At 51.1% G+C, this 136,043-nt stretch overlaps 11 protein-coding genes, 1 long non-coding RNA gene, 2 other non-coding genes and 1 pseudogene across 23 annotated transcripts in view; 9 read left to right on the top strand and 6 right to left on the bottom strand.

The window, feature by feature from the left end:
* The window catches only part of KIFC1 (kinesin family member C1), a 13,647-nt gene extending 8,032 nt beyond the window's left edge, over positions 1-5,615 (bottom strand). The window contains exon 1 of the mRNA XM_054722551.1: positions 5,526-5,615. Within this exon, the coding sequence (XP_054578526.1) occupies positions 5,526-5,537 (12 nt within the window). The 5' untranslated portion in view covers positions 5,538-5,615. The remainder of the gene's footprint in view (positions 1-5,525) is intronic.
* Positions 5,616-34,792: 29,177 nt separating this feature from the next.
* On the bottom strand, positions 34,793-35,360 carry LOC103304890 (rRNA-processing protein FCF1 homolog; annotated as a pseudogene).
* A 13,212-nt stretch (positions 35,361-48,572) lies between these two features.
* Positions 48,573-48,815, top strand: SMIM40 (small integral membrane protein 40). The gene has a single exon (XM_054722594.1). The coding sequence runs from the start codon at positions 48,573-48,575 to the stop codon at positions 48,813-48,815; it is 243 nt and encodes an 80-aa protein (XP_054578569.1).
* Positions 48,816-51,831: 3,016 nt separating this feature from the next.
* DAXX (death domain associated protein) lies at positions 51,832-57,112 on the top strand. 6 transcript variants are annotated; one of them, XM_028137031.2, is made up of 8 exons: positions 51,832-51,928; positions 52,804-53,059; positions 53,209-54,040; positions 54,165-54,379; positions 55,482-55,695; positions 55,825-56,299; positions 56,445-56,667; positions 56,873-57,112. In XM_028137031.2, exons 2-8 carry the CDS (start codon positions 52,853-52,855, stop codon positions 56,930-56,932), a joined length of 2,226 nt encoding a protein of 741 aa, XP_027992832.2. In that variant the 5' UTR covers positions 51,832-51,928; positions 52,804-52,852; the 3' UTR covers positions 56,933-57,112. The 6 variants fall into 6 exon arrangements, with proteins under 6 accessions (XP_027992832.2, XP_054578351.1, XP_054578349.1 ...); XM_054722376.1 differs by having other exon boundaries at positions 51,837-51,982; positions 52,840-53,059; XM_054722374.1 differs by having other exon boundaries at positions 51,837-51,982.
* A 572-nt stretch (positions 57,113-57,684) lies between these two features.
* Positions 57,685-60,922, top strand: ZBTB22 (zinc finger and BTB domain containing 22). 2 transcript variants are annotated; one of them, XM_008160063.3, is made up of 2 exons: positions 57,685-57,757; positions 58,409-60,922. In XM_008160063.3, exon 2 carries the CDS (start codon positions 58,485-58,487, stop codon positions 60,372-60,374), a length of 1,890 nt encoding a protein of 629 aa, XP_008158285.2. In that variant the 5' UTR covers positions 57,685-57,757; positions 58,409-58,484; the 3' UTR covers positions 60,375-60,922. The 2 variants fall into 2 exon arrangements, with proteins under 2 accessions (XP_008158285.2, XP_027992834.2); XM_028137033.2 differs by lacking the exon at positions 57,685-57,757 and adding an exon at positions 58,008-58,079.
* Positions 60,923-61,085: 163 nt separating this feature from the next.
* On the top strand, positions 61,086-70,500 carry TAPBP (TAP binding protein). The gene is made up of 8 exons (XM_028137034.2): positions 61,086-61,292; positions 61,443-61,613; positions 61,796-62,056; positions 67,186-67,584; positions 67,959-68,297; positions 68,370-68,459; positions 68,546-68,583; positions 70,388-70,500. Exons 1-8 carry the CDS (start codon positions 61,256-61,258, stop codon positions 70,397-70,399), a joined length of 1,347 nt encoding a protein of 448 aa, XP_027992835.2. The 5' UTR covers positions 61,086-61,255; the 3' UTR covers positions 70,400-70,500.
* Positions 69,956-73,251, bottom strand: LOC129150626 (uncharacterized). Its single transcript, XR_008557345.1, has 2 exons — positions 72,982-73,251; positions 69,956-70,239 (listed from the first exon to the last, which is right to left on the bottom strand). It is a non-coding gene; the product is annotated as an uncharacterized LOC129150626 (long non-coding RNA).
* LOC114229162 (U6 spliceosomal RNA) lies at positions 70,923-71,025 on the top strand. Its single transcript, XR_003615253.1, has one exon. It is a non-coding gene; the product is annotated as a U6 spliceosomal RNA (small nuclear RNA).
* RGL2 (ral guanine nucleotide dissociation stimulator like 2) lies at positions 72,311-79,932 on the top strand. 2 transcript variants are annotated; one of them, XM_054722593.1, is made up of 19 exons: positions 72,312-72,535; positions 72,739-72,930; positions 74,151-74,234; positions 74,422-74,600; positions 74,720-74,770; positions 74,860-74,967; positions 75,025-75,157; positions 75,477-75,728; positions 75,811-75,914; positions 76,001-76,085; positions 76,164-76,232; positions 76,416-76,490; positions 77,003-77,035; positions 77,158-77,279; positions 77,375-77,470; positions 77,551-77,662; positions 77,780-78,070; positions 79,105-79,219; positions 79,331-79,932. In XM_054722593.1, the coding sequence occupies exons 2-19, from the start codon at positions 72,775-72,777 to the stop codon at positions 79,540-79,542; spliced, it is 2,277 nt and encodes a 758-aa protein (XP_054578568.1). In that variant the 5' UTR covers positions 72,312-72,535; positions 72,739-72,774; the 3' UTR covers positions 79,543-79,932. The 2 variants fall into 2 exon arrangements, with proteins under 2 accessions (XP_008158286.2, XP_054578568.1); XM_008160064.3 differs by having other exon boundaries at positions 72,311-72,535; positions 74,860-75,157.
* A 759-nt stretch (positions 79,933-80,691) lies between these two features.
* Positions 80,692-82,182, bottom strand: PFDN6 (prefoldin subunit 6). The gene is made up of 4 exons (XM_008160066.3): positions 81,644-82,182; positions 81,351-81,421; positions 81,143-81,267; positions 80,692-80,913 (listed from the first exon to the last, which is right to left on the bottom strand). Exons 1-4 carry the CDS (start codon positions 81,705-81,707, stop codon positions 80,784-80,786), a joined length of 390 nt encoding a protein of 129 aa, XP_008158288.1. The 5' UTR covers positions 81,708-82,182; the 3' UTR covers positions 80,692-80,783.
* A 43-nt stretch (positions 82,183-82,225) lies between these two features.
* WDR46 (WD repeat domain 46) lies at positions 82,226-91,197 on the top strand. The gene is made up of 15 exons (XM_008160067.3): positions 82,226-82,414; positions 82,725-82,937; positions 83,047-83,127; positions 83,258-83,370; positions 83,493-83,580; positions 83,691-83,752; positions 84,010-84,114; positions 84,211-84,361; positions 84,472-84,607; positions 84,795-84,894; positions 89,849-90,162; positions 90,271-90,365; positions 90,518-90,613; positions 90,745-90,858; positions 90,945-91,197. Exons 1-15 carry the CDS (start codon positions 82,256-82,258, stop codon positions 91,044-91,046), a joined length of 1,929 nt encoding a protein of 642 aa, XP_008158289.2. The 5' UTR covers positions 82,226-82,255; the 3' UTR covers positions 91,047-91,197.
* Positions 91,198-91,475: 278 nt separating this feature from the next.
* On the bottom strand, positions 91,476-93,476 carry B3GALT4 (beta-1,3-galactosyltransferase 4). Of its 3 annotated transcripts, none has more exons than XM_054722506.1 (3): positions 93,441-93,476; positions 91,994-92,919; positions 91,476-91,880 (listed from the first exon to the last, which is right to left on the bottom strand). In XM_054722506.1, the coding sequence occupies exons 2-3, from the start codon at positions 92,894-92,896 to the stop codon at positions 91,605-91,607; spliced, it is 1,179 nt and encodes a 392-aa protein (XP_054578481.1). In that variant the 5' UTR covers positions 92,897-92,919; positions 93,441-93,476; the 3' UTR covers positions 91,476-91,604. The 3 variants fall into 3 exon arrangements, with proteins under 3 accessions (XP_054578481.1, XP_054578480.1, XP_054578482.1); XM_054722505.1 differs by lacking the exon at positions 93,441-93,476 and adding an exon at positions 93,030-93,393; XM_054722507.1 differs by lacking the exon at positions 93,441-93,476 and having other exon boundaries at positions 91,643-93,391.
* A 239-nt stretch (positions 93,477-93,715) lies between these two features.
* On the bottom strand, positions 93,716-99,000 carry RPS18 (ribosomal protein S18). Its single transcript, XM_028137038.2, has 6 exons — positions 98,924-99,000; positions 98,354-98,452; positions 94,317-94,403; positions 94,132-94,233; positions 93,934-94,025; positions 93,716-93,833 (listed from the first exon to the last, which is right to left on the bottom strand). Exons 1-6 carry the CDS (start codon positions 98,924-98,926, stop codon positions 93,758-93,760), a joined length of 459 nt encoding a protein of 152 aa, XP_027992839.1. The 5' UTR covers positions 98,927-99,000; the 3' UTR covers positions 93,716-93,757.
* Positions 99,001-99,044: 44 nt separating this feature from the next.
* VPS52 (VPS52 subunit of GARP complex) lies at positions 99,045-119,215 on the top strand. The gene is made up of 20 exons (XM_008160070.3): positions 99,045-99,441; positions 101,531-101,615; positions 101,762-101,814; positions 101,993-102,068; positions 102,256-102,323; positions 102,929-103,104; positions 103,456-103,606; positions 103,828-103,928; positions 104,025-104,157; positions 104,297-104,354; positions 104,694-104,827; positions 105,262-105,417; positions 106,217-106,335; positions 106,656-106,779; positions 107,055-107,150; positions 107,236-107,343; positions 107,538-107,603; positions 117,838-117,949; positions 118,182-118,300; positions 118,490-119,215. The coding sequence occupies exons 1-20, from the start codon at positions 99,352-99,354 to the stop codon at positions 118,634-118,636; spliced, it is 2,172 nt and encodes a 723-aa protein (XP_008158292.1). The 5' UTR covers positions 99,045-99,351; the 3' UTR covers positions 118,637-119,215.
* Positions 105,754-105,860, top strand: LOC114229161 (U6 spliceosomal RNA). Its single transcript, XR_003615252.1, has one exon. It is a non-coding gene; the product is annotated as a U6 spliceosomal RNA (small nuclear RNA).
* Positions 119,216-136,043: the final 16,828 nt, after the last annotated feature.

Here is a 136,043-nt window from a genome sequence, read left to right as displayed (position 1 = left end):
ACTGAGGTAAAATAGCTTGTCTAATGTTATCAGCCAATAGAAGGCAGAGCCAGGGTTAAAATCTAGACAGTCTGTTCTAAAGGCCATGTTTTAACCACTAGGCCACACTGCCTTGTAGGGCTTTGATGCCAAGCTAAGGAGTTTAGGCTTTAGCCCTGCATACATGGAAAGCCAGACACTCTTTCTGATGAAGCATTTGAAAACTATGCAAACGAGCCTACTGTAAAGAATGAGTTGTAAGAAGGCTGTCGACTTGCAGGGAAGACCAGCAAGTAGCATGACCAGTTTGGAAACCACCGAAGTACAGAGGCATGAGGTGGGGGCAATGGGAAAGAAAGAACCTCACTTTAAGCAGCACAATTCAGGGCCTGGGGTTTATGTTCACCCCATGGTTACCAGCCATTCTGGTTTGACTAGAACTGAGGGGTTTCTTAGAGGACATGGGAATTTCAGTGCTAACATTAGGTCATTCCCATGCAAACAGGGAAAATTAGTCACCCTACTCCTATCCCATCACCAGGAGAGCACTGTGTATAGATCAACTTTTGATTTTCACTAGAAGTAACTTAATCCAAGGCCAGTCTCTCTCTTCCCTTCAGTTTACTTCATTCATTCAATGTTTACTAAGTGCCTTTTAAGTGCCAGGAAATGATCTAGGTTCTGGAGTAACAGCTGTGGTCTGTGCCCTCAAGCAGCTCATGGGACAGTCGGAAGGGAAGCATTTAGAGATGATTAAAACTTTACTTAGTGCTATCATAAAAGGATCCCAGAGGAGGGGGGTGGGCATCTAGTATAAATGTGTCAGAGATCACTTCTAAAAAGTATTTTTAGGCAGAGCCTTGAGGGTGAGAAAGAGTTGGCTTGATGGGTTTCGGCCAAGAGCATTTCAGGCAAAAAGTAAGGAAGAATGCATTCAACAAGTGACACACTGTTCTGTTAAGCTGAAAAGAGGGAATTGCATAGAAAGTGGGGAGATGGGAAAAAAAAAACACAAACCAACAAATAAAATAAAATAAAAAGAAAGTGGGGAGATGAAAACAGAGGCAGAAGAGAAAAGACTGTGGTGGTTGGTATGCCATGATAGAGCCTAGAGTTTACTGATGGCAAGAGGGACCCTGTTGCCCTAACCGGTTTGGCTCAGTGGATAAGAGCGTCGGCCTGCGGACTCAAGGGTCCCAGGTTCAATTCCAGTCAAGGGCATGTACCTTGGTTGAGGGCACATACCCAGTAGGAAGTGTGCAGGAGGCAGCTGATCAATGTTTCTCTCTCATCGATGTTTCTAACTCTCTATCCCTATCCCTTCCTCTCTGTAAAAAATCAATAAAATATATTTTTTTTTAAAAAAGAGGGACCCTGTTGACTTTTAGTCAGGAGATTAATATGACTAGATTTGTACGTAAAAAGTGAACTATGAGCAAAGTGAAGAATGAATAGAACTAGAAGATGAGAGGTATCAGAGGTAGACACTACATCATTCCTTCATTCACCCATTCAACAAGGATTTTTAAAAACATATATATTTTTATTGATTTCAGAGAGGAAGAGATAGAAACATCAATGATGAGGGAGAATCATTGATCAACTGCCTTCTGCATGCCCCACACTGGGGATCGAGCCCACAACACGGGCATGCGACTGGGAATCAAGCCATGATTTCCTGGTTCATAGGTCTACACTCAACCACTGAGTCACGTCAGCTGGCCTCAACAAGAATTTTTGAACTAAGAATTGTTGACAGACTGCTCTGTAAAGGGCACTGTTGTAGGTACTGGCAAGTAATGAACATTAAGTCTCTGCTTCCCAGAGCTATTTTCTAAGGCAGCCTTTCCAAACTGGGGCACCACAAGAGAACTAAGCTCTACAGAAGACGATCTACTTTCTCAGTTCTCCCAAAAATGTATACAGCTCTGAACATTTTAGTTGCTTGAAAGAGAAGTTAATTCATTAGATAAAAAGGATGCCTTAGGGCATTAGAGCTTAATTCTCAAGGAACTCAGTAGAGAGGGGCCGTTCTAAGAGTCTAAGTCAAGCGTGTCAAATGCAGCTGCCAGGTGCGAGTTTGACATGCTTGGTCTAAGTGCTAAGTAGAAATCCATCTGAGAGAAGGCCAGAGAGGAACTGCATTACATGCTGACTAAAAGTCAAGCACAGTAGTTCCCCTTGCCCCTTGTTATCTGCAGGAGATACTTTCCAAGATCTCCAGTGGATGCCTGAAACCTCAGACAGTACTGAATCCTACATATACTATGGTTTTTCCTATACACACACATACCTATGGTCAAGTTTAATGTAGAGATTAATAACTATAACTAGTAAGCAGAACAATTTTAACAACATCCTATATAATAAAAGTCTAATATGCTAAGTGTCTGGTCAACTGGTCAGCTATTCAACCAATCAAAGCGTAATATGCTAATGATATGCTAAGGCCACTCAACCACTCCTATGACGTGCACTGACCACCAGGGGCAGACACTATGATCGGTAGGTTAGCTTACTGCTGGGGTCTGGCAGATCAGGACTGAGCGAGAAGGGCCAGACACGCCCTGGAGCCCTCCTGAAGTTCCTCCCCAGCTGGCCAACCTCCCAAGTCTCTCCCTGGCTCATCATGCGGCCCTGATCATGCACCAATAGGGTCCCTCAGCCTGGCCTGCGCCCTCTTGCAATCCAGGACCCCTCAAGGGATGTTGGAAAGCCAGTTTCAGCCTGATCCCACAGGCCAAGCCAAGTGACCCCACTGGTGCACAAATTTGTGCACTGGGCCTCTAGTACTATAATAAAAACATGTGAATGGCTTTGGAGTCATTACTAAGTAAAATAAGGGTAACTTGAGCACAAGCACCGCGATACCCTGACAACCAAGATGGCTACTAAGTGACTAACAGACAGGTGGCCTACACAGCACTATATGCTGGACAAAGGGATGATTCATGTTCCGGGCAGGACCGAAGGATAGGCATGGACAGAATGGCATGCAACTTAAAACTTATGAGTTATTTGTTTCTGGAATTTTCTGTTTAATATTTTTGGACCACAGGTGACCATAGGTACTGAAATCACGGAAAGCAAAATCTCAGATAAGAGGGACCAGTGTATTGACCTACCTGGGAGCTGCCTTGTGGGGGAGAGAGAGTGAGGGCAGGCAGTGAGGGAGATGGAGGAGTCCAGACTGACTCCAAGATACCTGCCATGGTTCCATTAATCAGGATCACGGAGAAAGAGCTGGTTTTGTTTTTAATTAAACTTTTCATGATAAAGTCATTGTAGATTCACATGCAGTTGTAAGAAATAACATGGAGAGATCTGAGAGTACCTGAAGGGCTAGTTTGGGAAGTTCAGCTTTGGGAAAGTGACTTTGAACTACCTGTGATCTATATATATATAAGCCTAAGCAACCATCGCAACCGAATGGACAACTGAGCAGGCTGCGTGAGGCGACCAGGCCCGCAGGGGGGTCAGTGAGGGACGACCAAATGACTGAGCAGCAGGCTGCGTGGGGTGACCAGGTTGGCAGGGGGTTAGTGAGGGGCAACCAAACGACTGAGCATCAGGCTGCATGGGGCAACCATGCCGGCAGGGGGGGCAGTGAGGGGTGACCAGGCTGGCAGGGGGGACAGTTGGAGGTGACCAGGCCAGCAGGGGGGTTAGTGAGGGGCAACCAAATGACCGAGCAGCAGGCTGCATGGGGTGACCAGGTTGGCAGGGGGGTTAGGTAGGGGCAACCAAACAATCAAGCAGCAGGCTGTGTGGGGCAATCAGGCCCGCAGAGGCGGTCAGTTGGGGATGACCAGGCTGGCAGGGAGGGCAGTGAGGAGCAACCAGGCCGGCAGAGGGGAACAGTGAGGGGTGACTAGGCCAGCTGGGGGGCAGTAGGGGGCAACCAGGCCGGCATGGGGGGGCAGTAAGAGGTGACCAGGCCGGCAGGGGGCGGCAGTTAGGGGTGACCAGGCCAGTGGGGGGAGGCAGTTGGGGGCAACCAGGCTGGCGGGGGGGCAGTAAGGGCAATCAGGCCGGTGGGGAGGCAGTTAGGGGTGACCAGGCTGACGGGGAGGGGGGGTTTCAGTTGGAGGCGACCAGGCCAGCAAGGGGGGCAGTAAGGGGCAATCAGGCAGGCAGGCAGGTGAGCAGTTAGGAGTCAGTGGTCCCGGATTGTGAGAGGGATGTTCTACTGCCAGTTTAGGCCCGATCCAGCAGTCGGACATGTCCTGAGGGGTCCTGGATTGGAGAGGGTGCAGGCTGGGCTGAGGTGACAACCACCCCCCCATACACAAATTTTGTGCACTGGGCCTCTAGTAAATATATATTCACGATATTCACAGCAGAGCATCACTATAGAGAAAACTCTGAAACCACTTGATACCCTGGTTTCTTACATTTTAGTTTATTGGTCTGTTATCTTTCCTTACATTAGATTGTGAGCATCACATGAACACATATGTTTTGTTCACAACTATATAACCAGAGTGTCTAGTACAATGTCTGCTACGTAGCACAGCTCAGTACATTTTTAAAGGAATAAAATCAGATGTCCATTTAAGAATATTTAACGTCCAAATCATTGGCTTACATACACATAAAGGGGGGAGGGGTCCTGTCACCTGCAGAAATGTACACAAAATATATTTATTTCTTAAATTTTCCAAGGTCAAATAGTAACATATATATATATATAAAGCTTGTGGTCTTCAGTCTACTACCAAAGGCCTACCATCCAGGAATTGGTGTGGGTTCAGAAAATGTGTTCATAGGTTTATTCCGTTCAGGACAACTCCAAGAGTACAGTATTTATTTTTCTCCCATCTATAAAGCTAGGCACAATGACTCTCAACTTTATACAATTAGCATGAGCACTTAACCTATAAAAACAGATATTCAGCCCTAGCCAGTTTGCTCAATGGTTAGAACGTGGCTCAAGGACTCAAACGCACCTACATAGATTGCAGGCTCCATCCTCAATCAGGGGTGGGAGGCAACGAACCATGTGTCTCTCTCACATAGATGCTTCTCTCTCTGTCTCTCCCCCTCCCTTCCACTCTCTCTAAAAATCAATGAAAAAAATATCCTTGGGTGAGGATTAAAAAAATTAACGGACAAACGAAAACAGATATTCATCCAACCCCTCCTCTCCCCACTACTTGGCTCCTAAGGCATGAGATCCCACCCCGTCGCCTAGTCACGAACTTCAGCAATCCTTCCTTCTCTCCTCCACATCCTCACCTTCCCCTTTCTCCCCTGAATCATTCCAGTCAGTATGCAGCACACGCTATTATTTCTTCCAACCTCGTAGCTTGACTCTGCTTTTCCTGCCATCTGCTCCCTTTTTTGTTGCCTTCTGCAGCAAAACGCTTCAAAAGTGTTGCTATCAGTACTCACTGTGCCCAATTTCTCTCCTCAGTCATCCCGATCACTGAGGGACGCACTGACCTTCGTCCTCCGAGTAGGCCGGGGTGGGGCTCGTCAGCACCGGGGGCGGCCGGCCGTCGGCCCCGCTGCCCCTGGCAGGAGACCACGCCGGCCCTACTCACCTGCGGCTCCATGACCAGCTCCTGCCACACGTGCCAGGGGGCGCGATGAAGGGAACACGGCGCCGCGGCTCCCGGGACCTGCGTTCCCTCGCCCGCTCGCGACGCAGAGCTCGGGCGCTCCGCGTTCAGGCAGCCACCAAGCCCGCGCCACACCCGCCACTTTTGAATTCCAACGGCTGTTACCACACTCACCCGCTCCGCACGCAGGGGCCAATCGTCGCCGCCGCCACAACCGAGGGCCAATCGCAGCGCCCTCCGCCTCCCGAGGCCACACCCGTCGGGCCGGCGCCTTCTCCTGCCAGCTTGGCCGGCGGGTGAGTCCCACTTCCGGCCCCACGTCTCTAACCGCCGCTCCTCCGGCTGCGGTCGCGCTGCTCCCGCCGCCGCCGCTACGTCAGACGATGCCTGCACACGCCGCACGGACGTCACTGCAGTTGGGGGCGGGACGCTGGAGGGCAGGAATCACGCGTGCGCACACTAGGTCCAATGCGGGGCGCGGGCGGGACGAGCGCCCCTAGCGACTAAAGTGGGGAGCGCACTCGCGCCCGAGGATTCGGCTGGTTGGCGGCCGAGTGCCACTGGCCCCGGAAGTGGGAGCGGCGCCCCCACGCGGCTGTGAGAGTGGCCGCGTCAGCCCATTCCCCGGTCTTCTGAGCATTTCTAACCAAATTTAGGGACAAGGGATGCAGCTTGACGCTTCATGGAAACTCGACAGTGGGGATTCGAGGCTCAGAGGAGGATTTTTTCTGCAGACTCCTCACCAGACCTCCTCCGTACCTGGATGCCGTTAACTAGTGCTGGAGAACGGATTTAGGGCCGCCAGAGCCTCGAACCCACGGTGGGTTCACTGCTTTCGTTTGTGGGGTATTTTATGTTTTTCAGAGTAATCTGCACGTGCATTGTCTCCATTTAAAATCGCTGAGTTCACTGAGCTCTTACTACGTGTCAAGTGCTTTGCACAGCTTACCTGCAAGCTAGATGAAGGGTTAGAAAGGTTAAGTATGTCAGCCTAAAAAATCAGTTGAGTCGAGCGTTCACTCGGGAATCTAAGAATTGCAATTCCTGATTCAGGCAGAAACCCAAACAGTGTTCTAATTACAGGGTGAAAGCAAGCGGTTTCCGTGAGAGAAACGGAATAATTACATGAGATGAAAAAAAGTCCTGTTGGTGCTGACAAGCTGCGCTACTCTGGGCTACACAGGGTGGGTTACTGATTCTCTCTGCATACAGAAGGTGTGTGATCATCAGTCCCTTGTGATCAGGATGTCCAATTTCCTGCTGACTTTATGTTTGTAAACAAGTGATTTATTTTCTTGAAATTAAAATAAAAACTGAAAAAAGAAGAAAAAAACAATAGTGGTTTAGCCCAGTCCAAAGTTTCAAGGAACAATGGCTCCAGAGGAAGGGGGCGGGGCTCCATTTGTGTCTTTTCACAGTAAGAACAGGGTCACTAACTGAGTGGGTCTAGATCCCATAGCTTTAAACACAAGCTGTATCTGTTCTCTCCGGCCACCTGTAACTAACTATCTTGGTAACAAAAACAACCTGTGAATGCTTTGCAGCGTGGTTCTACTACATTTAGTCATCCGAGTTTCCAACCGACCACGGCGGTAGTCAGAACAGGGATTTAAGACTGAAAGGCAGGGGACTTGGTACATAATTGCAGACTGACAGAACCAAAACTCAAGCCACCCACCCCCTAACCCAGTGCTTTAACTTGAATGCAAACCTGCTGTGGAGGGGAGCTGACTGTGAGGAGAGGAGTGAGGCTGAAGAAGGAAACTGGAGAAGCCCATCACTAATGGACGGGTAGGGGGGGGGAACTGAGGTAGGAAACCGGAAAAGGAATGTATAGCAAAAGGCATTTATCAAAGTTAAAAAGAACAACACACACATGTTAGGAGAAATATGGACCCTTTAGTACATTGAAGGGAAAAAGTTTATTCATCTCTATTAATGTAGAAAAATACTCAACATATTCTATATCCATTGATATTAAAGAAAATCCCATAACCTTATAAAGGACATCTTCAAAAGTCTTTTAGCACACATCACAATAATGCTGAAATGTGGACAGCATTCCTCGGTTTTTTTCTCTGCAACCTGTCCAACGCTTGTTGTTACTTGTCCTGTGAAAGCATTCCTCTTAAAATGAAGAACAAGTCAAGGACGCCTGCTCTCAATAATCCTAATCAATACAATAATGGAAGTTATAGCCAGTCCACTAAATGACAACAAAAATATATAAGAATTGGCCCAGCCAGTGTGGCTCCGTGGATGAGCAGCAACCTATGAACCAGGAGGTCACAGTTCAATTTCCGGTCAGGGCGCATGCCCAGGTTGTGGGCTCTATGCCCAGTAGGAGGAGTGCAGGAGGCAGCCAATAGATGGTTCTCTCTCATCATTGATGTTTCTATTTCTTCCTCTCTGAAATCAATTAAAAATATATTTAGAAAACTATATAAGGATTGGAAAGAAACAAGAATGTCGGTATTTTCAGATGAAATTATTGCATGTATAGCAACCCCAAAAGAAAATTCAATAGAATTGATAAGTGAGTTTAGTAAGGTTATTTCTAAACTCACCTATCAAGATCAATATTAAAAAATCAGTAGACAAATCTATTGCATTTCTATCATCAATACCTATCAGTTAGAAAGGATAACTTTTAAAAAGATACCATTTGGCCCTAACTGGTTTGACTCAGTGGATAGAGCAAGGGCCTTCGGACCAAAAGGTCCCAGGTTCGATTCTGATCAAAGGCATGTACCTTGGTTGCGGGAACATCTCCAGTGGGAAGTGTGCAGGAGGCAGCTGATTGATGTTTCTCTCTCATTGATGTTTCTAACTCTCTATCCCAATCCCTTCCTCTTTGTAAAAAATCAATAAAATATATATTTTTTAAAAAGATACCATTTGGTTACATGAATATATCTTACCTAATAATAGACAAACATGTAAATTGACCGTACCTCTGCTACACCCACAGCTAATCAGAGTGAGTATGCAAATTAGAATGCCAAAGATGGTGGCCACCCAGCTGCTCCAGAAGCCAGTGGCCAGGTGGGGCAGGACGCCTGCTATGAGAGGGAGCAAGGCAAGGGGGGATGGAGGGGTGGCGGCGTGGAGCATGAAGGGATCTACAGGAGTGGGGTGCTGCAGCGAAGACAAGACTGCAGACTCTGGAGTCTGCAGCAAAGATGAAGATGGCAGACTCCAGCCTGAGTCTGTAGCAAAGCAGCAAAGACGAAGATGGCAGACTCCGGCCTGAGTCTGCAGCAAAGACGAGGAAGGCAGACTCTGGCCGGAGCGAAGGCCTGGGTCCCGGGTGCTGGAGGAAAACCGGTGCTGGAAGCCAAGGGAAGGAAGGCCTATTGCATGAATCTCTTCGTGCAACGGGCCTCTAGTACATATTTAAAAGAAGCTGTACACTTGATTTGTGTACTTTATGTTATAAATAAACTTTTAATATACAATTTGCAATAGCAATAAAATATAAAATAGTAATAAATGTAATAATAGGCGTGCAAGCCCTTTGTGGAGAAAACGATAAAGCTTTACTGGAAGATATTAAAGACAACCCAAGTGGACAAACATAGACTATGAACTTGCAGGGAAAGGCTGATGTTGCAGCGATGTCAATTCTCCCAAAGGCCTCGGTGTTGGGCCAAAGAGGATGACAGGGTCCTTGATGCCTGGTCTGCTAGAGTCTCTCCCATCTGCCCCTCTCAGGAGCAGGCTGAGTTGGGTAGCCCTTGGCGGTCTTTTCCCTCAACCCAGAGATCACCCCTACACGCCGGGGAGGATTTCTTGCCTTGAAAGTTATATTCCTGAACCTTCCATCCCTCCTTCCCCTGCTTCTCTTTCTGGCTTCTCTGGCCGATGCCTTTTCCGCTGCTCAGCCCTTTGCAGGTTTCACCACAGATGTCCAGGCACACAGTGAGGACCTTGGTTGCTGAAGGATGCCAACCCTTCATCCCTCCATCTCATTCCAACAACCCTTCATCCCTCCATCTCATTCCAACAACCCTTCATCCCTCCATCTCATTCCAACAGCGTCTCGTGTCCACTTTTGTGGAAGGTGTGTGACTACCATTAGGCCTAAGGCACACCATCAACCTTTTATTCTCTAAGGAAAGATGTATTTGGGATGAGAAAAGCTGAGTAGAAAGTGAAGACCAAGATGCCATGATGCCCACACACTCAAAGTGTGCCGGGCATGGGTAGTTTTCACATTTTGAACCATATGAATATATTACACAGTAAGATAAATAGGATTGAAAGGAAATGAGAAGAATGAAATATGTTTTCCTGTCAAATTGGTGCTCTCACACATTATTACTGGGAGTATAAATAGGTAATTATTTCCTAGAAGTTCAGGAAACTTAAAAGTACCAACACCACTGAAACCGGTTTGGCTCAGTGGATAGTGCATCGGTCTGCGGACTAAAAGGTCCCAGGTTCGATTCCGGTCAAGGGCATGTACATTGATTGCGGGCACATCCCTGGTAGGGGGTGTGCAGGAGGCAGCTGGTTGATGTTTCTCTCTCATCGATGTTTCCAGCTCTCTATCCCTCTCCCTTCTCTCTGTAAAAAATCAATAAAATATATTTTTTAAAAAAGTATATTTTTATTGCCGAAACTGGTTTGGCTCAGTGGATAAGCGTCGGCCTGCGGACTGAAAGGTCCCAGGTTCGATCAAGGGCATGTACCTTTGCGGGCACATCCCCAGTAGGGGGTGTGCAGGAGGCAGCTGGTCGATGTTTCTCTAATCGATGTTTCTGGCTCTCTATCCCTCTCCCTTTCTCTGTAAAAAATCAATAAAAAAAAAAGAAAAAAAATATATTTTTTTGATTTCAAAGAGGAAGGGAGAGGGAGAGAGAGAGAGAAACATCAATGATGAGAGAGAATCATTGATCAGCTGCCTCCTGCACACCCCCTACTGGGGATCGAGCCCGAAACCCAGGCATGTGCCCTTGATCGGAATTGAACCTGGGACCCTTCAGTCCACAGGCTGACACTGTATCCACTGAGCCAAACCAGCCAGGGCAGTGCTAGTGTCTTAAATAAACCTTCACTCTTTGCTGCAAACTCCTATTCCCATTTTATTAGGCTTTGTTGCATGCAAGCAAATAGTGGGTAACATACCCATTCTGCAGCCCGGGGATTAAGGAGTAATTTCAACTTTCAAGTCTTATTCCAGTCAAGGGCACATACCTTGGTTGCAGGCTCTTCCCCGGCCCAGGCCCTGGTCAGGGCTCATGCAGGAGGCAACCAATTGATGTGTTTCTGTCACATCGATGTTTCTCTCTGTCTTTCCTTCTCTCTTTCACTTGCCCTAAAAACCACTGGAAAAAATATCCTCGGGTAAGGATTAACAAAAAAATAAAAAAAGAAATATATTTCATAGGCTTACCTGCCACAGGATGGATCTGGGCAAAGTAAATTGAAAACCTCTGGAAAGCGTTCACCATTCTAAATGCCATTAAGAACATTCTTGCCCTAGCCCAGTGATGGCGAACCTATGACATGCGTGTCAGCACTGACACGCGTAGCCATTTCTGATGACATGCGGCCGCTGAGGCGGCCGCATGCCAAAGGTGAAACATTTGCTGCTCCTGAGGATAAAACATTTGCGACTAGAGTCTTGGAGTTAGAATCTAACTCCAAGACTCTAGTCGCAAATGTTTCATCCTCCCCTATTAGACACTCTGTGCCAGAGGTCTGTAGGCCAAAACAACAGAAGTCCAGCACAGAGCATCTAGTTCTGGGACTTCCGGTTAAGCCGGGATCTTTGCCCTCACTTCCGCTGGCAGAGCAGGGAGCAGCGGAACGCAGCGGGGGACGCATCTCTGGGGGCCCTGCCATTACCAGTAACCAAATAACAGTTAACCACAGCAACCGTTATCTACTGTTCTGGGGTGTCATGGATTTCTAATCCATCATTACTGAGGTAAGTGAGGGGGAGGCTGGGAGAGGCGAGGGTTTGTGGCGTGCTGTGGGTGCCGTTTCCCGCCATTAGAAATAGCGGCAGCCATTTTAATTCACATAAGGAACACCATCTTGCTCCATAGTACAGACTCCATTTCACTACTATTACTGTTGTGCATCCTTATTAACCCCTATTTCTTTTTTTAAAAAAATATATTTTATTGATTTTTCACAGAGAGGAAGGGAGAGGGATAGAGAGCTAGAAACATCGATGAGAGAGAAACATCGACCAGCCACCTCCTGCACACCCCCCACTGGGGATGTGCCCGCAACCAATGTACATGCCCCTGACCGGAATCGAACCCGGGACCCCTCAGTCCGCAGACCGACGCTCTATCCACTGAGCCAAACCGTTAACCCCTATTTCTGCTTATTAACCCTGCCCTTTCCTAAAAGACAGTTATACGCACCATTTTGTGGTTAGTTAGGCTAGTTAACCCCTAATTGCCTGCAGGCCTAACAAGCTATCTATAATTCTATCTTCTGTCACTGCCCTCCTGATGGAGAACCCAAAAAATAAAAAACTAAGGTTAAGTAAAGGAAGTGGTAGTAGCAGTGGCCAACCCTTTCAAGAGACATGGACCGAGATGTATGGCTTTATAGAAAAAAATGGCAGATCATTTTGCGTTCTATGTACTGAAACGGTAGTAAGCAGAACGTGGAATATAAATAGACATTTTGAAACTAATCATTCCCAGCTCTTGGAAAAAAGTGAGGATGAAAGGAAGGAATACATTTCCAGGCAGCTACACCTTTATAAGAGCCAATCTAATTCCATCCTTAAATTTATGAAAAGCTCTACAAATTTAACATCTGCAAGTTTGAGCATTGCTCACTCTATAGCTCAGCATGGAAAAGCGCTCAGTGAGGGAGAATTTATTAAAGAAACTCTCCTAAGATGGGCACCAGTTCTATTTCACGATATGCAGAATAAAGATGCAATTATTAAGAGAATATCTGAGTTACCACTCAGTAGAAATATCATAAAAGACTGAATAATGAGACTGAACACAAACGTACAACATCAATTAAAGAGAGGCATAAGAAAGTGTAAATATTTTTCGATCTCTCTTGATGAAACTACTGATGTCACATCACATGCTCAGTTGGCCATTATTGGTCGATATTCTGATGGTCTTACAATGAGAGAAGAGTTGATAAAGTTAGTATCAGTGTCAACAAGTAAATCAAGAAGCGAAATATGTAAGGTTGTTATACAAACATTTCGTGACCTAAGCATTGATATCTCTAAAGTTGTGTCAGTTGCCGAAACCGGTTTGGCTCAGTGGATAGAGCGTCGGCCTGCGGACTCAAGGGTCCCGGGGTTCGATTCCGGTCAAGGGCATGTACATTGGTTGCAGGCACATCCCCGGTAGGGGGTGATGTTTCTGGCTCTCTATCCCTCTCCCTTCCTCTCTGTAAAAAATCAATAAAATATATTTTTAAAAAATAAATAAATAAAAAATAAAGTTGTGTCAGTGACAACAGATGGGGCACCAAATATGGTGGGGGGAAAAGTTGGATTTGTCAAATTGTTTACAGAAGCTATTGGACATCCGATTGTGCCTTTTCATTGTATTATCCATCAGGAGGCTTTACGTGCCAAGGCAGGATTCACCGACTTAAACGACTTAATGTCAGTTGTTACAAAAATAGTTAATTTAATAGCTGCTCGCCCCCTTCACAAGCAAGAATTTTCGGCACTTTTACTGGAGGTTGATTCCACCTACAGTGGACTGCTGATGTACAATAATGTAAGATGGCTGAGCCGAGGCAAAGTTCTTGAGCGCTTTGTGGAGTGCTTTGAAGAAATTAAGGTATTTTTTGATGATAAGGATCTGGGAAACTTTCCTCAGCTTAATGATGATAAGTGGGTCAACACCCTGATGTTTTTTACAGATCTCTCTGTTCATATTAATGAACTGAACTTAAAGTTACAAGGTTTTGGCAAAAGTATTGACGTTATGTTTGGTTGTTTTGTTTTTTTTTATTGATTTTTTTACAGAGAGGAAGAGAGAGGGATAGAGAGTTAGAAACATCGATGAGAGAGAAACATCGATCAGCTGCCTCCTGCACACCCTCTACTGGGGATGTGCCCGCAACCAAGGTACATGCCCCTGACCGGAATCGAACCTGGTACCTTTCAGTCCGCAGGCCGACGCTCTATCCACTGAGCCAAACCGGTTTCGGCTTGACGTTATATTTGGATACATAAAAGCTTTTGAAAGTAAAGTTAAAATTTTCAAGCGAGATGTAGAAACTAAAACTTAATAAGTATTTTCCTCGAGTAACAAAGTATTTTGAGAAGGCCAGTGCAGCTGTACCAAATGAAATGGAACTCTTGCATATGAAGTACCAGCATGTTTTAGACTCGTTACTTGACCAGTTTAGGGATAGATTTAGTCAATTTAGAAGTCTAGAACAGACCATGAAAATAATTAAGTATCCTGATGTAGTAGTCTATAGTAGTTTGGAATTAAATGGTTTCCAATGGATGCAAATTGATGATTTGGAGATGCAACTTGCAGAATTTCAAGACAGTATCTGGGCTCAGGTGTTTGTCGACTTGAGGTCAAAGCTTGAGAATCTGGAAAGGTGCCGCTTGGAGAATCAAGAGGAGTGCCACTACGAACAGGAAATTTGGAGTGCCTGGAACCGACTACCAGACACTTTTAGCACCCTGAAAAATATAGCAATGGCTTTACTCACAATTTTTCCCTCTACATACTTTTGTGAGGCCTTATTCTCAGCGTTAAATAATATCAAAACCAACAAAAGAAACAGATTGACAGATGAAGTTAGTAGCGCTTGCTTGGGCCTGAAGTGTACAAAATACCAACCTTCAATTGAAGATTTAGCCAATGAAATTCAGCAACAAAAAAGTCAATAATAGGCAGGTTAGTTAAAGAATCCCCCTCCCCCTCCCTTATCTTAGTTCACGGCACCCCACACAAGCTAAATAATATCAAGACCAACAAAAGAAACCGACTGACGGATGAACAAAGAAGTCACTAAGCCGGTAAGTTAAATATTTAGTTTTTGGTTTATTAAATACAATTATATATAACAATTATACATTTATGTTATTTAAACTATAAATATCGCGAAATAATGTTTTTTCCTCAAAGTGACACACTACCCGAGTTATGCTCAGTTTTTTGGCGAAGTTTGACACACCAAACTCAAAAGGTTGCCCATCACTGCCCTAGCCAGTTTGGCTCAGTGGATGAAGCGTCAGCCTATGGACGGAAGGGTTCTGGGTTCAATTCCAGTCAAGGGCACCAAAAAAAAAAAAGCCAAAAAAAACCCACCAACATTCTTGGTTCATGGAAAGAGGTCAAAATATCAACATTAACAGGAGTTTGGAAGAAGTTGATTCCAACCCTCCTGCTTGACTTTGAGTGGATCAAGGTTTCATTTGGAGGAAGCAACTGCAGATGTGGTGGAAATAGCAAGAGAACCAGTTACCCGTGGAGCCTGAAGATGTGACTGAGTGGCTGCATCTCATGATAACTTTAACAGATGAGGAGCTGCTTCCATGGATGAGCAAAGAAAGTGGTTTCTTTTTAAAAAATGTTTTTATTGATTTAATATGTTTTTAGAGAGAGAGGGAGGGAGAAAGAAACATCGATCGGCTGCCTCCTGCATGCCACTACTGGGGATCAAGCCCCAAACCCAGGCATGTGCCCTGACTGGGAATCAAACCAAGACCCTTTAGTGCACAGGGCAACGCTCAATCAACTGAGCCACACAGGCAGGGCAGAAAGCGGATTCTTGGCACAGAAACCATTTTTGGTGAAGATGTTGAAATGACAACAAAGGATTTAACATGCGTGCTGACAATGTAACCTTAGTTGATCAGGCAGCAGCCGGTCTGAGAGGACTGACTCCAATGTTGAAAGTTCTGTGGATCGAGTGCTATCAAGCAGCATCTCCTGCTGTTCCCGGAAAGGGGGTCTGGCCGCAGCGGGGTTCCCCACTTTGTGCAGGAAACATTTCACAGCAGGAGCCCAGATGGATTGTAGAGGACGTTCACCAAAGCTGGGGATGGTGAAACAAGGAAGGGCCGAGGGGAACAGGAAGGCTACGTGGGGAACTGAGCCCAGGCGGGGCTGGTTGGCTCACTAAGTCAGAGCGAAAGGGGCCTGGAGACAGGTTCCGGGGGGTTGCCTGGGATGAGCTGCGCTGCCCGTTGCTGCCCTGGTTGCAAGCCTTGTGGGGTCCCTTAGCTTAGGAGGTGCACGCCTGTAGGGAAGGGGAAGGCACGGGCATGCTCCCGAGAGGGAGTGAGCAGCTTCATTTTTTTTTTATTTCTTTATTGATTAAGGTGTCACATATTTGTCCTCATCCCCCCATTCCCATCCCACACCCCTCCCCACGGATGCCCCAACCCCCTGTTGAACTTAACCGTTGGTTAGGCTCATATGCATGCACACAAGTCCTTTGGTTGATCTCTCCCCCTACCTCCACCCTCCCCTATCCTCCCTCTGAGGCCCGATAGTCCGATCGATGCCTCCTTGTTTCTGGTTCTGTTCTTATTCATCAGTCTATGTTGTTCATCATTTCCCCTAGATGAGCGAGATCATGTGTCACTAGAGATATACTTATAAGAACTGAATGTGAGACGAGCAATAATAGTTATGCTGACAGGCAAATGAATCAGTCTGTAGTGAGTTTCTTTCTGGACCAACAGTTCTTTTGAGACCCAATTTCAATGTCCACCAGTTCCTTATGTGTACATGTCGGCACTGACCCCTCAGCTCTGGATGGTGGACAAATGGTGGTAATGCATGTCCGACTCCCTCTGGTTTGGTCTCGGCCAGACCTAGGGGCACGGCTTCACCCGGACTCAGGGGCACGTGGCCTTACCCGGACCCAGGGGGCGCATGGCCTCACCTGGACCCAGGTGCACGCGGCCTCACCCGGACCCAGGGACCCATGGCCTCACCCGGACCCGGGATCCAGCTTCACCCGGACACAGGGGCACACGGCCTCCCCCGGACCCAGGAGCGTGGCCTCACCCGGACCCGGGACCCAGCCTCACCCAGATCCAGGGGCACACGGCCTCACCCGGACCCGGGATACAGCCTCACCCGGACCCAGGGGCACACGGCCTCACCCGGACCCAGGGGCGCGTGGCCTCACCCGGGCCCGGGACCCAGCCTCACCCGGATCCAGGGGCACACGGCCTCACCCGGACCCGGGATCCGGCTTCACCCGGACCCAGATGCGCATGGCCTCACCCGGATCCAGGAGCACACGGCCTCACCCGGACCCGGGATCCAGCTTCACCCGGTCCCAGGGGCGTGTGGCCTCACCCGGACCCAGAGGCGTGTGGCCTCTCCCAGACCCAGGGGGGCGTGGCCTCGCCCGGACCTAGGTGCGTGCAGCCTCACCCGGACCCGGAACCCAGCTTCACCCGGATCCAGGGGCACATGGCCTCACCCAGAACCGGGATCCGGCTTCACCCAGACCCAGATGCGTGTGGCCTCACCCGGACCCAGGGGCATGTGGTCTCACCCGGATCCAGGGGCACACGGCCTCAACCGGACCCAGGGGCGCGTGGCCTCCCCCGGACCCAGGGGTGCGTGGCCTCTCCAAGACCCAGGGTCGTGTGGCCTCACCCGGGTCCAGGGGCGCACAGCCCCACCCGGGCCCCGGACCCAGCCTCACCCGAACCCAGGAGCGTGCGGCCTTACCCGGATCCAGGGTCATGTGTCCTCTCCCTGACCTGGAACCCAGCCTCACCCTGACCCAGTTCCCAGCCTCACCCAGACCCAGGGGCGCGCGGCCTCACCCGGACCCGGCTCCCAGCAGGGTTTCGTCTTCTTGATCCCAATTCCTGTTGGTCAATTCCCTCTCAGCAATTCCTTCGGCCATTTTCTCAGAGCTCCAGGGCGGCTGTCGCAGAACTCGTTGGGCGGCGGGCTCAGCGAAGCTTCGGTGTGCCCGGTGCGCGGCGGCGGGCTGGTCCGGTGTCGCTGCGTCGGCCCTTGGGTCTGCAGCGGTGGCCAGTCACCAAGCGTGCGCACCTGGCCGCTTCTGGGGCGTTGAGATTCTTGAAGGACTCGGAGGTCGGCAAGCGCGGAGTCTCTCACCCCATGTCTCTCAGGGGCTCGTCTGTCCGTGCTTGGCAGGGAGTGGAGCCGTCCCCTCAGCCGGAGACCGCCGGGGGAACTGCGCCGAGCACGTTCCAGGCTGCCATTGTGTCGCCTGAGCCGTATTTCTTTTTTTTTTTTAATTTCTTTATTGATTAAGGTGTCACATATTTGTCCTCATCCCCCCATTCCCATCCCACACCCCTCCCCACGGATGCCCCAACCCCCTGTTGAACTTAGCCATTGGTTAGGCTCATATGCATGCACACAAGTCCTTTGGTTGATCTCTCCCCCCTACCCCCACCCTCCCCTATCCTCCCTCTGAGGCCCGATAGTCCGATCGATACCTCCTTGTTTCTGGTTCTGTTCTTGTTCATCAGTCTATGTTGTTCATCATTTCCCCTAGATGAGCGAGATCATGTGTCACTAGAGATATACTTATAAGAACTGAATGTGAGACAAGCAATAATAGTTATGCTGACAGGCAAATGAATCAGTCTGTAGTGAGTTTCTTTCTGGACCAACAGTTCTTTTGAGACCCAATTTCAATGTCCACCAGTTCCTTATGTGTACATGTCGGCACTGACCCCTCAGCTCTGGATGGTGGACAAATGGTGGTAATGCATGTCCGACTGCCTCTGGTTTGGTCTCGGCCGAACCCAGGGGCACAGCTTCACCCGGACTCAGGGGCACGTGGCCTCACCCAGACCCAGGGGGCGCGTGGCCTCACCCGGGCCCGGGACCCAGCCTCACCCGGATCCAGGGGCACACGGCCTCACCTGGACCCAGGATCCGGCTTCACCCGTACCCAGGGGCGCAAGGCCTCACCCGGACCCAGGGGCGCATAGCCTCTCCCAGACCAAGGTGCGCATGGCCTCACCCGGACCTAGGTGCGCGCGGCCTCACCCGGACCCGGGACCCAGCCTCACCCGGACCCAGGATTCAGCTTCACCTGGACCCAGGGGCGCATGGCCTCACCCGGACCCAGGGGCACATGGCCTCACCCAGACCCAGGGGCGCAGCCTCACCCGGGCCCAGGACCCAGCCTCACCCGGATCCAGGGGCACACGGCCTCACCCGGACCCGAGATCCGGCTTCACCCGGACCCAGATGCGTGTGGCCTCAACCGGACCCAGGGGCGCGTGGCCTCACCCAGACCCAGGGGCGTGGCCTCACCCGGACCTAGGTGCGTGCGGCCTCACCCGGACCCAGAACCCAGCCTCACCCGGACCAGGGGCACATGGCCTCACCCAGACCAGGGATCCAGCTTCACCCAGACCCAGTGGTGCGTGGCCTCACCCGGGCCCGGCCTCACCCGGATCCAGGGGCACACGGCTTCACCCGGACCCGGGATCCAGTTTCACCCGGACCCAGGGCCGTGGCCTCACCCGGACCTAGGTGCACGAGGCCTCACCCGGACCCGGGACCCAGCCTCACACAGATCCAGGGGCACACGGCCTCACCCGGACCCGGGATCTAGCTTCACCCAGACCCAGGGGCGCATGGCCTCACCAGAACCCAGGGGCGCATGGCCTCACCCGGACCCGGGGGCGCGGCCTCTCCCAGACCCAGGGGCGCGTGGCCTCACCCGGCCTCACCCGGACCCAGGGGCGCGTGGCCTCATCCGGACCGAGGGGTGCGTGGCCTCTCCCAGACCCATGGCCTCACCCGGACCTAGGTGCGCGAGGCCTCACCCGGACCCGGGACCCAGCCTCACCCGGATCCAGGGACACATGGCCTCACCCAGACCCAGGGGCGCGTGGCCTCACCTGGACCCAGGGGCACATGGCCTCACCAGGCCCGGGACCCAGCCTCACCCGGATCCAGGGGCACACGGCCTCACCCAGACCCGGGATCTAGCTTCACCTAGACCCAGGGGCACGTGGCCTCACCCGGACCCAGGGGCGCGTGACCTCTCCCAGACCCAGGGTCGCATGGCCTCACCTGGATCCAGGGGCGCACGGCCTCACCCGGACCCGGGACCCAGCCTTACCTAGATCCAGGGGCACACGGCCTCACCCGGACCCAGGATTCAGCTTCACCCGGACCCAGGGGCGCATGGCCTCACCTGAACCCGGAATCCGGCTTCACTTGGACCCAGGGGCGCGTGGCCTCACCCAGACCCAGGGGCATGAGGCCTCACCTAGACCCAAGGGCGTGTGACCCCACCCGAGCCCAGAGGCTCGCAGCCTTGCCCGGACCCGGGTCCCAGCGGGGTTTCGTCTTCTTGATCCCAATTCCTGTTGGTCAATTCTCTCTCAGCAATTCCTTCGGCCATTTTCTCAGAGCTCCAGGGCGGCTGCCGCAGAACTCATTGGGCGGCGGGCTCGGCGAAGCTCCGGTGTGCCCGGTGCGCGGTGGCGGGCTGGTCCGGTGTCGCTGCGTCGGCCCTTGGGTCTGCAGCGGTGGCCGGTCGCCGAGCGTGCGCACCTGGCCGCTTCCGGGGCGTTGAGATTCTTGAAGGACTCGGAGGTCGGCAAGCAAGGAGTCTCCCACCCCATGTCTCCCAGGGGCTCGTCTGTCCGTGCTTGGCAGGGAGTGGAGCCGTCCCCTCAGCCGGAGACCGCCGGGGGAACTGCGCCGAGCACGTTCCAGGCCGCCATTGTGTCGCCTGAGCCGTAGTTCTTAAAGTGTGGTCTTTGGGTCACCGGCATCAGCATCATCCCGCGTACTCCTCTCTTTTATTCTAGTTGTAGAGCATCTGCTCAGCCAGCCCTCCGGTGGTTCTGGATGGTGTCTGCTCTGCTCTCCCGTCGTAGTCTCAAAATTGTTGTGGTAGGCAACAATCAGGCTTCCGCCCTATGCCTCCATCTTGGTCCTCCTTTGTATAGTTAAGTCTTGATTGTTGTTGGTGTCACTGGGAGGAATTGTCCTCCAGGCCAATTGGCCGTGAGGGCCCTCTTTGTCTATAAAGGAAGAGTTGCTGTGCAGGAGACACGTTTATGGGCCGGGTCTTGGTGCAGCAAGGCTTTGGCGCTCACTGAGTCTGCCTCTTGAATGTGTCCCTTATGCGCGTGGTTGAAATCTGGTGTCATCTCACACTGACCACTAGATGCCCTCGTTTCTGGGTCTCCAATGGAGTGTAGGTCAGCTACTGCCTCAGGCCACTCAGCAGGGATTACAGCAAAAACTGCAGTTTCCTCCTCCTGTCTGAGCGGCCCTGGAGCAGTCCGACTAGAACCGCAGTTTATCTGGTCAAGCTGCCACAGGGCAGGCCACCCACATGCAAAAACTGCTGCTTGGAGCCCAGGTGGGCCTGCAAGACTTGCGGGGCGGGTGTGCAAAACGTTCGGGGTGGGTCCCAGGGCGGGGCGGGTCTCAGGGCGCCACCAGGCCATGGCGTGGCAAACCGCAATGGCTGAAAGTCTGCTTTTTTTGCTTTCCACGTTTCTAAGCCCCCTCGTTCCGCACTCCAGCGCAGCAAACACTGATTGCTGGTCGCACCTCCGCAAGGAAGTTACTCCCACTCTCCGACACGAAGGCCAAGAGTCCAGCCTCTCCCCGCAGGCATCTGGGTCTCCCACGAGTCCCCAGAAGCTGGATTTCAGGGTGATGGGGAGCTAATCTCCCCTAGGGTTGGAAAAAAAGCCGCACGACCCTTCCCCCGCCACCAGCCCGACCCACGCGCCTCTGCACCTCATCCCCTCTGAGTTCGCTCTTTCCTCTTCCCTCTTAGCTGCAAATCCACCATTCAGCCAGCTCTCCTGTGGTTCTGGGTGGCAGACGCTCTGTCCTCCAGTTGTATTTTTGAAATTGCTGTGCATGGCGCAGTTCATTTGTTTAACTTTGCCGCCTTCTTGGTTCTCCTCTGTCAAAATGGCTAAAGGACTTGAATGTAAGATGGGAAATCCTAAGAATCCTCCAAGTCGGTGCCGGTGGCCTCCGGGGCCCCGAGGATCTCACTGGGCAGCTCGGCCAGGTCGGTGATGCGGATGGGCCCCTTCTGCAGAAAGATGGTCTCTTCCTTCACTGAGAGCCACTGCGCCGAGTCCGTGGCCGCCGCCACAGCAGCGGCCGCGGCGCCCACGAGCCCATGGCCCTGGCTGTGGTGCTGACTGAGAGGAGCAGCCGCCCAGCCTGGGGAGATGCGAGCAGGAGTCGCCGTGCTCACCAGTCCATCTTTTAGTTGTATTTCCGAAACTACCATGCGAGGCAACAGATCAGCCGTTCACCTCCGCCGCCATCTTGGCTCCTCCAAAAGCTGGTTCTTTTTAAAAGATAAACAAGATTGATAAACCATTAACCAGACTCATCAAGAAACAAGAAAGAGGACCCAAATAAATAAAATAAAATTGGAAATGCAAAGGATTGTAAGAAAATACTATGAGCAACTATATGCCAACAAGCTGGACAATGTGGATGAAATGGACAAGTTCCTAGAAAATTACAATCTCCCAAAACTGAATCTGGAGAATTAGAAAACCTGAATAGGCCAATAACAACTGAGGAAATAGAAGCAGTAATAAAAAAAAACTCCCAGCAAACAAAAGCCCAGGTCTGGACGGCTTCACAGGGGAGTTTTACCAAACCTTCAAAGAACAACTAACACCTATCCTCCTCAAACTATCCCAAGAAGTCCAAGAGGAAGGAACACTTCCAAGCTCATTTATGAGGCCAGCATTATCCTAATTCCAAAATCAGATAAAGACACTACAAAGAAAGAAAATTACAGGCCAAGATCTCTGATGAACACAGATACTAAAATCCTCAACAAAATATTAACAAATCGGATCCAGCAATATATTTAAAAGATCATACACCATGACCAAGTGGGATTTATTCCAGGATGCAAGACTGGTACGATATTCACAAATCAATAAACGTGATATATCACATAAACAAATTAAAAGACAAAAATCATATGATCATATCAATAGATGCAGAAAAAGCATTCAACAAAATCCAACACCCATTTTAAAAATATATTTTTTTATTGATTTCAGAAAGAAGGGAGAGGGAGAAAGAGATAGAAACATCAATGATGAGAGAGAATAATAGATTGGCTGCCTCCTGCATGCCCCCTACTGGGGATTAAGCCTGCAAACCCCCCCACAGGGAATCTAACTGTGACCTCCTGGTTCATAGGTTGACACTCAACCACTGAGCCAGCCAGCCATGCAACTCCCATCCTATATAATAAAAGGCTAATATGCAAATTGTCCCCTCGAACAGGAGTTCGACCAGGAGTTTGACCAGGAGGCCGGACCCCACCCATGCACAAATTCCTGCACCGGGCCTCTATATTTTGATAAAAAACTGTCAGCAAAGTGGGAATAGAAAGATCAAAGATCAATGTAATAAAGGCCATATATGACAAACCTACAGTGAACATCATACATGGGCAAAAACTAAAACCATTCCTCCTAAGAACAGGAATAAGATAGGGATGTCCACTTTCACCACTCTTATTCAACATAGCACTGGAAGTCCTAGTCACAGCAATCAGACAAGAAGAGATAAAAGGCATCCAAATTGGAAAGGAGGAAGTAAAACTCTCATTATTTGCAGATGGCATGATATTATACATAGAAAACCCTAAAGACTCCATAAAAAAACTACTAGAGTTAATAAAGGAATTTGGCAATGTAGCAGAATACAAAATTAACACCCAGAAATCGATGGCCTTTTTATTTTATTTTATCTTATTATTTTTTAAAATATATATATATATTTTTTTTTTTTTTTTGCGTTGTTTGAATAAACATTTTTTTTTATATTTTTATTGAGGTATTATATGTGTACATATCTTACTATTACCCCCCCCCACCCCACACCCCCACATGCCCTCCCCCCCCAGAGTTTTGCGTCCATTGTTTATGCTTATATGCATGCATACAAGTCCTTCGTTTGATTTCATAACTCCCCCACCTTTCCCAAACTTTCCCCCTGTACTTTGAAAGTCTGTTTGATGCTTTACTGTCTCTGTATCTATCTTTTTGTTCACCACTTTATAATGTTCTTTACTATCCCTAAATGAGTGAGATCATGTGGTATTTTTCTTTCATTGACTGGCTTATTTCACTTAGCATAATGTTCTCCAATTCCATCCAGGTTGCTGCAAATGATGAGAATTCCTTCTTTTTTATGGCAGCATAGTATTCCATTGTGTAGATGTACCACAGTTTTCCGATCCAGTCATCTGCTGATGGGCACCTAGGCTGTTTCCAAATCTTAGCTATTGTAAATTGTGCTGCTATGAACATAGTGGTGCATATATCCTTTCTGATTGGTGTTTCTAGTTTCTTCGGATATATTCCCAGGAGTGGGATTACTGGGTCAAATGGGAGTTCCATTTTCAGTTTTTTGAGGAAACTCCATACTGTTCTCCACAGTGGCTGCACCAGTCTGCATTCCCACCAGCAGTGCACGAGGGTTCCTTTTTCTCCGCATCCTCGCCAACACTTGTTGTTTGTTGATTTGTTGATGATAGCCATTCTGACAGGTGTGAGATGGTACCTCATTGTTGTTTTGATTTGCATCTCTCGGATAATAAGTGACTTTGAACATGTTTTCATGTGTCTCTTGGCCTTCCTTCTGTCTTCTTTTGAAAATATTCTGTTTAGGTCTGTTGCCCATTTTTTTATGGGATCATTTATCTTCCTCTTATTGAGTTGCATAAGCTGCCTGTAGATGTTGGAGATTAAACCTTTATCAGTGATAGCATTTGCAAATATGTTTTCCCATGCAGTGGGCTTTCTTGTTGTTTTGTTGATGGTTTCTTTTGCTGTAAAAAAGCTTTTTATTTTGATGTAGTCCCATTTGTTAATTTTCTCTTTAGCTTCCATTGCCCTAGGGGCAGTGTCAGTGAAGAAGTTCTTGTGGCATATGTCTGAGATTTTGTTGCCTGTGGATTCCTCTAGTATTTTTATGGTTTCCCGTCTTATGTTTAAGTCCTGTATCCATTTTGAATTTATTTTTGTGTATGGTGTAAGTTGGTGATCTAGTTTCATTTTTTTGCATGTATCTGTCCAGTTTTCCCAGCACCATTTATTGAAGAGACTGTCTTGACTCCATTGTATGTTCATGCCTCCTTTGTCAAATATTAATTGAGCATAGTGGTTTGGGTCGATATCTGGGTTCTCTATTCTGTTCCATTGATCAATATGTCTGTTCTTGTGCCAGTACCAGGCTGTTTTGAGAACAGTGGCTTTGTAATACAGCTTAAAATCTGGTATTGAGATCCCACCTACTTTATTCTTCTTTCTGAGGATTGCTGAGGCTAGTCGGGGTCTTTTTTTATTCCAGATGAATTTTTGGAGAGTTCTTTCTAGGTCTGTGAAATATGCTGTTGGTATTTTGATGGGGAGTGCATTGAATCTGTAGATTGCTTTGGGTAGTATGGACATTTTAATGATGTTGATTCTACCAATCCAGGAACATGGTATGTTCTTCCATCTGTTTACTTCTTCCTCTATCTCTTTTTTCAGTGTCCTGTAGTTTTCTGCGTATAGGTCTTTTACCTCCTTAGTTAAGTTTATTCCTAGGTATCTTAATTTTTTTGGTGCGATGGTAAATGGGATTGCTTTTTTAGTCTCTCTTTCTGTAAGTTCATTATTGGTGTATAGAAAAGCCATAGATTTTTTGGCGTTAATTTTGTATCCCGCTACATTGCCGAATTCATTTATTAAGTCTATTAGTTTTTTGATGGAATCTTTTGGGTTTTTTATGTACAATATCATGTCATCTGCAAATAAGGACAGCTTCACTTCTTCTTTTCCAATTTGGATGCCTCTTATTTCTTCTTCTTGCCTAATTGCGATAGCTAATACTTCCAGTACTATGTCAAACAGGAGTGGTGAGAGTGGGCATCCCTGTCTTGTTCCTGTTCTTAGGGGAAATGGTTTTAGTTTTTGCCCATTGAGTATGATGTTTGCTGTGGGTTTATCATAAATAGCTTTTATTATGTTGAGGTATGAGCCTTCTATTCCCACCTTGTTGAGAGTTTTTATCAAGAAAGGGTGTTGGATTTTGTCAAATGCTTTTTCTGCATCTATTGATATGACTATGTGATTTTTATCTCTCAATTTGTTTATGTGATGTATCACGTTTATTGATTTGCGGATATTGTACCATCCTTGCATTCCTGGAATAAATCCTACTTGGTCATGGTGTATGATCTTTCTGATGTACTGCTGGAGCCGATTTGCTAGAATTTTGTTGAGGATTTTGGCATCAATGTTCATGAGGGATATTGGCCTGTAATTCTCTTTCATTGAGTTGTCTTTATCTGGTTTTGGTATTAGGGTGATGCTGGCTTCATAGAAGGAGCCTGGAAGTGTTCCTTCCTCTTGAATTTTTTGGAATAGTCTGAGGAGGATAGGTTTTAGTTCTTCCTTGAAAGTTTGATAAAACTCTCCTGTGAAGCCATCTGGCCCCGGGCTTTTGTTTGCCGGAAGCTTTTTGATGACTGCTTCAATTTCTTCCATAGTTACTGGCATGTTGAGCTGTTTAGAATCTTCCTGATTGAGTTTTGGAAGGTTGTATTTTTCTAGGAATATGTCGATTTCCTCTAGGTTGTCCAGTTTGTTGGAATAGAGTTGTTCGTAGTATTTTGTAACAATCCTTTGTATTTCGTCGGGGTCTGTTGTTATTTCACCTCTTTCATTTCTGATTTTGTTTATTTGGGTCCTCTCTCTTTGCTTCTTGGTGAGCCTGGCTAGAGGTCCATCAATCTTGTTTATCCTTTCAAAGAACCAGCTCTTGGTTTTGTTGATCTTTTGTATTGTTTCTTTGGTCTCTATGTCGTTTATCTCCGCTCTGATCTTTATTATTTCTTTCCTTCTGCTTACACTGGGCTTATCTTGTTGCTCTCTCTCTAACTCTTTGAGTTGTTGGGTTAGGTAATTTATTACCATTGTTTCTTGTTTTTTGAAGTAGGCTTGTAGAGCTATGAACTTCCCTCTCAGGACTGCTTTCATTGTGTCCCATAGATTTTGGATTGTTGTGTTTTCATTGTCGTTTGTTGCCATGATGTTTTTTATTTCTTCCTTGATGTCTTTGGTAACCCAGTCATGGTTTAATAACATGCTATTTAGTCTCCAAGTGTTTGATTTCTTTGGGTTGTTTTTATTGTAGTTGATTTCCAGTTTTATGCCACTGTGATCTGAGAAGATACTTGATATGATTTCTATCTTCTTGAATTTGGAGAGACTTTGCCTATGTCCTAACATATGGTCTATCTTTGAAAATGACCCATGTGCACTTGAGAAGAATGTATATTCTGTGGCTTTGGGGTGAAATGTTCTGAAGATGTCGATTAATTCCATCTGTTCTAGTGAGTCATTTAGGATTGATGTTTCTTTGCTGATTTTTTGTTTAGAGGATTTGTCCAATGGTGATAGTGGGGTATTGAAGTCTCCTACTATGATTGTATTACTGTCAATCTCTCCTTTGATATCTTCCAGGAGTTTTTTAATGTATCTTGGTGCTCCTGTATTGGGTGCATATATGTTTACCAGAGTTATTTCTTCTTGTTGGATTTCTCCCTTTAGTATTATGAAGTGGCCTTCATTATCTCTTGTTATGTCCTTCACTTTGAGATCTAATTTGTCAGATATAAGTATTGCAACCCCAGCTTTTTTTTCATTTCCATTTGCCTGGAAAACCTTTTTCCATCCCTTTACTCTCAGTCTGTATGCTTCCTTTTTTTTGAGGTGGGTTTCCTGTAGACAGCAGATATCTGGGTTTTGTTTTCTTATCCAGTCTGTTACCCTGTGTCTTTTGATTGGGGCATTCAATCCATTTACATTTAAAGTTATTATTGATAGGTACTTATTTGACGCCATTTTTATTCTATACCCCTGTGTACCTTCTTTGCTTCCTATTTCTTTCTTTCTTTTTTTTTTTTTTTTTTTTTACAGCAGACCCTTTAGCATTTCTTTCATTGCTGGTTTGGTGGTGATAAACTCCCTTAGTCCTTTTTTGTCTGTGAAGCTCCTGATTTCACCTTCAATTTTGATTGATAGCCTTGCTGGGTACAGTATTCTTGGATTTAGACCCTTCCTTTGCATGACTTGGTATATTTCATTCCATTCCCTTCTGGCCTGATGAGTTTCTGTTGAGAAATCAGTTGCTAGTCTGATGGGGGTTCCTTTGTATGTAACTGTCTGTCTCTCTCTGGCCACTTGTAAGATTCTTACTTTGTCGTTGGTGTTTGCCAACTTAACTATAATGTGCCTTGGCGTCGGTCTTTTGGGGTTCATTTTGCTTGGAACTCTGTGAGCTTCTTGGATTTGTGTGGGTTTTTTCTTCCCTATATCAGGGAAGTTTTCTGTTATTATTTCTTCAAACAGGTTTTCTATTCCTTGCTCAGTTTCCTTTCCTTCTGGCACCCCTATTATCCTGATGTTGTTTTGTTTTGTATTGTCCCGAAGTTCCCTTACGCTCTCCTCAATCTTTCTAATTTTTGTTTCTAGAAGCTGTTGTAATTGGGTATTTTTTTCCATCTTGTCTTCTAGCTCACTTATGCGGTCCTCTGCTTCATCTAGTCTACTCTTGATGCTTTCTATTGAGTTCTTTACAGCAGCGATGTCATTTTTCATTTCTTCTTGGTTCTTCTTCATTTCTTCTTGGTTCTTACTCATATTGTCGAATTTGTCTTCCATCCTTTTCAGCCACTTTATGACCATTTCTCTGAATTCTTTCTCTGATAGGTTGTTTGCCTCTAAATCGTTTACTTCCTTTTCTGGTGATGCCTGCTTCTCTTTCCTGTTTGGGCTGTTTCTTTGTCTCCCCATGGTCTCTCTTCTCCGGATGTCTGGTTATATAGATTTCTCTCTCTGGCGTTGATTTAAAGGTATAAAATACAACACAACCAGGCACAACAGACAAGGCACTGAACAGAATTGTATTCACGATATTAATAACCTCCAATAAAGGTAACCACCAGAGAAAGACAAATTAGGGAATAGGAGTGGAAGAGGGAGAGTAAAAAGAAAGAACAACTACGAAGAAAAAAAAAAAACAACAACAAAGAGTGTGAATCTGAACTTGGGAAAAGAGCAGAAAGAAAGAAAAGAAAAAACAGAAAAGAAAAAGAAAAGAAAAAAAAAAGTAAGAGAGACAAGAATGATACTAAGAGAGAAAAGGGGAACAAACTATATATATGGGGAGTAAACTCCACTAGAACAACCACTATTCCCAGCAAATTCCAGCAACACGAGCCTGGAGATTAATACAAACTGCAACAGCAGCTAATATCAAGTGAGGCAAGGGAAAACAAAAGTAAAAAACAAACAAAAACAAAGCAAACAAAAGAACCAACCAAACCAACAAAAAGAATAATCAAAACAATCTCATAAAAAAGCATAAAAATTCAATCTAATCAACATTCAAGCAAACAACAACAAAAGGCCCGAGAGAAAAATAATTTTTTAAAGGTAGTGTAGAGAGAGGTTTGTATGGATTTGGAGCAGGGGGTTGGGAATTAGATATATAAGTAGGGTGAAGTTTTAGCAGGGAGTAAACTGAAAAAGTAGGGAAAATCTAAAGCCAGAAAGGGTTAAGATAAACTGGGGACCCAAAGGGGAAAGGTTAGGAGGAGAGTGATGGCATAATTTTAGCTTTGAGATAGGGTAAAGCGATTGTAAGGGAAAGATGCAAATCGAATGTAGGACACTAATCCAAAAATAAAAGAAAGGGAAAATCTAATGACATTAAAAAAAAAAAAAAAAAGTAAAATAATAGTAATAATAGTGCTGATTGAAAATAAAAATGTAATAATTAAAAAGGTGAAAATCAAGTGAGGAAAAAGAAAAAAATATTAGTTTCTTAAGTAAAAGATGCAAAAAATGAAAATAAAAAAATATGAGAATAAAAAAATTAAAAAATTGAAAAAAGAATTGAAAATTAAAAAATAGGAAGACCAAAATGTGCAGTAGCGGCTGTCATTCACTTCCTCTATTATTCTGTTTGGTACGCCTTTTTCCCAGTCTGGGCGGTATTTCAGTTCAGCTTCATTCCAGGGCTCCTCAGTGTTGGAAGCCAGTCCTGCTTTTTAAGCCAGCCCTGTCTTAATTTCTCGTATTTATTTTTGATTACACCAGAGACAATTAGCGTTTCAGCCCCTGGGTGGCAGTGTTTCTGAATTGACTTCCGGGCCTCTCTAGCTCTTTTTTCTTTTTTTTTTTCCCCCTTCTATGGCACTCACTACCAGTTTGTGGAGGTGTGCGCCTCAGAGCTGCCTCTCTGATGGTCACACGCAGCTCTGGTCCCCAGGTTCCGAAAAAACACCTTCCCCCTGCAGTCTTTCAGGGTTTCCACCTGGGTTTACCTCTGTATTGGGCTTAGCAATCAGAGTCGGAAAGAGCCCAGGTGTGCGGACCGTGGGTCTGTGCCCCAGACTAAGGAGCCTGCACTCCTTTGAAAATTCTTAGTCTGACCCTCCTCGTCAGATTAAAATGAGTTGCTTTCAAGAGGTCACTTCTGTTAGCAGCTCAGAAGACCCCCCTCCTCATTCACGGATCACGGCAGTTCCAACTGCCGCCGATTTTTCTAGGCACAGACCTCCCGGCTCCTGCCGGTCCTGCGGCTGCCGCACTTCCCTCACCCAGCGCTTCCCTCACCCACCGCGGGGATTAGCAACCGCAGCTTATTTCAGACAAAATCTGACCTTTCCGTGGTGCAGTGAAGAGTTTCTTTGAATCCGAGTGTTTGCGCTGATAGGGGACCGGTGTTCTGGTGCTCCCAGCAGCTCAGTGTTTGCAGTTGTCGCAGAAAGTCAGGTTTCCATTAAAATCCTCCTTTCCTTGCAAGATGGCGAGGCGCCCAGCGAGCCCGCAGCTCCAGGAGGGGACCCAGCCCCTGTGGGTGCTGCGCGGTCAGAGGAACACTGCCCTGCACTCCCCCGCCTTCTCCTGGAGTTTAGCTGTCCCTTGGCTTGCCCACATACATTCCCTCTGCGAGCCTCTGCTGCTCCGACTCTCCGCCCCAGGAACAGACTCCAAACCCGACTCTATTCCGTCGCCATTTTTTTTCTCTTAAAATATATTTTATTGATTTATTTTACAGAGAGGAAGGGAGAGGAATAGAGGCCCATGGGCCTTCTCAGGCGCTCTCTACAGGTGGTCTATCTCAAAGAAACATCCATCAGCTGCCTCCTGCACAGCCCCTACTGGGGATATGCCTGCAACCAAGGTACATGCCTTTGACCGGAATCGAACCTGAGACCCTTCAGTCTGCAGGCCAACGCTCTATCTACTGAGCCAAACTGGTTAGGCTATCTTATTATTTTTTAAAATCTTTATTGGTGAAAATATTTTATATGGCCCCCTTTTCCCCCACTGACCCCTTGTAACCTGTCCCTGCCCCCTACCCCAGACCTTTACCACCCTATTGTCAGTGTCCATGGGTTATGTACTGTACATATGCACACAAGTCCTTTGGCTGATCTCTTCCCATCCACCCACCCTCCCCTGCCTTTCCTCTGAGATTCCGCAGTCGGTTTTATGCTTCTGTCTCTGGATCTATTTTGTTCATCAATTTATTTTGTTCATTAGATTCCACTTAAGAGTGAGATCATGTGATACTTATCTTTCTCTGACTGGCTTATTTCACTCAGCATAATACTGTCCAGGTCCCTCCATGCTGTCTCAAAGGGTAAGAGATACTTCTTTTTAAAAAAATATATTTTATTGATTTCAGAGAGGAAGAGAAAGGGAGAGAGAGGGAAACATCAATGAAGAGAGAGAATCATTGATCAGCTGCCTCCGGCACACCCTCTACTGGGGATCGAGCCCGTAACCCAGGCATGTGCCCTTGATCGGAATCGAACTTGGGACCCTAGCACATTGACTAAAAATATGCCAGTTCCAGAGTTGTATCATTTTGATATTTACCAGAGAGGACAAAGAGAAGATCCTAAAAACTTCTAGAGAGAATAAACTGGTTTTATGCAAAGGATCAAGAGCCAGAAGGTCATCCACCGAAAGCAGGAATACAGTGGAGCAATGCCTTCAAATTTCTGAGGGATTTTTTTTTTCAATTTAGGATTCTATACCAAACAAAAATATTAATTCAGTATAAGAATCGAATAAATAGCCCTGGCTGGTTTGGCTCGATGGATAGAGCGTTGGCCTGCGGACTGAGGGGTCCCAGGTTCGATTCCGGCCAAGGGCACATGCCTGGGTTTCGGGCTCGATCCCCAGTGGGGGGCATGCAGGAGGCAACCAATCAATGATTCTCATCATTGATGTTTCTATCTCTCTCTCCCTCTCTCTTCCTCTCTAAAATCAATAAAATATATATTTTTTTAAAAAAAGAATCGAATAAATAAATTTTTAGACATGCAAAACCTCAAAACATTGGCTTTCCATATACCTTTCTCAGGAAACTTGTAAAGGGCGCCCTCCGCCACAACAAGGAGATGAAGAAGAAGATGCCTTGATATGCGTGAAACAGCACCAGAGAGGAGAGAGAGAATTCCCAGGAAGACGGCACAGGGAAACCCCGAAGACCACAGCTGCTCAGCAGGCCCGAGGGCTGCCTGTCCCCACTGCAGCTGGTCAGAGGCCTTGAGAGGGAATTTCGTTCAGATGTGACAGGCTACTGAATGTGTTTGAGCAAACTGAGAAGAGATGCATACTAGGGGATATGTGGGGTGGAATTAATGCTCAAACATAGGAACTACACAAATAGGCAATCATTAGGTCCAGGGAAAGTGAGAGCTTATGCAGTAACATTTGTGTGGTCATAATAGGTAAACAGCGAATATCCATCTGACCAAAATGCGTTTTGTTGGACTGATTTGGGGGATGGGAAGTGGCAGATGAGGTGGTGGGGAGTGGGGTGTGTTGTTTTCCATAACTAGCCCCATAGAATTATTTGAATCTTTAAACTATGTGCATAAATAACTTTGATAAAAAATAATAAAATTGTGAGATTAATAGCAAAATAAACAGCTAAGTAAAATGGAGGTGGAAGTCAGGATCCAGCTGGTCCCCATCCCTGTACCAGGCCTCTATCCTATCTAATAAAAGAGTAATATGCAGATTGATCATCACTGCAACACACAATATAGCTGCCCCCATGTGGTCAAAGATCCTGCCCCCATGTGGACACAAGATGGCCACCACAAGATGGCCAGCAGGGGAGGGCAGTTGGGAGGCACCCGGCCTGCAAGGGAGGGCAATTGAGAAGGACCAGGCCTGCAAGGGAGGGCAGTTGAGAGGCACCAGGCCTGCAAGGGAGGGCAGTTGGAGGTGATCAACCCTGCAGGAGAGGGAAGTTAGGGGTGACCAGGCTGGCAGAGGAGGGAAGTTGGTGGCAAACAGGAACTCTAAACACAAATGGAGGTGGAAGTCAGGATCAAGGGCCTATTGTTTTTTGTAAAAAAAGCCTCAAAAAATTATGATTCTGCCCTGAGCGGTTTGGCTCAGTGGATAGAGCGTCAGCCTGTGAACTGAAGGGTCCCAGGTTCGATTCCGATCAAGGGCATGTACCTTGGTTGCAGGCACATTCCCAGTGGGAGGTGTGCAGGAGGCAGCTAATCGGTGTTTCTCTCTCATCGATGTTTCTAGCTCTCTGTCTCTCTCCCTCTCTCTCTGCAAAAAATCAATAAAATACTTTTAAAAAATTGTGATTCTTTGCTTTTCAGTTTCTTCATTGAAATCTTTTATTGATGGGTAGCATGTATTCCCAAAGTGTACATATTATAAACACATAACTTGATTTTTTTCACAAAGTGAACTACCACCCAGATCAAGGAATATTGCCCTTATTGGCCAGCCCCATTACTCCTTCCCAATCACTACCCACAAGGGTAATTCCCTCCCAATTCTAACATTAGAGATTAGGGTTAATTATTTTGCATTTAATATAAATGGATTCACACTGTATGTCATCTTTTGTGTCTGACTTTTCCATGTCAAGAATTATCCAGTTGTTGTGTGCTGTTGTAGTTTACCCACTCTCATTTCTGTAATATTTCTTTGTGAAAATATACCCCAATTTATCCATTCTACTGTTAATTGCATCTGTGTAGTTTCCAGGCTGGAGCTACTATGAATAGTGCTACTAAGAACACTTTAGTAAATTTTTTGGTAGACATTACATACATACTAGAGGCCCAGTGCATGAAATTCGTGCACAGGGGGAGGGGGTGTCCCTCAGCCCAGGATCACCTTCTTGCAGTCCAGGAGTCCTTGGGGGATGTCCAACTGCCATGGAGGCAGGAGAGGCTCCCACCACCTCCACTGTGCTTGCCAGCTGTGAGCCCAGCTTCTGGCTGAGCAGCGCTCCCCCTGTGGGAGCACACTGACCCCCAGGGGGCAGCTCCTGCATTGAGTGTCTGCCCCCTGGTGGTCAATTTGCATATTAGCCTTTATTATATAGGATTTTTATTGGATATATATACCTAAAACTGGAATTGCTTGATCATAGGATAATGTAGGCTCAAATTTATGTATTGTCAGTCTAGCTGACATGGTTCAGTGGTTGAGTGTCGACCTATGAACTAGGAGGTCATGGTTTGATTCCTGGTCAAGGGCACATACCCAGGTTGTAGTCTCGATCCCCAGTGTGGGGCATGCAGGAGGCAGCCGATTGATGATTCTCTCTCATCATTGATGTTTCTATCTTTCTCTCCCTCTCCCTTCCTCTCTGAAATCAATAAAAATATATATTTAAAAAAATTATGCCGAAACCGGTTTGGCTCAGTGGATAGAGCGTCGGCCTGCGGACTGAAAAGTCCCAGGTTCGATTCCGGTCAAGGGCATGTACCTTGGTTGTGGGCACATCCCCAGTGGGGGGTGTGCAAGAGGCAGCTGGTCGATGTTTCTCTCTCATTGATGTTTCTAGCTCTCTATCCCTCTCCCTTCCTCTCTGTGAAAAATCAATAAAATATATATTTTTTAAAATTATGTACTGCCGGAAAATTGTCCAAAGTGGTTATACCAATTTCCATTCCCATCATCCATGTATGACAGCTCCAGTTTATCCACATTCTTGTCAACTTTTGCTATTTTTTTGTGAGAAATCATCTGATTTATAAAAAGATATAACAAAATCTTAAATGACACAAAATATCATTTTCAAAACACCAATAAGTGAGTGTATTTAACCATTCTCAGCTAATAACAGCAAGTGTGTGAGGGAGCAGTAACACATGTTGTAGCATGTTTAATAAACCTGCAACAGAGAAAATTGGTTGAAGAAAAGCAGAGAAACTTTGTCTTTTAAGTTTTAGAACCAAGGGGCTCCATAAGCATCTGCATCCAGTCAGTGTTGCACCTGTGGTTAGACATGACATGATGGGAACTCCAGGGATCCTCCCGATTCTTCGTTTAAGGTCCCGGTCAACTGTGGCCACAATAGAACACTCGTGCTGAGTACTCTCTGTACTAAGCAGTCATCTGCACAGGTTCCTTTGTGTGTGCATGGTAATCATTCAAATCTTGGATCCTTGGTGATCCTTAGAGCCACTCGATACTTCTGCCCCAATTTCTCAATTTCAGCCATTACACAGTCAGTTATACAAGGGATACATCTAGCATAGAGACATCCATCATTGCTTGCACTAAGTCCAGTTTGGCCTTATTGGAAAAGCTGACAAAGTTGGTATCCAGCAGGATGTGGTAAGGTGCTGTGTGATATTGGAAGAATACGCAGGAGGGGTGAGGGGGACTTCTCTTTCTTTGAGTGCACTAGGATCTCTCTTTTCTTTCTCTTTAGGTTTTAATCTATCCTTTTCTTTAAGCCTCTGATCTCTAAGACTAAACATTCACTTCATGGTGACATACTGCCTTTTTTTTCTTTTGCTTCCCCATGTTCACACTGCACTCCTGTTTCTTCCGCAATTTTGTTCTTGTTACCTTTTTCATTTCGGTCATTTTGGAGAGATGTAGTGTTATTGCGTTGGGTTTTTTTTTTTTTAATATATTTTTATTGATTTTAGAGAAGAAGGGAGAGGAGATAAAAACATCAATGATGAGAGAGAATTGTTGATTGGCTGCCTCCTGCACACCCCCTACTGGAGACTATGCCCACAACCCTGGCATGTGCCCTTGACTGGAATCAAACTCAGGACCCTTCACTCCACAGGCCAACGCTCTATCCACTGGGCCAAACTGGCTAGGGCTGCATTGTGGTTTTAATTAAAAATTTTCTGATGACTAATGAAGTTGAGTACTTTTTCAGAGGTTTATTGGCCACTTGAATATCATCTTTCATGAACTGTCTCGCAGAATCATTTGCTCATTTTTCCATTATGTTTTCTTTCTTTAATTGATTTGTAGAAATTATTTACCTATTTTCATATTGGGCTTTTGTTGTCTATACATTTTGTGAATATTTTTTCCCACTCTATGGTTTACCTATTTTACTTTTGAACTATATTACACAGATAAAAGCAAGAATCAAAATATACACCCTCTACAATAAACACATCAAATATAAAAGCCATGTTTAAGTTAAAAGTAAAGGATGCAAGAAGACAAACTATGTGAACACTAATAAAAAGAAAGCAGAGGAGAGAACCAAGATAACGGCATAGGTAAACACCTGAACTTGCTGCTGAGCACAACCACATAAAAACTACAACTATAAGACAAAATGAATATCATCCAGAACCACGGGAAGGCTGGCTGAGTGGAAATTCTACAACTAGAAGGAAAGAGAAAAGCGCATTGAGTCCGGTAGGAGGTGCGGAGGTGTGGAAGTGTGGAGGTACGGAGGCGCGCACGAAAGGGGCTGGCAACTGGGTACGCTGTTGTCTTTTTCAATCTGGAGAGAGATACAAGCTCCCAACTGCTCTGAACTCCAGTTCCGGGCAAGACTTTGGGGATCCAGACATATACCTCGTACGGAGAAAAACTGGACTGTCTGGCATGGAGCCGGAACATGATGGCAGCTTTCTCACAGAGGTGCTTGCAGCAATCATTGTTCCTGCATGGTGCCTTGGGACACAGAGACCCAGGGGCCTCTTCGGGGTGGAGCTGACGAGCAGCCATTGCTGTTTGCTCCACCTTGGTGATTCCCTGAGACCCAGCCCCACCAATTTACAACCCCACCCAAGCTGTGCGCAGAGGCTTTTGCATATGAATGGCCTGGCCTTTTGCAATCTCACAAACTGCAGCTGGGTCAGAGAGCCCCAGAGGTTCCAAAAGAAGACCCAAGGCTCCACAGCAGCTTGCATTGCTTCACAGCTGGGCCTCATCTGGGCACCTCCAAACCCCAAACAAATAGGAGGAATCTGCAGATCTTTCTGTAGCTCCTGCTGGGTGGCCTCAGGCAGTGGCTGACCTTGCACCTCCTTGGAGATTCAAGAGCCAGTGTACCCAATGGTCAGAGTGAGACCATCCAGATTACAACTCTTCACATCCATAAGAGACACACTCAGGGGGCAGACTCAGTGAGCACCAAAGCCCCACTGAAGCAAGTCCTGCCCCATAAGGGTCTCTCCAGCACAGAAGTTCTCCCATCACAGACACAGCTGATCCTCACAGCCAATTGGACTGGAGGTCAATTCCTCCCAGTGACACCAACAGCAATCAAGGCTTAACTACAATACTGGGCACACAGCCCACAAAGTGGTGCACCAAGAGTGTCCATCTCAGGTAACTGGGGAGGCTGAGCCACTGGGCCCTATAGGACACCTAGCACACAGGGCGACTCTGTCAACACAGAGAATCAGCCAAAATGCGGAGACAAAGAAACAGGTCACAAATGAAAGAAATGGAGGAAAGCAAACTACTGGATATAGAGTTCAAAACCATGGTTATAAGGTTACTCAAGAATCTTCTAGAAACCTCCAAGAAATATAGTGATACCTTCAAGGATATGAAAAAGGACCAATTAGAAATTAAGCATACACTGACTGAAATAAAGAATAATATACAGAGATCCAACAGCAGACTAGAGGATCCCAAGAACCAAGTCAAAGATTTGAAATACAAAGAAGCAAAAAACACCCAACTGGAAAAGGAAAAAGAAAAAAGAACCCAAAAATATGAAGATAGTTCAAGGAGCCTCTGGGACAACTTCAAGCATACCAACATCCGAATTATAGGGGTGCCAGAAGAAGAGAGAGAGCAAGATATTGAAAACCTATTTGAAGAAATAATGACAGAAAACTTCCCCCACCTGGTGAAGGAAATAGACTTACAAGTCCAGGAAGCGAGGAGAATCCCAAACAAAAGGAATCCAAAGAGGACCACACCAAGAAAACATCATAATTAAAATGCCAAGAACAAAAGACAAAGAGAGAATATTAAAAGCAGCAAGAGAAAAACAGTTAGTTACCTACAAGGGAGTACCCATATGACTGTCAGCTGATTTCTCAACAGAAACTATGGAGGCCAGACGGGAGTGGCAAGAAATATTCAAAGTGATAAATAGCAAGAACCTACAACCAAGATTACTCTACCCAGCAAAGCTATCATTCAGAATTGAAGGGCAGATAAAGAGCTTCACAGATAAGAAAAAGCAAAAGGAGTTCATCACCACCAAACCAGTATTATATGAAATGCTGAAGGGTATTCTTTAAGAAGAGGAAGAAGAAGAAAAAGGTAAAGATAAAAATTATGAACAACAAAGTGACAACAAATACATATCTATCAACAAGTGAATCTAAAAATCAAGTGAATAAAAAGTCTGATGAACAGAATAAACTGGTGAATATAATAGAATCAGGGACATAGAAAGGGAGTGGACTGACAATTCTCCAGGGGAAGGGGGTGTGGGGGGTGCGGGAAGAGACTGGACAAAAATCGTACACCTATGGACGAGGACAGTGGTAGCGGGTAAGGGCAGGGAGTGTGGTGGGAACCGGGTGGAGGGGAGCTATGGGGAGGGGGGGAAAGAGGAACAACTATAATAAGCTGAACAATAACGATTTATTTAAAAAAAAAAAAAGAAAAGAAAGCAGAGGAGCTATGTTAATATCTGACAAATTAGACTTGACAATAAGGAATATTACCAGGGATAAAGAGGGACATAATGATAAAGGAATCAACTCAACTCATGGCCCTAGCTGGTTTGGCTCAGTGGATAGAGAGTCGGCCTGCGGACCCAGGGGTCCCAGGTTTGATTCCTATCAAGGCCATGTACCTTGGTTGAAGGCTCTTCCCCTGCCCAGGCCTTGGTCTGGGAGCGGGCAGGAGGCAACCAATTGATGTGTTTCTCTCACATTGATGTTTCTCTGTCTTTCCCTCTCTCTTCCAATCTACCTAAAATCAATGGAAAAGTATCCTCAGATGAGGATTAAAACAAACAAATAGAAGAAATCAACTCAGGAAGAAGTTATAATAGTCCTGAATATTCTTACATCGAACACAGTTCAAAAATACATATAACAAAACTTACAGAACGAAAAGGCAAAATAGGTAAATTCACAATTATCACTTAGAGATCTCAACACTCGTGTTCCAGTAATTGATAAAAACAAGTGTATAGAAAATCAACAAAGATATAAAGACTTGATCACACTGTCAACAAATTTGACCTAATTGACATTATAGAACATTCCACCCAACAACAGAAGACCAACATTCCTTTTTTAAAAATTTATTAATTTTAGAGAGGAAGAGAGAGGGGTGGGGGGAGAGAGAGAGAGAGAGAGAGAGAGAGAGAGAGAGAGAGAGAGAGGAATGTGTTGTTCCACTTATTCATGCATTCATTAATTGCTTCTTGTATGTGCCCTGACCAAGGATCGAACCTGCAACATTTGTGCATTGGGATGACACTCTAACCAACTGGGCTACCCGGCCAGAGAAGACCAACATTCTTTTCAAGGATATATGGAACATTCATCAGACCAGACCGTGTGGCTCTGTGGTCGAGTGTCGACCTATGAACCAGAAGGTCACAGTTCGATTCCCAGTTGGGGAACATGCCCTGGTTGTGGGCTCATTTCCAGTAGGGGGCGTGCAGGAGGCAGCCGATTAATGATTCTCTCATCATTGATGTTTATCGCTTCCTTTCCGTTCCTCTCTGAAATCAATAAAAAAAATATATATATATATATTTTTTATTTTTAAATATATTTTATTGATTTTTAATAGAGAGGAAAGGAGAGAGACAGAGACCTAGAAACATCGATCAGAGAGAAACATCGATCAGCTGCCTCCCGCACGCCCCCCACTGGGGACGTGCCCGCAACCAAGGTACATGCCCTTGACCGGAATCGAACCCGGGACCCCTCAGTCCGCAGGCCGACGCTCTATCCACTGAGCCACACCGGTCAGGGCAATAAAAATATATTTTTAAAAAAGATAGATCAGGTGGCAGAGCTGGAATAAATGGAACTAGGAAAAAAAAAAAAAAGATAGATCATATTCTGGGCCATAAAACAAGCCTCAACAAATTTAAAATAATTGAAATCATCAAAAGTATGTTCTCTAGCCACAACTAAATATAATTAGAAAACAATAACAGAACGAGATCTGAAATATCTCCCAAATATTTGCAAATTAAACAACACACTTCTAAATAACACAGGGTCGAAGAGGAAGTCACAAGGGAAATTAGAAAATACTTTTAATTGAATAAAAATAAAATCACCACATATCAAAATTTGTGGGACGCAGCCCCGGCCGCTGTGGCTTGGTTGGCTGGGCATTGTTCTGTGCACCGAAAGGTTGCTGGTTCTATTCTTGGTCGAGGCACATGTCTGGGTTACGACTGTATCCCTGGCAGGGGCCATGCAGGAGGCAGTCGATAGATGTTTCTCTCTCATCCATGTTTTTCTCGCTCCCTTCCTCTCTCTCTAAAAATCAATTTTAAAAATATTTGAAGTCCAGCCGGTGTGGCTCAGTGGTTGAGTGTTGATCCCTGCAAAGTTGCTGTTTCTCTCTCACCCATGTTTCTAACTCTCCCCTTCTCTCTCTCTAAAATCAATAAAAACATATTTTTAAAAAATCTTTTTTTTTTAAATTGTGGAACACAGACAAAGCTGTGCTTAAATGAAAATTTAAACATTTAATTAGTGTTAACATAAAAACATTCAAACCTGTAAAGAATTTTTGTGAGTTTATTTGAACCAAACTGTCGACAATTGCCGGGAAGCAGAATCTCAAAGGATTTGGGATAGTGCTCCAGAGAATGGCGGGTTTTCCTCTATTTTTATATCTTGCAATCAAAGGAGGAGACGTAGGTGGGTTATCTGAAATCCATTGGTGACAGACTAGAGAGGAGGGAGAAAGCAAAGGGGGGGGACATAAACCTCTGAGATTAGATACGGAGTAAAATGATAGATACATACCTCTTTTATATAGGTGAGTACAGGTTAGTTAACAGTCAACAATTAACGTGATAACAACAACAATGAAGGAATCTGTGGTATCTGTCCTGGCACCCAGGGCATTTGGCTGTGCCCTGAGGGGTCCGGAAAAAAGGGAAGTTACCCTGACATTTCAATTATAGACAATAAGCTCAGTTAAGGTAAAGATTGACCTTGTCAGGGAAGATACTGGCCTAGGACAGGACTACCCACCATAACTGCTTTTAGTTCAAGTTTAATTTTTTTTTAAAATATATTTTATTGATTTTTTACAGAGAGGAAGGGAGAGGGATAGAGAGCTAGAAACATCGATGATAGAGAAACATCGACCAGCTGCCTCCTGCACACCCCCCACCGGGGATGTGCCCGCAACCAAGTTACATGCCCTTGACCGGAATCGAACCTGGGACCTTTCAGTCCGCAGGCCGACGCTCTATCCACTGAGCCAAACCAGTTTCGGCAAGTTTAATTTTTGACCATCCTTTACTTCTGGTCTTTGAGTTTGCAAGACTGCCATGCAGGCCTTCCCTGAGCTTGACAGGTTAGCATGTGTCCTGTCCATCCACACTAGAAAACATGAAAAAACTTAAATCAGTAATCTCATCTTCAACCTTAACAAATCAGAAAAAAAGAACAAATTACATCCAAAGCAAACAAAGAAGGAAATAAGAAAGATTAGAGCAGAAAACTATGAAGTTCAGAACAAAAACAGTAGAGAAAAACCAGTGAAACCAAGAGCAGGTTCTTTAAAAAGATCATTAAAATAAACTTCTAGACAGACACAATGAGAAAAATTCTGCCTTGGCGCTTCCACTAGCTGCTCCTTCTGCCCGAAATGCTTGGATTGGTTCATTTTCCTGCCTCTGGACTGTTGGAGAGTGGGAATTTTTGAGCATTTCAGAGAGGCCGTGGACAATGCCCCAGATAGAGTTGTCAGTGCTGACACCAGGCCAGGCCTTGAGATATGGTCTCATGGCCCCTTCCCAGCACGTAGCCTTCTTTCATAGAACACTGTCAGCTTTCTGAAGAACAGGATGACCCTGTGAATAACATGGTCGTCATTGGCATGATCCTGACGTTGCTTGAGAAAAACTGTTTTGTCTTGGGTTACTTGTTCTGCAAAAACCGGATGTGGTTAATGTGCTTAAAAGCGGTCCTACACAAAGGGTCGCTGCTGCTCTCTGGTCTCCCTGCGTGGAGAATGGCAGAGCAGTCGCCGGGTCATCCGGCCACCCGGCTAATAAAGGCTCCCTAAATTTTAATTTGGTCTGGGCTCCAGTGGTCATTCACTCGCATCCGCTCCACAACAGGACCCCTTTCCAGGCCATTCCACCAATTAGCTCAATGTCTTCCTACTCTTTGTATCTTTCTCTCTCCCACTGTTCCATATCACTTACTGCAATCTGTCATTTTTTATGTCTGAAGCAATACATTGACTCTATGGACCTGTAGATTGTAATCGGCTAACAGCTTTCTCCTTCCCCCCTTCCCCTGAATCGGCCTATGGGCTAGTTCTTTGCTTGTCTCTCATGCCGGAAGGCAGGTCTCAGAGTGTTATCAGCAATCTCTGGTATAAAGAGTCCTCCAGAAAAGAATGAGAGTATTTACTTTAGCCCTGGCCAGCGTTGCTATTGGTTAGAGTGTCAGCCTGCGCACTGAGGGTCAAGGGTTCGATTCTTGGTCAAGGGCACATACTCCGGTTGCAGGTTCCATCCCAGCCCAGTCAGGGCGCATGCAGGAGGCAACTAATCAACACATCTCTCATCCATGTTTCTCTCTCCCTTTCTCTCCTTCCCTCCCTCCCTCCCTCCTTCCCTTTTTCCTCCTTATCTCTCTAAAAATCAATGGAAAAAATATGCTCGGGTGAGGATTAACAGTAACAACAAAATTTAGTTTAAGAAAGAAAAGAAGTCCTCCAGTCCTGGCCAGGTGGCTCAGCTGGTTGCAGTGTGGTCCCGTGCACCAAAAGGATTCCCAGTCTGGGCACATACATAGATTTCATGTTCAACCCCTGGGCTGGGCGAGCAGGGGCAGCCAATCTCTGATTCTCTTGCATCATTGATGTTTCTATCGCTCTCTCCCCCACTGATTCCCTCTCTGAAATCAATACAAGCACATATATATTTAAAAGTCCTCCAAACTAATTATAAATTCAGTTTTCTCTCTCAGCCAGCTACGACTGGCTTGACACAGACAGCTGGAAAGCAGGGCAGTCTGCCTGGCTTCACAGAGCATTTCTTTCCAGCCCGCTCAGTGCCCCTGCCCTTCCCCTCGGAACCGGATGCAGGGAAGTAAGAGGAGGGTACACTCAACCAGCACAGACCAGAGGTGGTTCTGGGGCCTCTGGCTGTGGCTGCTGTTCAGATTGGCTTTTGCTCTTGTGGAATGTTTGTGGGTCTGTATAGCCCCCAATTGCTGGCTCTCTCTCACCTGCACTCTGTATCCCAAACCTTGCATTTGTCTGCCGGTGGAATTGGCTCCAATTCTCCACCACTTCCTGTAATAACGGCTCCTTGCAATGTGCCCCGGCAGCTACTCCATCCAAAGGTGGAGTTTGTTCCTAAACTCTTGAATCTGGGTTGGCCTGGTGACTTGCCAACAAGGAGGAAGCAGCGTGTGCCCCAACCTCAGGACACCTTGCACACGCCGCTCTCAGTCCTAGAGTCCTCCAGCAAACAAGCCCGTGGCTCTCACCTTGGATCTATGGTGAGCCCCCAGTAGACCTCAGTGCTGGCTGACGTCGTGCTATTCTTCCGCAGTCCAGAGGTCTTCAGCCTGGAGTGTGCAGACCCCGGTTACACAGACCTTATAAGGGTATGAAGACATGGCCAGTTATGAAGGTACCCATTTTCACATCTATTTCTGTATGTCCTTTTCCTAAAACTGATATGCCCGAGAACTGTTTGTAGATTCTTATTTCTCTCTTCCCCTTACATTACTGAACTCAAGGGATTCACCACTGGAGTGCTCTATTAAAAAGTGAGAGGCCCCTTGGCCAGCCGGCTGGTTCAGTGATTGAGCCTTGACCTATGAAGCAGGAGGTCATGGTTCAATTCCCAGTCAGGGCATATGCCTGGGGTTTGGGCTCAATCCCCAGTTTGGGGGCATGCAGAAGGCCGCCAATTGATGACTGTCATCATTGATGTTTCTATATCTCTCTCCCTTCCTCTCTGAAATACACACACACACACACACACACACACACACACACACATACACATATATATAAATAATTTTATTTTATTTTTTACTAGGGGCCCGGTGCATGAAATTCATGCACGTGGGGGGGGGGGGGGTTCTCCTCAGCCCAGCCTGCCACCTCTCACATACTGGGAGCCCTCAGGGGATGTCCTACTGACGGCTCCCATAGGGAGCGGGCCTAAGCTGCAGTCTGGCCTCCCTTTGTGGGAGACAACTGGGCTGATCAGGGAAAGGCACCAGCCCCATCACCCCGCTGCTGGAGCCACTGCCAGTCACCGAAGCTACCAAGGTGTTTTCAACACGGACTCCAGTCCCTTCACCAAGAAAAAATGACAACTTTCTTTAGGCATTTTCAAGATGTGTCTTTCATAGGATATGACATTTCTTTCTTGCTTGCTTTCTTTTTTTTTTTATCCTCACCTGAGTATATGTTTCCATTGACTTTTAGAGAATGTGAAAGAGAAAGGGAAAGACAGAGAGAAACATCAAAGTGAGAGGAATACTTTGATTGGTTGCCTCCTGCATGAGCCCTGGCCTGGGCCCCAGTCAGGGAGGAGCCTGCAACTTAGGTACATGCCCTTGATCAGAATCTAACCTGGACTCTGCGGTTGGCAAACTAGGCATTATCCACTGAGCCAAACCGTGTAGGACAAATTATGACATTTCTTAGCCCTCCAGCAGCAGACCTTTGTTTTTTTCCCCAGGAGTGTGGTGGAAAGCCCTAGATCACCTTTTTGGATTCTTATACCCAAGTTACTAAGAATATTACCAGTGGCATACTGGGAGCTTAGCCAATGAGCGGTCAGAAAAGGTGTTTCCTCTGTAGTTCACACCTATCTCCTTCAATCTCCAGCTCCGCCCCTGCCAAGGCTGAAAGCCTCTGTTTGAGGCTCGGGCCCTGGGCAGGGACCCCCAGCTGGCCCCAATCTTCCCCTCTAATCTTTGGCTCCAATCGCCCAGTTCAGACCATGGCCGCTCTCCGAGGCTGCAGCTATCTTGGTTGGGTGTATTTGCATATCGCTTCTGATTGGCTGGGGGGGCGTGGCTTGTGAGTGTAGTGGAGTGATGATTTGCATATTACTCTTTTATTAGATAGGATTAAATGAGAGGCCCTGGCCTGGTGGCTCAATTGGTTAGAGTATCATCGAAATACAGCAAGGTTGCAGGTTCAATCCCCGGTCAGGGCACATACAAGAATCAACCAATGAATGCATAATTAGGTGGAACAACAAATTAATCTCTCTCTCTCACCCCCACTTCTTCCCTCTCTAAAATCAATTTTTAAAGAAGATAAAAATAAAAAGAGACGTGGTTGTCAAGACGTAGTTTTATGTATTGCTGGGAGTAAAGGAGACAGGGGATTCATATCCAAAGCTCTGCCTCCCACAAAGGAGACTTGGTCACAGCTTATATACACTATTTGGTCAATTATATGTTGATTTCTTCTTTGCAATTGGCTATACTTATCAGGCTGGGTTCCTGTCAAGGTTATTCTGTTTACAGCCGGTCTGCAAAATACTGTGCTACATTTTAACATTTAGCAGGAAGAGTGTTTAGTAAGAACGTCCAGACCTTGAGATCCTTGTCCTATCTAACACTTTTCTATTGCCCACTTGTCATTCTCCCAAGGTAGGGAAATGTAAAAACATCTGGGATGCCAAACCAAAGAACAATTTAAATTTTTTTTTATTGATTTCAGAGAGGAAGGAAGAGGGAGAGATAGAAACATCAACGATGAGAGAGAATCATTGATCGGCTGCCTCTAATAATTGACTAATGAATCCTTTAGCAAGTCAAGAGGCTTCTAATTCTTTGCTCTAAACAAAATTAAAAGAGAATCTAATTGATTTGTTAGCTTGAATATCATTACAAATCATTTTAATGATGGATCATTATGTGATTTTTTGGCATATAATTCAGAAGGAATTCAAAGAAGTGTGTATCATTGCTGTAATAAAAGGATTTCCATTCCTATTTAAAGATTGTGTGTCTATGACTGAGCTGAAACAGAGCATACCAGCGCAGCCCAGAGCAGACCAGCAAGGAGTAGAGCAGACCACTGAGGAGCAGAGCAGAGCTGTAGCTGGAGAGGGGCCGCCTGACCCCAGGACTGCCTCGCGTCTGTCCTGTTTTCAGAGCTGTGCTGTATCACAATTGAGTTATTTTGCAATGAATAAAGTTTCCTTTTTCAAACTCCCCCACAAATATATATATACTAGAAGCCCATTGCATGAAGTTTCGTGCAATAGACCACCGGCCGATCGGAGCACCTCCCGCCAGCACGATTGGCCACCCCGAGAGGAACTCCAATCGGGAGGCGCTCTGGCAGGTGGCCAGAGGAAAACTGGTGCTGGCAGAAAACTGGTGCTGGCAGCCACACAATTGGCCAACCCGAGTTCCGCCACCTGCACCTTCCACCGGCTCCATCGGTCCTCCCTCAGTGCCGGCCGTTGGGGCCCAATTGGCCACCCCAAGTCCCGCCCCCAGCCTGCTGCCGGCCCAATCGTGTGCGTAGTGGAGTGATGGTTATTTGCATACTTCCCTTTTATTAGGTAGGATATAGATAGATAGATCTCAGAGAGGAAGGGAGAGAGATAGAAACATCAATGACGAGAATCATTGATCGGCTGCCTCCTGCAAACCCCACACCGGTGATCAAGCCCACGACCTGGAAATGTGCCATACTGGGAATTGAACCATGACCTCCTGGTTCATAGGTTGATGTCCAACCACTGAGCCACACCAGCTGGGCGCACCTGTTTCTTTTAAATAAGAGCTATCTCAATTTAATGGCCTTTTTGTTTAATTAATTTAACAAAACTAATAATTATTAGTTTGGGCCCTGATCCAGCTTTTTTAGACTTATAATGTGAATTCCTTTGGCGGTAGGGATGATAATAAGAGTTGACTCTAAGCCCTGGCTGGTTTGGCTCAGTGGATAGAGCGTCGGCCTGCGGACTCAAGGGTCCCGGGTTCGATTCCAGTCAAGGGCATGTACCTTGGTTGCGGGCACATCCCCAGTAGGGGGTGTGCAGGAGGCAGCTGATCGATGTTTCTCTCTCATCGATGTTTCTAACTCTCTATCCCTCTCCCTTCCTCTCTGTAAAAAATCAATAAAATATATTAAAAAAAAATAATAAGAGTTGACTCTAAACAAAATTGGCTCTGGCTGGCTTGGCTCAGTAGTTAGAGCATCGACCTGTGGATCAAAGGGGCTTGGGTTTGATTCCTGGTACTTTGGTTACAGGTTCCCCAGCCCCTCCTTGTAGGGGCACATGTGGAAGGCAGCCAATTGATGTGTCTCTCTCACATTGATGTTTCTCCCCTCTTTTCCCTCCCTTCCATTCTCTCTAGAAATCAAAGGAAAAATATCTTCAAGTGAGGATTTAAAAAAAATTGTTACATCCTTTGTATTATTTGGGGTCAACAAAATTTACCCAAGTAAACAAGGTCCTCCTATTAAGGTCAAAATGAAGTTTAGCTAAGAGACCCTAAAGGCTCCAGGTACGAAGTCTACTACCCCACCACCTGTTCCTTGGCTGCCCACCCACCACACCACTTATCCAGGAGCCCTAGATCTCCACCGGGGCATCAGTTCCCTCATGAACCTCAGGTCAGTGCCTGGGGAACAGAGTCCAGAAAAAGCCTTCCACCCTTGCTCTACGACAACCTCTTGAATAACATTTTCCACCAGCAACTCAGATCGGGACCTCACTCTTCCTTATTATTGCCCCAACTGGTTAAATCCCAATCATACACTCTCGCCCTGCTGACCAATCAGGGTCTTTCTTTCCTCTTCTCCTTTTGTTATTTTTAATTAATTTATTTATTTTTATTTATAAACCTCACCTTGCGCTTCTGCAACTCTTGTTCCCACCAGCCTCAGTAAGAGTCCCACCCTGCCTGGCCGGTGTGGCTCAGTTGGTTGAGCATCCTCCCATGCACCAAGAGGTCACCAGTTTGATTCCGGGTTAGGGCACATACCTCCGTTGGGAGCATGCAGGAGGCAGCTGGTTGATGTTTCTCTCTCTCATAGATGTTTCTCTCTCTCTCTCCCTCTCCCTTGCTCTCGCTCTCTAAAAATCAATAAAAACACATTTTTTTAAAAGAGAGGGAGTCCCACCCAGGTGTGCTCTCCCCCCAGGAGCATGCCTGCTCCTTCCCCTCCCCTTCTTCTTCCCCCACAGACGAGCATCTTCTAAACTCTAAGGGTTCCCAAGGGACTTGCAACCAGGGGAGCAATGGGCAGAGCAGCTCATCCTAGAACGTGTATCCAAGGCCCCCTTTCTCTGACTTCCCAGTGAGCCAGAGCAGCCCCGCCGGCTCTCCTGCTGCTTCTTCTGTTCTTCTACCCTAAGCCCTTCCCTGTTTCACTGTCCCCAGTTCTCTCTCTCTCTCTCTCTCTCTCTCTCTCTCTCTCTGGAATTAAGGTCAAGCCAGGCAGGTGCAGGACCTGGAGCCACCACGCCCCTTAATCCTGGCCTTGCTGAGCAAGGCGTCCATCCCAGCCTCCTGATCCAGCCAGCTGTCAGGCTGTAGGTTGGGATGGCAGAGGAGGAGGGTTATGTGGGCGAAGAGGATGTGTTCCTGGCTTTTGCCCAGGGACCTTCTCCTCCCAGGGGTCCCCTACGTCAGGCCTTGGACAAGGCCTTCTTTATATTTCTGGCCCTCTTTCTGACACTACTGATGCTGGAGGCTCTTTATAAGCTCCTGTGGCCGCTGCCATGGGCAACATTTGGGGAATGGCTTCTGGGAACACCTCAGAAGGAGGAAGAGCTGGAATTGTGACCACCTTTTCTATAAACATCCTCTTACCCTGGCAAGGAGGTGAGAGGGAAGATGGGGGGAGGTGGGACTGTTGGGAACTGTGGAGGGGACACTTGGATAGTTTAGAGCAGCTGTCTAAAATTTCTGCACCTATACTCCAGGAAACAATTTTTTAGAAGTTTGTACTTTTCACATATTTTTAAGTAAGCATCTAAATTTTTTCATCATTAATTGAAATTATTTCAAGGATGTAATTCCTGGCATATTGAAAATACTCACATTTTAGCCCTAGCTATTTTTGCTCAGTGGTTAGAGCATTGGCCCTCAGACTGAGGGTCTCTGGTTCCATTCTGGTCAAGGGCACATACCTGGGTTGCAGGATGGAACATGTGCGGGATGCAACCAATCGATGTGTCTCTCTCACATCGATGTTTCTCTCTTTCTGTCTCCCTCCCTCCCTCCCTCCCTCCCTCCCTCCCTCCCTCCCTCCTTTCCACTCTCACTTAAAAAATCAATGGGGGGAAAATATCCTCCGGTGAGGATTAACAACAAAAAGAAAATATTCACATCTATATTAATAAAAGGGTAATATGCTAATTAGACCAGATATACCTGACGTATTCTGTACGTCCTTCCTGACAAAGCCAGGGTCCAGGCAAAGTCACCCGGGGTCCTGGATGCCTTCGGCCGGCCAGAGGAGGAAAGCCTGGGTCCCGGGTGCGGGGGCTGAGGCAGAGGCAGTTAAGAGTGATCAGGCTGGCAGGTGAACAGTTACGGGCGATCAGGCAGGCAGGCAGAGGCAGTTAGGGGTGATCAGGCAGGCGAGTGGTTAGGAGCCAGTGGTCCTGGATTGCGAGAGGGATGTCCGACTGCCGTTTTAGGCCCGATCCCATAGGGATCCCGAGAGGGTGCAGGCGGGGCTGAGGGATTTCCCCCCCCCACCCTCCCTCCGTGCATGAATTTTGTGCACCGGGCCTCTAGTTTTTAAATAAGACAATTAAATCATCCTTTTGAATGTCCAGAGGAATTGAAATATCAGAATTGAAACATTATTAAAAATACATAAGGCCCTAGCTGGTTTGGCTCAGTGGATAGAGCATTGGGCTGCAGACTGAAGGGTCCCAGGTTTGACTCCCAGTGAGGACACATGTTGTGGGCTTGATCCCCAGTGTGGAGTGTGCAGGAGGCCGCCAATCAATGATTCTCTCTCATCACTGATGTTTCTCTCTCTCTCTCTCCCTCTCCCTTCCTCTCTGAAATCAATAAAACAAAAAAGCATATGACTTAAAAAAAAAAGTATGCTCTTTACAATTGGAAATCATTATTTTTCTTCTTTTTCTCCTTGAACTCCTACTACCATTCCACTTCTCCAGAGACAATTTTATGCTTTTATACTTGAAAGTCTCTGATGAAAAATATTTTTCTTTCTTGTGACCAAAATTCTAGTTAAAAAAAAATTTCTTCAGGGTTACTATTACAACTGTAATGACAGCAGAACTGATCAAATAGAATGAAGATTGTACACAATTTTATCATTGTTAAAATTTTTTTTCATTGTTAAAAATTTTAAAATACATTTTTAATGAGTAGATGCGGTGGTGTGTATGGTGCCTACATATCTGTTTATTTAAGACAAGGTAAGATTATCTCCAAGCGATTTCATGGTTGAGAACGGCACTTTTTTTAAGAGGGAGAAAGTCTATTGTAAAAGGGGAAAGGAAGGAAAAGAGCCTCTACTGCAGGCATTTACTCAGGAAGACTAATTTGGGGAAAGTTGAGGATCTGAAAATTAAATTCCTTCCGTCTCCCAAGTCCTCGAGCTGTTTGGAGAGAGCTCCTTTCCCTCAATTCGAAGCCGGCAGGCTCCGCTGCCTGGAAGGAGGGCGTGTGTTCTCCAATGGCAGGGCGGGCCGAGGTTCGGAGCGGTGGGAACTCTGCTCCCGGAGTGCTGGCGGCGGGCACGCAGCGCCGGGCCGCGCCAGCCTTTCCGGTCGCCCCAGGACTCCCTCACCTTTGGACCCGACCTTGCCCCCGAGTCCCGGCAGCCTCCCTAAAAGTGGGCGCGGTGGATGCGGTGAGGCGGGCATCCAAGTTGGCTTCTCTCTTCGTTCTGTTCTCAGCTCTCCGAGGGAAAGGAGACGAGGCCGGAGACCCGAGGTCCTTTCCGAGGCTCCTTTCGTCCACGGCCTCCGGCGGCAGTTCGCCCAGATCCTCCTCAGAGCGCCGCCCGGGTCGCCAGGCCCAGGCCCCGGAGCTCCTGCGCCACGCGCGGCGGCCGGTCCTCACCGCCCGCGCCTGAGAGACCCCTCCAGAAACGCGCGGAGGAACACCTCCGTCCCACTGACTCGGCTGCTCTTTCGTCCTGTGGTGGAGCTTGGAAAGCAACTCAATAGTAATAACAGCAACGCGCTGTTGTGACGGTTGTGTGCACGTGCGTTGCTTTCAGGATTGGGAGTCGTAGAGGTAGCGGGGGGGGGGGGGGAGCGCAGCCCGTGGACGGGGAGGGTAGGCGCCGTCGATGCACCCGTGGGAGCAGGCACCTGGCAGGGAGGAAAGCAGCCCGGGCGGGCTCGACAACAGCCCCTCGGAGGGAAAAGGCCTATTTCCCTCCTCGGAGACCCCCGCCTCCGGTGCACCTGGCGCAGCCTTGGGGGGCCCAATTCCCTAGCTGCCCCGTCCCGCCGCCCCGCCCCTACTTGGAAAGGTGGCTCCGCCCTTCCGGCACGCGACTCGCTGGCGGTTGGTCCGCCGCAGGAAGTTTCCGATTGGCCGAGTCTCAGAGGCGCTGGTAGAAGAGAGCTCCGCTGGCGGCGCTCTGGAGTCGGGACGAGTCAAAGCCGTACGACAAAATGGCGGCCCCCAGTTGCTGAGGGACGCGCGTCGGCAATAAGCCCGCCCCTAAGGTCAAGCGGAAGGCAAGCCTCACACTGTGCTGGCGACACTGGAGGCGTTCGGGGGTCGGCTACCGTCACTTCCGGCCACTGGGTTCCGTACGACAATATGGCCGCGCTCGGGTGCCAGTAGGGGGAAACTGCGACTTCCGGTCCAGAATAGGGCCTGCGGTGGGAGGGGGAAGGAACCATGCGAGCTTCTGATATCCGCGCTGAGGGTCGCCCTGAGAGGCCGTTTCTGAGGTGCGGGCCGGCCGGTGCGGGGTCGAAGGCGGGAGCGGTACTGTCGAGGGAGAGGTACTGGGGAGTCCCGGGCGCTAAGTCTGTGGGGCAAGCGGTGGTACTCTCCCTCCTATCCCTGAAGGGGAGTAGGGCGGGCGGGGGCTGAACTGGGGGAGGGGGCTTGGCGGGAAGCTCATCTGGGGGAAGGAGCCAGACCTAGGGTTGGGATCCGAGAGGAATCGGGACAACCCAGTGAGGGGCTCACAGTCGGTTACCCGTCGCAGAGAGAATGGGGAAGATTAGGGTGGGGTGAGAGGGAGGGGACTTGAGGTGAGATACGACCAACCTGACTCCCGGGTTTGAGACCCATCAGGGGTGGAATATGGAGATAATTCAGAAAGGGGAATGTGTTGTTGGGAGGGAATCTTCTTTGATTCAGAGAGTCTGAGTTGGGGTGATCTTTCAGGATGGGGTGAAGGTGTGAATTTGACATGCTTGAGAGCAGAGGCGGGGAAACACGTGAGGCGGTGCTGACAGGGGGGCAGCTTTCGTATCTGTGCCAGAGGACGTCGGTGAAACCGGGAGCGCAGTGCAGGAAGTGGCCCAGGGGTTGCGAGGAAAAATCAACTTGGCAACTAAGAGAAATACTGGGGAAACGCAACTGAAAGACCGGATGTGATATGAGGGGCGGAGCTGGGGGTGAGGACTTGAGGTTTCAGATGCATTGGGGCTCCCTACCACAGGGCCCCAAAACATAGTGCTAATCATTGCTGAGGAGAGGCAGTGAGGACATGTTGGGCGTTACTGAAACCCAAGAAGATGGGGAAATGTGTGAGATGAAGGGATGGGGCTCTGCTGGGGGAGGCTCTTTCTAAGGCCCCGTCCCCTTCCAGCAGGAATTACAAAATTCCCCACACTTCCTCCCTCCTGAGGATTTGATCCTCCATGGCCACCGATAACAGCATCATCGTGCTGGATGATGATGATGAAGACGAAGCAGCTGTGCAGCCAGGGCCCTCCCACCCACCCCCCAATCCGGCCTCACCCCCCCCAGAAGCCCCTGCCTCCTCTTTGCCCCATGGGGCTGGAGGGAACAGTAGTTCTGGCGGCAAGAAATGCTACAAGTTGGAGAATGAGAAGCTTTTTGAAGAGGTGAGCTTTGGGGGAGAAGACTCGTATCCTGGGGAGAGGGGTGGCCGCCTGGCTCTCCTGTCCTTTCTTCCCCACTAACCCTACCTGCCGTCTTTCTCTCAACCCCTCCCTTGTCCCTGTCCCCTCCCTTCTTCCCCTGAACCCTCCAGTTCCTTGAACTGTGTAAGGCGCAGACAGTGGACCATCCTGATGTGGTCCCGTTCCTCTGTAAACGGCAGCAGCGTGCCCACTCTCTGTTTCTGGCCTCAGCGGAGTTCTGCAACATCCTCTCTCGGGTCCTGTCTCGGGCCCGGAGCCGACCGGCTAAGCTCTATGTGTACATTAATGAGCTCTGCACTGTTCTCAAGGCTCACTCGGCCAAGAAAAAACTGAACATAGCCCCTGCTGCCACCACCTCTAGTGAGCCCTCTGGGAGTAACCCTCCTGCAGACGCCTCCTCAGACCCCACAAATGCCGAGACCACCGGCTCTGAGGCCCCAAGGACCCGTGGTTCCCGGCGGCAGATCCAGCGCTTGGAGCAACTGTTAGCACTCTATGTGGCAGAGATTCGACGGCTGCAGGAAAAGGAGTTGGATCTCAAAGAATTGGATGATCCAGATTCCACATACATGCAGGAGGCAAGGTTGAAGCGGAAGCTGATCCGTCTCTTTGGGCGGCTGTGTGAGCTGAAAGACTGCTCTTCACTGACAGGCCGAGTCATAGAGCAGCGCATTCCCTACCGTGGCACCCGCTACCCGGAGGTTAACAGGCGCATCGAGCGGCTCATCAACAAGCCAGGGCCTGATACCTTCCCTGACTATGGAGATGTGCTGCGGGCCGTGGAGAAGGCAGCTGCTCGGCACAGCCTTGGCCTCCCCCGACAGCAGGTCCAGCTCATGGCTCAAGATGCCTTTCGAGATGTGGGCGTCAGATTACAGGAGCGACGCCACCTTGATCTCATCTACAACTTTGGCTGTCACCTCACCGATGATTATAGGCCAGGTAGGGATTAGTGAGATGCCCATCAATTACCCTTAGATATCAGATGTGTGGTAGAGGGGGCATCTCTCTAGTCCCTTCTATTGGGTTTGGGCTGAATGCTCTGACTTTTTATCTTCCCACACAGGCATTGACCCTGCTCTGTCAGACCCTGCCCTGGCCCGGCGCCTTAGGGAGAACCGGAGCTTGGCTATGAGCCGACTGGATGAAGTCATCTCCAAATATGCGATGATGCAAGACAAGAGTGAGGAGGGCGAAAGACAGAAGAGAAAAGCCCGGCTCCCCCAAACCACCTCTTCCCATTCTCCAGATCCCCCCAAAGCCTCCTTGGATTCTGGTGAGGTGTGGAAGGGGTACACCCTTTAGAGAAACCTTGTTCTTCCCCTGCACTGGCCAGCAGGAGTCTAGGGTGACTGATGGGGGAGTTTGCAGAAGGAACACAGACCCAGACCCTCTGGGGCAAGGGATTTCTTTGTTGTTGTTAGTTCTCATCTGAGGATTTTTTTAAAGATATTTTTATTGATTTCAGAGAGGAAGGGAGAGGGAGAGAGAGATAAAAACATCAATGATGAGAGAGAAACATTGATCAGCTGCCTCCTGCACGCCCCCTACTGGGGATCAAGCCCCCAACCCGGGCATGTGCCCTGACTGGGAGTCAAACCCTGATCTCCTGGTTCATAGGTTGATGTTCAGTTACTGAGCCACACTGGCTGGGCTGAGGATATTTTCTTTTTTTTAATATATTTTATTGATTTTTTTACAGAGAGGAAGGGAGAGGGATAGAGAGTTAGAAACATTGATGAGAGAGAAACATCGATCAGCTGCCTCCTGCACACCTCCCACTGGGGATGTGCCTGCAACCAAAGTACATGCCCTTGACTGGAATCGAATCTGGGACCATTCAGTCTGAAGGCCAATGCTCTATCCACTGAGCAAACCAGTTAGGGCTATTTTTAAAAAATATATATATTTTATTGATTTTAGAGAGGAAGGGAGAGGGAGAGAGAGATAGAAACATCAATGATGAGAGAGAATCATTGATCGGTTGCCTCCTGCACGCCCCCCTCTGGGGATTGAGCCCGCAACCCAGGCATGTGCCCCTGGCTGGAATTGAACCTGGGATCCTTCAGTCCGAAGGCCAACGCTCTATCCATTGAGCCAAACCAGCTAGGGCGAGGATATTTTTTCCATTGCTCTTCAGAGAGTAGAGGAGAGGGAGGGAGGGGGAGAGAGAGAAAGTGATGTGAGAGACATATCCACTGGTTGCCTACCTCACGCCCCTGCTGGGAGAACGGAAGGGGGAAGGGGAGAGTAGGTATGTGCCCTTGGTGCCCTTAACCAGGAATCGAACCTGTGACCCTTTAATGAGTCGGCTGGACATTCTAACCACTGAGACACACTGGTCAGGGAAGGGATTTCTTAGAGAAACTCCTTTGTCCCCCAGGGCCCTAGTGGAATGGCATCCCAGGAACACCCTACCTCTTCTAAGGCTGAGACAGATGATGAAGAAGATGAGGAAAGTGAGGAAGAGGAGGAGGAAGAGGAAGAGGAGGCGGAAGAAGAAGAGGAGGAGGAAGAAGAAGAGGAGACTACAGATTCTGAAGAAGAGGGGGATCTGGAACCAATAATGGAAGGTCAGGAGGAGGAGGAAGAAGCAGGTATGTCAAGGAAAGTCTTTTCACGTGTCAATTCCTTGTGTTGGGCATGAACCACCTGTTTGAGACCCTTCTTGGCAGTGTTCTTTCCCTAGTTCTCATGCTACCCCTCCCCTCTTTTCTTTTTTCCAGATAAGGATGGAGACCAGAGCCCCATGGGCCCACCACAGATCTCCACTGAAAAGGACCTGGAACCTAGCAAAGGGATCAGCAGGTCTTCCGGGGAGCAGCAAAACAGAGGACTCACAGTGTTACCACCTTCGCTGCCAGAAGAGCCCCTGGCACTCTCCAGTGCAGATGCAGGAAGCAGTGAAGACTATCAGGAGGAGTTGCCCCAGGAGAAAGAGAGCCCTGTGTCTCAGGTCTTTGAGCTCGAGATTGAAGCCTTGACTGTGGATACCACCCCTTCCCCTGAGGAGGGGGACATTTCCTCTTCCAGGAAGCAATCAGAGGACCCCCTCACCACTGTTGTGGAGAATGGAGCAGCCATGGTCACCTCCACTTCCTTCAATGGAGGTGTCTCTCCTCATGCCTGGGGAGATTCTAGTCCCCCCTGCAAGAAACTTCGGAAGGAGAGGCAAACAGGAGCAGGGCCTTTAGGAAACAGGTAACAACCAGGAGGAAGAAGAGGGGATCGAAGGAGGGATTGCAGGGGACTTTCTAAGAGGAGTATTGAGGAACTGAGTCTGCTGGGGAAGACTGACACTCTCCCTCCAGTCCCAGACTGCCTACACTTATGTTTCTGTCCCTAGCTATGTGGAAGGGCAAAGGGAAGTACATGAGAAGACTGGGAAGAAGATATGTACCCTGCCCCGCCCACCTTCCCCTTTGGCTTCCATGGCACCAGTTGCTGATTCCTCAACAAGAGTGGACTCTCCCAGCCATGGCCTGGTGACCAGCTCCCTCTGTAGCCCATCTCCAGCCCAGTTGTCCCTAACCCCCCAGTTACAACCCTCCCAGCCTAGCACTTACAAGGTAAGAGGGCTAGGCTGTTTTTCCTGACTTCATTCTCTTTCAGTGTCTGTTCACTTTCAGGTGCACCATCTGAATATTGCACTCACCACATCCTCTGTCTTCCTTTTTCCTAACCCAGTTTTTAATCTTTAATAAGTCCTTCCCTATGTTTCTCCTCCCCCTATATTCCAGACCTCTCTGACTCTTGTGTCTCACTCAATTGCAGATGAGTGTGGCCACACAGTGCGACCCAGAGGAGATCATCGTGCTCTCAGACTCTGATTAACTGCTTCCCCACCGCTCCCTGACTCCAGAATGTTTGAGGATAGGATTTGGAAGCCGTTGACTGAGGAAGGGATAGACTGAGCTAATCCCCTTTTGGTGGTGTTTCTTTAAAAAAAAAACCAAAACCAAAAAAAAAAAAAATTCTTGTTTTACAATAAACAATAAAGTTCTTTTCTTACTGCATCCTTGTCTTTGTCCTTCTGCTCTCACCAATTGGCACCAGCTCTTATCTAGCTCAGAGTTTGCCGGCCCTGGCCCCGGCCCCAGCCCCGGGGTAGCCTTGGATCTGTCCTTGCTAGCCTACCGTTAGCCCCGCTCTGCTGGAGTTTCACCTGGAAAAATGTGCTTGAGCTCTTTACTTTCCCACTTCGAGCGGTAGGAGTAAAAAGGCCAATCAGGGGCCCACTCAAGGTTACATGGCCAATCCAGGCCCGGAGGAAGGGGGCGGGGCTTCAGGGATAATAGGGCGTTTAGATCCCGAAAACCCGCTAATGGCCACAGCTCCAAGGGAAGAGGCAGGCTTACAGAATTAAAGGAGAATGAGTGCTTCGGCCAAACAAAGTCCTGAGTCCTCAGCGGCTGAAGTGACCTGGTACCTTTAAGACGTAATGAAGTAACTGTGTTTAAAGGAGAAGTGACTGAGTCGGCCAAATATTGCCCAGCGACAAGGGCTGGGTGCCCGCCTGTGCCTTTAAAGCCGGACGGGCAGGAGGCGGAGCAGAGGCGGAGGGCGGAGGGAGTCGGCGCAAGATGGCGGCGGGAGGGGCCCAAGCTGTGGCTCTGGCGGCCGAGTGAGGGGCGGGGGGGCCCCGGGGCGCGCGGCCCGGTAAGCGGAGACGCGCGGGGTTTAGGGGCGCCTTCCGGGTGGGAGAGGAGATCAAAGTAACTCTTGGGGCGGAGCAGAGGGGGGCGGGGCCCGGCGTGGGCGGGGGGTAGGCAATGGGCGGGGCCGAAAAGGCCACAGGGGTGGGCCTTGAAGGGGGCGGGACCGAATGTGCTTGGGGGCGGGTCTTGACGTGGGGGGGGGCAAAGGGGCGTGACCCTCGGAAGAGCCTGGAGCATTGCCTAAGGGAACTGCAGAGAGAGTGGTTTTCAGTAACGGAGCAGACCTGCCCCCTCCCAAGAAAAGGGTGCAAAACATCAAAAAGGTAAATTTTGGAAACAGGCTCTCTGGCAAATGGGAAATTCCAAGGGGAGGTACCCCATTCCCATGGAGTACCTATTTCTCTAACCTCCAAGGAAAGCACTGAATTGGAGTCAGGACAACTGAGTTTGCTGGCGCTGCCACTTGATGGCTGAGGCCCTGAATAATCTCTTGGTATTTCTTAGCCGCAGTTTCCTCACCTATCAAGTGGGGTTGAGAGGAATACCTTACTTCACAGTGTTGTGTGGGGAGTTACTCAAATAATGAGTGTGAACATATTTCTAAAGTGTAAAGGGCTGTTTCATTGTGTTATCATTCTTTTTTTCTTTCCAGAGACCCCCCCGGCCGCCCTCCTCCTTCCCTTGTTCCTGTGGCTGGGGGGGTACCACCTCCCTCCACCCTCCACACCATGGAGCCATCTCCTTTGTCTCCAAGTGGGGCAGCACTCCCTCTGCCTCTGTCGCTGGCCCCGCCCCCACTGCCCCTGCCTGCAGCTGCAGTGGTACACGTGTCCTTCCCGGAGGTAACCAGTGCCCTCCTGGAGTCCCTCAATCAGCAGAGACTACAGGGCCAGCTCTGTGATGTGTCCATCAGAGTGCAGGGCCGCGAGTTCAGAGCTCATCGTGCTGTCCTGGCTGCCTCCTCCCCTTACTTCCACGACCAGGTCCTCCTCAAGGGCATGACCTCCATCTCACTGCCGAGCGTCATGGACCCAGGCGCCTTCGAGACTGTCCTGGCTTCAGCTTACACTGGTCGCCTCAGCATGGCCGCTGCTGACATTGTCAACTTCCTCACAGTGGGTTCTGTGCTCCAAATGTGGCACATTGTGGATAAATGCACTGAACTCCTTCGCGAAGGCCGGGCCTCTGCCACCACCACCATCACCACTGCTGCAGCCACCTCAGTCACTGTCCCTGGTGCTGGGGTCCCATCAGGGAGTGGGGCCACTGTGGCCTCTGCCACCATGGGCTCTGTGCGCTCCCACACCTCCAGTCGGGCCAGTGAGAACCAATCCCCCAGCAGCAGCAACTACTTCAGCCCCAGAGAGTCAACTGATTTCTCATCTTCCTCCCAAGAGGTGTTTGCAGCTTCGGCAGCGGGCAGCGGGGAGCGCCGAGGCGGTGGCCCTGTATTCCCGGTCCCTGTGGTTGGCAGTGGGAGCGCTACCTCTGGGAAGCTGCTGCTGGAGGCAGATGAGCTGTGCGATGATGGTGGGGACGGAAGGGGTTCGATGGTTCCTGGGGCGGGGCTCCGACGGCCTACCTATGTGCCCCCCAGCATCATGCCACAGAAGCATTGGATATATGTAAAGCGGGGTGGAAACTGCCCAGCATCAGCGCCCCTGGTTTCCCAAGACCAAGATCTGGAAGAGGAGGAGGAGGAGGAAGACCTGGTTTTGACCTGTGAGGATGATGAAGAGGAGGAGCCAGGGGGAGGGTCCGGGGTTTCAGCTGGGGGAGGCCCCGAGGCCACCCTTAGCATAAGTGATGTTCGGACTCTGACTGAGCCTCCAGGCCAGGGGGAGGAGCAGGTCAATTTCTGTGAGTCCTCCAATGACTTCGGCCCCTATGAGGGTGGGGGTCCTGGGGCAGAGCTTGACGATTCAGGGAGGCCCGCCCCTTCCTCCTATGGCCCCTCCCTCCCATCACGGCCTCTGCTTCCTGTAGACGTGCAGGGCAACCAGATCCTAGTCTTCCCATCGCCTTCCTCCTCCTCACAGGCTCCAGCCCATCCGCCAGGGAACCAAGCTGAACACGGGGCTGTGACTCTGAGGGCCACATCCGCAGGGAGCCTGGGTGTCCCGGGTGGCGCTGGTGGGACCCCTGGAGGGACAGCCAGTGGGGACGGGAATAAGATCTTTCTGTGCCACTGCGGAAAGGCCTTCTCCCACAAGAGCATGCGAGATCGTCACGTGAACATGCACCTCAACCTGCGGCCCTTTGACTGCCCCGTGTGCAACAAAAAGTTCAAGATGAAGCATCACCTGACCGAGCACATGAAGACACACACAGGCCTCAAGCCCTATGAGTGCAGCGTCTGCGCCAAGAAGTTCATGTGGCGGGACAGCTTCATGCGCCACCGAGGCCATTGTGAGCGCCGGCACCGCCTGGGTGGGGGTGGGGCTGCACCGGGACCCACAGGGCCAGCCTTGCCACCCAAGAGAGAGTCCCCTGGGGTGGGCGCAGGCAACATCGACGAGGGGAGTGGGGCCACGCCCCCGTTGGGCCGTGGGGCCTGGTCCCCGCCAGGAGTTCACAAAGCCGAGATGGGCTTCAGTGGCGGTGGGGGAGCAAACTAAAGGAGGGCTATGGGGGTAGCTTTCAGGTCAGAGGACACGGAGCAGAAGGGCGCTGTGGCCCCAGGTGCTCTCCCACTGCTGTCACTGTCTTCCTTATCTTCCGGACTTGTATATATTCTGCAGGGGAACCACGTGGCGCCATCACCACCCCATTCCACTCCTCAGCCCCTCCCCCTCAAAGTATCCGGAAATTAAGCCCTTCTTTTCCCTCAGGGTGCACTGAAGCCCGGCTCCAGAATAGGGCGCACAGGGTGGGGGGAGGGAGAGGGCGCCTGTTGAGCATCCTGGAGTCCCAGGGTCAAGGGTCAGGTGGTGGTAGTCTTTATCTTAAGTCTGTGTTGTGGGGACCAGGCCTTGGAGCCCCATCCTTGTCCTAGACCCCTCCCCCAAGGATGTGCTCCTTAAATCTACCCTAATCCCTCCCTTTCCTTGGGGCCCCTCACTCTCTTTGGGGAAAGAGTGGAGACGGAGGAAGTCGTACGAATACAAGGTTTTTATTTTAAATCTTATTTTTTTTAAACGGTGATTAAAATATTTATTGGTCGGTTCACTTGGCTTCCCACGACCCCTATGTGTTTGCTGGGGACCTGGCACCGGTAGGGGAAGGCGCATTAATGGCTCTCGGAGTGGATTCTGGGGGAGGAGACGGGAGGAGGAGCCTAAGGTTGGGTTGGGCTCGGGCTCAGAGGTGCTGTGGCCCGGGGGGCGGGGCGGGGGGCGGCAGCGGACCCCGGACCAGGCGTCGCTCCCCGCCAGTGAAGGATGCACCTGCCGCCCGCGCCCGCCCAGGGCGGGGATTGCCTCCGCCCTCCGACCGGCAGTTGGAGGAAAGAGAAAGTGAAAGGGGAACTACAGGCTTGGGCTGAAGAGATCGTGGCGCCATGAAGCCCCTGTCCCTACTCTTCGCTGTGGCTTTGGGTGAGCGAGCCCCGCGCCTCTTTGCCCTGGAACCGAAGGGGGGGCGGGGGAGGGAGCGAAGGGAGGTGACCCCGCCACGCGCCCCTGCAAGTCCATAGAGATCGGGTCACCTGCCCCTGAGCCGCCCCTCAGCGCGCCCCTCTCACCCAGGCTTGGCGAGCGCGGTCTCGGCGGGACCGGCCGTGATCGAGTGCTGGTTCGTGGAGGACGCGGGCGGGGGCCGCCTGGCCAAGAGACCGGCCGCGCTGCTGCTGCGCCAGGGCCCGGGGGCACCGCCGCCCCGGCCGGACCTGGACCCCAAGCTCTACCTCCGAGTGCACGGTGAGTCTTCCCGGACTCGCCTCCACCTCCCCGCCTCAGCTCGCGCGACCTGGAGCCCGGCTCCTCCTCTGTAAAATGAGTCTCTCCCCACCGGGCAGGTGGTGCATTTGAAGTGCCCTGGACACCGCCCTCCCCACCCCTTTCCAAGCAGTGACTACTCTGCACCCTCCCCGCCTCCGCAGACCCTGCGGGCGCCCTGCAGTCGGCCTTCAGGCGGTACCCCGCGAGCGCCCCCGCGCCGCACTGCGAGATGAGCCGCTACGTCCCGCTGCCCGCCCCGGCGAAGTGGGTCAGGGGCCTGGCCCCGGAGCAGAGCTGCCCGCGGGCCCTGGACGGGACTTGGTACACGGTCAGCATGTCCAGCCCGGTCGTCAGCCTCTCCAGCCTCCTGCGACCGCAGTCCGAGTCTCAGCCGGAGCCTGCAGTCATCACCATGGCAACAGGTAGCTGGGGAGAGGAAGTGGGCTGAATGGGTGGATTCTAAGGGTGCAGATCAGCCTGCGACTGCTGTGTAGACTTGAGCGAGTCAGTTCCCCAATAGGAGTTGCTTCCTTATTTGTAAAGCGAGTGGGTCGGCTAAAAGGAAAGTACCTCTGCTGTGTCCCAGCCCTGCCCAGTGAAAACACGACACTCACACACAAACCCCCCCGAGGTCTGGGGCGGGGCTCTGGAGGGAGGCGGGGTTTCCAGGCACCCGACCTTGAGAAAGTTGTAAGGCCTCGTGATTTCGAGGGCCTCAGAGCAGACACTTTCCTCTCCTCCCGGATCGCTATCTCGCTAGGCACCCCCACCTTGGCGGTTCACACGGTGTCAAAATCCAGCCTCGAGCCCCGCCCGTGTCCCCCTCCGGTGCTTCCGCAATCGGCCAAGTGCGGGCTCTCGACCTTTCTGACAGCCCCTTCCCTATGGCGCCTGGGGGTGCGCAGGCTCTTTAGTCACCAGATGGTGTGCTCGAGGGGGTGCAAGGGACAGCGGGGACCAGGCGGTTCCCACTGCAAGCAGCGGACACCTCGGGTGAAGCCCAGCGGCCCACCACTTCGCTGGGGCTCGGAGGGGGAGGGGGCGGGGGAGGGGGGTAAAGCAAGGAGAGGGAAGGTCTGACGGGACACACGGGAGCTCCACACGCTGGCGGCGGAGCGGGGATGTGAGGCCTGCGCTTCCCTCGGTTTTGTGCGATCTTATGTAAACAATACACCCTGACCAGCAGGTCAGCCCCAACCCAGCCCTGCACCTTCCCTCCCAGAACCCCTTCCTTCCCCTCCGCCAGCCGCACTGAGCGAGAATCACCCGCAGGGCCAGGGAAATGGACCCGGCACGACTCCATCCACTCTTGCTCCCCGCACCCCACCTCTGGGCTGGGGCAGGAGCAAACTGCCCGGGCACAATGGCTCTCCGGTGTGGAGGAGTGTCTCCCAGAGCTACTGGTTTCACTGGACTGGGGCGGGAAAGCCCCTTTCTCTGTCTGTTTTTCCAGCCGTAAAATGTGTGCGCTGTTTCCCATCTGCCTTTCCGTTGTTGTGACTATCAAGGGAGCCCCTTTGTTAATTTATTCATTGATTCTATAAATATTTATTAGCACCAAGAACAAATTTAGGGCCTAGTAGTTCCTACAGGCTGCAAATAAGAGTCCTCTTGGGAGTTTCTGAAAAGTACTGTAACCACCCCTGGCCTGCGGGGCCCAGTTGGCTGGAGCGTCATTGTCCAGGGCACCTGGAGGTGGCGGGTTCAGTTCCCCATCAGGGTACATACCTAGGTTGGGGATTCAATTCCCCGGGCCGCTTTGGGAGAGTATGAGAGGCAACAGGTCAATATCTCTCTCTCTCTCTCCCTCTTCCCCCCCCCCTCCCCCAAATCAATTTTTAAAAAGATAAAATATACTGAGTCCCACTCCAGGCAAATTAAATCAGAAGCTCTGGGATGGCCGGTAAGGGTTACAAAGGGGATATGATGTAGATTCTGTTCTCAAGAAGGTTCTTGGCAGGTTTGTCACACACACCACCCCCACCAGGGGGATCCGGGGAGCCAGCAAACGGGGTGTGTGTGAGGGGGCAGGGCATGAAATCTTACCCACCAGAGCGAAAATCTTTCCAGAGTCACCGATCATTGATAATTTTGCTAATATACATTTATACATCTTACCAAATACTTTAAAATGTTTGTTGACAAATGTACTTTATTAGCATACGTTGTATGATATTTAAGTCTCAGTCTTTTAAAATACTGTTATGGAAAATCTCAAAGATACACAACAGTACAGAGAATGGTATAATGAACCCCTACATACCCATCAGCTATTTGTATAGATATTACATTTTATCAAAACCTATCCTCACATCTAATTTTCTCTCTTTTTTAAAAAATTGATTTTGAGAGAGAGAGAGGAAAGGAGAGGGACACAGAGAGAGAAACATTGATGAGAGAAACATCATTGATTGGCTGCCTCCTGCACACCCCACACTGGGCATGTGCCCTGATCAGGAATTGAACCCACGGCCTCTTGGTTCCTGGGTCAACATTCAACCACTGAGTCACGCCAGCCAGGCACTCTTCTCTCTTTTTGAAGTGTTTTAAAGAAGATCCCAGGCATTATATTATTTTACTCATAAGTAATTCAGTCTACGGCCATACCACCCTGAACGCGCCCGATCTCCTCCCCTCCAGTTTTAAATGCTATTGATTTGTGCTTAGTTCTATAGAATTTCCCACATTCTGTATTTGGCCAATTATTTACTCATTGGCTCATTTCCCTTGTTCCTTTTTCTTCATATTTACTATAAATTGTAGTTAGATCTAGAGGCTTAATTAGATTTGCGTTTAAGTGTTTTTCAGTAATCTATTCTCTATATATAAAAGCCTAAGCAACCGAACAACTGTTTGACCAGTCACTATGATGTGCACTGACCACCAGGGGCGGCTCCTGCGTTGAGCATCTTCCCCCTGGTGGTCAGTGTGCATCATAGCGACTGGTCATTCTGGCTTTTATTATATAGGATAACCCTTACTAAAGAGCACTGTTAGATTAAGGGTTAAACTGTGAAACCTCTAGGTTTTGTTATTTATTTTATTTTCTTTTTATTGATTTTAGAGAGAAAGAGGAAGGGAGGGAAAGAGAGAGAGAAACATTGATTAGTTGTTCCACTTATTCATGTGCTCATTGGTTGATTCTTGTATGTGTCCTGACTGGGGATTGAACCTGCAACCTTGGCGTATGGGGACTACACTCTAGCCACGTCAGGACAGGTTTTGTTATTAATCCTGTAGGTTGTTTTCAGCAGTTCAAAAGTCTGGACGACTTTGATAAACTAAGTAACATGGTCTACTTTTTGTATTCTGTTGAACAAAAGCAATCCCATAGGTTAGGAGAAGTTTAACGGTGTAGGCCTCAGAAACTAGAATTGAAAATCACTTACAGATAATCACAAGAGAAAAAAATACTACTTCTACCTGGAGGAGCCAGACATTTCTGGGAGGAAGTAGCAGTGGAACTGGCCTGCGGGACATGGAGTTATTTAGATGTTTGGGAGGAAATGGGGAAGGATCCTTATGACCAAAGCAAGAAAAAATCCCAATGATTAGAGTTTCTAATAGCTAGAGTTTCTAAAGGGATGCTGTGTGGTTGGTTCTTAGGGTGCAAGAGAAGCTGGGAAAGGTAGGTTGGGGGTTGAATTATCAAGTACTCTGAAAGCTGGGCCTCATAGGTGATAGTGAACCATCAGGAGTGGGTGTGTGTGTGTGCATGTGCACCATTTTCCCAAAAAGCCTGTTAATTTTACTTGATTCTTACAAAAGGTAGGCAAGGATCAGATCATTGGACTAATGAAGAAAATACAGATTAGCCAATTTTCCCTAGATACCCAGTTCATGATAGTAATGGAAATAGTAACAGCTAACATTTACCAAGCATTTTCTATATGTCAGGCCCTGTTCTAAGCACTTCATAGATGTAAGGTCACTTACTCCTCTCAGCAGCCATAGGAACTACGCACTGATGTTATCCCCAGTAACAGAAGAAGAAGTCTGAGACAGAGCAATTAGGGAACTTACACACCGCTTGGTAAGAAGCAGGGCTAGAAACTCAACTGGGGCCATCTCGCTCCAGCCATGCCTTTAGTTGTTGGTTTCCAAGGTAGCTGGGACTTTTGAACAGGCAAGTGACTTGTGGCTACGTGCAGAGGGTGAGTTGAAGGAAAGACTGAGGATAGAGACCAGAGGAGGCTATTGTAATTGTCCAAATGTATGTTGATGTGAACTTGAGTTAGAGACGTGAGATCTGCTTGGGAGATAAAACTAGGGCCTGGTGGGGACAGCACATGGCATATATTTGGCGGTTTGCTCATCTGTCTCCCATATTAAGCTGTAAGCAATTTGAGGGCAGAGCTGCCCATCTTGTTCACCAGTCTGTCCTCTACCTTGAATATCCTAGCTGCTCAATAAATACTAGTTGAATGAATGAGAGGAAGGAATCTTGTGACTGCAAGTGTTGATCACCCATTAAGGCAGGGAAGAGGGGCATTGGAGCAGGGTGGGGAAGGTGGCAGATGCTGCTTTGGGCCCTGCTGAGTGGCAGGTGGTTGAGGGTAAGCATAGCAAACGCTTCTGTGGATTTACTGTGTTCCAGGCACTGTGCTAAGTGCCTTTCATATATAGTTGTCTTTGTTATCCAGACCAGGAAATGAATAAATATGGGTAGCCAGGGGATTACGTAATTGAAGCCTCTATACAAACCCCATGAAATCGGTACTAGCATCATCATTACCTTTATCTAGGGGATTAGGAGGCAGAGCCAGGGGGAAGTGACTTAACTGGCCCAAGGCCACACAGGTAGCTTCAGAGTTGGGCTTAACGGGACAGCCAGGCTCTAGGTCAGGCGTCCTCAAACTACGGCCCGCAGGCCACATGTGGGTGTTTTTGCCGTTTTGTTTTTTTACTTCAAAATAAGATATGTGCAGTGTGCATAGGAATTTGTTCATAGTTTTTTTTAAACTATAGTCCGGCCCTCCAACGGTCTGAGGGACAGTGAACTGGCCCCCTGTTTAAAAAGTTTGAGGACCCCTGCTCTAGGTACTTGATCAGGACAGCTGCTTCAGTAGAGCATCGAGGTCTGTGTTCAGGTCTAGGCCAGAACCAGAACCTTCCAGAGTCAGCAAGCACCATAGAATCAAGTCATGACCCATCATTGTCTTTATCAAGAGAGGCCTGTGGGTCTTTATGGTGGTCCATGGAGCTGGACTGGCGCAGGCTGTCAGATGTGCACTCAGATCCATCCCTCTGTTCCCCCCACAAGCTGGTCAAGTGGGCCGTGCTCAGAGCAGCCTGCAAGGGCTACCCTTATGGCCTGCCCTGTTCCTCTCTAGACCTCTGCTCTCCTTCAGCCACACTGAGTCCTCCCCCTTCCTCCCCGGTCCCAGAACAAAGGGGATTTGCAGGGAGGGCTGGGAGGCGGTGTGTCTCAGAAAAGGAGGTGTCTTCTGAGGGACGGGTAAATTGGGGTTGTCATCCCTCTAACTCCATTTCTGTTTTTTCCTCCTTTCCCTCATGCCTCTCCATCTGCCGCCTCTGCCCATCTTCCCAGCCGTGCTGACTGTCGTCACCCACACCCCTACCACTCGAACCCGACTGGGACAGGATGCTCTGCTGGACTTGAGCTTTGCCTACATGCCCCCTACCCCAGAGGCCACTGCATCTCTGGCTCCAGGTCCCCCTCCCTTTGGGCTGGAGTGGCGACGCCAGCACCAGGGTAAGGGGCACCTGCTCCTGGCTGCAACTCCTGGGCTAGATGGGCAAATACCAGCTGCCCGAGATGGGGCAGTGGCATTTGCCGCTTGGGATGATAGTGACCCATGGGGTCCATGGACTGGAAATGGAACGCTCAGGCTACCCGCAGTGCAGCCCCGCCAGGAGGGCGCCTACCTGGCCACCGTACACCTGTCATACCTGCAAGGGCAGGTCACCCTGGAGCTTGCTGTGCAGAGTGAGTTGGGGTCCCCATGGGCACTGGGATTGGAGGGACACCATGATAGGGGGAGGAACAGTGGAGAAGAGAATGCAGGGTGAGTGGGGGGAAATATATTGAGGTCATTGGGAGTCAGAAAGGCAACGGGTGGAGGGTCCCTGGGAATCTGAGGGGATTTGGGGTGAAGGTTCCAAAATCTGAGGGAATAGGGATCCCTTAGAACCGGGGCTTTGACATGAGGAGTCAGGTGACACAACAAAGGGGAAGGAGTGGGGTCACCATCCTGAGAGAAACACCCGCCCCTTAGTTTTAGGGAAGCCAGAGAGCAAACAGGGTTTCTGAGGGAGGACCGTGTAGCTTCATTCCACGCTCTCTTCCTGCTCTCTTCCCAGAGCCCCCCAAAGTGTCCCTGACGCCAGCACCTCTGGTATGGGCTGCCCCTGGGGAGGCACCCCCAGAACTGCTCTGCCTGGTGTCCCACTTCTACCCCGCTGAGGGCCTGAAGGTGGAGTGGGAACTCCGGGGCCCCGACGGCAGCTTTCAGGAGGCCACGGGGCATCGGTGGCTCTCGGCCCTGCACCACCACTCGGACGGCTCCGTCAGCCTGTCGGGCCACCTGCAGCCGGCCCCGGTCACCTCCGCTCAGCATGGGGCCCGCTACGCCTGCCGTGTCCGCCACCCCAGCCTGCCCGCCCTGGGGCGCAGCGCTGAAGTCACTTTGGAGGTGGCAGGTAAGAGCCAAGGGGATTGAGGGGTGGGGTGGTGGGAAGATGCTTGGAGCTCACGCTCACCCCTCCTGCCAGGTCGCTCTGGACCCTCCCTGGAGGATGGCATCGGCCTCTTCCTGTCCGCCTTTCTGCTCCTAGGGCTCCTCAAGGTGCTGTGCTGGGCAGGTGAGTGAGAGCGCCGGGAAGTCACTCCCTGCTTATCCCCGAAGCCGCACACCCACCCTTACTCCCCCCCCTCCATCTCTCCACAGCTGTCTACCTGTCTACTTCCAGGAAGTCAGAGCAGAAGGTAAAAGCGCTCCACCTTTGCCCAATTCTTCCCTTCTCATCCATTCCCTTCCCCCAACTCCTCACCCACGGAGGGAGGCTGCCGGCATGGTGGGCAGAACCCGGCCTTGGAATTCACAGCCCTGGGTTAAAGCCTGCCATCTTGGACAGACTACTTAACCAGCATCTCAGTTATCTGTTTCCTTGGGTGTAGGGATAAAAATAATAATTTAGGCAATGCTGTCCAATAGAAATAGAAAGCAAGCCACATACGTAAATTTAAATAATCTAGTAGTCATATTAAAAGGCGTTGACATGCCCCAGCCGGTTTGGCTCAGTGGATAGAGCGTCGGCCTGTGAACTGAAAGGTCCCAGGTTCAATTCTGGTCAAGGGCACATGCCCGGGTTGTGGGCTCAGTCCCCAGTGGGGGACTTGCAGGAGGCAGCCGATCCATGATTCTCTATCATCATGGATGTTTCTATCTCTCTCCCTCTTCCTTCCTCTCTGAAATCAGTAAAAATATATTTTAAAAAAATAAAAATAAATGTGTATTTCTTAAAAATAAAAAAATAAAAGGTGTGGACATTAAAAAATGTTCAAACCTGTAGAGAATTCTTTAAATCTTACAATAATTTAAAAAAAAAAGTGGATGTAGAGATGAAGGGAGAGACATCAGTTTGTTGATCCACTTATTTAAGCAGTCATTGGCTGGTTCTTGTGTCTTGACCAGAAATTGACCCCGCACCTTTGGCACATCGGGATGATGCGCTAACCAACTGAGCTACCCAGCCAGGGCTGTAGAGTTCATTTGAACCAAACTGCCAATTGTCCGGAAGCCAGGTCTCAAATGCTCCTCAGAACGAGTGTGCAGCTTCTCTTATGCATTTGGAATTAAGGGGGACACAGGAAGATTCCACGAAGGTGGGAGAGCGCAAGGTGGGGACCGGATTACAGCATGGTGAACGGAGCTTATGTGCTTCCTCGAGGGTGGTTACTATTTCGAAGGTGTGTTGACCTAGACCAGGGGTCCTCAAACTTTTTAAACAGGGGCCAGTTCACTGTCCCTCAGACCGTTGGAGAGCCGGACTATAGTTTTAAAAAAACTATGAACAAATTCCTATGCACACTGCACATATCTTATTTTGGAGTAAAAAAACAAAACGGCAAAAACACCCGCATGTGGCCCGCGGGCCGTAGTTTGAGGACGCCTGGGATAGATGCACAGAAGCAACAGACAGGGCTGGCTTACGGCAAAGATCAGCCATTTTCTGAAGAAGTTACATGCCTGGGGTGTGACTACCCCCCGTGACCTGCCCAGTTAGGAATTCATGATCAGATCACCCTGTGAGGCTACTTTCCATATTTTTCATCCAGAAAGGTAAAAAGAAACAGGTAAAGTTGATAATATACTTTATTCCATCTGGTATATCCAAAGTATTATTATTACAACATGTAATCAGGTTAAGAAATTCTATTTTTTTACTGACCTAAGTCTTCAAAAACAGGTGTTTAAACCGTCAGCAAATCTCACTGCAGACTCGCCCTGTTTCAAATGCTCAATAGACACGTGGTGGTGGTGGCTACTGCACTGGACTGCGGCGCCTTCGGGGGCTGCTGGGAGCTTAGAGGAGAGCGCGCGTCTCCTGAAGATAGGAGCGAAAGCACTGGGCACAGGGTCTGCCAGGCAGGAAACGGAATGTTAGCTCCATTTTCCGCCCACCCTCTGCCATGATGGTTTCTTTATCTCTGGGTGAGTCATGCCTGAGCACCTCACCTGGATTTCTAAAACCCCGAATTCCTCACCTCATTTTTACTTCTTTTCCAGAAATCACAGTGAGGGCACTCACCACCATCTGGGGAAGCCACCATCACCTGTCACCTGCTCCTGCTTTGTCTCTCCACTGAGTGGCTGGAAGGGTTTTTTTGTGTGTGTGTGTGTGTGTGTGTTTTCTTCCCACAGACACAGATCCATGGCATTCACCTTCTTAGAGCTTTAGGGCAGCGGTTTCTCACAATTTTTAGTCTCAGGACTTCTTAAAAATTATTAAGGACTCTAAAGAGCTTTTCTTATGTGGGTTACAAACTGCACACATTTATCATAACAGAACTTAAAAATGAGGCAAGTTTAGCCCGGCTGGTATGGCTCAGTGGTTGAGCTTCAACCTATGAACCTAGAGGTCATGGTTCCATTCCTGGTCAGAGCAAATGCCCGGGTTGTGGGCTCAGTCCCCAGTGTGGGGTGTACAGGAGGCAGCCGACCAATGATTCTCATCACTGATGTTTGTCTCTCTCCTCCCTCTCTGAAATCAATAAAAATATATTTTTTAAAAACTGAGGAAAGTTTGAAACAGAAGAATACAGTGCTTGCTTTGGCAGCACATATACTAAAATTGGAACAATACAGAGATTAGCATGGCCCTGAGCAAGGATGACATGCAAATTTGTGAAGTGTTCCATATTTTTTTAAAAAAACAAACAAAACCAGAATACACAAGCACATTCCATTAGGTTTGAAGGCGATCTAAACACACATCATGCAGTTTTTGGAAAACTCCACAGTACTTTCTTTTAATCCTCACCAGATAATATTTTTTCCCATTGAGTTTTAGAGAGGAGAAGGGAGCAGTAGAGACAGAAACATCATTGGTTGCCTTCTGAACACCCCCACCCCCACCGACCTGGGACCTATGGACCCTCCAACAGAGGTACTGGGCCCTTCGGTCAGTCCTCCGGCCAGTGCTCTAACCACTGAGCAACCGGCCAGGCTCCACAGTACAATTTTTAGAGAAAGAGTAGAAAAGGCAAATAACATCTTAGTATTACTGTGAACGTAGTTTTAACTTCGGGTACCCTGTGTGTAGTCTCGGGGACCTCTGGGACAGGGCCACACTCGGAGGACCTGAGCCATTGGAGGACGGTTCCTTCCTTCTGTCCGCCCCCCTCTCGGTCCCAGAGCTCTGCTCCGTCTGCCTGGTCCATCCCCGCTTTCCCTGCGAACCCAGACCAGTCCACCTGGTGCTCCCCGGAGACCCCTTCCCCCAGATGCCGTTCGCCGGGTTCACCGGCATGTCCCCGCCCGGACTCCGCTCCTGCCCACTGCTGTGGCCCCGCTGGCCCTGCGCCCGGCGCCCACCGGAGGGCGCTCGGACATCAGTGCTTTCTTTCCGGCCTGAACGTCCGAAGGCTCGCGGGCCAACCCTCCCTGCAGGCGGCGGCGGCTGGGCTTGGGAAGCTCCGCGGGCGGGCGCGGGGGCTGATCGGGTGGAATAAAGTTGTTCCTTCCAACCACCTGTGGTCCTGCCCAATGACTCCGACCTCCTCACGACGCCCAGCCCCCGGGGGTCGGGCGCCCCGCGCGGCAGGGTCCCCCGTGCCCCAGGCGGAGGTCCCGGCCGGCCGCCCGCCGGAAGCGTCCGGCGCCCCCTGGAAGCGGAGGGACGGCTTCCGGCGGGAAGGCGGGCTCCGAGGGCTCTTGGGAAACCCCGGAGTGGACTGCGGCCGCTACACGCGTGGGCGGGGTGGGGAGTGCAGCCCCGCGGGGCGGATAACGGTCCCACCCGCGGGAATCAGTCTCGTGGGGGCAAGGGAGACGTCCCGGCCTGCTCCTGGGTCCCCGGGCTGGAGGCTGGGAGCCACCCCCATTCTGTGAGGGCGACGGGGCCCCAGCGTGCCGGAGCCGGGGCTGGGGAGGGGCGCGGAGGGCCGCGGAGCTGGGGCCGGGCTCCCGGTCCCGGCCGCCGGGCGCCCGGCGCTCCCCCAGCCCGCGGCCCTGGCTCCTGTCCTCACTTCCTTCCCTTTTTGGCTCCGGCGCTCGGAGCGGGCGGACGTAGGGGAGAGCGGAAAGGGCGGGAGGGCCGGAGCCGGCGGGGGAGCCGGGGGGTGCGGAAAAGCCGGGGAGGGGACTCGGCCGGGGACCGGAGACCGACGGGAACAGCGGCCCGGGACCCGCGCAGTCCCCACCCGTCCCGAGCAGGTCAGAGCCAGGGCACCCGGTGACCCTGCCTGTTTCCGCACTCTGACCCCCTCACCCCCCAGTGCGCCAGGGCCGGCCACAGGGCGCCCTCATCGCCCCCTCCCCAGCCTCCTACGGACTTCCGTCGGGTCACCTGGGCTCCCCCCGCGTCCCTGCCCGCTGCCCGGCGCCCACCTGACCACCGCCCGCCCCTGTCTCCCCAGGCGCCCCCATGGCCCGACCCTGCTGACGCCTCGGCCATGCTCCCGCGGCCCCTGCGGCTGCTTTGGGACACGAGCCCCCCCGGGGGAGTGGTGCTGAGCAGCTTCCGGAGCCGAGACCCCGAAGAGGGTGGGGGCCCAAGTGGCCGGGGCGTGGGCGAGGGGCAGGAGGAAGAGGAGGAGGAAGAAGACGAGGTGAGGTGCGGGTGGTGGGAGGTTGGGGGGGCTGTATTCCGGAGACTCCACCTTTCTCTCGCCGTCTGTCCCTGTATTTCCTCCTCCCTGCCTCAGTTGTTTCCGCTCCTCTGCGATCTGCGCGTCCCCCCGCCGCGGGGAGTCCGGCGTTTCTGGGGTTCTCGGTGGCAGGACGCAGGGCCGCCCGCAGGAACCTGCCCGGTCCTGCCAGGAGCGTCGGGCTGGCTGCGCCCGGGTCCCGGGCCCCTCGGCCTCCGCCTGAGTGTCGGCCTCTTCGGGCTCGAGTTTTGGTCCCTGTCTCCCTCCTGGTATTTGTTTGGCAGGGAGGGGTTTGTTTCCACGGTAACCGCTCCTCGGACTCTGGGATTGGGGAGGGAGCCCTTCGATTTCGTGACCCCTCCCCCTCTCCCGCCGGGCGCTGGGTGGCGGCGGGAAACCAAGGTTTTTGGATCCTGGAGGGACGGTCCCCGGCTGAGCCGGGTAGCGCCTGCCCTCCCCCGGGGCTGAGTGGTGCCTGGGAGCGGGGTGGGGGCCTTCCGAGGGGCCAGACATTGGATTTGGGGCCCGGAGGCTCTGGACTCCAGGGTCCAGGGCTGGGCGAGGGCAGAGTGACTGGCAGGGCTGGTTTTTCGGGATCGGTTGGGGGAGGGGCTGTAGCCACGTGACTCTAGAGTCTACCGTCCCCCCCGCCCCCCATCATCCCCACTTCCCCTTCTCCTTCCTGTGCTGGGATGAGAGCCGCCACCTTGAGGGGGGTCTCTAGGGACCAGAGGAAAGGGGCCTGAGGGGGGAGACTAGCTTAGGGCTGGGCCAGTTCCTCGGGGGAGGGCGGAGCGCGAGGCTGTGCCTGTGACTGAGCTTTCAGCTTCTCAAGGTCTCGCTTCTGGCTTTCTGTCTCTCAGTTCCCCTCCTACGCTTTGCACCCTGCTTCTCTGCTGGGTTGGGGTTCAGCTCTGGGGGGAAGGGGCTCCGGTGATCAGGGTTCCTGCATTCCACCTGCTCCCCCACCGCAAACCCCTAGACTCCACCGGGCCCTGAGGCGGTTTGGGTGGGGCTGTCTGGGCCCCAGTGGGGGAGACCTGGGGTCACCAGCACCCCCAACCCCTCGTACTCGATGGTACTATCCCCCGCCCTCACAGGTGAGGGGTGAGAGGGAGGAGGGTGAGGGCTGGGGGCAGTGGGTGAGAGGGCCTGTCTGACGCCCTTCCTTACTCCTGCAGGCCCCTGTGTCTGTCCGGGATGAGGAAGAGGATGGTGCCACCTTTACTGTCACAAGCCGCCAGTATCGGTCTCTTGATCCCCTGGTGAGAACCCATTACCCCCAGAAGGGCCAACTTTCTGGCCGGAGTGCTAGGTTGATCTGGACTCCGTTGGTCAATCTTTTGCCCTCTCTGGATCTGAGCCTGGGTTATCGTCTAGGTCCGGGGCTTTTCCCAGAAACCTAGGGCAGAGTTGAAGAAAGGGGCAGTGCTGAGCCCTCTCTCTCCCCAGGCCCCGACACCGCCCCCGCGTTCCTCCCGAAGGCTCCGAGCTGGCACCCTGGAGGCTCTGGTCAGACACCTGCTGGATGTCCGGACATCAGGGGCTGATGTGACCTTCACAGCAACCTTCCTGGCCACCCACCGGGCCTTCACCTCCACGCCTGCTCTGCTCGGGCTTATGGCTGACAGGTCAGGGTGGTAGGGACCAAGGGTCATAGAGGGGTTGGACTTCCTAAAGCCAGAATATCCGACCAAAATGGTCAAAGCCACTGGGGGCTGGGAAACCAGACGGGATCTTCCTCCCCCAGGCTGGAAGCCCTGGAGTCTCATCCTGCTGATGAACTAGAGAGGACAAAAGGGTGAGTGACCCCTAGTTCTCAGCCTCCAAGTCCCCTCTGCCCAAGCTGCAGCTTGACATCTGACCCTTGGCTGATCCCCCTTCTCCCAGGGTAGCCATCTCTGTGCTGTCAACCTGGCTGGCCTCTCACCCTGAGGATTTTGGCTCTGAGGTCAAGGGTCAGCTTGACCGGCTTGAGAGCTTCTTGCTTCGGACAGGGTATGCAGCAGGGGAGGGTGTTGGGGGGGACAGCGCTGACCTCATCCGAAACCTCAGGTCCCGGGTGGACCCCCAGGCCCCCGACCTTCCTAAGCCCCTGGCCCTCCCCGGCGATCCCCCTGCTGACCCCACGGATGTCCTGGTGTTCCTCGCTGACCACTTGGCCGAACAGCTGACCCTGCTCGATGCGGTGAGACCCTGACCTGTGACCCCCACGCCTATGCCCCCTTACTAACCTTCCCCTGACTCCGGATCCTTTCCTTGCTTCCAGCCCTTCCCCGCCTCCTCTGCCCACCCAGTGTGACCTTCCCCGCTTCCTCTGCCCACCCAGTGTGACCTTCCCCGCTTCCTCTGCCCACCCAGTGTGACCTTCCCCGCTTCCCCTTGGTTGTTACCCTTCAAATCCTGTGCCCTTTGGGTCCCTTGGCCACCTGAGATCCTCACACCCCTAGTATTGGAAGGCTGGTTCTCTTGACTATGAACTTTAACCTCTGACCTCTTCCCCACAGGAGCTGTTTCTCAATCTGGTTCCCTCTCAGTGCCTGGGGGGCCTATGGGGTCACAGAGACCGGCCAGGACATTCTCACCTCTGCCCATCTGTGCGAGCTACCGTCACACAGTTCAACAAGGTGGCAGGGGCAGTGGTCAGCTCTGTCCTGGGGGCCATCTCAACTGGAGAGGAGCCTGGGGAGGTGACCATACGGCCACTGCGTCCGCCCCAGCGGGCCCGGCTTCTGGAGAAGTGGATCCGAGTGGCAGAGGTAAGAGAGGAGATCGGCCCTGTTGGGGACCGTGGTGTGGAGAGAGATCCCACAGCTGTGGCCTCCCCCTGTGACCCCACAGGAGTGTCGTGTACTCAGGAACTTCTCTTCCGTGTATGCCGTGGTGTCGGCCCTGCAGTCCAGCCCCATCCACAGGCTTCGGGCAGCCTGGGGGGAAGCAGCCAGGTGGGGAGGATGGGGCCCTGGGCTGGGCTGAGGGCTGGAGAGGGTGCTGAGCGCTGGTCCTCAACCTGCTGCCCTCCATCCCCCAGGGACAGCCTCAGGGTCTTCTCCAGCCTCTGCCAGATTTTCTCCGAGGAGGATAATTATTCCCAGAGCCGGGAGCTGCTCCTGCGGGTGAGGCCCTGTTCCCTGGCCTTCCTAGCCATCCCTGCGCCTCCCCACCCTCATTTCTCCTTGTTCTGTCACCCCCAGGAGGTGAAAGTGCAGCCCTCTCTGGAGCCAAATTCCAAGAAGGCCCCGAAGCCTGGCTCCCGGGGTGGGGTGAGTGCCTGGGGGTGGTTGTGAAGGAGTAAGGAGAGTGTGTTGGGGGTGCAGTCAGAGGGTGGGAAAAGGCACAGCGGGGTGAGGACAATTCCCTTTGTCCTCTGAGGCTTGGGATGGGGAAGTGCAAGGGCGGGAGCCCTCTGGTCAGGGCACGGGTGCCTGACTGACCTCTGGCCTCAGGGTGTGGTCCCATACCTTGGCACCTTCTTGAAGGACCTGGTGATGCTGGATGCAGCCTCCAAGGATGAGCTTGAGGTCAGTGGTGTGTGCGGTGGAATGCTAGAACAGGGGCTCAGGGCCAAACAGACCGCCCTCCAGGGAGGTGCTCAGGCAGGAGCGCTGGGGCCGCACCAGGGCTCGGGCCCGAGCGCCAGGGTTCTGGTTCTGTCGCTTTGGGGAGCTGCGTAGCCTTGTGCCCGAGTGACCTGCGAATGGGAAACCAGTGACAGTGCCTACGTCTGTTAGGAGGGTAAACGCACTCCTCCTTGGCCAGTGCGTAGGACGTGCCTGGAACTTAAGCATACACAGACTTGGTTAAACGATTGAATACTGGAACTTCGGGCAAGTTCCTAATCCTCTCTGAGCCCTAATTTTCTCTTCAGTAAAGTGCACAGTTTCTAACCTGAGATACTCAATTTAGAGGGTAAGGAAGAGTGCTTAGGGAATGACAGATGGGGGGGGGGGGGTTGTCAGAGAGGTGCCTGTATTTGGGAGGAGTGTAATCTCTCTGACAGGGTTGGACTCACCCCACCCCTTTATTCTTGCAGAATGGATACATCAATTTTGACAAGCGGAGGAAGGTGAGGGGATGCTTGGCTGGGTGTTAGATATCCCTAGCCACGTCCCAGGAAGGGGAGAAGGGAGGAGGGGAAAGCCGGGATCCCTGAGTTTTGGCTCCTACAGTCTGAGGGTCCCTTCCTAGGAGTTTGCTGTCCTTTCTGAGCTGCAGCGGCTCCAGAATGAATGTCGTGGCTATGACCTCCGACCCGACCCTGACATCCAGCAGTGGTTACAGGGGCTCCGGCCACTGACAGAGGCCCAGAGGTGACTTGCTGGGTGAGGTTGGGACTTCAGGGCTCAGGCCGGGTATGGGGATCACGTGTCACATCCTGACCTCTGCCCATTGTCCTTTTCCCCAGCCATCGAGTGTCCTGCGAGGTGGAGCCACCTGGTACTGGTGACCCTCCTGCCCCTCGAGTGCTTCGGCCTACGCTGGTCATCTCGCAGTGGACAGAGTGAGGGAGTCGTGGCTGGGGGGTAGTCTCTTGGGGACTTGCCTTCTTCCTCTGACCCTCCCAATCCCCTGCCACTCCAGGGTTCTTGGCTCTGTTGGGGGTCCCACCCCGCTTGTCTCCTGGGACCGGCCCAATGTTGGGGGAGATGAGGTGTCTGGAAACCCTGCTCCTCTGTTGACTCGCCTGGCCCAGGTGAGCTCTGCTCCTGACCTCTGACCTCAACACTGACCCCCCCCCCCCGACTCTTGTGTATGTTTCTTCCTTGACCTCCCTGCCTTCACACCAGTCCCCCATGTTGTTTGCCCCCAGCACATGAAGTGGCCATCTGTGTCATCTCTGGACTCCGCCCTGGAAAGCACTCCATCCCTGCACAGTCCGGCGGGCCCCAGCCACCTCTCCCCGCCAGCATCCTCTCCTAGGCCTTCTCGAGGTCACCGCCGTTCAGCTTCCTGTGGTTCCCCACTCAGTGGGGGTGCAGAAGGGGCCTCCAGGGGGCCTGCATCCGGGGGAGGGGGCTCGGGGCCGGGGGCTTCTGATTGTCGAATAATCCGAGTCCAGATGGAGCTGGGGGAAGATGGCAGTGTCTACAAGAGCATCTTGGTGAGGGGCCGTGGGCTGGGAGGTGGGGGTTCGGATGGTGCTTTGTGGGATCATAGTCTTAGGTTTAAACCCAATGGGAGGTAGTTTTAATTCTGACCGTTCTATTTAAAGCATTGTTAGCTGCGGCACCTGAACTTTTGGTGGCCTGTTAGATTTTTAGAACAAACGGCAGTTGTCCCCACAGGGAAGCAGCCCTGTCACTGGGCACGTGAGTTGGCCTGCGGAGGAGCGGGGGCCACCACATTGGGTTTCCCTGTTCACTCTGAAGTATTGGAGTGGCTGTGGTTAGAGCAGTGTTCCCAACCTTTTTTGGCCACGCCCCACCTAAGCATCTCTAAATCCTGATGCCCCCTCCCCCGTGACACAGAGTTCTTATTATTCAAAAAGTGAACTCCTAGTCATGTGGAGGAAGCCTAAAAGGCCATTAACTCGGTCTAAACAAGCTTCCAAAGAACATGGCATCCGTGAAAGAGAAAAAAGAACGAAAGGACAGCTGAAGTACTGAGGAAGAAATCACTAAGAAATTGTTAAAAAAGAATATGAAGTGATATGAAAAAATGGCAGTTTCAAAACATGTAATAAGAGAACTGAAATGCATGTCACTATATATTTATATACTGTATATGAGGCTCCTAGAACCATAAGAAATGCAAAAAGTCACTGTTAATAACTCATTCTCGAAATGCCCCCCCTGTGGGGCATGTGCCCCATGTTGGGAACCACTGGGTTAGAAGATTGGTCATCGCACCAAAGGGTCAGGGGTTCGATTCCTGGTCAAGGGCACGTACCTGGGTTGCAGATTTGATCCCCAGCCCCAGTTGGGGTGTGTGCAGGAGGCAACTAATCAATGTGTCTCTCTCACATCGATGTCTCTCTCTCCCCTTCCACTCTCAAAAAATATATATATATATATGTATGTATATAGGACACGGGTAACCTTTTTTGGTTGGGGGATCAGTGGCTGGGGTTGGAAGGACAGGAAGCAGAGGTCATTCTGGCCAATTTATTGTTATTTTGGTTTCCTGTCCTGCCAGGTGACAAGCCAGGACAAGGCTCCAAGTATCATCAGTCGTGTCCTTAAGAAAAACAATCGTGATTCTGCAGTGGCTTCGGAGTATGAGCTAGTGCAGCTGCTGCCAGGGGAGCGAGGTCAGAGACGGGGGAGGAGAGTGGTGCCATCAGTGGGAATGCGTCTATGTCCAGGTGGTTATTGGGGGAACAGCTGTGTTTGAGCTTGACACCTCCTCTCTGAACCTGCAGAGCTGTCCATCCCACCCTCCGCCAATGTCTTCTATGCTATGGACAGAGCTTCACACGATTTCCTCCTGCGGCAGCGGCGAAGGTCCTCTACTGCTACACCTGGCCTTGCCAGCGGCCCCTCTGCCTCAGGAACTCCCCCGAGTGAGGGAGGAGGGGGTTCCTTTCCCAGGATCAAGGCCACAGGACGCAAGATAGCCCGGGCACTGTTCTGAGGAGGAAGCTCTTGGCTCACAGAACTCTTGATGACCACACCAGATGTGGTAGCCATGCTGAATGGTGGCAGTTACATTGCATTGGGAAGAAACCCAGAAAGGTGGCCGACTACCCTGGGGCAGTGAAGTGCCACTGGTTTGTCAGACAGCCGAGATCCCGCCCTGTGGGAACTGGTAATGAAGTTGGATACCTGTATAACCCCCTTTTCCATGAATGTAGCACGTGGCCATGCCATAGCATGCCAAGGGCCAAGAGAAGGCCTAAAAGGGGAGAAGAAAGACCTAGAGGCTCTGAGTCCCAGGAAGAGAGGATGGCAAGAAGTAGGTTCCTGTTCTGGGGGTTCCTGTCACTGTGACAACACTAATAAACCAAACACTACCTGAATTCTACTCCCCTGTCCTGGCAGTGTATGAACCAGCTGCTGGGAGTGGGTGGGGAGCTGGTTGGAATTTAGATTCCATGGAACAGGAAGGGACCCAACGTTTTCTATCCCAATGAAGATCTGAAAGTGGAGTCCTGCCGGAAAACCATGTCCTCAGAATTCTGGTTTATTCCTCCCTAGCAACCTCTCCATCCCTGGTCCCTTTATTTGCTCTTAAATTTTTCTCCTTAGTTGTCATAGATCCATGTCAAGTACTAGCCGCCCAGTTAAAGTGATCAGAATGAAGAACTCCCTGGCTGCAAATTTGTAAGAAACAATTTTAGGACAAAGACATGAAGAACTTTGTGGGCAATGTACAAACTTGGAGGACTTAGAACATCACAAAGTATGTGCTAGGATTTAAATCAGTCCAAGCTACATTCAAACAAATTCTAAGAGACTAAAAAGAACTAAGATGCTGAGGCTACTTGGGAGGATAAGAAATCCTAGTACTGAGGTCCCCCTTTCTTCCTGGGGTCTCAGATGAGAGGACTGAATTAAACTCATCTTCCCAACAAGGGTTGCATTGTAAATGCCCTCATGTTTCCTAAAGGGCATGCCAACCAAGCTAAGTGTTTTATCTACAGATGAGGCTTGAGATAGTCTCAAAAAAGGATGGATGACTCACAGATTCCAGTTGCAAGAATTTGGACTTGACGTAACAGGTGGTGTATATACATTAGGTGGAAGGGGCTGGGATAATGGATGAAGACAATTATGACAGAAGTGGCTGGTCAAACAGCCAGGTGTTTTCACATTTTATTAGCTACAGTATAGACCCTAGAGCTGCCTGGGTTCCCCTGCCCCCCAACCATAGGGTCAGGCCTTGCCAGGAGCCCCTGCCTTTGCCGCCTGGGCCCGCTGGAACTCCTGCTGCAGCTGAGCAAGGGTCTCCCTCTGTTGCTCTGACTGCTGCTCGAGGTCCCGGAGCTGGGATTCGTATCGCTTACTGAGAAGAGGCAAGAGAGACAAGCAAATCAGTTAGGGAGACTTACTGAGGATGCTGAAGGCAAGAAAGATCAGTGGACAACTTGAGATCTAGGGCAGGGAGGGGAAGAGGTTAAAGGGGAAGGGGTTGGAGGAAGTGGACAATTGAGCTGCTCTAGAGCTCCTCAGTGGTTCCCAACACCTCTCCTCCGGTGGTGTCAGGCGCATCAGGGTGGGGGACAAAGACTCACATTTCAGCTGTGATATAGTCCAGTCTCTTCCCTACTGTGGCCCGAGCCTCCCCCAGCTCCTGTTTGACCAGCACGGGACCCAGAAGTTTAAAGACCACGTTGGACCCATCCAGCAAGGCCAGTTCCTGGTGGAGGCGTGGGGCACATAACGTCAGAATCCTTGCCAGTACAGCCCCCTCCCTCCTTGCCCCACAAATCCCAATCTCACCTCCTTCACGATATTATTTTCTGTTAGTTGTGCTTCAAGCTTCTGCCGCCCTGACATGGATTTACTCAAGTCTAGGGGTGGGGGAGTGTGGGTGGCAGGAAAGACTTTATTAGAGAAAACACAAGTGCTACCAGACCCCACAATCCTAGTCAGAAGAAGATGGAGGTGGGGAGGCAGTCAAGGATGGGGCGGCGCGTCCGGGGGGTGGGGGTGGGTAAGAAAACACGACCTTAGTATGGCTTTGGGTTCGGAGTGCAGGGATCGGGGGAAGCTGCGCCGACCCTCTCCCTTACCCTTCTGCAGCTGCTGGTATTTCTCCACTTCTCCCTGTAGCTTCTTCTGGATCAGCTCAGCCATGGCGGCGGCGAGCCGGCGGGAGAGGGGCGCTGGGTGTCTCACTCTGGAAGGCCCCCGAGCTCCCGGTAAGGCCTGGCTTGCGGAGATGACAGCACTCTTGAGCGGCGGCCTCTCGGGGCACAGCAGCTTCTCCCGTTCGTATCCACACGGCCCAGGCCGTAGGGGGTGGCAGTTGAAACGAGACCCCAAACCGAAACCCTGCCTCACTCGTTCTCCCTTCAGTAATTATAAACCCGGAAGTAAACAAAGAATGCTGGGAATGCTACCATCTGATGCTTGCCGGGAATTGTAGTTCAGACGCGTTTAATAAGCGGCATTCTGCTAAAAATACAAATTTTGAAGATTCCAGGAAAGATGGAGACGCGAAGATGGAAAAATCAACCGCACCGTTTCTTGGGACCTGGTCCCGGACTTGCCTTTCTTTCGTTACTCGTGCATAAGCAGCCACTCGGAGGAGCGGGACCAAGGTCCGCCTGGCCCCTTAAGCGCGAGCCGCCCTCATTCAAGATGGCGACGTTAGGCTTCACACCTGGTACAGCGCTGATTGGATGAGGGCTGGAGGACTTCCGGGAGATACCTGTGAGCCTGTGGGACAGCTGAGAGGAGTTGGCACGTGGATCGTCCTTAGGGTGGGCAGGATGGAGACTGCCCCCAAGCCGGGCAGGGATATCCCTCCCAAGAAAGATAAACTTCAGAACAAGAAAAAGGTAGAGATCTTCTGGGGCGGAAGGAACGTTTTCAACCCCGGGGTCGGAGGGGCGGGGCAGGGGCCGCGGAGCATCAGGGCTTCTGATCTGCCCGTGGAAACCGCCAGGAGCCCAGCGGGCCTGATTCAGTGGTTGGGCGTTGACCTGTGAACCAGGAGGTCATGGTTCCATTCCCCGTGGGGGCACATGCTCGGGTTGCAGGCTCTAGCCCCAGTGCGGGGCGTGCAGGAGGCAGCCGTCTATGATTGTCTCATCATTGGTGTTTCTCTCTCTCCCTTCCTCTCTGAAATAATAATAATATATATAAAAGAAACCGCGGCGATACTGGGAGGAAGAGATCAGTCCGACCACTGCTACAGCCTCTCCAGAGCCCCCTCCTAACAAGAAGAGGAATCGAGAGCTCCGCCCCCAGAAGCCAAAGAACACTCACACCCCAAAGAAGTCTCGCATCTCCAAGAAGCCCCAGAGCTTAAAGAAACCCCGAGAACAGAGGAATGCGGAGCCTCCGCCGAGCGTGTCGGGGGTGAGCATGGGACCTGATAGGGTAGCGAGGCAAGTTGCCTTGTGCTTTGAGGATGCGAAGGTTGGGTTCAATCCGAGCCTGTCAGCGAATTGCCTCCTCCCTGCCCCAGGCCCAGGACCCATTCCCAGGCCCCGCCCCGGTCTCTGTGGAGGTTGCTCAGAAGTTCCGTCGCATTGACAAATCCAAAAAGGTGAGGACAGTCTGAGAGGGGTTGTAGGCAGGGAGTGTCTGGATGAGATGGATGGAGATGGGACCAGGTGGCTCTCTTGTGACTTCACAGTGTTTTTCCCCCCATATCTTCCCCACCAACGATGTTGTAGCTGCCACATTCTAAGTCCAAAACCCGAAGCCGGCTTGAGGTGGCTGAAGCGGAGGAAGAGGAAATAAGTGTCAAAGCTGCTCGTTCTGAGCTGCTGCTTGCTGAGGAACCTGGGTGAGCGGCCCCTGATCCGGGCCCCTCCAGCCCCGCTTTGTGGGACTGTCCTTTCCCGTTTTCATGTTGTGCACTTACTTCACAGTAGGAAGCTTTACTGCAGCTCCAACACTCACTTGCAGGTTTCTGGAAGGGGAGGACGGGGAGGACACAGCCAGGGTTCGGCAGGCGGACATCGTGGAGGCTGTGGACATCGCCAGTGCAGCCAAGGTGAGCCTGGGGATGGGCCTGGGCCAGGTAAGACGAAGGGGGGCTAGAAGGGGGATCACTGAAGTGAGCCATTGAGTTCTTGATTCTTTTTTAACTCTTCCCTTTCCCAGCACTTTGACTTGAACTTGCGACAGTTTGGACCCTACAGGCTGAATTACTCTCAGACTGGGAGGTAAGGTTGAATTCTAGTGACTCTGGAACTGGGATGAGGGCACGTCTCCTTAACCACCTCAGCCAGGCCCACCTCAGCCACACCGGTGTGTGTTTGGGTTGTTGATGTGGGATGTGTCCTGTGATGTGCTTGCATGTGAGGGTGAACACGTATAACGTCTCTCCTCTCACCTGGAAGGAAGGGGCTGGCATGAAGACCTCACATGGTCTGAGGGTGCTCCCCTGCATTGACACCCTGCTTGTTCCCACCTCCAACAGACACTTGGCTTTTGGAGGGCGCCGCGGTCACGTGGCTGCCCTTGACTGGGTGACAAAGAAGCTCATGTGTGAGATCAACGTCATGGAGGCGGTGCGGGACATCCGGTCAGTAGCCTGTCCGTCAGGGGTCAGTGGCGGTGAGACAGCCCTTCTTGATTGAATGACAGCTGTGACCCCTTACCCTCTGCCCTCTCCTCCCAGGTTCCTGCATTCGGAGGCACTGCTTGCTGTCGCTCAGAACCGCTGGCTTCACATCTATGACAACCAGGGAATTGAACTCCACTGCATCCGCCGCTGCGACCGCGTCACGCGGCTTGAGTTCCTGCCTTTCCACTTCCTCCTGGCCACATCTGTGAGTGGCTGTCAGCACAGGGACTGGGTGGGAGCCCCTGAGAAGACCAGGCCTCCTCTGGCACCCCAGTAGAGGGCGGACAGTGCAGTCAGGACTCATTTTTCTCTCAGTCAGAGACAGGCTTTCTGACCTACCTGGACGTGTCCGTGGGGAAGATTGTGGCGGCTCTGAATGCCCGGGCTGGACGACTGGACGTCATGACACAGAACCCTTACAACGCCGTCATCCACCTTGGGCACAGCAATGGTTGGTCCCTGGCTGAGATTTGACTCTCTGGCCATCCTACCCTGCTTTTCTTCTCTGTTTGTGCTTCACGAGTCCCGTAAAGTTGCCTTTTACCTTCCTCTCTGGACTCCTCTTGGTCTAGAGTCTCCATCTTTTCCCAGTTTAATCCCCTCGGTGCCCACTTTGGCTCTTCTCCTCTGACCGCCAGGTACTGTGTCCTTATGGAGTCCGGCCATGAAGGAGCCGCTGGCAAAGATTCTCTGTCACCGCGGGGGGGTCCGGGCTGTGGCAGTAGATTCTACAGGCACGTAAGTCACTTGTTGGGGCATGAGGTGCTGGTGGTCACAGCTGGATAGAAAGGTGTGGAAGGCCGGGTGTCTTTAAGAGCACAGACTCTGCATCAAGCTGCCTGGGTTTAAGTCCTGGTGCCACCACTGACCAGCCACGTGGGTGTGGGCACATTACATAACTCTGTGAGCCACACTTTCCTCACCCTGAGAGTGGGGGCATGAGTGTCTAGCTCAAGGGTCAGCAAACTTTTTCTATAAACAGCCTGGTAGGCCCGGCTGGCATGGCTCAGTGGTTGAGCATCGACTTATGAAGCAGGACGTCAGGGGACCTCAGGCTGCTCCCCCCCATCCCAGCGCCAGGCCGGTCAGGGCTCCTGGTAGTGGGCTCCATCCCCAGTGGGGGGGGCGGGGGGGGGGGGGGAAGGGGGAACCAGGCAGTAGCCAATAGATGATTCTCTCTCATCATAGATATTTCTCTTTTCCTCTCTGAAATCAATATATATATGTACATGTACATATATATACATATATAAAAGCCAGATAGTAAATGTTTTAGGCTTTGCTGGCCAAGAGGCAAAATCGAGGGTATTATGTAGATATCTGAATAAGAAAAAAAATAGTACCACAAATTTTTAAACAATGAAATTCAAAATGTAATAATTGAATGCAATATTTTTCAAATACAGGTCTACTAATGGGAAGAATTAGATTCCTCTTTTTGAGGATATATTGCTTAATTGATATTCAGAGTTAGTGTTCAGAGTTATCAAACTCGACTGCAAATGTGTATCTGTTAATGCTGATCTGTAGAGAGATTTTACATATTTTATCCTTGACAATGTCTTGCAGTCAGGCAGGTAATGGGGCAGGTGGCTGGGAGGTGCTCGGAGTGCTGTCAGGTTGTGACCCTGTGGCTGCGACTCCAGCAGCAGCGGGAAGTGATGCCATGTCAGTGTCTGTCTTGACCACTCTGCTGTGCTAATGTAGCGCGAAAGCAGTAGAGTGAACGTGGTTGTGTTCCAGTAAGACCATTTGTGAGCACAGTCCTATCTGATAAAGAGGGATATGCTAATTGACCATCACTCCGTCACAAAGATGGCTGCACACACAGCTGAAGCCAAGTTCCCATAAAGAGCCTTAACGAGCAATCAGCAGGGACCTGAGGCTACGCTCTCTCCCGCCCAGTGGGGTTTGACAGGGGACCTCAGGCCACGCCCCCACCCATCGGGGCTTGACGGGGGACCTCAAGGTGCGCTTCCAATCCTGGTGCTGGGCTAGGGGACCTCAGGCTGCTCCCCCGCCCCAGTGCCAGGCTGGGGGACCTCAGGTCGTGCCCCCCACCAGGTGGGGCTTGACAGGGTACTTCAGGCCATGCCCCCCACCCCGGCACCAGGCCGGTGGACCTCAGACCGCAACCCCCGCCCAGCAGGGCTTGAGGGGGACCTCAGGCCGCGCCTCCAGCCCCAGCACAGGGCCAGGGGACCTGAGGCTGTGCCCTCTGCCTGGCTGGGCTTGACATGGGACCTCAGGCTGTGCCCCCCACCCAGCAGAGCTTGACAGGGGACCTCAAGGTGCACCCCCAGTGCTGGGTCGGGGGAACTCAGGCTGTGTCCCCCACCCGAGCACCAGGCCGGGGGACCTCAGGCCGCACCTCCCGCCTTGGCACCAGGCCGGGGGGGACCTCAGGCCACACCCCCCACCCAGCAGGGCTTGACAGGGACCTCAGGCCTCGCCCCCTGCTCCGGTGTCAGGCCAGGGGACCTTGAGGCCATGCCCCCCGCCCAGCGGGGCTTGATGGGGGACCTCAAGGTGCGTTTCCTGTCCTGGTGCTGGGTTAGGGGACCTCAGGCCGTGCCCCTCCATCAGGTGGGGCTTGACAGGGGACTTCAGGCCACGCCCCCCACCCTGATAGAGAGTTAGAAACATCGATGAGAGAGAAATATCAATCAGCTGCCTCCTGCACACCCCCAACTGGGAATGTGCCTGCAACCAAGATACATGCCCTTGACCGGAATCGAGCCTAGGACCCTTCAGTCCACAGGCCAATGCTCTGTCCACTGAGCCAAACTGCTTAGGGCCTTTTGTTTATTTATTTTTTTAGTATATTTTGATTGATTTCAGAGAGGAAGGGAGAGAGATAGAAACATCAATGATGAGAGAGACTCATTAATCAGTGCCCCACACCAGGATCGTGCCCGCAACCCAGGCATGTGCCCTGACCAGGAATCAAACCGTGACCTACTGATGCTCAATCATTTAGCCACACTAGCTGGGCTTGAAATATTCATTTGATTTTTTTTTTCCCAACCACTTAGCGTACAAATCATTCTCAGCTGTAGGTGGTGGGCCGGATTTGTTTGGCCAGTTTGCCAGTCCTGGGCTGAGCTGTTGTAGACGGTTGATCTCTCCCCCTCACCCCCACCCTCCCCTACCTTCCCTCTGAGGTTTGAGTGGGGGGTTGGGAGGGGCAATGGGGGGATAAGGACACATATGTAATACCTTAGTCAGTAAATAAATTAAAAATAAATAAAGTATGTAGATAGCAAAAAAAAAAAAAAAAAGCTGTCGTAGACGGTAAAGCGAGTTCGGGCACACAGAGCTTAGCATGGAGCCAGTGAGCAGGGAGCACTGCCTTCACCGTCGCCGTCTGTGAACACACCGTTCCCTTTAGGTCCGGCTGGGGTGAGGGCAGGGAGGTGGGTTTGCTTGGAATTTCTGTGCTTCCTGAGGGTATTTGCATTTCACAGCTGTTCTGTCTGGTGTGTGTGTGTGTGTGTGTGTGTGTGTGTGTGTGTGTGTATCTGTCGGAGAGTTTTTCACACAGATTCCTGTGTTTTCTTCTAATTCCTTTCATTCATCGGGCCTTCGCTGGGCTCTGTGCTAAGGTTCTGGGGCATAAGGATGAATGAGTCTGCCTTGCTGCAGTGTTGCACTTACACTTCCTTCACAAAAACAGGTGGCAGTCGTTTTCAGGGATGAGTGATTGGCCAGGTGGGGCATCCAGGTGCTACTCAGTTGTCTCTGTCACCCCAGACTTGATGTGCCATCACTGGATCGGACACCCAACTCCCAGGCTCCTCCTTGCCTGCTCCTTTTCTGCCACATTTTCCTGTCGCACACAATCTGACTTCTTGGACACCACTAGCTAGCTACACAGCCCCGTGTTCCTTAGCCACCCGGAGGAGAATTCAAAAGCACTGTTTGCCGAGCGCCGTCTGGGTGCCCAGCTCTGCTGTTCACGAGCCCGTGAGGTCCTGGCTGCCTGTCCCTCACAGGTCCCCTGCACCCTCGCTGGCTCAGTGGCCTGTGCGGTGCTCTCAGCTGCTTCCAGCCTCAAGCCTCCCTCCTGCCTGCTCCCCGGGCGTTGTCAGAACAACCTTCCCCACAGGCTGCTGTCCTCTCACCCGCTGCTCAAGAACCCTCTACGTTAAATAGAAACTACGCAACTATATTTGTAAGTTGTTTGAAAGGAAATCAGGAAAAGGAAAAACGAAGTGGCCCCACCTAATGAAAGTCTCCAGTGGCTCGGACCCCTTAGACTCCCAGAGTTGTATCTTTGGTGCCAAGTGAGTTGGTTCTGCCTCTTTGGACCCATAGCTGGGCCTGCCTGGCCAGTGCGAGGCCCGGCCCGGGCTCGCTGCCTTCTGTAGTTTGCCTTCCGGGCTGCCTGTTCAGCTGCTCCTCTTCGGGGGCTTAATGAGCTCGTTCACTGAGCTTTGCTCAGCACCAGTGCTGAGTGGCTCCGGTCTCTGACCGCAGGTCCAGCCCCCAGGTCCTCCGCAGGGCTCAGGGCTCCAGAGATGAGGATCGCCGTCTTCCATAAGAGGCTTTTTGGAACTGGATTCCAATTGGGATTGGGTTCTTAAAGCTGGACTGTTTACCACGCTTAGTCACATGGTAGTGTGGCCGGCATGCGCACCTGGTATTTGCAGAGGTTCCCAGCGGTGGGTGAGGAGTCAGGATGTGCCCGGAGTTGGTGCGCTGACGGGTGTGGCCCTGTGCCAGGAGCCCTTGGGTGGAGCTGGCCCTGAGAGTCTTGTCAGAAGTATCCAGCTGGGCCCTTTGATCCGAGGAACTCTTCAGTCCCCTCCTCCTGGGCTCAGCCACAGCGAGAGCGAGCAACCGTGGCCCTTTGCAAACGTGCGTCTCCTGGCCTGGCTGGCTCCTCTGCAGCCTCCCTCGCTGAGGAGCAGCTTGAACACAGGCAGAAAGGCAGCCTGGGAAAATAAAGGAGCTGTGCAGTGCCCGGTTCCTTGAGAGGACCTGGTCAGCGACCCAGCCCTGCTCTGGGAAGGGGGTCGAGTCGGGCCCTCTAGCAGGTGGCTGCATGACTGGCTAAGGTTTCCTCAGGTCCGTGCCATCTTCCGTGGTGGCTTGCGATGGCCAGAGGGTACGGCTGGGGCGTTGGAGTCCCAGTCTGACTTGACAGAGTCCCTGCAACTTGTCCCCTGCTGACCCTGGAAACACCTGCCAGACCTGGAAACACCCCTCCGCCTCCCCTCTCCTGCTCATCATTTGTACCCGCTGTGTCTGCTCCTGCTTTCTGGAGAATTCTGAGAACGGCTCATATCCCGGTCTCCCCAGGAAGGCCTCCTGACCACTGCAGTCCACCCTCCCTGGCCCTCCCCTTTGCTGAGCCGCGTGCTGCCGTCTGTGCAGTGGGACGTGATTTAGGTCCACGTCATGGGCACTCTCCCTTTGGTTCACGTCTTGAATAGGTGCCTTGGATCCTAGATCTACCTCTCGCCCTGCTTTCCTTTCTCTGAGCTTGTGTCCTCATTTGTCAAAGGGAAATACAGCCTAGTAGAGTTGCGTGACGTGTGGCAGGAGGCTGTTTGCAGTGTTCGGTGTGGTGGTTGTGGTTACCATCAGTCTTTTTTCTCCCCAACCAAACTTGATGCCTGGACTCGGCCACAGGCCCGCTCACTGCTACCCCTTACTCCAAAGTAATTGGTCCTCCCTACTCCCCCAGGCACATGGCCACCTCTGGCCTGGACCACCAGCTGAAGATCTTTGACTTGCGAGGGAAGTTCCAGCCTCTGAGTGCGCGGACCCTGCCCCAGGGAGCGGGGCAGCTGGCCTTCTCCCAGCGGGGACTGCTGGCCGCGGGAATGGGTGATGTGGTCAACATATGGGCAGGGCAGGGCAAGGCCAGCCCACCCTCCCTGGAGAAGCCCTATCTCACCCACCGGCTCTCAGGCCACGTGCACGGCCTTCAGTTCTGCCCCTTTGAAGACGTGCTGGGGGTGGGGCACAGCGGGGGCATCACCAGCATGCTGGTCCCTGGTGAGTGGGCCAAGGGGGGGGCCTGAGGTAGCCGGGAGCAGGGGGCTGGTCAGGCTGGAATGCTGAACTGGATTCTTGTTTATGGCTCCACGCTCTCCCCTCCCCCAGGGGCTGCTGAGCCCAACTTCGATGGCCTGGAGAGTAATCCGTACCGGAGCCGGAAGCAGAGGCAGGAGTGGGAGGTGAAGGCCCTGCTGGAGAAGGTGAGGACGTGGGGACGTGGGGACTGGGGTTGGGGTTGAGGGAAGCGCTCACACTGGGGGTCTTGGAGAGTTGGATTCAGCAACCAGCCTGGCTTCAGTCCCCCTTTGGGGTCACCCTCCTCACCATTCCTGTCCCTCTCTGACGCCTCCAGGTTCCTGCAGAGCTCATTTGTCTGGACCCACGAGCCCTGGCAGAGGTTGATGTCATCTCTCTGGAGCAGGCAAAGAAGGAACGGATAGAGAGGCTGGTAGGGAGCAGACCCGAGTCCCAGGCGCAGCCTCACCCACCACATCCCGGAAGTGTGGTACAGCAGTGGGTGCTGCCACAGTTCCCTGTCTCTGAGGCTGTTACAGACTTCTCCCCTGGCCCCTTCCCCAGGGCTACGACCCAGAGTCCAAGGCTCCGTTCCAGCCAAAGCCAAAGCTGAAGGGCCGAAGCTCGACAGCAAGCCTGGTGAAGAGGAAGAGGAAGGTCATGGACGAGGAACACAGGGTAAAGGAGCATTTGGGGCTGGGCCAGGCCTCCCACAGGCTGTACCCTCCTTCTGCCACTTCTCACTTTGCCCCCTATCTTCCCAGGACAAAGTCCGACAGAGCCTGGAGCAGCAGCCACAGAAGCAAGAGAAGGCAGCCAAGCCCGTGGGGGCCCGGCCATCTGCCCTGGACAGATTTGTGCGCTGAGCCAGGCCCCAAGATGGCCTGGGAACAGCACTCTCCCCAAGATCACCTGTGGGGGAATTCCTGTCCCTGGAATGAGGAGGGGCAGGTGCCCCTTCCCCAGCTGGGACTAGACAGCTGGCTCCGGGGTAGGCATTAAAGCAGTGACGTTTTCGGATAATGTGTCTGGATCATCCTGTGTACCTGTCCCCTTCCTTTGCCCAGCATGGGGCTGCTCTAGGCTCCAAGTGGTCACGTGTCCCGCCGCTCCCCCCACCCCGTATCTTGTGGTTGCTGTGGCCTTATCTTTGCTCGCTAGGGGCCCTTCTCCTCAGAGAGGCTGCGCTCTCCCGAGTCCCTGGGGATGTGCTTCCCACCAGCGGGCTGGCAGGGCCCAGGCCCCCAGGCTGTGTGCCGGGACTCCTGGTGCGGACCACACTGCACTCGAGGAAGTAGAAAGACCAATTTATTGAGGGGCTCCTGCCCCTCCTGCCGTGATGGGGGATGACCGCAGCATTGTTTTCCTCTCCTGAGGAGCATCTTTGGGGCTGGCAGGCCGACCCTGGGTTTCCCCTGAATCCTTCAGGCTTCAGTGACAGACTGCGCATCTTGTTTAAGGAAGCTGTCCAGTTGCAGCCAGACGCCTCGGGCCCGGGAGGAAGGTGGGGGAGCTGGCTGGTCCCTCCGCTCCTCACTCCTCTCCAATGGCCCGGGTCCTCTCAGCTGTGAAGCCAGGCTATTACCCGACACCGCAGGATGCCCAGGACTCCCTGGAGCCAGGAGCAGAAGGGCGCAGTCCTTTCCCCCTCGGAGCCGCCCACCAGCTTCCAGGCTTCCTGCATCTTCCAGGGGTCCAACCTGTGGGACGTCAGCAGGAATTTCCCGTAGCAGCACCGGTCCAAGGGATAGTGGGTGGCACCAGCCAGCTTGACACAGTGGGTTGGGGTGAGGCCTCCTCGTCGGGCACTTACCCCCACAAAGACATCTTCCAGTGGCAGAAGGGGTGCCCGGCTGGCCACCTGGAGGATGAGCTGCACAGCGGAAGCTGACAACACATATCCTGTGCCCGAGGCGTAGGGTGGGAAAGGGCCCCAGGTGGCCGGCCACTGCTCCTCTGAGATCTGGTGCTTGCCCCCTGGAGTCCGAGAGGGGTGCACCCGCCAGTGCACGCGGCCCAGGTACAGAAGCGGCATGGGCTGGCGCACCGGGGTGGGGCTGCCTCCTTCCCACCCTCCATCTCCAGCCTCCGCCTCTCTCTGGGGCTCCATGCCCCTCTCCCATTGCTCCCAACGGCCCCCTCGCCGGACCAGCTCGGATACCAGTTCCGGAACGTTGACAAACACATCGTCGTCGGTCTTGAGGATGTAGCGGGCCCGGGGGCAGTGTTTGTCCGCCCAGCTCAGCCCGCTGAGCGTCTTGAGGGTCAGGTTGCGGTAGGAGTCCTGGAAGGCCGCCTGCAGGATGTCCCCGCGGGCCACTGACTCCCGCTCCAGGTCGTTCTCAAGGGAGCCCCGGGCGGGATGCCGCCCGCCAGGCTCTCCCAGAAGGAAGAGAGTCTGCACCCTAAGCCCTCGGGCCTCGCGCTGCCCGCCCCACGAGGCCCGAATGGCGTTTCTTTGGTTGAGGTTCTCGGGGGCCGTGCTCACCAGGATGAGCAGGAAGGGAGGGGCGCCGGGGCCACCGCAGGCGTCCTCGTTGGGGATCAGGAGACGCGGCAGGGCCAGGGGCGGCCCCGGCGAGGCCGGTGCTGGGAGCAGCGACGCTAGCGAGAGGCTCAGCAGCTCCTCCCCGAGGCCCGAGGGCCCGAAGAGGGCCCAGACTATCACCAGCAGCAGGGCGCCGAGGAGAAGGCGCCGAAAGAGGCTGAGGGGCATGGCGCGCCGCAGTCAGAGGGAGCCTGGGAGCGGGAGACAGAGGGCGGTTGGAGGCCGCAGAGCCGGCTCTCGGCAGCCCGAGTCCCTAACCGACCACGCCTAGGATGGGGCGAGCGGAGATGGCGGGCGGTACCTGCGCCATAAGGTGCGGAGACGCGGACACAGGAGGCTACGGCTGCAGCTGCGGGGAGGTTACCTGGTCGCTGCCCCGCCACCCGGAAGCTCAGCTCCATGGCTGGCGGAGCTGCCGCACCAGCTGCCTCCCACTGGCGCCGAGCGGCAGCGCCCCCCCATTCCCGGGAGGGGTGTGGCTCCGCGCGTTCCCAGAACCCCGCCTGCAGCGTGGCCGATAGCGGAGGGGAGCCTTTCTGGGGACAGGAAAGTAATTGGACCAGCGCGTGTTGACGTAGGTCTTCCTCCCCAACCACGTGTTACCTCCCGATGCACCGATGCGGACCCTCGGTTCCTGGTTCCGTATCAAAGAAATTGTACCCAGCTCCCAGGTTGTAGAAACCTAGGGTGGCCAAAACCTGCAAAAACTCACCCGGAGCTGCAGAAGACTAGGCTCAAACTACCTGCACTCTCCACTCCAGCCCGGGAAAACGGGTTGGGCTCCCCCTACAGGCTGTGATTATTCCCACACCTCATACCTTAGGAGGGTGGGGAGGGAGTGATACCATTGCTTAAACCAAAACCAAGGACACTGGGTAGCTGGGTGGGAAACCAGCGAAGAGACTTGGGAAAAGGACCAACAGGGTCCTCACGATAGCTAGCATTCCCTATCAATGTCCCCAGAAGCAAGAAACATCACAAGGGAAGCCATAGGTGTATAAACTATTTATTAACAGGCGAGGCCTAGACTCATTTCTTCTTGGACACACCCACAGTGCGACCCCGGCGGCCTGTGGTCTTGGTGTGCTGGCCTCGAACACGAAGACTGGAGGTGAGAAAAGAAGGATCACAGGTCACACACATCACACAAAACATCGGGAAGAGAAGGCAGCACGAAGGGAAAGGAGCCCTCCACCCAGACTCACCCCCAGAAGTGGCGCAGCCCTCTGTGGGCCCGAATCTTCTTCAGCCGCTCCAGGTCTTCACGAAGCTTGTTGTCCAGACCGTTGGCCAGGACCTGGGTTCGGAAGAGGGTAGGGATGCTTATATTCCGCCTCCCCTCCCTCCCCCCCGACCCATCTCCGTTGCCCTGCCTTTCTTCAATCTTTCATCTCAATACACACCTGGCTGTATTTCCCGTCTTTCACATCCTTCTGTCTGTTCAAGAACCAGTCTGGAATCTTGTACTGGCGTGGGTTCTGCATAATGGTGATCACACGTTCCACCTGGCAGGCAGGACACAGGTCAGATCCCCATGGCACCATTCCGAGGTAGGCCCAGCCCACAGGCCCCCTTGGCGGGTCCTCACCTCGTCCTCAGTGAGCTCTCCTGCCCTCTTGGTGAGGTCGATGTCTGCTTTCCTCAACACCACGTGAGCATATCTTCGCCCTACACCCTGAGGAGAGGTTTGGGAATTGGGCTGGAGTTATTTGTTTCCTTTATCGCCCCAATTGTTAAAAAAAACACACAAAGGTAGGGCCTGTAACAACTGGTGCTTGCCCACATGACCTGCACCTCACCCACTTTCCCAGATAAGAAGCCTAATGATCAAGTACAACAGAGGAAAATAGGTTTGTTCAGGCGCAGGGCTGGACCAAGAACTTGGGCAGATAACCTCTGGAAAGCAGGAACGCCCTTCGTATTGCCCAGCATGTGCACTTCCGGATAAATGCTGGCCATCAGACAAAGCGGTGGCACAGAGCCTGGCACCTGAAGCGGACCCAGCTCCACAGCAGCAGGTCTTTTGGTCCGCAGGCTTGATCACGGGCAGGGTTGTCAGCTCCTGGAAACTCAAAGTCTTTGGACCAGCCACTGCATAGCCATGATCAGTTTTATGTACTGATTTTAGAGAGGAAGAGGGGGAGAAACATCCATTTGTTGTTGCGCTTATTTATGCCTTTACAATCGATTCTTGTATATATCTTGATGGGGGATTGAACCCACAACCTTGGTGTATTTGGGACACATTCTGATCAACTGAGCTACCTGGCCAGGGCCACCACGATCAGTTTTTAAAGATCACAAACTTGATTCTGTCGGTGCTCAAAGTTGACCAGGCCCTAGGGAACTTACTGCCCAAATCAAACTTACTGGTGGCATCATATAAATACCAACCAGACAGATCTGGACAGTAAAGGATGGTGGCCTGGGTTCAAGAGTGCCCCCCACCCAATGTATTTCCATCCAGGATCTCAGAATGTTACCTTATTAGGAATCTTTGAAAATATGGTCAGAATGAGGCTATACTGCATTAGGACTACCCCCTAAATCCATGTCTTAAGGAGAGGACATGTAGACAAAGAGGGAAAGCCATGTGATAACTAAGTCAAGAAGTTGAAGTGTGTGGCTGCAAGACAAAGGAATATTGAGGGTTGCTGGTTGACTACAAGAGGGTAGAAGAGGCGGAAAGGATTCCTCGAGCCTACAGAGGGAGCATGCCCTGGGGACACCTTGATCTTGGCTATTTAGTCTACAGAACTGAGACCAGGTTTCTGTTGTTTTAACCCAAGTCTGTGGTAACCTGTTACAACAGCCCAAGGAAAGATGGGATTTCCTGTGTACGACCAAGTGACCCAGGGCCCTGGCCAGTGTGGATAGGGATGACCGCAGTTGGAGCCGTCCCGTGCACCAAAGGGTCTCAGGTTCAATTCCCTGTTAGGGCACATGCCCAGGCTGCAGGTTCCATCCCAAATAGAGGTGTGAATGGGAGGCAACCGATTTGCTTCTCTCCCTCCCTTATAAAAAAATAAACCCTGCCGAAACCGGTTTGGCTCAGTGGATAGAGCGTTGACCTAAGGACTGAGGGGTCCCAGGTTCAATTCCTATCAAAGGCATGCACCTTGGTTGCGGGCACATCCCCAGTAGGGGGTGTGCAGGAGGCAGCTGATCGATGTTTCTCTCTCATCGATGTTTCTATCCCTCTCTCTTCCTCTCTGTAAAAATTCAATAAAATATATATAAAAAAATAAATAAATAAACCCTAAGGCGAGGGCTTAATATGTGCAGATGAAATACACTAGTAATTTCACCAACAAACATTACATAGCTACAATTACAGTCTACATATTTAAGTCCAAGTTTCACTCCTTGTAAACAATGTTTAGGGAATGATTAGCATGTAATCACACTGCATCGTGAGATAACTAGTTCTATTGTCGCGTGACTTTATGCAGTTTAATGTTTTTATTGATTTTAGTGATAGAGGAAGGGAGATAGAAATGAGGATGGCTACTTCCTGCCTGCCCCCCACTGGGGATCCAGCCCACACCTGGGCATGCCACACCAGCCAGGACTCTGCAGTGGTTCTAACTGGTGCCAGGCCGAATGTTTCCCAGCCGGTGCATTTGTTTACTCATGGTGAATGCTGAACACACACTTACTAGACCTATTAAGTATAAATTTAAAATCCCATTAAAACTAAAAAATTTCTGTGAAATTAAAGTTTCATACCTAATTTTAATTACACAAATGTTCCTACATAAGCAAAAACAGGTAAACCAGATCCATAGACGCCCCCTTTTCCATCCAGAAGACTACACTACAGGGAACCAACAGTTGTGTTTGCAGTCCAGGGCCTGGACCACATTATAGAAGAGCTAACACTCTGACGGCTCACAGGGCCACTGGCATTCTGGCAGGATAAGTGTTCCTCACACCTCCCAGTCATTAGTAACCACAGATGAGTTACCCCCGATTTAGAGGAAGAGCAGACCAGGCAGTCCTAAAGAACACCCATAGCAAAAATCCACAAGTGGAAATAAAAACCACCAGGAAGGGGTCACAGCAGAGAAACCGTGCAGGATCTTGGTGATCTCTCAACACCTCTTCTTGGCATCTCCCATTCCATTCCTCACCCTTTCCGCAATTAACTGTGCTGACCACTTTAGAGGAACCCCTCCCCCCACTCAGCCTGCCTTTCCCCCATCCCAGGTCCTTAACAAAAGACCAAGCTTTAGTTCTCTTACCAGAGGAAGAGCTAGCTGCCTTTGCTGGCTCTTCACAAAATTAGCAAAAACCTCATCTATAGAAATAACTTTCCCAATAATAAGCAGGGCATCAGGATCCCTAGAGACTTCATTCAGTACCTGAAACTGCTTCGGTGTTGTTCTTTGTAAATATATTTTTATTGATTCCAGAGACAGATAGAAACATCAACGATCAATCAGCTGCCTCCTGCACACCCCCTACTGGGGATCTAGCATGTGCCCTGACCTGGAATCAGACCCCCCCCCCCCCCCCCCCCCCCCCCCGGTTCATGGGCCCTTGCTCAACCAGGGAGCCGACACCGGCCTGGAGGGTTGTTTTTACCAACTCATTTTGGAGAGGCAGTTTAACAGAAGCACCCCATTAACCGTGGTCACCCTTTACCATTTCATTTGTCTAATTATCTTTTGAAAAGGAGCTTCTGACTTTAAACTGCCTTACTAGTTCCCCGTAACAGAAGCAGCCTTCTTACAAAGGATGAAAGTTGAGATCCCTGCAGTACAGAATTAAGAACCAAGGGAATTGGATGAACCTAGGATTTTAGTTTTAAACTCATCAGTTTCCTTTAAAATTCTTTGAAACCAGACAAAAGCATCCCTGATAACATCCACGCTCTAACACTGCCTGAGCACCTATCACACACAAGCTGGGAACTGTGAGCAAGGCAGACACTAGCTCCCACGCTGGAGGGTGCACAGCCGGTGGGAAAAGAAGTCATTCAGCCATCTCCACGACTAATTACAAGTATTCCAGAGAACAAACATAGCATGTCGCCCTTTGGCTCCAAGAGTTCATTCGTTTGGTGAAGAGATACCCAAGCTTGCATTCACCAACTTATTTCACCCAACGAGCCAAGTACTGGTTCCCCTTTAACTGGAAAGAGGGATGACTTCCACCTCTGGAAATGTGAGGAAATGTCCTGCTCGTGATGTAGTGACATCCCTCCCCGCTATGCTCCTTCACACTTGGAATCTGTTGGCATTTCCACCCACCCAAGATGCACAATTATCCGGTTTATGGGGCATATACATGTCACAGGAAGGGTTGCTGTTATGATGCACTGAGGGAAGGAGCAGAAACCAAACACAGAATGACCTCAAGATGATGGCTGACGGTCCAGGAAAATCCCAGCGAATTCTTGTAGACAAACCCACTCCCCACCCCCCAGGTGAAACATTCTGGCTTGACCCGAGACCATTCTCTGGCTTTACCTTCCAGGTAAATGTGGAAAGGGGTTCAGGGGGTTACCCAGCAGCTGAGGTGATCTGGTTGGGGCTCGTTCCCTCAACCTTGCCTCACTTATAGCTTAGGTCTTAACAACCTAAGACTCATTCATGTTCTCCACTCCTTGCCCTCCTTTACCTTAATTGCAGTGATGGCAAAGGCTATTTTCCGCCGCCCATCGATATTGGTGTTGAGTACTCGCAAAATGTGCTGGAACTTCTCAGGAATCACTAGAGACTGATAGAGATTGGGGGAGAAAGCAGACACCGTGAACTATCAAATCACAACCTCAGGCAGGACGTTAAACTCGTCACACAGGGGGCATCGGTCCCCCTTCAGGTTTTCACCAACTGCAAACTCCTTAGTCCTGCAGACAGCAGGCACTTGAAATGTTGGGGCTTGGGGGCAATGCAACCTCTGGGAGAGGACCAATCTCCTGCCTGTCTCCAGAGTACACTCCGAGTGCGGAGGCCAGAGGTCCCCCTGCACGCCCAAGCCTTTCGCTGCTTTCGAGCGCCCGGGGAACGACTCTTCCTCTGGCCCCACTCCCAGAAACGGAAGTCTCTAGTCGTTCCTTCCCAGGACGCGATCCAAAGTTCCACACAGAAAGTTGCAGTCCCCTAAAGCAGGGCGATTTCGGCTCCCTGATAGCAGACCTTCCCTGCCCGGTTCGATGTCGCCGGATCCCCGGACGGATTCGAGTCTTACCATGGCGGCAGCGGCGTGCAGGCCTCCAGTGGAAAAGACAGCGGAAGTTACGTAATAGTCTTATATAGCGAGCAGGCGGAAGGGGCGGGGTGATGTTGGTGTAGCTTCCGGAAACGGCTTGTGCCGGCGTTCCACTGGACTTCAGAGGGTCTGAATTAGTTGCTACAACTTCCGGCGTGGTCTCTTTACAGCTCGTAACGTTTTGGGGTGTGAGAGCCGCGAAGGTTCCGGGGGAGATTGTGCTAAGACTTCCACTTCCCGTTTGTACCTGGGTGAAGTGCTTAGCGCTCCAAGGGGAGGCTGGAGTGAAACATTTAACGCAAATACCTGGGAACCATTTCGCGCTGTGCAACGCACTCTGGACGTGTAGTTCCTCTCGGGAGAACGGACTCGCGCGACTGACAGCTGCCGGAAGTGAGGCTGCGCGGATGGCCGCCGCTGCCACCATGGCGGCCGCTGCCCGGGAGCTGGTGTTGCGGGCCGGGGCCTCAGACATGGAGGAGGAGGAGGGCCCGCTGGTGAGAACGCAGGGCTTTTTCTCCTCCGGAGTCTCGTTCGGTCGTCCTCGCGTGTAAAAGACCGGGGCTGGGTTTAGCTTAGGGTGGGAGCTCGGCGGCGGCCAGAGATGCGCTCCGTAGCCCTCCCTGGAATCGGACCCGAGCTTGAGCAGGGACCAGAACGGTCGACTCCAATTCCCGGGGCACAATTTCAATTAACCTCCAGAGTTGGGGGCAGAATAGAGAAGCCGTGCTGTCTAAAGGTTAAGAACGTGGCCTCTGGGGGCAGATTGCCTGTGTTTTAGTTCCAGCTCTGCTCCTCACGCTGTGTGTCCTTGGGCAAGTTAGCTACCTCTCTGCCATCACTTTCTATACCTACAAGGTGAAGGAAATTATAAGACATACTGTTACAGGCAAGATTCCAGGTCAGGAATGGGGGAAACTGAGGCAGAAAAATTAGGACAAGGCCAAACAGTGTGAGTAATTTGCAAATGGCCTGCAAATAACAAACCACTGTCTTCCCCAGCCATGGACAAACCACTGTCTTCCCCTAATGAATGCAGAAAGCGAGGCGGAAAGCCGAAAGGAAAAAACGGCACTTTTACTCCCTAAGCAGAGAAGCCAGCAGTCTCAGGGCTCGGCGAGATAAAGTTGCCAGGATTCTGGGAAGACCACAACAAGAAAACCTTGAGACTTAATCTGCACCAAGATATTCAGCAAAAGAATCTTTTGAAACCTACAGACAGGAGGAGGGCATATTACTCCTCCAACTTGCTCCAGACACTCACTTTTCCGGATTAGCCGGAAAAGCCCATCTGTGCTCCAAGCCAGATGAAATAGATTTGCTTGCTTTGCTTTCTCAATAAAGTTGCACGCTTTAATTGCTTTAATAAATTGGCTGTTCACAACGCAGTCAAGGTCTCTCGTATAAATTCATTTATATGAGAAGACAAGGATCAAAGTTTGGGACAGCCCGCTCCCACTAGTTCAGGGGGCTCTCCTCTCTGGTAACACCTCTCTGGTGTCGGTGAGAGGGGCCTAAAACACTACAATATAGGTTGTTGGTTAGATCAGTGAGTGGTAAACACTGTTAGCTGACGTTTCTAGAAAGACTGGAGCTCCCCAGAGGGATTGTGATAGAACACCTAAGATAGCAGAAGTCTGGGCTCCTAACTTCGACTGCAAGTTCTGCAACTCCTAACTTTTCTCATCCATTCTCTGTGGATGGCCTGGTTCCTTGTCATATTCCCTGCCCATCAACCCCAAGTCATAGTGTGGGTACAATGTGAGACTCTTGGAATTTTTCACGCAGTACCTATGGCTGCCCAGTTACAGTTCTCCCCTCCCCCTTGAAGGATTAGGGATTATTCCATTATAGATAGATAGATAGATAGATATAGATATGTATGTATTTATTTATTTGGTGTGTGTTTTGTTAATCCTCACCTGAGGATATTTTTCCTTTGATTCTTAGAGTGTAAGGGAGGGCGAGAGACAGAAAACATCGATATGAGCCCTAGCTTGTTTGGCTCAGTGGATAGAGCGGTCTGAAGGGTCCCAGGTTCGATTCTGGTCAAAGGCACACGACAAGGTTGCAGGTTCGATCCCCAGTAGGGGGCGTGCAGGAGGAGCCAATCAATGATTCTCTCTAATCATTGATGTTTCTATTTTAAAAAGAAAACATTGATATGAGAGAGACACATTGATTGGTTGCCTCCCATATGTGCCCAAGTGGGGCTGGGGATTGAGCCTGTAATTGAGGTACGTGCTTTATTTTTTTTTAATATGTTTTTATATATTTCAGAGAGAGGGAGAGAGAAATAAAAACATGCATGATGAGAGAATCATTGATCCCCTGCCTCCTGCACACCCACTGCTGGGTATCTAACCTGCATCCCAGACTGGGAATCAAATCATGACCTCCTGGTTCATAGATGAGCACTCAACACAGCCACACCAGCCGGGCGAGGTATGGAATTGACGAATTGAACCCAGGACCCTTCAGTCCTCAGGCCGACACTGTCCACTGAGCCAAACCGGTTAGGGCTCCATTAGATTTTGTTCTTCCCTTTTCCCCTGTCTCCTTTCTCATTAACTTTTCCCTGTCCAGGGCGGCGGTCCTGATCTGCAGGAGCCGTTGCAGCTTGGAGTGTTGGACCTCACCTCTGATGAATTTATCCTGGATGAAGTGGATGGTAAGTGATGGCCCAGGGTGGATGCAGAGTGCCTATACTCTGAGGCATGGGGGCTGGAAGGAACAAGGCAGGGATTGGTGTGCAGATGTTCATTGTGGGGAGAGGGAGCTGTGAACTGAACCTTTATAATAAACTTTTATTTCCAGTTCACATTCAGGCAAATCTGGAGGATGAGTTAGTAAAGGAAGCTCTTAAAACGGTGAGACTTTCTACTATACTAACCTGCCCTCCCCCACACTTACCCTCCCCTGGAAGGAAAAAAGATGGAAACAGTCTTTTGTGCTTATATCCTGGTGTCTTACCCGCTGGTCCTGCGTCGATTCTGCTCAGTGTCCCTCACTGTGACCTCCTCTTGAACTGCAATGTCTGTTCTCCAGGGTGTGGATCTCCGTCACTATTCAAAGCAGGTGGAGCTGGAGCTACAACAGATTGAGCAGAAGTCCATTCGGGATTGTATCCTCCAGCAGAGGAAAGGGGGGTGTCATTAAAATGGGGGTTTGTGGAGCGTGGTGCAGACAACCTGGCTGGGGTGACCTCTTCTCTCTCAGGGTTCTAGCACCTCAGGGAGAAACTGGAGAGGTCCTGCAGGTCTGAGGATCTCCATCCTCACAGAGAGGCCCCTTGACTTTCTGTGGGTCAGATATCCAAGAGAGTGAGAACATAGCATCACTACACAACCAGATCACAGCCTGCGATGCTGTCCTCGAGGTTAGTCACCATGACCTGGAACCCCTCAAATAACCTTGAACCAGATCGTGGTCTTTGGTGCCCTTCTTCTTCTTCTTCTTCTTCTTCTTCTTCTTCTTCTTATTATTATTATTATTATTACTTTGTTAATCCTCACCCAAGGATATTTTTCCATTGATTTTTAGAGAGAGTGGAAGGGAGAGGGAGAGACAGAAACATCAATGTGAGAGAGACACATCGATTGGTTGCCTCCTGCATGTACCCCGACCAGGGCCGGGGAACTTACAACCAAGGTATGTGCCCTTGAGCCGAATTGAACCAGGACCCTTCAGTCCACAGGCCAACGCTCTATCCACTGAGCCAAACCAACCAGGGGGGTGTCATTCTTTAGGTCGTCAACCTCAGGTGGGGACAAAGCCACTTGCAATATGACCTCAGCAGCCTTTTTTGTTGTTATTGCCATAACTGATGTTATTTGCCAGTGGGCTTTGGGGTACCTCTTCCCTCATCACCTGCTACCCTCATGGGCTGATTGATACTGGAGACGTCACCAGTGCACTTGGGTGGCCCACTTGTCCCCTGCCAGCCCTGTGGCGCTTCAGCAGCATCTTCTGCCTTTTTCCCAGCGCATGGAGCAGATGTTGGGAGCTTTTCAGAGTGACCTCAGCTCCATCAGCTCGGAGATCCGGACGCTGCAGGAACAGTCAGGGGCCATGAACATTCGGCTTCGAAACCGCCAGGCAGTTCGAGGGAAACTTGGGGAGCTTGTCGATGGTCTGGTAGTGCCCACTGCTCTGGTCACGTGAGTTACTAGTTTGAAGGGCCACCGTGTTTATAGCAGGCAGGTGGGCTGGGCTGACCTAACCTGCTTACCACATGGGGTTCCTGGCTTCAGGTCACCAAGTGCCTTCCAGAAGTTGGTGGTTGGGTCGACAGCCCTTTCTAACCTTGATGCATGCTTTAGGCATCAAAGACTAGGAATCATCCAGGGTCAGGGGTGTAGTGAGGGGCCCAAGAACAGAAAACTGTACGTAAACCCTGACTACGACACAGTAAGAGGGAAAGGAGAGAGGTTGGACGTCAAGGATACGAATCGGAGTCTAGGGATGCTAGGTCTCCCTCCCAACCCGTCCCACCCCTTCCTGCTACCTAGGGCAATTCTGGAGGCGCCAGTGACAGAACCCAGATTCCTGGAACAGCTGCAGGAACTGGATGCCAAGGCAGCTGCAGTCCGAGAGCAGGAGGCTAGAGGCACCGCGGCCTGTGCTGACGTCAGGGGTGTGCTCGACCGGCTGCGGGTCAAGGTGAGGGCTGGGGGGATAGCCCAGAGACTAGAACCAGCCTCCTGAAACCTTCCCCCGCCTTCCCCTGCCAGAGCTCATGCTCACATCCCTGGTTCCCCTGAGGACCTTAAAAAACGGCTCTTCTCCACCCTTCCTCCTCCTCTTAACACCCATCACTTCCCTCAGTGCTCCCAACAGAAAGGCGGTTGCAGCTTCCTGCCCTGTTTGTCCCCCATATCTAGGCCGTGACGAAGATCCGAGAGTTCATCCTTCAGAAGATTTATTCCTTCAGAAAACCGATGACCAACTATCAGATCCCCCAGACGGCCCTGCTGAAGTACAGGTCACCATGGGAGGATGGCCTCGAGCTTTGGGCAGCCACGTGTGGTGTCCGGTTTCTTGGGCAGGCAGCGACACTGACGGTCCCTGGCCCCTGCAGGTTCTTCTATCAGTTCCTGCTGGGCAATGAAAGAGCAACAGCGAAGGAGATCCGGGACGAGTATGTGGAGACGCTGAGCAAGATCTACCTGTCTTACTACCGCTCCTACCTGGGGCGGCTCATGAAGGTGCAGGTGAGGCCAAGAGGGAGGAACATTCCTGGCGCCTGGGCTGGGAAGGACACCGCGGGGCGGGGCCGGGGGGACAATGTAAAATATTTTTTATGGTTCTGTGGGCAGAAATGGTTACCAGTTCTTTTCCTTTTTTCTCCAGTACGAGGAAGTCGCTGAGAAGGATGATCTAATGGGCGTGGAAGATACAGCAAAGAAAGATATCCTGAGCTGACCCTGTGCTCGGCCTGGAGAGCCCGGGGCTTCTGACTCTAGCCTCCAAGGCACTGCTGCTTTCCTTTTTCTGTGGGACCTAACCCTGTGAGAATGTGATGAAGGCTGTGGCCATCCCTCCCAGGAAAACGTCCTTTTGATCCTTAGTTTTGCATCTGATGTCGAGGTGTAGAGGCCTGAAGCACACTCACAGGTGTCAGGTGAAGTGGGCACTGGTTCTGGGGAAAGAGGGGCCTCTAGACTGTCGGCTGCTGTAGGCCCCGGAGGTACTGAGTCTGATTTTCTGTCACAGCTGTGAACTTATTTCCCTGACTCTGACCCTTCACGATTCTTTTCAAAGCCGTCCCTGCGAAGCAGAAACACCATCTTCACCCTGGGGACCCGTGGCTCTGTCATCTCCCCCACTGAGCTGGAGGCCCCCATCCTGGTGCCCCACACCGCCCAGCGGGGAGAACAGAGGGTAGGAGGAAGAGCAAGCTTCAGTCGTGAGGGGGTGCTGAGAGGCTGGCTGGGGCTGGGTGGGAAGGTCAGAGCTCCTGTCAGCCCCTGGGATGTAGGAGTGGCCTCTTCCGGGCTCCCTAGTGTACTGTGATTCCAAGAAGGCTGGGACCGTGGACTTAGGGCACAGGGGGAAGAGACATGTCCTGGGGCAGCTGTGGAGGGATATGCAGGAGTAGCCGCAGCAGGTGAGGGGTGGGCTGTTCTCTTGTACCCCTTCCCCCCTTCAGTACCTACCTATTCAGGATGATGTTTCAAAACAGCCTAGACTTGGGTTAGATGAGAAGGGTCTCCTGAGCTCTCAGTACCCAGGTTTACTGATTTCCCAGCCACATCTACAGGGAGTCATTGTTGGGGTTCATCCCTCTGTCTCTCTTCTTTACCCTCCCATCCTAGTATCCATTTGAGGCCCTCTTTCGCAGCCAGCACTACGCCCTCCTAGACAATTCCTGCCGGGAATATCTTTTCATCTGTGAATTCTTTGTTGTGTCTGGCACGGCTGCACACGACCTCTTCCATGCTGTCATGGGCCGCACGCTCAGCATGACCCTGGTAAGACCCCTGCCCTAGCTCCTTTGCTCTCAGACTCATGTCCTCAGTCCTTATCCGCACCACTGGAGGGCCATGGCTCTGGTGGTAATGAAACCAGGACCCCTCATACTGAAACATTTAAGCCTTGCCAGCCGGTGTGTCTCAATAATTGAGCATTGACCTCTGAACCAGGAGGTCACGGTTCGATCCCCGCTCAGGGCACATGCCCCGGGTTGTGGGCTCAATCGCCGGTAGGGGGCGTGCAGGAGGCAGCCAGTCAATTATTCTCTCTCATTGATGTTTCTATCTCTCTCCCTCTCTAAAACCAATAAAAATATATTTTAAAAAATAGAAATAGTGCTCACTTCAGGAGCACATATACTAAAATTGGAATAATACAGAGAAGATTAGCATGGCCCCTGCGCAAGGATGATATGCAAATTCGTGAAGTGTTCCATATTTAAAAAAAAAAAAAACAACAAAATAAAAATGAAACATCTAAGCCTTGTACTCACAGCGTGACTCCCTACAAAACCCTTAAAGCTTGGGGTCCCCAAGGCTACCCCTACTGCTGATCCACACCCAGGCAGTAGTTTAGGGGCCCGTAAACCTCAGTGCTCAGCCCTGAATTCTGTACTAGGCTCGTGATCATAGACCCTGTGAGCAAGGCAGCGGACAGAGCAGGGCAAGGGGCATTGCCCTCCCTCCCTCCCTCCCTCCCAGGGCTGCCTCCCCATAGGAGCACGTGCGTTTGTCTCTGGCCCCTGGGAAGGACAAAGTAACGTGCTCTTCCCGTCCTCTGCCTGCTCTTCAATCACAGAAGCACCTGGAGTCCTATCTCGCTGACTGCTATGATGCCATTGCTGTTTTTCTCTGTATCCACATCGTCCTCCGATTCCGCAGCATTGCAACAAAGAGGGATGTTCCCGCCCTGGACAGGTCACTGAGTTCTGGTCCTTGAAGCCCTGCTGGCCTTGAGCTCTTGGCCTTACAGAACCCTGCCCTTAGGCTCCTACTGACTCGATACCAGTGACCCTAACCCCATTCACCTGCCAGGAGGCAGCACTGCTGCTCTGACTCACCTTTCATACCCAGTCCTACCAGCACCGGCCCCCAGCTCTTAACCTGCAAGATGCCCCAGAATGGGACGGGCTTTCCTCACCCTCACACACACACCACTCCTCCCCCACCATTCGCCCACCCCCACCTGACCCTGACATTCCTGGCCAGCTGATCGCTGATTCTGGTTAAGCCCACAGGTACTGGGAACAGGTGCTTGCCTTGCTGTGGCCACGGTTTGAGCTGATACTGGAGATGAATGTCCAGAGTGTCCGAAGCACTGACCCTCAGCGCCTTGGGGGACTGGATACTCGGCCCCACTATGTGAGGGAGGGCAAGGGTAGCAGCGGTTCCTGAAAGGCAGGGCGCTAAACTTCAGTTTGGGGGGGTTGGCTACACATTTCTTTTGTGCCTGGCGGGATGTGTAGCTAACCGGCGTGAGGGGCAGTCCAGGAGTGTTACATTCAGGGCGGTTGGGCACGGGTGGTAGGATTGGAGGTGGGAGTCACACACGGGTTGGCCAGCTCAGGGGAGTGAGGGGTGGTTGTGGCTGGGTCAGGAGGTTGGGGTGATTTTTCTTCCCACCTTCTTTCTCCCAGATCACACGGCGATACGCAGAGTTCTCCTCTGCCCTTGTCAGCATCAATCAGACAATCCCCAACGAGCGGACGATACAGCTGCTGGGGCAGCTCCAGGTGAGGGGCAGCTCCAGCCGAAGCCGTGGGCGTGTGAGGAGGGCCTGCGCCCTCACCTTCTCCCGTCTCCTCCGGGCCTCTCCAGGTAGAAGTGGAGAATTTCGTCCTCCGAGTGGCAGCGGAGTTCTCCTCAAGGAAGGAGCAGCTTGTCTTTCTGATCAACAACTACGACATGATGCTGGGTGTGCTGATGGTAGGCGCTCTGCTTCCCGCTTCCCCGCCCAGGGCATCGGGTGCCCCATTGTTGTGCTAGCTCTGAGGGCTTGTTTTTGTTGGTTCATGGTTTATTCTGGAGTCTGGCCAGTGCAGTAAATGTGGGAGGAAGGGGATATCCTGCAGTGAGGGCTGCCTCTCCTGAACTTGATATTTCCCTTTGTCTTCCCTTAGGAGCGGGCTGCGGATGACAGCAAAGAGGTCGAGGGTTTCCAGCAGCTGCTCAATGCTCGGACACAGGTAGGGATGTGGGGAAAAGGAAAGGCACAGCCGTGTGTGTGTGTGTGTGTGTGTGTGTGTGTGTGTGTGTGTGTGTGGAGTGGCAGTTACTGGACTCCATCTACACAGAATTGGAATAATTCCTGGTTCCAACATGTCATTATTGGTCTATTTTTAGTTATCAATCCACTCCCATTCTATGCCTGATTCTATTAAGTTCACCAGTTTATTCTGTTCCTCAGATTTTTAATTCACTTGACTTTTAGATTCACTTGTTGATAGATATGTATTTGTTGTTCATGATTTTTATCTTTCTTCTTCTTTTTCCTCTTTTTAAAGAATACCTTTCAGCATTTCATATAATGCTGGGTTGGTGGTGATGAACTCCTTTAGCTTTTTCTTATCTGTGAAGCTCTTTATCTGCCCTTCAATTCTGAATGATAACTTTGCTGGGTAGAGTAGTCTTGGTTGTAGGTTCCTGCTATTCATCACTTTGAATATTTCTTGCCACTCCCGTCTGGCCTGCATGGTTTCTGTTGAGAAATTAGCTGATAATCGTATGGGAGCTCCCTTGTAGGTAACTAACTGTTTTTCTCTTGCTGCTTTTAAGATTCTCTCTTTGTCTTTTGCTCTTGGCATTTTAATTATGATGTGTCTTGGTGTGGTCCTCTTTGGATTCCTTTTGTTTGGGGTTCTGTGCGCTTCCTGGACTTGTAAGTCTATTTCTTTCATCAGGTGGGGGAAGTTTTCGTTCATTATTTCTTCAAATAGGTTTTCAGCATCTTGCTCTCTCTCTTCTTCTGGTACCCCCATAATTCTGATGTTGGTTCGCTTGAAGTTGTCCCAGAGGCTTCTTACACTATCTTCAACTTTCTGAATTCTCTTCTCTTCATGCTTCTCTGGAGGAGTGTCCTTGGCCTCTTTGTATTTCAAATCTTTGAGTTGATTCTTGCAATCCTCTAGACTGCTTTTGGGTCTCTGTATAATATTTTTTATCTCAGTCAGTGTATGTTTAATTTCTAGTTGGTCCTCATGGAATTTATCGGCCTTTTCCATGAAATTCTTGAAAAACCTTATAACCGTGGTTTTGAACTCTATGTCCAGTCGCTTGTTCTCCTCCATTTCTTTGGTTTGTGATCTGTTTCCTTGCCTTCTCATATTCTCTGCTTCCCTAAGTTGGTAGGGTAGTTTTGTGTACAAGGTGTCCTATTGGTTCAACGGGTCAGCCTCCCAGTTACCTGAGGTGGACACTCTTGGTGTACCCTTGTGTACTGTGTGTCCCCCAGCAGGAGCTACAGCAAGGGCTAGTTTTCTCCTCCTTTGCTTGGGCGGTTTTGGAGCAGTCTGACTGGAGCTGCAGTTAGTTTGGTTGGGCTGCTCCAGAACAGGCCATTTATATGCAAAAGCCGCTGTGTGGAGCCTGGGCGGGTTTGTAGAATGTGCGGGGCGGGTCTCAGGGCTGGGCGGGGTCTCAGGGCGTCACTAGGCTGGGGCGTGGCCAACGGCGATGGCTGCCGTCAACCGTCTCTGCCTTTCCACGTTTCCAAGTCCCTGCGCCCCGCGCTCCAGCGCAGTAAACAATGATTGCTGGGCGCACCTCTGCAAAAAAAAGTCACTCTCACTTTCCGACCCGATGGCCGAGAGTCCAGCTTCTCCCTGTAGGTGCCTGGGTCCCCCGAGTGTCCCCAGAAACTGGCTTTCAGAGTGATCGGGAGCTTGTCTCCCTGCGGGTTGAAGAAAAGCCGCGCACCCAGCCGCCCGCCGCCAGCCCGATTCGTGTGCCTCCGTACCTCAGCTTTTCAGCGATTGTGCTCCTTTCTCTTCTTAGTTGTAAATCTTCCACTCAGCCAGCTTTCCCGTGGTTCTGGGTGGTAGACGTTTTTGTCTTTTAGTTGTATTTTTGAAATTGTTGTGTGAGGCAGCAGATTAGTTGTTTAACTATGCCGCCATCTTGGTTCCTCCATCCATTATTGGTCTATTTTTAAAAAAATATATTTGATTTCAGAGAGGAAGGGAGAGGGAAAGAGAGAGAAACATCCATGATGAGAGAGAATCACCGGATCGGCTGCCTCCTGCACACCCCACACCGGTGACCCAGCTCACAACCTGGGTACGTGCCCTGACCGGGAATTGAACCATGACATCCTGGTTCATAGGTTGACGCTCAACCACTGAGTCACGCAGGCCCGGTATTTTGTATTTTTTTAATGCTATTAATACCCATGAGCCTACAATACACCTTAACAATAACCAATCTCAGAGTGTGAATTCCTCTTCATCCCATCTCCCTGTCTTTCACATAGAAGCACCTGGTGACCTACCTGCTGTTTATCATACTCTTGCTTTTAAAAATTTAGCTATGGCTAAGCTGTGGCTGGAAATCTCTGTTGGTTAGAACATCATCCCGATATGCCAAAGTTGTAGGTTCGATCCCTGGTCAGGGCACATACAAGGATTAACCAATGCCTGGGTCAGTGGGGCTCAGTGGTTGAGTGTCAACCTATGAACCAGGAGATCACAGTTAAATTCCTAGTCAGAGCACATCCCCAGGTTGCAGGCTCGATCCCCATTGTGAGGCGTGCAGGAGGCAGTCGATCAATGATTCTCTCTCATCGTTGATGTTTCTATCTCTCCCTCTCCCTTCCTCTCTGAAATCAATGAAAAAATATATATTTTTAAAAAGAATCAACCGATGAATATATAAGTGGAACAATAGATCACTTTCTCTCTTCCGCCCTCTAAAAGTCAATTAAAAATATAGCTATGTCAAAACAATAATTATTTATATACTAGAGGCCTGGCCTGTGCCCGCTCACAGTGTGGGAGCCCCGCGATTGATTGCCCCCAAGAGGTAGGCCCCGCCCACCCATCTGGAGCTCCTCGATGGATTGCCCCAAAGAAGTAGGCTACGATGGATTGCCCCAAAGAAGTAGGCTGTAGCCGCGGGACCCGCTCTGCATCACACATGCAGCGTCAAGCCCCTGCCCACCCACGCATGCCTTGCCGCGCACGCCTTGCTGTGCATGCAGCCCCGCCCACCCACGTGCGCCCACTGCACATGCAGCCTCCTGGTGATCGTTACGGCGTGAGGGTGTCAGAACCGCATAGGCTTTTTTTTTTTTAATATATTTTATTGGTTTTTTACAGAGAGGAAGGGAGAGGGATAGAGAGTTAGAAACATCGATGAGAGAGAAAAATCAATCACCTGCCTCCTGCACACTCCCCACTGGGGATGTGCCCGCAACCAAGGTATATGCCCTTGACCGGAATCGAACCCGGGACCCCTCAGTCCGCAGGCCAACGCTCCATCCACCGAGCCAAACCAGTCAGGCCCGCATAGGCTTTTAGTATTATAGATATTTTTAGTGTTATAAAAACAGAATCACAGGATTTTTTCAAGCATAATTTTTCTAATATGATCACACATGGCTGTAGTTCATTCTTTTTCACTGTTGGATCATGTTACTTATGTGAATATAACATGTGTTCCTGTAAGAGGACATTTAGATTACTTCCAGTTTTTTGCTACTGTGAGCATTGTTTTATGAACTATTATGTCTTTTTTTTTTCCATTTTACTTTTTCAATTACAGTTTACTTTCAGTATTATTTTGCATTAGTTTGAGGTGAACAGCATGGTGGTTAGACAATCAGATATTTTACAAAATGTTACCCCCAATATTTCCAGTACTGAATTGATACCATGCATAGTTATTACAATACTATTATTATATTTTTAATTTACTTTTATTGTTGAGAATATTATAGATGTCCCCCATTTTCCCTCCTTTGCCCACCCCCAGGCCTTCACTGCACTATTGTCTGTGTCTATGGGCTATACATATCCTATCTAATAAAAGTGTAATATGCTAAGTGTCCGACCCATTGGTTGACCAACCAGTCGCTATGACGTGCAATGACCACCAGGGGGCAGACGTTCCAACTGGTAGGTTAGCTTGCTACCGGTGTCCGGCTGATCGGGACTGGACCAGAGGGCTGGACGTGTCCTGGAGCCCTCCCTTGGTCCCTCCCCAGCCGGCCAACCTCCTATGGTCCCTTCCCGGCTGGCCAGCCCTGACGACCCCGATCAGGACTGGGCGAGACAGCCCTGATCAACCCCAATCGCAGGCCTGGCCAAAGGACCCCACCAGTGCATGAATTCGTGCACCAGGCCTCTAGTATGCATATAAGTCCTTTGACAATATTAATGAGGATATTCTCTATACTGTAGTTTACATCTCCATGACTTCTATAACTATCAATTTGTACTTATTAATCCCTTCACCTTTTTCACCCAGCCCCAAGCCCCCTTCCCTCTATCAGCTACCAGTTTGCTCTGTGCATCTATGAGTCTGTTCCAATTTTGTTTGTTTATTTTGAACACTTATGTCTTTTAGTGCACATAGATGACATAGATGTAGATAAGTTTTTTATGTAGGTAAATTTTATCTCAAAATCAATAAAAACATTTTTTTTTTAGAAAGAGCTCTTTATATATTTTACATACTAATCTTTTGTTGGTTATATAGATTGCAGATACTTTCCATATGTGTTTTATCTCTTTTTTTAAAAAAAACCTTTATTGTTGAGAATATTATAGATGTTCTCCTTTTTCCCATTTCCCTCCTCCACCCAGTTCCCACTCTGGCCCTAGGCCTTCACCACCCTATTGTCTGTGTCCATAGGTAATGCATATATGCATATACTAGTAAATTGTTTGGTTAATCTCTTCCCACTCCCCCCCTCACCCTCCACCCTTCCCTCTGAGATTCATCAGTCTGTTCTATGTTTCCATGCCTCTGGTTCTATTTAATTCATCAGTTTATTTTGTTCATTAGATTTCTTGTTTGTTTATTTTTATTTTTAGACTAGAGACCCGGTGCACGAAAATTTGTGCACTCATGGGGGGGGGGGGGGCGGTCCCTCAGCCTGGCCTGCGTCTGAAACCCCTCGGGAGATTTCCACCTGCTGGCTTAGGCCCGCTCCCTGGGGGATCAGGTCTAAGCTGTCAGTCAGACATCCCTCTGGCAGCCCCGGAGCCCTCAGGGGTGTCTACCTGCCGGCTTAGGCCCGCTCCTGGGGGTATTGGGCCAAAGCTGGCAGTCAGACATCCCTCTGGCATCCTGAGAGCCCTCGGAGGATGTCCGACTAATGGCTTAGGCCCGCTTCCCTGGGGGAACAGGCCTAAGCCGTTAGTCGGACATCTTTAGTGCTGCTGTGGAGGCAGGAGAGGCTCCCGCCACCGCTGCTGCGCTGGCCAGCCATGAGCCAGATTCTGGCTGAGTGGGGCTCCCCCTGTGGAAGCTCACTGACCACCAGGGGGCAGATCCTGTGTTGAGCATCTGCCCCCTGGTGGTCAGTGCGCATCATAGCAACCCGTCATTCCTGGTCTTTCCGCCATTAAGGTCAAGTTGCATACTACCCTTTTATTATATAGGATTAAATTGTTGATATGTATTTATTGCCATTTTATTGTTCATATTTTTAATCTTTTTATCCTTCTCTTTCTTCTCCTCCTCCTCCTTTCTCTCTTTCTTCCTCTTCTTAAAGGACATCCTTCAACATTTATGTAATACTGGTTTGGTGGTGATGAACTCCTTTAGCTTTTTCTTGTCTGTGAAGCTCTTTATTAGACCTTCAGTTCTAAATGATAGCTTTGCTGGGTGGATTAATCTTGGTTAGGTCCTTGCTATTCATCACTTTGAATATTTCTTGCCACTCCTGGCCTGCAATGTTTCTGTTGAGAAATCAGCTGACAGTTGTGTGGATGCTCCCTTGTAGGTAACTAACTGCTTTTCTCTTGCTGCTTTTAAGATTCTCTTTGTCTTTAACCCTTGATATTTTAATTATGATGTGTCTTGGTATGGGGATTCCTCTTGTTTGAGACTCTGCACTTCCTGGACATGTAAGTCTACTTCTTTCACTGGGTAGAGAAAGTTTTCTGTCATTATTTCTTCAAATAGGTTTTCAACATCCTGCTCTTTGTCTTTTCCTTCTGGCATCCCATAATGTGACTGTTGGTACGTTTGAAGTTCTCCCAGACACTTCTTACACTGTCTTCATATTTTTGGATTCTTTTTGCACTTCTGATTGGATGTTTTTTGCTTCCTCATATTCCAAATCTCTGATTTGATTCTCGGCATCTTGTACTCTACTGTTGAATCCCTGTAAATTATTCTTTATTTTAGTTAGTATATGCTTAATATCTGATTGGTCCTTTTTCATGTCTTGGAAAATCTCACTAAGATCCTGGAAATTTTCACTAAGTCCCTTGAAGATCTCAAGATTCTTGAGCATCCTTATAACTATTGTTTTGAACTCTGTATCTAGTAGTTTGTTTGCTTCCATTTCATTTAGTTCTTTTTCTGGAGATTTCTTCTGTTCTTTCATTTGTGACATATTTCTTTGTGTCTGTATTTTGGCTGCTTCCCTTGGTTTGTTTCTATATATTAGGTAGAGCTGCTATGTCTCCTGAAATTGGTAAAGTGGCCTTGTGTAGTAGGTGTCCTGTAGGGCTCAGTGGCTCAGCCTCCCCAGTCATCTGAGCTGGGCACTCTACATGGACCCCTGTGTGGGTTATGTGTACAGTCTTGTTGTAGTTGAGTCTTGATTGCTGTTGGAGTCACTGGGAGGAATTAACCTCCAGTCCAACTGGCTGTGAGGAACAGCTGTGACTACAGTGGCAGAGTTTGCTGTGCAGGAGACACCCCTGTAGAGCAGGACTTGCTTCAGTGGGGCTTTGGTGCTCGATGAGTCTGCTCCTTGAATGTGTTGCTTATAAATGTGTAGAGTTGTGATCTGATGTGGTCTGAAGTTGTCCATCAGGTGCACTGGCTCTAGGGCCTCTGCCTGGGGCCACCTGGCAGAAGCTACAGGGTGATCTGCAGATGGCTGCTACTTGTGTTGGGCTTGGAAGTGCCCAAGCAAGACCAAGCTATGAAGCAAGGCAGGCTGATTTTAGTGCCTTGTCTTGGGCCTCTTATTGATAGATTTGGGATACACTGATGCCACCTGCTGCTTGTTTGAGAGATTTTAGGAAAGCCTGAAGCCTGAGCCAGGACAAGCCATTCATATGGAAAAGCTACTGCAAACAGCTTGGATGGGGCTGGGTCTCAGGGAATCACCAGGGAGGAGCAAACAGTGTGAGCCAGATTAATGGAGACTCAGATGTGGCTACTAGTCAGCTCTGCGATGGGGGAAGTCCCAGCATAGGAACAATGAACCCCATGAGTACCCCTATCTTAGAGAAAGCTGTCCCCAAGTTTTTGCCCCATGCTAGGCAGTCCCTGGAGACACCGCAGGCTGCTACCCCAGTACTGGAGCTCAGAGGGAACAAATCCATGGAAGTCATTGCACCGGCCCTTTAAAAGGAATTGCCTGGGACTCCAGCAGCCTCCATGTCACTCAGCCACAATCCTCGCTGGTTTTTACAGCCTGAAGTTACAGGGACTTCTCTTCCTAGCTCTGCAACCTGGGCTGGGGGGCTGGTGTGAGACTGGGAGCCCTTATTCCACATGGGAGGCCTCCTCAGCCAAGATATCCCTCCCAATTAACAAAATGCCACACATGGGTGTCAGATCAACCTGTTCTGTGCCTCCACCCCTCCTACCAGTTTCAATGTGCTTTCTTTTTTACTTCTCTAGTTATAGGACTTCCATTCAGTCAGATTTCAGGTGGTTCTGAATGATGGTAGTTCTGTACTTTAGTTGTAATTTTGATGTGATTGTGGGAGGCAGCGACTACCAGTGTTTACCTATACCACCATCTTGGTTCTTCTCTTATTTTGTTTTTTAAATTCCACACATGAGTGAAATCATTTGACATTTATCTTTCTCTAACTTATTTCACTCAGCACAATACCCCTTAGGTCCATCCATTCCATGTTGTTGCAGATGGCAAGATTTCATACTTTTTTTACGGCTGAGTCATATTCCATTATATATATGCCTCACATCTTTATCCATTCATCTATTGATAGACACTTAGATTTCTTCCATCTCTTAGTTATTATAAATAATGCTGCAGTGAACATATGAATGCATGTAGTTTTTAGAATTATTGTTTTAGGTTTCTTTGGATAAATGTCCAGAACTGTAATTACTGGGTCCTTCTTTGTCTCTTGTTATATAGCCTTTGTTTTAAAGTCTTATTTTGTCTGGTAAACTATTGCTACCTCAGCTTTTGTTTGTTTGTTTCCATTTTCATGAAATACCTTTTTCCATCCCTTTACTTTCAGTCTCTCAATCTGATATGTAAGGGTCTTGTTATTCACTCAGCCTCCATATGTCTTTTGATTGAAGCATTTAATAAATTTTAAAGTAATTATTGATAGATATGTATTTGTTGCCATTTTATTATTCATACTAGTGTCCCTGTATATGGATTCGTGCACATTGAGAGGAAATTAATTAGAAGAAATATTTTTTTTTAAATGTATTTTATTGAAATTTTACATAGAGAGCTAGAAACATCGATGAGAGAGAAACATCCATCAGCCGCCTCCTGCACACCCCCTCCTGGGGATGTGCCTGCAACCAAGGTACATGCCCTTGTCCGGAATCGAACCTGGGACCTTTCAGTCCGCAGGCCGACGCTCTATCCACTGAGCCAAACCGGTTTCGGCAGAAGAAATATTTTAATATTGCTATTTGCCCTTTCTCTATAATAGAAGTGTCAACTAAATTCACAATAGACAATTCAGATTGAAACACACGCATGTGATTGGCACCAGCGAGAGCTTTATATGTATTGCACATGTGCGAGTCAACTTAGCCTTTTATAGATATAGAATAAACTTGCTTAATTAGACCTGCTTTCTGATTTAGCTAAACTTTTTCTAGCCCAGTGAAGCACCCCAACTTCTCTTTCAGGTAATTGTCAGCAACACAGCAGTAAATATCAACACGAAGCAGATTATTATTGTAGATCTCACAGGGAGAACAAAGGGTAATATATTTAACTGCAGCAGTGTTTGACTATATTCTGCGCAGTGAGAAAACCTGAAGTCATTTTCAAGTTCCACTATGTCTTACTTCTTTTCAGTCGAGTCAAGTTTCTAAACTTTCTAAATCTCCGTTTTCCTGCTAATGAAAAGAAAATATGATTCTACCAAGTCTCCTATCTACCTACTCCAGGACTTCTGTGAGGATCAAATAAGATGAGGCACGTGAAAATGCTTCACATTTGGTTAAAGTGTAAAATGTTTGCACCTGGCTATAAAACAAGTTGTGTTCCTGGGCTGAAGAAACTCCAAGGAGGCTAGTTGCTAGGGAGAGGAAGCTGGACGTTGCTATGTGACATCATTACCCAGCGCCCACAGCTACTGTTTCAGAGCTGGGCTGGGCTGCGGGCTGCATTTGTGCCGTGGAGTCTTGGCAGCCTTGGCTGCAATTTGTCACTGTGGTGGGGCTTATCTGCCACTTGGGGGAAGCTGAGTGTTGGTTTGTCGGCGCCAGGTCCTTAGTGCCATTTATCTTTAAATGGCCAGTGTGTGTCATGGCAGCTACTGCGTTGAGGGTCTGCCCCCTGGTGGTCAGTGCGTGTCATAGCTACCGGTCGGACCAACACTTAGCCTTTAATATATAGATTTTTTTATCTTCTTAAAGAAGATGCTTTATCACTTCTTGTAATACTGGTTTGGTGGTGATGAACTCCTTTAGCTTTTTCTTATCTGGGAAGCTCTTTATCTGACTTTCTATTCTAAATCTTTGCTGGGTAGCATAATCTTGGTTTATGTCCTTGCTTTTCATCACTTTATGTTCAATGCCAATTTCATTTGGCCTGCAAAGTTTGTATTGAGAAATCAGCTAACAGACTTATGGGAGCTCCCCTGTAGATAACTAACTGCTTTTTTCTTGCTGCTTATGAGTCTCTCTTTGTAACTCTCATGAGAGACTCAGCTTTCCCACTCGGGGCTGGCGTCAGGCTCAGTTTCCAGATAGTAGAGTTGCCATGGCCATTTACCTTCTGGTAGCCTTGCCCCTGTTTCCAGCCCTAACCCCAATTTCTTGTTGCTCTGCTCCCATTTAAGTTTAGTTTCTGGGTGTTTTTTTTTGTTGTTGTTGTTGTTGTTTTTAGGAGGGGGGAGCCTTGAAGATTTCCCCTACCTCTTGTGAGACCATCAGTTTCTTAAAGTGTATGACCTTTGCTATGGGAATGTTCTAAGGATCTAGTCGGTCATGATGCCAGAATTGGAAAAAAATCTGCTGACACCAGGACACTCAATTGTATGTATGTATGTGTGTGTGTTTCTCCAGGAATTCATTGAAGAGTTGCTCTCTCCCCCTTTTGGGGGTCTGGTGGCATTTGTGAAGGAGGCTGAGGCTCTGATTGAGCGTGGACAGGCTGAGCGACTTCGAGGGGAAGAAGGTATAAGGATGGTGTGGAAGAAAAGGGGTCAGTGGTAAGGTGACCAGAAATGAAAAATGAGAGGATGTGGATTATATGGGGAGTGGGTGGATCAGGGAAGAATGGGTTGGGAGAACACCAGAAGAGAGGGGTTCGATGATGAGGATGGCTGTGCTTTGAGGAGGACTTAATGGGATCAAAGATCATTTAGCCTAGTCTCTATCTAATACTGTCTTTTTCCTCCTGCCATCAGCCCGTGTTACTCAGCTGATCCGTGGCTTTGGTAGTTCCTGGAAATCATCAGTGGAGTCTCTGAGTCAGGATGTAATGCGGAGTTTCACCAACTTCAGAAATGGAACTAGCATCATCCAGGTGACCTTCAACTCCCAGCTCCCACTCCCACCCTGCCCCATCACTAATTTCCCCCCTCTTTTCCTTGGGCTCAGCATCATCCAAGTGACTCTTGATCTTCAACTACCAGCTGTGCCCAAAGTTCTGGATAAGCCCCAACCTGATTCTTAATCATCTCACAGTCTTACCCTCCTTGACTTTCTTGACCAGGGAGCATTGACCCAGCTAATCCAGCTCTATCATCGCTTCCACCGGGTGTTGTCTCAGCCCCAGCTCCGAGCTCTCCCTGCCCGGGCTGAGCTCATCAACATTCACCACCTTATGGTGGAGCTCAAGAAGCACAAGCCCAACTTCTGATGTGCTGGATCCTGGGATTCACCAGCCCTCTCCATGGACTCCTGCAGCCCACCCCGTACCTTTCTTCACCTTCCTGCCCCTTCAGTTCCTCCTTGCCTCCCAGGTCTGTGACATGCCTCACCCTGCCTTCACCCGCAGGGCCCTGCCTCATCAGGGTAAGCTGGAGTCCCTTGGCTTTCTGAATCGCCCAGCGTCTTCAGGTTTCCCAGGACCACCTTTCCCTGGGCTTCCAAAACGACTATCATTCTCCCAACTTTGTCACAACCTCCGCCCCCGAAAAACACACCTAAAGCCAAGGCTCTTTTCTCTTCCTCTAGTAAAACCTTCACTTGCCTCCATTTCTGGTTAATCCAACTCTTGTCACCTTGTCCTGAGGTGTGAAGCCTCACCTCTTGGAATTGATGGCAAGGGGAGAGTGCCTCTAAGTCATTGATTTTTTTTCCCCCATGCAAAGTGATTTCTGTAGCTTTTTGACCTAAGATCCTAGCAACTTGAACACTAACCAGTCCCCCTCCTGGCTTGAGAAAGTACTTCAAGGTCAGTCTGCAGGGAACAATAAATATTTAATATGACATAACACTCTTCTCCCATGTCCTTTTTCCCTCCTGGGGCCTTCAAGTAGCCCCATCTGTGCTCCAGGGTTACCTCCCTTTTGGTGGGTGTTGAAAAAGTAGGGACACACAGTATCCTATAACCTCTAGGCCAAAGTAGCTGCATTGGTTTTAGTGTGGGGATTATTTCATGAGTAACCTACCTGGTGGAGGAAAGTGGCTCCTGGTTAAAATGGCAGATGCAAGGGCTGGGCACATGGCTGTGCAACCTCAGGCACTGTCCCAAGTCTACCTTGGATCCGCCCTTGAGCTGGCCATGGGATTGCCATGCCTTTGTCAGCCCACTGGCTGCTCTGGCTGCGGCCTAGGCCCCTTGCAGAGGGCTGTAGCACCCACACTGTTGGGACGGGTAAGCCAGGTTTGCAGGGTGTCCTCACCATTTCTGTGTTTGACTTGGAGTCTCCTGCTGCCTCCGCCTATACACCTGATTTGAATTAGACTCGGGACTGGAGAGACAGGAGGCGCCTTTAAGTCCCTGTGGGAAGGTGAGGGCAGTCGGTAAAATGGAAATGTGGCGATGCTTCCTTTGATTCCTCTGCCCCTAAGGCCCAGTCATTCCCTCCCAGGGCCCGGCGAGGGGTGGAAGGAAATCCGCAGCTTGCGGGGGGGGGGGGGGGGGGGGGGGGGGGGGGGGGGGGGGGGCGGGGCGGGGGAGGGGATCCGTCAGAGCGCCGGGTGCGAGAGTGTTCCCGCTGGCAGCTGAGGGAAGGCTGGCGCGTTCCGAGGCGGGGCTCGAGCGGTCGCGGTTGGCGGGCTCCCGATTGGCTGTCGTGGCTGGTGAGCTCTCCCGATTGGCTGCCGCGGGGAGGGGCGTGGCGGGGAGCTGCCCTCTCCGCTCCCGCCTTTTCCGGGCTCCGCCCCATCTCCGAGCCGCGCTCCGTCCGCTTTGGAAACCAGGTCTCCGAGCGTCGGCCCGGCCGCTGGGAGCGTCTGGGAGGCGCCCAAGGCCGAGGGCGGGGTGAGGGCAGCGTCCTTAACTGACCTCACCGGGCGCTACCCCGCTTTCCCTCCTCTCCACGGCTTCCAGGGTGCCCTGCCCGGTTCCGCCCAGGCCTGCCCCCAGCTCGGCGGTGTGTTCTGGGCTCGTGCCGTCGGCGGCCCCAGCAGTCTCGGTCCCTCCACCTCCCCGCTTCTCGTTTCTCGCCCACCAACACCCGTCCCCCACCTGGAGGTTTCAACCTTGGGGGATCCGGATGGCCTCACATTTGCCCCGACTCCAGCCCCAGCGCGAGGAGCACCGAGGGCCCAGGGGTGGGACTTGGCCAGGGGCGGGCACTGTTTGACCAAGAGCGGGTTCCCAGAGGAAGGGTCTCGGACACCCTGCGAGGGAGACGGGGGCCTCCCCGGAAGCCAGCGAGGCTGGATGGAAGACGGCCAAGGCCGGTGCAGGCGGGCACCTTGGATTCCCGCAGTTACCTTCCCGAACCCAAATGTTCCGACTTGACTGATAAGCGAGGTGTTTTGTAGGCTTCCCTGAGGGGCTTGTGGTTCTGAAACCAGGAGGCATTCGAGTTCTACTGCAGCACAGTTTGGGGGAACAGTGAAGTCTCCGGGGATCCCTCTGGTGGGATGAAAGGAGACGGAATAGCGTGGAAGGGAGCCGCGATGCCTCTGCCGACGCCCAGGGGGCAGCACCGACCAGGGGATGGAGTTCTCGGCTCACCTTCCTCTGGCTTCTCCCAGGCCCCTTCCCGAAGCCAAAGCACCGCGGACTGTGCCTGCAGCCGGAAACCCTCAGGCCTGTGGCGGAGCTGGACGCGTGATCCGCAGGCTGAAACTCGTAACTTCTGGCGAACATCACTGCCCCTCGCCTTCCTCCCCCACTTCTTCCCTTTTGCTCCTGACACGCACTGGCCTCGGACCCCAAAGTGCCTGGGCAGCACTCCCCACAGGGCTGCGCAGGGTGCCCCTTCCCGTTGCTAAACTGAGAGCCGCGCACCTGCACAAGCGTCCTGTTCTTGCCTAGTGTCAGAGGAAGGACTAGGAGGGGTCCTTATGGGTTCTAACAGCAACCCCACACTCTCTGGCATCTCGGTCCTTTGTCCAAGACTGTGCCCGGAATTATTTTTAACTGGGCTCTCTGGGAAACGTTTCCTCGGAGTTCGGCAGCTCCGTTTCTGCGGAATATGAGGGTGCCCGACTCAGGGGCAATTTCATAGCTATTGGATGTGGGTGTCCTCCAAGCACAGAGCAAAGGAGGGACATCCTTCTTCCCGGCCTGTGCACATGGACCCACCCGCCCTCCACTCACAGGGGTGGCTTTTCTGGTGTCAGGAAAGCAGGCAGTAGGAGAAGCAGGCAAATTGACTGGGTTGCAACACAGATTTAGGGCAAAGATTGGAGGAAAGGAGAAAGCAAGACCAAGACAAAACTTTGAGGGGAAGAATAGAGCTCAGCTCTCCATCTGGGAATAACGGATGCAGCAATTCATGTTGCATTTTAGAGTTTACAAAGTGTTCTCAGACACAGTATTCATTAAACCGAGACATTGATGGGTCCCCTTTCTGTGTTCTGTGGCCTCTGATCTCCAGAGCAGATACTTCATCTGACCGATTCACACACTGCCCTGTAAGGAGCTGTTCTTCCGTTTCCTATGTCGTAGTGAGCCACTCAGTGGCTTGGACCTTCTGTGCCACATTCACCCTTTCTGGCACGACTCCAGACGGAAGGAAAAGCTGAACGGGCAAGCTTTGGAAAGGACAGAAGCCAGGACACTTCCAAGATGTAGACAGCAGGGACGAAGGGTCAGAGGCTCATGGGCAGGAAGCAGCGTTCTCACCGGCTCCCCAGGCCCCAAAGGATCTGGCATGTGGCTGGGGAAAGGCACATTTTGCTTCCACTAATCTCAAACCGAAATTGAGCATTTCCTCCCGTGATAAATGGAGGCAACAAAACACAGCAGTATGAGCAGTACCTGTGACTCACCAGGAGCAATCACAGCCTTACGTCACCTTTCACTTGCAGAAAGGAGGCCATATTGCTCATGATTGCTTTGTAGTTATGGTTATGGTTAGCACCACCACTAGATCTTGTCATCACACGTTGGTTTTTTATTTTGATAACTGCACCTCAATATAATTGCTTTCTTTTGTAATCCTGTGCATTTTATTTCACAGTTGAAAACATATTCTGGCCTAAACCGGTTTGGCTCAGTGGATAGAGCGTCGGCCTGCGGACTCAAGGGTCCCAGGTTCGATTCCGGTCAAGGGCATGTACCTTGGTTGCGGGCACATCCCCATTAGGGGGTGTGCAAGAGGCAGCTGATCGATGTTTCTCTCTCATCGATGTTTCTAACTCTCTATCCCTCTCTCTTCCTCTCTGTAAAAAATCAATAAAATATATTAAAAAAAAAAAACATATTCTGGGACTTCACCAGATTGCCAAAGGGGTCCAAAGTGTAAAAAGGGAAGAGCCCCTAGATCTCTGATGAAATGGTAGTTTCCTGTTTGTTTGTTTGTTTTTAATCCTCACCCAAGGATATTTTTTCCCATTGATCTTAGAGAGAGAGTGAAAGTGGGGAGGAAGGGGAGAGAGAGAGAGAAACATTGATGCGAGAGAGACACATTGGTTGCCTCCTGAAGAATGCGACCTGACTGGGAATTGAACCTGCAACCCTGTGATCCACTGGTGAATGCTCTAACCAGTTAGCAAATTGGCCAGGGCAGTAGTTTCCTGTTTAGCATTTTTTTACAACCATGGGAATTGGGAAGGTTTCCTTAATGTTTGAACTAAATGCCTGGTTATGTAATTTCTGCCTGTATTTTGTTGCCTCCATTATTACTCAATTATTCATTCACTCATCATATACAGTATTTAGGAAACACCTTTCTTGTACGAAACATTGCTGCACAAAACCATGCCACCAGGTTCAAAACAATCCTCGGTTGCCCTGGGCTCCCCTGGGGCTCCCAGCTGGGAGAGGAGTGGGGCTGTGCTCTCATAGCCCCGCCCGCTGCAGCTTTTTTGGCGGGGGGGGGGGGGGGGGGGGGGGGGGGACAGGGAGGGAGTCCTTCGACAGGCAATAAGAGAGTGTGTTGTCTGTAGGGAATTTTATATTAATACTAAACCCGACTTTTTATTGTTACCATGTACCAGCAATTGTGCAATAATGTTAAGCACAATATTCCTCCCCCACCCCACCCAGCTTGTTATGCCATGGCGCACGGGAGTTTAGCCATGTCCAGTTCACACAAGACACCCATGAAGCCTAGAGACTTCTCTCCCCCTCCTCAACTCCCCACGCCAGTCAGCTCCCTGCACTCAGGGCGGGGCCTGCTGCAGGGTGAGCGACACCCTCCGTGAGCCCGTGCCCACCCTGCTGGAGTGACAAGGTAACCGCCACATATGGCTGCTTTCTCCTTCCGGGAGCTGCCTTTTGTCCCTTAGCGCGATTTCTTCGTTGAACATTTCTTTTTCTATTTTATTGGTGTCGTCTCTTTTTTACTTCTCCTATTCTCCGTGTGAGTTTTCTAGTGTCTCAAGATGACTCTCAAATCACTGGGTGTTAGCCCTGCTTTCTTTTTACATAAGGATTTCATTATATAAATTTCCCTCTGAACACTGGTTAGTTATATCTAACAAGTTTTTATATGTTTTATCTCTATCATTATTCAGTTTAAAGGATTTTCTAGTTTCTACTGTATTTTCCTTTATCCAAGTAATATTTAGAAATATATTACTTGCTATCTAAGCAGTTTAATACTTTCTTATCATTATTGATTTATGCCTTTCCAAGGACATATACTGAATGGTTTAATCCTTTGATGATGTTTTGAAGCTTGCTCTGCGACATGGCATGGGGTAATCTGGGTAAATAAAGTTTGATATACAAAATATGTGGCTTCTTTTGCTGTTGGGGGAAATGTTCTACCTTTGCTGTAGGCCATGCTGTTAACTGTGTTCCTCAGATGTTCTGTGACCTTAGAGGTCTTTCCTTGTGTGTGTGTTTTTCTATTGGTTGTTGAAAAAGGTATGTAAAACTCTTCCACTATGAGTGTGGATTGTTAAATTATTTTTATTTAATTTTGTCAAGTTGTTTTGTATATATATTTTTAAATATGTTTTTATTGATTTCAGAGAGGAAGGGAGAGGGAGAGAGAGAGAGAAACATCAATGATGAGAGAGAAGCATTGATTGGCTGCCTTCTGCACGCCCCCTACTGGGGATCGAGCCTGCACCCCGGGCATGTGCCCTTGACCAGAATCGAACCCAGGACCCTTCAGTCCGAAGGCTGATGCTCTATCCACTGAGCCAAACCATCTGGGGCTGTTTTGTATATTTTAACGTATGTTTCTGGCTATATGTTACCTTGGTTTGGGGAAGGGAAGGAGTCATGATGGAACTGCGATATCCTATTGTCTCCCAAATGGAAGTGGGATCATGGTTCAATGTACCTTTAGTTCAAGATGTGGATCAGAGTCAGGGGAGGTCAGCACCATGGGGGACGGGAAGGGGAAGGCGCTCTGGTGGGAGAAGCCCAGGACACAGCCATGGAGATGACTTAGCACTCAGGGTCCAGGGCTCCACCCGCTGTGCTGCGGATCCTCAGTATAGACCACGTGTGGGAGGGGCGGGGGGGACAGCAGCTCCTTGATGGGAACACGGATAGGCCAGGCCGAGAGCTAGAAGTCAGGAGGTGCAGTCCCCCAGTCGGCACAGGGAAGCCTGAAAGACAGTGTCCTCCCATCTATATCCCAGGATCCCCTGTGGGGCTTCCCTGTAAGGACAGGGCCAGGGCTTGCTCCTGGACCCGCTGGTTGGCCTCATTCCTAGTCCTGAAAAGTCCCACCAACAGCATCTCAGGCCTGGTCGCCAGCTCTTCCTCACGCCCTGGGGCTTGGGCCCTGGGCATTGGCTTTGCTTTTGACAGCTCGTGATTCCAGTTCCTCACTCCAGCTGCACCCGCTTCTTCAAGAAAACTGGATTTCCGGGTCTCTCCACGATTGAATTAACCAGCCTAAAGTTTCCTCTGGCCCCTACTTCTTTATCCTCTACTTTCTGAAGACTTCCAATAGTTTTACCTGCAAGTGTCACTGTCTCCATTGTTAATCCTGAGTGTGGTCTGCAGCCACCAGGCCTAATCCAGGGCCTGCAGAGAGCTGACAGCTGGCTGAGCTGCAAGACTGAGGTGTAGAAGGAACTCCCAGGGCGTGGAGATATGTCTTCTCATTTCCAGCCACTGTCAAAAGCGTGGATGGGACTGAGTCGGCCCCGTCCCACACAGCTTCCCTTTTGATTGACTCAAGATGAACTGATTTGAGACCTCAATTATATCTGCGAAATCCCTTCCTAGCAGCACCCACACTGAAATCTGATGGGCCAACTGGGAGAGGACAGGTAGTGACCAACTAGGGCAGTCACTCCAAGGGCCCCACACCCCCACCTACAGGATGTGAGGCTGCTGCACGCCTCCAACGGGCCCTGCCCACCCCCCCACTCCAGTTCTCTGCCTGAGTTGGTGCCAATGAGCCCAGCCATTGGACTCGGCGTGTGGGAGCGGCTGTGACTTGGGAGAGTGGTCTGAAGGGAGGGCTGGGGAAGACGCCGGGTTTCAGCGGGGGATTTGAATACAGAACTCCGCTTCCTCTGCCTTCCTCGAGGACAGAGCCACACCTGCTGCGGGCTCTCAGAGGAGCTGCCCGGTGTGTCGAACGTGGACACGCCACCCAGAGGCCTCCCCGCCGGCTCAGCACCTGTGGCTCCGCCGCAGCACCCACAGGACGGAGCCTGGTTTTGCTCGTGACCACTCACTCGCGTGCGTTCCGGTGGCCCAGCTCTCCTCTCGGGCCTCCGGTCCAACTGCTTTTGGTGCAGACAACTTCTTGTAGTCTTTGCCCCTTTTCTTCTTCCTCTTCTTCTTCCTCCCCCCCCCACCTCCCCCCACCTCCCCCCCACCTCCCCCCCACTTCCCCCTCCCCCTCCTCCTCCTCCTCCTCCCCCCCACCTCCTCCCCCCCACCTCCTCCCCACTTCCTCCTCCTCCTCCTCCTCCTCCTCCTCCTCTTCCTCCTCCTTCTCCTCCTCCTCCTCCTCCTCCTCCTCCTCCTCCTCCTCCTCTTCCTCCTCCTTCTCCTCCTCCTCCTCCTCCTTCTCCTCCTCCTCCTCCTCCTCCTCCTCCTCCTCCTTCTTCTTCTTCTTCTTCTTCTTCTTCTTCTTCTTCTTCTTCTTCTTCTTCTTCTCCTTCTTTTATAGCAAAGGTGAAATTTATTGAAGAACAAGTACAGATTCCCACCAGGGGATGGGAAAGACTCTCACAGCACAGACTCCCACGTGGGGAGGGGGAAAGAGTCCCTGCACTTCTTTTTTGAGGCATGTATTTCTCCTTCCATTCAAACTTTGCCGCCTTGACATGTAATTTGTAGCTTCTAATTTCATTTTAGTCTAAAAACGTTAGTGCATATAAATAAGTAAATAAATAACAAAATGTTAGTGCAATAAAAAATTTAATAAAGAAAGAAAAAAGAATAACAAATAAATAATAAATTAAAATGTTAGTGCAAGATCCACAGACTTCCTCTTCAAATAACAACAAAGCCCATCTCCTTTAAGATCTCTTTGTAAAGCTTGACTTAATTCTTCTGAGGCTCTCTCACGATAATGCAACATTTGAATAACAGGTGTGTAAATTCACCCACTGGAATGTCTGGTGGCAAATCAGAAGTGTAACACATCTGTATTCCTGTCTTTCCCAGCGTGAAGCCATCGATGCACCTTTACTTTGCCTCCCCTCTTTTCGGGATCGTGGGTTTGGGTTGTTCTCCGCACCCCAGCGTTGGCGTCGTGTACGTTTGCTGTAGAGCTAGACGTGCCAGCATCAGCGGAGCCATAAGTGGTCTGATGTGTGGCCACGAAAACGGCCATGGTCTTGGGGATCCACGCCTTCTCCAGATCCCACATGTAGGGGTGTCAGCTGCCTGCTGCCTGCAAGTACCCATTTTCCACCGGGACCTTCTTTGCCATCCTTGGTGTTTCCATATAATTCTTGCATTTGCAGCTGCTCATCAAACTCGCCTTTCCCATTCCAGTGGTTGCCACTGTTTCCCACCCGGCACAGGGCCGGGGCCTGGGAGCCACCACCCAGCCAGCCTGTCTGAGCGGCAGAGTCTGTGTGAACGTGAACACGCTGACACACTGAGTCACTGAGTGACCAGCCCTGTGGGCAGGTGCTATCGGCTCTCCTCCACAGCGGAGAGCGGGGGCCCACCGCCTTGCCAAGGTCACCGAGGCTGGCAGGCGGCAGGGCTTGGATCGAACCCAGGCCGGACGGCTCTGGAGGCCACACGGTTAACCACGCTCTTCACAGCTTCCGGGCCGCCCTGCCTGCGGCGCTCAGCGGTGGGAACGCGGCGCAGTCCCCACGGGCCTTCCCCGCTCCCGGTGGCCGGGCTCCTGGAGGTGACCCGCCTCTGCAGCCCCTCCCTAAGCCACCCCCACGCCCTCGAGTAGAAGGCAAACCCCCTCACATCCTGGTCTCCGTGCAGCCTCCCCCCGCCTCCCGCCTCAGCTGAAATGGAGTCCCCTGAGGGCGCGGCCCCCTGTGCCGGCTGCTGAGGGGAGAGCTGTTTCTTTTCTTAGCGGAGAGGGCGCCTCCCCGGCTCCAGGGCTGCCTCCCGCCTGCCTCCTCCACCCCCACTGTCTGGTTTGGAATAACCCCTGCCCAGGCAGCCACGGCTCCACTGCCCTGTCCTTCCCTTTGGTGCTGCCTGCCCCCTGCCCCCCCCCCCGCCCCGTCTCCCTCAGGGACACGGCACTGCAGACTGTCTGCCACCTGCCCCCCCCCCCGTCTCCCTCAGGGACACGGGCACTGCAGACCGTCTGCCCCCCCCCCCCTCCCTCAGGGACACGGACACTGCAGACCGTCTGCCACCTGCCCCCCCCCCCCGCCTCCCTCAGGGACACGGCACTGCAGACCGTCTGCCACCTGCCCCCCCTCCCGCCTCCCTCAGGGACATGGGCACTGCAGACCGTCTGCCCCCTGCCCCCCCCCCGTCTCCCTCAGGGACACGGGCACTGCAGACCGTCTGCCCCCTGCCCCCCCCCCCCGCCTCCCTCAGGGACACGGGCACTGCAGACTGTCTGCCACCTGCCCCCCCCCCCGCCTCCCTCAGGGACACGGACACTGCAGACTGTCTGCCCCCTGCCCCCCCCCCCCTCCCTCAGGGACACGGACACTGCAGACCGTCTGCCACCTCCCCCCCCTCCTCCCTCAGGGACACGGACACTGCAGACCGTCTGCCACCCCCCCCCCTCCCTCAGGGACACGGACACTGCAGACCGTCTGCCACCCCCCCCTCCCTCAGGGACACGGACACTGCAGACTGTCTGCCCCCTGCCCCCCCCTCCCTCAGGGACACGGACACTGCAGACCGTCTGCCACCGCCCCCCCCCTCCCTCAGGGACACGGACACTGCAGACTGTCTGCCCCCTGCCCCCCCCTCCCTCAGGGACACGGACACTGCAGACCGTCTGCCCCCTGCCCCCCCCCTCCCTCAGGGACACGGACACTGCAGACCGTCTGCCACCTCCCCCCCCGCCTCCCTCAGGGACACGGACACTGCAGACCGTCTGCCACCCCCCCCCTCCCTCAGGGACACGGACACTGCAGACCGTCTGCCCCCCCCCCCCCCCGCCTCCCTCAGGGACACGGACACTGCAGACCGTCTGCCACCTGCCCCCCCCCCCCGCCTCCCTCAGGGACACGGACACTGCAGACCGTCTGCCACCCCCCCCCCTCCCTCAGGGACACGGCACTGCAGACCGTCTGCCACCCCCCCCCCTCCCTCAGGGACACAGCACTGCAGACCGTCTGCCACCCCCCCCCCTCCCTCAGGGACACGGCACTGCAGACCGTCTGCCACCCCCCCCCCCCCCCCCCGCCTCCCTCAGGGACACGGACACTGCAGACCGTCTGCCACCCCCCCCCCCTCCCTCAGGGACACGGACACTGCAGACTGCCTGCCACCTCCCCCCCCGCCTCCCTCAGGGACACGGACACTGAAGACTGCCTGCCCCCTGCCCCCCCCCGCCTCCCTCAGGGACACGGACACTGCAGACCGTCTGCCTCTCCCCATCGCAGTGTCCACTGGAGGACCCACCCCCCCACCCGACCTCTCAACAACTTGGTGGCTGCATCCCCTGGACCTTTTCCACTCCAAACCAGCCACGGTTCTCTCCGTCGGCTTGTCATCTGAGGCGCTCCACGGGGATCTCACTCAAGCAGCCTGCCTAGGCCCCTCCCCTATCCTCCCACCCGTCCGTCTGTCCACTCTCACAAACATTCAGTCTCCTGTGGCTTCCAGACCCAAGCTATCTCCCTTCCTCCAACCCGGTAGCCCCTCCTTATCCCTTCATCGCAACAACTCTCCTGACAATACGCAAACTCCCGGCCCCCTCCATCTTCCCCGGGCACCTGTCTGCCTAACCTCAGCCCGAGGGCCCAGAGGTTTGTCGTCAGGATTTCCCGCTGAGAGCCGCCAAGCGGTGGAGGAAGTCGCACAGCCAGGACCGCTCTTCATTCAGGGTCATCAGCCCGCCTTGCTTGTGACCCAGCCACACCATGTGGTCCTCGGCTACTTAACCCCCTGACCCGGGCCCTGTGCGGCCTCGCTCTCTCACCTCACACTCAGTGGATGGCTCCGCCTTATGTCACAGAGAAAACGGAAGCCACCAGAGGCGAGCTCCCTCACCCACCTGTTGTCAGATCCACACCGCACTGGGCCCAGTGCCTGCCCTCCCTCACCCACCTGTTACCAAATCCACACCGCACTGGGCCCAGTGCCTGCCCTCCCTCACCCACCTGTTACCAAATCCACACCACACTGGGCCCAGTGCCTGCCCTCCCTCACCCACCTGTTACCAAATCCACACCGCACTGGGCCCAGTGCCTGCCCTCCCTCACCCACCTGTTACCAAATCCACACCGCACTGGACCCAGTGCCTGCCCTCCCTCACCCACCTGTTACCAAATCCACACCGCACTGGGCCCAGTGCCTGCCCTCCCTCACCCACCTGTTGTCAGATCCACACCGCACTGTGCCCAGTGCCTGCCCTCCCTCACCCACCTGTTGTCAGATCCACACCGCACTGGGCCCAGTGCCTGCCCTCCCTCACCCACCTGTTACCAAATCCACACCGCACTGGGCCCAGTGCCTGCCCTCCCTCATCCACCTGTTACCAAATCCACTCCGCACTGGGCCCCAGTGCCTGCCCTCAGGTCAGGGTAGAGCGATGGCTCTCCATTTTGTGTGCCTCAGAGCGGCCTGGAGGGCGTGTAAAATGTGCTCGTGAGCCCTGGCCAGTGTGGCTCAGTGGATAGATCATCGGCCTGCAGACTGAAGGGTCCCAGGTTCCATTCAGGTCCAGGGCACATGCCTGGGCTGCAGGCTCGATCCCCAGTAGGGGGCGTGTAGGAGACAGCTGATCAAAGATTCTCTCTCATCATTGATGTTTCTCTCTCTCCCTCTCCCTTCCTCTCTGACATCAATAAACAAACAGACAAAAACACCCATGCTTGTGATTCAGTAGGTTGAGGTGGGGAAAGGTGCTTGATGCTGCTGGCCTGGGGTCCCACTTGGAGAACCCCTGGAATAGAAGAGCTGCCCTCCTCCTGCCCAAGGCTAGTCTCTCTAGCTGTGTTCTGCACCCCATTTCCTCAATTACTCATTTTCCCTCCTGAATCTGTAACTGCTTCCTCTCAAAACAAACCAAACCCCAAACCTCCCTTCCTCCGCCTCATTCCTCCCTCTGACTGCTGCCTGGACCTGTCAGGCGCCTCATCCAGCCTCTCTCTCACATACTCATACATGAGCCTGGTTTGGGGTCCTTTGAAAAGACATATAACACATTGGGGGCCAACAGGGGGAAATCTGAGTATGTTCTGCAGGTGGATAATATTTGGGACTAGCTATTTTCCTGCGGTCATGTAGGAGGAGCCCTGACGTTTAGATGTATGTTGAAGTGTTAAAATGTGAAGCAGCACGATTTCCAAATTTCCACCTAGTTCAAGTCCTGGCCCGTGCGGCTCAGTTGGTTTGGCATCCTCCCATGCACTGGTTGCTGGTTAGATTCCCAGTCAGGGCACCCCCTACCCCCCAGTTGCTGGCTCAATCCCCAGTTGGGGATATGCAGGAAATAGATCCATGTTTCTCTCTCCTTCTCCCTTCCTCTCTCTCTAAAATCAATTAAAAATATTTGTTTAAAAAAAGAGCTCTGCATAAATATGTAAATATTTGTATCCTATATAATAAAAGCCTAATATGCTAAGTGCCCATTTGTCCTGTCGGTCGTTCAACCAATCAAAGCGTAAAATGCTAATGATATGCTAAGGCTGCTCAACCGCTCGCTATGACGTGCACTGACCACCAGGGGGCAGACAGTTGACCAGTTGCTATGACATGCACTGACCACCAGGGGGCAGATGCTCCAACTGGTAGGTTAGCTAGCTGCTGGAGTACGGCTGATCAGGACTGAGCGAGATGGGCTGGACACATCCTGGAACCCTTCCTTGGTCCCTCCCCAGCTGGCCAACCTCCCGCATCCCTCCCTGGCCTCGATTGTGCACCAGTGGGGTCCTTTGGCCTGGCATGCACCCTCTCACAATCCAGGACCCCTCAGGGGACGTCAGAGAGCTGGTTTCGACCTGATCCCCCAGGGCAGGCCAAGGTACCCCACTGGTGCACGAATTTGTGCACCAGGCCTCTAGTGTATATATAAATAATCATTGTTAAATCTAAGCAAAGTGGTGGATATACAAATGATAATCGTACTATAGTTTCAACTTTTCTGTACTTTTGAAACTTTTATAATAAAAAGTTGGCAAGCTTGGATGCAGGGAGATGGAGAATTGAGCTCAGACCCAGGGAAGCTGTCCTAGGAGGCCCGGGAGAGGAGTTGGTAGCTGCTTTCGCGTGAGGGCCGCTGGCGATCCAACTCTGCTGGAAGAGTACGCTTCCTGCCAATGAGATCCGAGTGGAAGAGACGTGTCATTTTGGAACAGAATCTTTGTGAACCACTGTGTTTCCATCAACTCGCCATTCTCCACTGCCACGCAGCCGGTGTGCCTCAGCTCCCGCTCCGCAGCCGGACAGAGGCTGCCCCAGCTCCAACCGTTGCCCAGGGCATTGCTGAGTGGCTGGGGCGCAGTCACAGGCCAAGAATCACGTAGAAGGGCAGTGGGAACTTTCCATGTAGGGTCGGGTTTCAGGCATCTCTCCGGTCCTTTAAACACTGGTGCGCTAATGTCCAAGATAGAATCCTGACAACAGAAGACATTTTTTTTTTGGGGGGGGGGGGGAGCTAAATCAATGGGAAAAGAAAGAATGTTGGGGAAAAATTCTCTATTCCCTTACTTCCACTCACTCCTCACCTCCTTCAGGCTGGTGTCTGCCTCTCCTATGCCTGTGTGTGTGTGTGTGTGTGTGTGTGTGTGTGGGTGTGGGTGTGTGTGGGTGTGGGTGTGTTTAATATATTTTTTTATTGATTTCAGAGAGGAAGGGGAGAGAGAGATAGAAACATCAACGATGAGAGAGAATCATTGATTGGCTGCCTCCTGCATGTCCCCTACGGGGTTCGAGCCCACAACCCGGGCATGTGCCCTGACCGGGAATCCAACCTCGACTCTGGTTCATGGGTTGACGCTCAACCACTGAGCCACACCGGCCGGGCTCCATGCCTTTGCAATGACCTTCATGTCATTAAATCCATCTTTTTTAGGTTCCCCTGCTCGAACTCCCACCAGTTTTCCACGTTGTTGACCAATTCGTTTCCTCGCTTCCAGGACTGAGCACTTCTTGGGTTTCTTCCTCTTCCCCCCGCTGCTCCTGGCTCCACCCAGCCCCCTGGAATTCCTCTCCTCCTCCTGCCTCCCTGTCCCAGGGATTACACCTCACCCTCGGCTTCAGGGCTTCAGGGCTACCAGCCGGTCTCTCTGAAGTGTCTGTCTTTCCTCTGCCCCCAGCCTTGTGTATCTGACTGCCTACCTGGCGTCCCTACTTGAATGTCTCAGCTGTACCACAAACCAGGCCTGTTGGGAACTGGATCACGATCTCCCCCCACAAACAGTATCATCCTCAGACCTGGCGCACAGGGGCCCTGCCCTGGCCACAGCCTGGAGGGGCCCCACCTCGCACTCACCACCTTTGTGAAAGGACACCTGGACACCCCTGTCACTGGGACCCGCTGCACGGCACAGCCTGAAACCCGAACATCTGCTCTGGCCTTTACCACCGTTCCGGCCCGGAGAGAGTCTTCTGCAGTCTCTTGCCGTGTCCTGGGGACAGAGGAAGGCTGCAGCCAGGCCCTGGGAAAGCGGGGCCTGTGTCCACTGTTTGGAGTGTGTGGAGGGTTTAAGCAGCGGAAGCACTTAGGTAAGAGATTGCTTTTGTCAGTATCACCTCTCCAACAGCATGATAAAGCATCACGTCCCGATAGGCCGAGGGTCCACGTTTCCCGCTTCTCTTTGTGCTCCAGGGGTATCACTTTACGTTGTGCTACGGCCACGTAGTTGCACAGGACCGCCATTTGTAACATTAAATAATTGTAACTACTGTTAAATTTGTATGCATGTAGGTCTAGACATCAATTTTGTAAAGTATGATGTTGATAGTTCTATATTGGCAAGTGGATGGACATTGAATGTTAGATTATGAATAGTTTGATTTCCATAAAGCTATTTTGTAAAACTTCTTTTAAAGTTAACAAAATACCCAGCTTTATTAACTTCATTTGATTTTAAATATAAATATTTATCTATTATAATTTGTATTTTGCATTTTTCAACAGATAGCTTTGAATATGTTAGAGGAAAATAACCTTGGTAAACATATTTAAATAATTTTGTGTTTTTACATTTACATGTACATATTTTGGTGGAAATACATTTGAATTTTGTAAACTTTGATTACAATTATATTTTATTCTTTAGTCCTTAATTGTTGAGAATGAGTACACATGGAAATCATGATAGAAACAGGAACTATGGCCTAGCCAGTGCTGTTCAGTGGGTAGAGCGTCGGCCTGCGGACTAAAGGGTCTTGGGATCGATTCGGGTCAAGGGCACATGCCCAGGTTGCAGGCTCAATTCCCAGAAAGAGACAGCTGATCAATGGTTCTCTCTTATCATTGATGTTTCTATCTCTCTCTCCCTCTCTGAACTCAATAAAAATATATTTTAAAAAAAAGAAGCAGAAACTATGAATGTGGAATTCAAAGAAATGAAGCTGAAAAAAAGAAATAGAATATCTTCAAGGAAGTAATTTACTTAAAGTTTAGAAAACCTGGAAAAGAGTACAAATGGGAGCCACATTGTTTGATCAGTAATTAAGTCTGTTAAAGAATATGAAATTGTATGGATTTTATCTGACCTGTTCAAGTTGTAGAACATAATACATTTCCGTCTTGTTTTAGCAAATCTACAACCCGAGCAGGCAGAGTAAATCCTGTCACTTCATGATTGTTATTTGTACTCTTGTCTGGGCCCCTCCAATGTCAGGGCTCGCTCTTCCCCTCCGGAGGCTGGCCCGCCAGGAACTCGCGGGTAGCAGCCCACGGCCTCAGTCAGGGTCCAGCTCCCAGTCACCAAGTCACTTCCAGCTCAGCTCCCAACACTGTGCACAGAGACAGGAGGTCCCAGAGTGCCCCCCGAACACTAACCCTCGGCGCCGTGGGAGCTATGCCTGCGTGTTGCTGCCGTGAGCGGTGAGGGGGTGTCACACACGGCAGTAAGGCAGGCACCGCCTCAGCTCACGTCTGTCAGCTGCACCTGCTGCCTCCGGCGGCCTCAGCGGACGTCTCATGACCAAACCAAGGGGCTTCTTCGTCTTCATCCGCTTTTCTCCTCGGGGGCATCGACCCTACTGACTGGCCTTTGGCGTGCTTTGTTCATTTTTGTGAAAACACTCTCTGTTTTCCTCCTCCTGCCGCCCTGGCTGATTTTCTCAGGCTACTTTCCGAGGCTTCATTTGCTGCAGGCGATTTAGTTCTCTCCTGTCTGCACCCTTGTCTTGGCTACTCTCTTCGCCACTGCTGTGCTGGTGACTCCCAAAGGCCTGTTTCTAGCCGGGTTTCCTCTGGGCCTGCACTGCCAGAGAGTGCCTCCTGCATGGCTCCGTCTCACGTTCACAGGGGCTCAATGTCTCAGTCTAACTGTATCAAGCAAGCATTGAATATTCCCAAACTTGAATTCATCTGTTCTCCCAAACCGGCTCCTTTTCCTTTGTTCTTGGCTTCGGTTGAGTCACCAGCCACCCAGCGGCCCAAGCCTGGAAGGGACCCAGGCCCCACCCTCGCTCTCCCCAGGGCCTATGACCAGTGTTGGATTCTAGGCCAGTTCAGGCTGCCTCTGGCCTTTCCCCGCCTCACAGGTGAATCACAGCACTCCCTGGAGTTCGCGGCCTTGCTCGGGGGACCTCCCCTGCTTCCTGGCCTGCTCCCCCATCTGGCCTCTTTCCAGCTCCTACCTCTCGGCCCTCTGACCCCAACCTAAGTCTCATCTCTGGACCTTTGGACTTAGGATTCGAACCCCGTTTTCCCTGCCAGGTGGGGACACAGCGTTCAGTGCTCATTTTGCCTCAGAAAGGACCTTTATCTTGGTTCCGCTCTGAAGCTGACTCCCAGTCTCAGCCACGTGGCCGGCCACAGGTGGCCTGGGCCATTCCCCACGAAGGGGGGATGCAGCGCGGCTCAGGCCCCCACCTGGGCCTTCGGAAACGTCTCCTTACTTAACTTCAGCTCTGGTTCTGGCAACGGCCAGAGAGATGCTTCCAAGTGAAAACCAACACCTCCCTGCCCGCTCGCAGCTCC

Source organism: Eptesicus fuscus, chromosome 10 (genome assembly GCF_027574615.1).
Source record: "Eptesicus fuscus isolate TK198812 chromosome 10, DD_ASM_mEF_20220401, whole genome shotgun sequence".
Lineage (NCBI taxonomy): Eukaryota > Metazoa > Chordata > Mammalia > Chiroptera > Vespertilionidae > Eptesicus > Eptesicus fuscus.
Note: the sequence above shows the minus strand (reverse complement) of the source record. Positions and strands in the feature narration are given on the sequence as shown.

Excerpts from the sequence above, each read along its gene's own strand:
- SMIM40 (XM_054722594.1), top strand. The coding sequence starts at position 48,573 with ATGGCAGAGGAGGAGGGTTATGTGGGCGAAGAGGATGTGTTCCTGGCT.
- DAXX (XM_028137031.2), top strand. The coding sequence starts at position 52,853 with ATGGCCACCGATAACAGCATCATCGTGCTGGATGATGATGATGAAGAC. Across the intron at positions 55,696-55,824 it reads GGAGGAGGAGGAAGAAGCAG|ATAAGGATGGAGACCAGAGC; the intron begins GTATGTCAAGGA and ends TCTTTTTTCCAG. Across the intron at positions 56,300-56,444 it reads GCAGGGCCTTTAGGAAACAG|CTATGTGGAAGGGCAAAGGG; the intron begins GTAACAACCAGG and ends TTCTGTCCCTAG.
- ZBTB22 (XM_008160063.3), top strand. The coding sequence starts at position 58,485 with ATGGAGCCATCTCCTTTGTCTCCAAGTGGGGCAGCACTCCCTCTGCCT.
- TAPBP (XM_028137034.2), top strand. The coding sequence starts at position 61,256 with ATGAAGCCCCTGTCCCTACTCTTCGCTGTGGCTTTGG. Across the intron at positions 68,298-68,369 it reads AGTCACTTTGGAGGTGGCAG|GTCGCTCTGGACCCTCCCTG; the intron begins GTAAGAGCCAAG and ends CCCTCCTGCCAG. Across the intron at positions 68,460-68,545 it reads CAAGGTGCTGTGCTGGGCAG|CTGTCTACCTGTCTACTTCC; the intron begins GTGAGTGAGAGC and ends ATCTCTCCACAG.
- RGL2 (XM_008160064.3), top strand. The coding sequence starts at position 72,775 with ATGCTCCCGCGGCCCCTGCGGCTGCTTTGGGACACGAGCCCCCCCGGG. Across the intron at positions 72,931-74,150 it reads AGGAGGAGGAAGAAGACGAG|GCCCCTGTGTCTGTCCGGGA; the intron begins GTGAGGTGCGGG and ends TTACTCCTGCAG. Across the intron at positions 75,158-75,476 it reads AGCTGACCCTGCTCGATGCG|GAGCTGTTTCTCAATCTGGT; the intron begins GTGAGACCCTGA and ends TCTTCCCCACAG.
- PFDN6 (XM_008160066.3), bottom strand. The coding sequence starts at position 81,707 with ATGGCTGAGCTGATCCAGAAGAAGCTACAGGGAGAAGTGGAGAAATAC. Across the intron at positions 81,422-81,643 it reads ATACCAGCAGCTGCAGAAGG|ACTTGAGTAAATCCATGTCA; the intron begins GTAAGGGAGAGG and ends CCCCACCCCTAG. Across the intron at positions 80,914-81,142 it reads GACTATATCACAGCTGAAAT|TAAGCGATACGAATCCCAGC; the intron begins GTGAGTCTTTGT and ends GCCTCTTCTCAG.
- WDR46 (XM_008160067.3), top strand. The coding sequence starts at position 82,256 with ATGAGGGCTGGAGGACTTCCGGGAGATACCTGTGAGCCTGTGGGACAG. Across the intron at positions 83,371-83,492 it reads CTGCTTGCTGAGGAACCTGG|GTTTCTGGAAGGGGAGGACG; the intron begins GTGAGCGGCCCC and ends ACTCACTTGCAG. Across the intron at positions 90,859-90,944 it reads TCATGGACGAGGAACACAGG|GACAAAGTCCGACAGAGCCT; the intron begins GTAAAGGAGCAT and ends CTATCTTCCCAG.
- B3GALT4 (XM_054722506.1), bottom strand. The coding sequence starts at position 92,896 with ATGCCCCTCAGCCTCTTTCGGCGCCTTCTCCTCGGCGCCCTGCTGCTG. Across the intron at positions 91,881-91,993 it reads TGGAAGATGTCTTTGTGGGG|GTTGGACCCCTGGAAGATGC; the intron begins GTAAGTGCCCGA and ends GACGTCCCACAG.
- RPS18 (XM_028137038.2), bottom strand. Across the intron at positions 94,404-98,353 it reads TTGCCATCACTGCAATTAAG|GGTGTAGGGCGAAGATATGC; the intron begins GTAAAGGAGGGC and ends ACCTCTCCTCAG. Across the intron at positions 93,834-93,933 it reads GGGCTGCGCCACTTCTGGGG|TCTTCGTGTTCGAGGCCAGC; the intron begins GTGAGTCTGGGT and ends TCTCACCTCCAG.
- VPS52 (XM_008160070.3), top strand. The coding sequence starts at position 99,352 with ATGGCCGCCGCTGCCACCATGGCGGCCGCTGCCCGGGAGCTGGTGTTG. Across the intron at positions 105,418-106,216 it reads GCACGCTCAGCATGACCCTG|AAGCACCTGGAGTCCTATCT; the intron begins GTAAGACCCCTG and ends CTTCAATCACAG. Across the intron at positions 107,344-107,537 it reads TGATGCTGGGTGTGCTGATG|GAGCGGGCTGCGGATGACAG; the intron begins GTAGGCGCTCTG and ends GTCTTCCCTTAG.